This window comes from Gobius niger (assembly GCF_951799975.1).
Source record: "Gobius niger genome assembly, chromosome: 20".
In the NCBI taxonomy this organism is placed as follows: domain Eukaryota; kingdom Metazoa; phylum Chordata; class Actinopteri; order Gobiiformes; family Gobiidae; genus Gobius; species Gobius niger.
This window is the reverse complement of record NC_136871.1, coordinates 25,680,686-25,791,933: the sequence shown is the minus strand read 5'-3', so window position 1 is coordinate 25,791,933 and position 111,248 is coordinate 25,680,686. Positions and strand designations below refer to the sequence as shown.

At 41.6% G+C, this 111,248-nt stretch overlaps 4 protein-coding genes across 39 annotated transcripts in view; 1 reads left to right on the top strand and 3 right to left on the bottom strand.

The window, feature by feature from the left end:
* The first annotated feature begins 17,409 nt into the window (after positions 1–17,409).
* Positions 17,410–70,851, top strand: LOC306979396 (retinoic acid receptor gamma-A-like). 2 transcript variants are annotated; one of them, XM_079578317.1, is made up of 9 exons: positions 17,410–17,530; positions 40,286–40,606; positions 64,761–64,909; positions 66,085–66,226; positions 66,376–66,539; positions 67,108–67,284; positions 67,357–67,561; positions 67,656–67,814; positions 69,922–70,851. In XM_079578317.1, the coding sequence occupies exons 2-9, from the start codon at positions 40,438–40,440 to the stop codon at positions 70,224–70,226; spliced, it is 1,470 nt and encodes a 489-aa protein (XP_079434443.1). In that variant the 5' UTR covers positions 17,410–17,530; positions 40,286–40,437; the 3' UTR covers positions 70,227–70,851. The 2 variants fall into 2 exon arrangements, with proteins under 2 accessions (XP_079434443.1, XP_079434444.1); XM_079578318.1 differs by lacking the exons at positions 17,410–17,530; positions 40,286–40,606 and adding an exon at positions 47,549–47,951.
* A 4,694-nt stretch (positions 70,852–75,545) lies between these two features.
* LOC306979395 (uncharacterized protein) lies at positions 75,546–84,766 on the bottom strand. Its single transcript, XM_079578316.1, has 14 exons — positions 84,639–84,766; positions 83,572–83,721; positions 82,761–82,863; positions 82,291–82,520; positions 82,009–82,221; positions 81,743–81,891; positions 81,567–81,636; positions 81,168–81,422; positions 80,670–80,783; positions 79,504–79,575; positions 79,297–79,360; positions 78,740–78,828; positions 75,737–75,816; positions 75,546–75,619 (listed from the first exon to the last, which is right to left on the bottom strand). Exons 2-14 carry the CDS (start codon positions 83,707–83,709, stop codon positions 75,592–75,594), a joined length of 1,605 nt encoding a protein of 534 aa, XP_079434442.1. The 5' UTR covers positions 83,710–83,721; positions 84,639–84,766; the 3' UTR covers positions 75,546–75,591.
* Positions 84,767–86,564: 1,798 nt separating this feature from the next.
* Positions 86,565–88,094, bottom strand: LOC306979641 (single-strand selective monofunctional uracil DNA glycosylase-like; the record flags this gene model as incomplete). Its single annotated transcript, XM_079578674.1, has 2 exons — positions 86,565–87,168; positions 87,777–88,094. The coding sequence occupies 2 exons, from the start codon at positions 88,092–88,094 to the stop codon at positions 86,638–86,640; spliced, it is 849 nt and encodes a 282-aa protein (XP_079434800.1). The 3' UTR covers positions 86,565–86,637.
* Positions 88,095–103,039: 14,945 nt separating this feature from the next.
* The window catches only part of znf740a (zinc finger protein 740a), a 12,618-nt gene continuing 4,409 nt past the window's right edge, over positions 103,040–111,248 (bottom strand). For 3 of the 35 annotated variants that reach the window (XM_079578703.1, XM_079578714.1, XM_079578725.1), the window contains 15 exons: positions 111,170–111,248; positions 110,487–110,570; positions 109,921–110,004; positions 109,629–109,712; positions 109,308–109,391; positions 108,956–109,039; positions 107,299–107,382; positions 106,975–107,058; positions 105,916–105,999; positions 105,585–105,668; positions 105,205–105,288; positions 104,874–104,957; positions 104,402–104,485; positions 103,779–103,897; positions 103,040–103,269 (listed from right to left, as the gene is read on the bottom strand). The exon at positions 111,170–111,248 is cut by the window's right edge and continues 5 nt beyond it. In XM_079578703.1, coding sequence (XP_079434829.1) covers positions 103,096–103,269; positions 103,779–103,897; positions 104,402–104,485; positions 104,874–104,957; positions 105,205–105,288; positions 105,585–105,668; positions 105,916–105,999; positions 106,975–107,058; positions 107,299–107,382; positions 108,956–109,039; positions 109,308–109,391; positions 109,629–109,712; positions 109,921–110,004; positions 110,487–110,570; positions 111,170–111,248 — 1,380 coding nt within the window. In that variant the 3' untranslated portion in view covers positions 103,040–103,095. The remainder of the gene's footprint in view (positions 103,270–103,778; positions 103,898–104,401; positions 104,486–104,873; positions 104,958–105,204; positions 105,289–105,584; positions 105,669–105,915; positions 106,000–106,974; positions 107,059–107,298; positions 107,383–108,955; positions 109,040–109,307; positions 109,392–109,628; positions 109,713–109,920; positions 110,005–110,486; positions 110,571–111,169) is intronic. The other 32 variants (XM_079578705.1, XM_079578736.1, XM_079578737.1 and 29 more) reach the window with 32 other exon arrangements.

The window sequence follows — 111,248 nt, the reverse complement described above, 5'->3', positions numbered from 1 at the left end:
ATGTAACGATAGAGACCGAGTGGTCTGATTGTCCACAAGGTGCAGGTGTGCGAGGGCGGGTTCTTTGCCCCATCACGGTGTTGTGTTCAGGGACTGAACGTAAAATGGATTACAATGTTCACATTTTGGTAACAAGAAGTAATCTATACATTCAAAGAAGTCTTTATTAAATTGAAAGTTCTGTAGTACCAAGACATTATAGCCTGGGTGACACAATGTCGCAGCAGTTCATGCTCAACTCACAGCAAGAAGGTCCCAGTTTGACAGATGGTCCCATCCACTTACCTGACTGGGTCCTCCCTGTGTCTGACAATGAGTTTCTCTTAATCATGGGTGTAGGTGTGCGTGGGGACCATGGGGACATGTCCCCACCAATATTTCAGGATGGCCAAGTTGTCCCCACCAGCTTCATGTGGAGAACTGCACATTGTTCGACCTTTCTCTAAGACTTGACTCAGATGTGGCGCTTAAGGCTTGGGAGAGGACGACCGGCATCAACACTTTTTGTTTTGATTTTGATTTATGAGGGTTGGAACCCCCAATAGGCAATTTATTTAAAGATTAAACACCATATCCGAACTTCCCCCTGAAAAAAAATATTTGTAGTCTAATATGTTCGCAAAACAAAGTCACACGTTTCCATTTTAACCTGGTCCTATATCTTTGTTGCCACAAATAGGCAATTATTTCGATGTTATACATATAATATATAATGTAGAAAATAAAAACCAATAAGCCACCAACAGAGCCTTGGCTAAAAAGACCCTTGGCCCACTGTCCTTTTCAATGATCGTATGTTTCACAGTCCCCGTCTCTGCCGTGACGCTAAGGCGAAGTGAGACCTCTCCTCTCCCATCCACGAGCTCTGGCTGTCAGAGCCTGCACGTGGAGAGTGGGCGGTCCTCACCGTGACTCTCTTGCCCCTCCTCCACCGTCCTCACGTTTCCTTTCTCTGCGCTGCTGGGGATTGTGTGCTCTCTCGAAGCCAAAATATCGCCGGAGATTGGCTGAATGTAGGTCAGGAGCTGTGGCTTGTGCAAACACGAGTCTTGTAAATTCAAAATGTGCCCAAAAACCACCGCTGCCAGTAGAACAAAGACGTACGCGCTGCGACGGCTGAAATTAGGTCACGCAGCGCACCCTGGGGCTCTATTATACTGAACCAGTCCGGTTTTCTATCTGCGAAGGTGATCCCTGTGAGAATCCTCCACTGGCCCTCAAGGAAACTGGGCCGAGCAGCTGGCCGCACAATCTATACTTTCATGTCTTATTATTATCAGCAGTGGACTATAGACGACACGGGAAAATATATAGGTCAATAATAATAATAATAATAATAATTTATATAACGCATTTTTTGATACTTTATAAAGATGGCTTTTCCTTAGCTTTATAGTCTAAGCATATTCTCACATAAGATATATTTGAATGCTGCTAAATTGTATGTTATATAGTCTACAATAAATACTCTTTGTTTTATACATTGTATTTTGATTTAAAATCAAAACTGGACAATGTGTTGCTGTACTATTCGTGCGTAGCCATTTAGCAGATACAGGATAGAACTACACAGCTTGTTAACATCTAGCAAAATAGTTTCCTGTTTCCCATTAAACTATAATAATAACTATAATTAAACTATAATCCGATATTTTGTGGTTGTTTTATATGCCAACATAGTCAAATGAGCCTACTTATAATACCACTCGCAGTAAGATGCAACATAAGTATTCACCTTTTCAAGCTTCACACAGAATATTGCATTTTTCAATAACCCACCAGATCACCAAACTTGAAATGACTTTTATGCTCTACTCTGTTGATCTCCAAATAGCTTAAATACATATAAATATGCAAGAGCTTACTGTATAATCTTACAAAAGGAGTATGGCCACATGTATTTATCTAAATTATAGCTGTGTTGCCTTTTGTTATTGCAACTTCCTATTGTAAGCCACACCCTTTCATTGTCTGCACTGCAACTCACCCTATAATAAAATCCACAGAGGTTTTCCTAAATGTTGTTATGCCTTCATTGTTTTGGCATTCTTACTCAAAGTGATGCAACCGGCTTATAGGCGCTGTGGGCTTTGACTATATGAAACTAGCTCTACTTGCGTGAGAGTGAGAGAGACCTATTTTTCTAAAGTATAGCCAAAAGTAGGCCATTGCGGCGCTATAGCCTACTGTGAGGCTATAGAGGAGACCGCAGTCACCTTGAGGGAGATAAGACCGTGGCTATATCTTTGAAAGACACCCTTTTTTATGTTTGTTTATTTGGATCATGTTGTTGCCCATCTTGAAGTGGGTAGAGTATAGCAAAAATATTCATAATTTTTCAGCTGATTTTAGTAAAAAGTTGTTTTTTCAGTAGAAGGAGCCCTGGTGAAAAAAAAAAAAAAAAGTTATACTGCGCAACATCGCACCCAATCAAATAAATACGGTAGACAAGCATTTATTTCATTACAGGTTTTAACTTGTAAAATAATGTGTCTTTATCTCCTCAGATCTGACTTTTATATTTACTGGAAGCAGGACAACACCAGCTCGTCTCCATACAAATGTTATCGTTCAGCTTTATTGGGCCACAGGTGCAAAATAAGCATTGTTGGCATCCAGTTTGACCATTAGGAGCATGTTTGCCGACGCCGTAGTGTTTGGAGTTTTGTGACAGTTTCGTTTTTAGATGAACCTGAAATGTGGCGCAATGTGGCTTTAAGTAGAGTAAGAACTGACACTGATGGGCCAACATTAAAGCCACCATGGTATAGTCTGGTACTATTGTCTATCAAATGAATGAATGGACGCAGTATTAGCCTATTGGCCCATGACTTCCTGTGTACGGTGCACTTTTACGCGCGAGTGAAGTGCGGCCGGATATGTGGGTTACTTATGTGAAGGTGAATCAATCAAACGGCAGCGCGTGCGCCTTCAGGGGGTGGTATAATGGCCTCATCAAGAACGGCTCAAAATAGCATAGTCCTCAAATGCACCCGGGCCATCGTGGAGAGGTTAGTGAGTAAAGGGCGCCATCTGGTGTTCGTGGCGCAATTCATGAGTCAACTTCTCATCCACTTTCCTTTTTCTTTTTTTCTTTTTTTGGATAGCTATCTGGAGTAGGCGGATCTATGACAGGTTTTAAATTATTATTATTATTATTATATTTATGCCCTAAATGATGGCATAAATTAATTTTCTTTTGTTTATGTTCTTTTGCAAGTGGCAACTAGAGGTGTTGCTTTATAGGCCTATCTGGCTCATTCATTTCAGTGGGTTAAGGTTGCACTAATTAATCAAATCGGAAATCAAACCGAGGAAAACCAGGCTAAGTACATTTTAAATGCTTGTGATAGCGACACTGGCCGACCAAAAACAAAAAGGTTGGCACAAAATATAAGCTCTATTATTTTGTTTGTTGCATCTTTAGCTTTGATGACAGCACACCGTCGCTGCGGCATTGTATCAAAAGCTTCTTCAATCCAGTGTTGCATTCATTTATTACCAAGAGACTGATGATGGGAGAGTGTGACCACTACCAAAGCCTTCTTCAGCACATCCCAAAGGTTCTCAATGGGTTCAAATGTAAAGCACTTCGCGATGGTCTTGTGTATGAAAATGTATTTATAAATAACGTTTGGATTGACTGAAGATCTCGACCAATCCATGTGTGACAATGAAGTCTCATGCTCCCTGAACCACTCTTTCACAATGTGAGCCCGATGAATCCTGGCATTGTCATGTTGGATTATGCCTGTGCCATCAGGGAAGAAGAAATAAAAAAAAGGAATACACTGATGGAATAACCCGGTCAATGTGTCCAGGTAGTCAGCTGATCTCATTCTTTGGGCACACGTTGCTGAACCTAGACCTGACCAACTGCAGATCATAACAGATGGTTAAATCCACATGGAAACTTTTTTTTTAAAATTGTGGTCAGGGTGTTTTTAAAAAGTGAGTCACCTGGTTTCCCAGTTTCAGCACCTTCACCTGGACAGCGCCTCCTTTGGACAATGTTTACATTTCTCAACCAAGAAATTATTCGGACAAAAATGACGGTCTGGTTGGCGCTTTCAGAGGAGTGGAGAGTCACGATGTGGCCCCTATAGTCTTCACCCTGGGCTCGCATTATTCCTTTCTATCCTCTACTGGTCTCGAACCCATTACCTTGTGGGTGCTTACACTTGTATTGTGCTTTACAAGCATGTGTTACTAAGTTTCTCAAAGCCATTGGCTACACGCTGGTGGTAAACTACTATTGTAGCTTTGTAGAAGTTGTATTCTATGAGCAAGTCTCCCTATTTTAGTACCATCCCAGGTTTTAAAGGAATAGGCCACCGTTTTTACATACTGAGATATGTTCTTACCTTAGCTTTGACGAGTTCTTTAGGACCTGTCTGGTCTTCACCCGTGCCTTCAGTCACGTAAACACAGCGCAGACGGCGTTAGCATTTAGCCTCTCCCTCTCTCCTCTATAGCTCCAAAACAGGTCAAGATAGAAGCTACCAAGCTCTTCCACGTTTTCCCTATTGAAATATGGTTACGTGAAGTGTTCCACTACAAAGTATAATTACACAAAATTAAACAATGTGGATTTTCTAAGCGGATAAAAGGGGGAACTATATTGTAAGGCGTAATAATACCAGGAGTAATTTGGCATCCGCACAGTAAAGTGAAGATTACTGCGCGGATTTCGAACTACTTCTGGTATTATTATGCCTTACAATATAGTCCCCCCTTTATCCGCTTAGAAATCCACATTGTTTAATTTTGTGTAATTATACTTTGTAGTGGAACACTTCAACCATATTTAAATAGGGAAAACGTGGAAGAGCTTGGTAGCTTCTATCTTGACCAGTTTTGGAGCTATAGTGGAGAGAGGGAGAGGCTAAATGCTAACGCCGTCTGCGCTGTGTTTACGTGACTGAAGGCACGGGTGAAGATCAGACAGGTCCTAAGGAACTCGTCAAAGCTAAGGTAAGAACATATCTCAGTATGTAACAACGGTGGCCTATTCCTTTAAAGCGGTTTACATTGTTGTAGTTCCACTTTTAACCGCTAGAGGGAACTGTTTTGTCAGTGGTGAAAGATTTTAGGGCAGGGCAGGCTTTTGTAACTGTTAAATATGATTAAAAAACACTGATGTCGTTTGGTAGCTGAAATTAGAAATCTTGTGATGCTCATGGGCAGACGTTTGGGAAACAGTTAAGCCACTGCCATTGTCGTTACTTATAATTTACAATGTAGCTAGTCACCCCCAGATGCCCTTCCTGGAACTGTGCTCCCTTTATTAATTGCGTTAACACTCATTTGCTTTTGATGTGGCGGATACCACTCGGCTGAAATCCACTATTAAACTGGATTCGACGCCTCCGATTTGCTCATTTTTGCCCATTTCCTTCTTTATTTGGCCAAATCACCCAGATGTGTGCGTTCCTCCAATCAGCTCCTCCCTCCGCAGGCTGTTGCACTTATGCATTTGTGCCATAATGAGACGATCACTTCCACATGTGGATCAAATCGCTGCACCCCTCGGTCCCCACCCCACACACTCTCTCCCCTCTCTGTCCTATAGCTGTTTTTCTGAAGTCTCTCCCCACAGCTCTACCCTCCGTGATTGAATTACCATGAGTGCACGTCCCGAGCCAGAATATGCCAGCTTGTTTCGATTAAAACTGTCCTCGTTATAGCCCAGATTCTTTCCAAATGACTCCGAAAGTAGGAGTTCTGTGGTGTTTGTAGGCCAGCACAATTAAATCAAAACATTTGTACGCCGCATAAATCCATAAAACTATTATTCTCCCGAGCTTTTATAAAAGTTTTTGCACAAAGTAGCATGAAAATATTTGTCTGTAATGACTCATTCAACAAAACAGGCACTATAAAGATCTGAAAATCTACAACTGGATGAACTAGGCCTTTCTAATGGATGAATTAGGGCTGAACCATTCAAACCAGTGGACCATTTTGAGAACAAATTGGGTGACAATGGCTCAGATGGTGGAATGGGTCGTCTTATAATTGTAAGGCTGGTCCTTCCAATGCCGGCTCCCAATAGGTGTTTTTGTCCCTTCTGTCTGAAATGTAACTTTTATTTGCCATCAAAATTGTGTGAAGATTTAATAAATGTTTCAGTCGTTTTTCTTGATTCATACAAGACCAAATATCTTTGGACAGACACCAACTGACTGAACTAGAAACTCCAAAAACGTTCTTGGCAAAACCTTGAACACAATTCATGGTTTGCACACAGTTCCCAAAACTTCATAACCTGGCATGCCCTGAAGAAGAACAACAAGGACTTTAGTGCCTCAGATTTTCCTTTGTCTTTTTTAAAAACAAAACAACATTTTTGTGGCGTTTGTAGTGATGAAAGTCCTTGCAGTTCAAGACAAAAACCTGTCCAATCAAGGCAATACTGCATGGTAGTGACTAATTAGCCAAACCTTTTGTGTGTTTGTGTCTTTGCCCTCAGCATTGAGCACATTCTCTGTTTGCAAATACAGTTTCATATTCACTGCCTGCCCAAAATACAAGGTGCCACAAAAAAAAAAAGCTCTGTGGTGGTCAATGAATCCTGGCGTAGTCATCTTGGAATACGCCCATGCCATCAGTGAAGAAGAAATCCATTGACGGAATAAACTACTCATTCAGGATTTTCAGCTGATCTCATTCTTTGTGATTCTTTGATCAATTACAGCATCCCCAGATCATAACAGCTAGTTAAATCCTGGTAGACACTGTTCTTTTTGGCCAGGCAGTGTGTAAACAGATTGACTGTGCGGTGTGATATTTCTGCATTGTGTGCGCAAAGGTTTGTGGGAGACCACATTTTCATGAGAAATTAAAAAAAAGAAAGTAGTATGTAATGTATATGTTCAGCAGAAATGTGACAAAACGTTGACGGAATAGCCAATAGCAGACGGAATTAACAAGAAAAGTAAGAGCGGAGGAGACGTTAATGGCCGCTGACACTGGAGGGTTCACGGCAGGTTCACGGTGACATCATGCTTGAATTTTGGGGAACATTTATAGGAAAAAGTCTTCGGTCTTCATTGGATGCACATGTTGGACGCTAACTTTGGCTCCTTTCTTTTCAAACAACCCCGAAGACACAGTGGAGTATGTTAATGCCCTGCTTTTGATTTCTCAATTCAGATTTTAGCACATCTGGTTTGACCACTGGTAATGGCGGTAACTGAATCCTTTTCAATAGGATATGAAGTAGATAAGCTGAGTAGTACAAACTATTACAGTATAGTATAGGCTTTGTTTGTTTGTTTGTTTGTTTGTATACTTTATTGTCCCCGTAGGGAAATTTGTCCTCTGCATTTAACCCATCCTTTGATGCCGTAGGGGCGACCCGTAAGGAGCAGTGGTCGACGGCAGTGCCGCTCCCGGGGACCCGTCTCCATGATGTGGAGCCAGGCTGATGGTCAGAATCACCTGGCAGGAGGATTCACCTATTGCACATGTTTTTAGTGGTAGGGGAAACCGGAGTACCCGGAGGAAACCTACACAGACACGGGGAGAACATGCAAACTCCACACAGAAAGGCCTCGTCCTGGTGGGAATCAAACCCGGGACCTTCTAGCTGTGAAGCGGAGGCGCTAACCGCTGTGGTAGTACTTTTTGTCCGAGCATACTGTTGTTTTGTGTGTGGGCAAGGACAGGATAATGGTGTGTTAAGTAGGTGTGTTAAGTACTGTACTTTAGAGTTACATGTACATGTACATGCTCAAGTAGTATTTTTGTTGAGAATTTATGACTAATAATTAATTTGGCCATGTATTTAATTAATTCTTAAAGCCTTATGACACAGACTTTATGAACAGTAGGTGGCACTGTGTGGATGTACAGTCATTTACCACCGACTCACAACAGGGAAGAAAGTTTGTCCCCGTCTTGTTGCCGTACAGTAAGTGTTTTATCTGCTATTGAACAAGCGTACAATGAAATAGTGTTGAGGTGTTAGTCCTGAACCGTTGTGACGAGCTGCGTCACCACTGTGGGCCAACCTGACCAGCATGTTTTTGGAGGTAGGGGAAACCGTAGCACCCGGAGGAAACCTGGCCGGCTGCCTTCAGTCCTCCTCTGATCCACTGAAACGGTGCAGCGTCTCCTGGGTGTGTCCCTGTCTCAGAGCGTGGTGTCCTGCACTGGTAAGCTCCTCTGCCTCCGTCCTCTTCCTCTTGTGCAGCTCACTCCGCTCCACAAGAGTCTTTCACCATTTTTTGGGAAGAGCTTAGCAGTTAGGGCCAATTGGGGCGCAATTTCCGTGTTTTTGGAGCTGTGAAGTTACTTTCCCCAACACAAAACAAATTTGTACTTTCTACTTGAATACTTGACCCTTACTGTAATCCTAATCCCCAAACCTTAAAACCTAGTGTTAACCCTGGGCAACATACGGTAGATGCTGAGGAGCATAGGTCTGAACCACCACTGGGGTTCGAAAGTGAACAATGGTCCACTGTAGTGAGAAATTCAACAAGCTCACCAAGTGCAGTACAAATCCAAACTATAACTATCATTATTCACTCTGTAGTAGTTGCTGCAGTTGCCGTTGGCGTATACATTGTTAGCAATCGTTAGTAGTTTCTATGGCATGCGGCAGCTTATTTGTTTATTGTTTAATCCAAAATTGCAAAGAAATGTTGTAGTCTTTATTCAGTAAGACGTCAGTATCGCTTTGACTTCTCCCACATCATTGAAAAGCCGTGTATGTGTAAACCGTCCCAGCTAGCTTCGTCAAAGTGCTGCCCCGGTGTCACAGTTTCATATTTTCCCCTGGCTGTGAGTGGAGCCAGCCTGAGCGGGTACAGTATGTTCTTTGTGTTTGGCTCTGTTAAAGACACTGTAAAAACCAAAGGGACCCCAGCAGGTTTACGGTGCAGGTGTGCCGGCTCCTTTCCCCGTGTGAACTAAATTAGCGCTCCAAAGTATGCGGCACACCGGAGAGGGGTGGTTGTGCGAGACACTATTCCTTTGTTTGTTTGGTTTCTTCAGTTCGGGGAACACGCAAAGGATGCTGTTGAGTTCAATTAGTTTGGTTGACATGAGCCAATGATGAAAGTGTCTCCCATCTGAATATTTGGGGTCTGCATACGTGTGATTGGTACTACTCTCTCGCTCACTCCTCCCTCCAGAGTAGCACCATTCTGTGGTTTCTTGAGCGCGCCGCTGTTGCCAAGAAAGGGCCCCATTTTTGAGCTCAGCACAAGGTTATGAGCTCCCTCTTTTTCCTTTCCCAAAGTTTCCCTCCTCAAACTCTGTGCCCTTTTGCTCAACTCATTCCACTTCATCGCTTTTTCTTTTTTCACATCTAAAATTCAATTGTATGAACTTAACATTGCCAAGACCAGTTTAGACCTGGTTTAGTTCTTCTTCTTCTTCTGCTTCTTCTTCTTCTTCCTCTTTTTTCTTCTTTGTCTTCTTCTTCACCCTCCCTCCTCCTCTCTTTATTCCTCTTCCACTTTCTCTATGTCGTCTTCCTCTTCTACCATTACCATTTCTTTGTCTTCCTCTTCTTCTTCTACTTCTTTTTTTTTTAATCTCTTTCCTCTACTGCATCTTCTTCCACTTTCTCTTCCTGTACTTGTTCATCTTCCCGTTCTTCCACTTATACGTCGTTGTCTTCTTCCACTTCATCTTCTTCTTCTTCTTCTTCCTCCTCCGCTCCTTCTTCCTCTACTTCATCTCTTTCCTCTTTTTTCTTCCACTTCTTCCCCTTCCTCGCTCTTCCACTTCTTTTAGGTCTTCCACTTGTTCTTCAACTTCCACTTGTTCTTCCTCCTCTTCTTCTCTTCCTTCTTCTTCTTCAGTTCCTTGCTCTTCTTCTTTCTCTTGTTCATTTCCTTCTTCTTCCACCTCTTCTCTTCCACCTCCTCTTTGTCTTCTCTTCTTCTCCCTCTTCCTCCAGCCTCTTCTTATTCTTCAGCTCTCTTGCACAGCCCATTGAAGTTAGACTTCTATGACGACAAAAAGTGTCTTCTTTTTAAATAGAGCTGCGTTAAACGATTGCACCAAAAATAGCAGTTCACCTCTGCAGCTTGTATTACATAAATACACACACTGTCTTAGGTTGACCCAAATACACACTCTCTGACAGTGGTCATAAATCTCTCCAGTTGATGTTCAGTCCAGGGTTGTCTCATCAGGTCCAGCTTAAATGCAGACTGGGAGATGTGTTACCTTGAGACCTGATCAACAAATTGCATTCACGACGTCATTTTTGATGTCATCATTTGACATAGAGGGGGAAGTATATCTCAAACTAGAAGTATTCAATATTTAGGTATTTAATCATCGACTCAAGTCCAAAGTGTCGCTGAAAGTTTTGCAAAACTATGACGGAGAAAAGATTGGAGTAATGTAGCTTGAAGCACTGTGTACATATTTTTCTTTGCAGGTGAGGCCACTGTAAGTCTTTGGGCCAATCTGCAGTAATAGTAGAAGTAGTAGTAGTATTACAAGTGTAAGCCATTATTATTGTATTATTATTATTATTATAATTTGTATTGTTCTATCCAAGATTCACAGTCGCCATCACAAACTCAATTCCCTGACACAGAAACACAAACAGCGGCCACCTATGACCCGTCCTTCTCTCTCTCGCTCTCCCCATTCCTGAGGTGAAGTGTGGCTGTACTCCAGATGCTTACAGCAGCGGATCACTGAGGTGTCATATACGTGACCCACACATGGCCCCGAAGAGAAGTGTAAAAAAGGTGACGAAGAATGTTGAAAATTCAGTCCAGACACAGAGAATGTCCGTGTGTGTGTAAACATCGTAAGTTGCATGAATAGGCTGATGTTCGCTGTCACTTCATTGGCGTTACAAAGGGACCTAATCCAAAAGTGCTCAGGAACAAAGTAATCTAGTGAAGTGGAGTTATTGAGGGTCTGTACTTTACTTTTACGTACATTTGACTCCTGAATATTTCCTTTGTTGGACCATTCCAAAGAACAACTACTAACTTTACACATACACAAAAGAAACTATCATAAAGTCTCGTACCCAAATGTATAGCTCAGCATGTTGTTCCGATGGGTGCATTTGCCCAAGTCCATTGCTTATCCCTGCACCAGTTTGAAAAGCCTAATGTTTTTATTTAAATCCAATACATTATGAGCAGATACAAAGACTCCATTCACTGGAACAGATAAACATGTTTCTCATTGGCTAAACTCACTCCAGACGTGTCCCTTTGTTGTATAGCATTAAAAACATATTGTTATGGCTGGGAAGGACTGCTTATCCATTCATGTATTCATGCTCCCATATGGACCAGACCTGCGCATCCGAGGACCGGGAGGAGGGCTGCGTGAGGTTCAACCATAGTTTACAATCAAAACAAAATGTAAATGTCTACTGTTTATTTGTTAATGGCAAAAACAACCTATTGTTCATAGGTCTACAACTATGATTTCAGCCTTTGAAACAAACATCCACATAGTTTTACTTCAACTATGATCTGTTTTTGATTAAATAATGCAAATACAGTAAATAATGCAAATACACATGTAACAAGCTTATTATTTACATATGATTTTGCTATGTATTTGAAACGGCCACATATTGTTTTACTCACTATGAGGATTATGATGAATAGTGAACTTGATCCCCCTTGCAAACAAGATGTGGCATCTCAAATGTTTTTTCCAATAATACATTGAAATTAAATTGAAAACAAGAAACCTAAAACATACTAGGGCTGCTCGATTACTGAAAAAATAAGAATCACGTTTATTTTAGTCATAATTGAAATCTATCTTTATTTATTTATTAATAAAACAACTAAGCTGAATATTTTCAGTTTTCTGAAGAGTCATAAAAGTACAAATGATTCAAGTTTGCCTCGATTGAGAAATGTCTCTGTTTCACACCTGCCCCCTGCTGGCCAGCCCCCACACCTGCGGAAGTAAACTGAGCAGCGCGGCCTGATGACATCATCACACCTCAATGTTTGTTGTTATGTCAGGCAAAAGCATTAGTGTTACTGCTAGATCGTTGGCTCGGGAGGGACTGTTTTGTAGCCGCAGGGTCAAACTTCACCAGCAAAGTTTCAGGCTGTTATAGGCTTTGGAGAATGTTGAAGAGCCAGAAAAAGTAGTAGCTACTTTTGCCCAGTAACAATCGCAGCAAAAGCATCAATATTACAAGAAGTAGCCAATTAGCATGAGCCTATTAGCTCTATTTATTGGGTCTATTAGGGCTGACAGTAACCCAAAGACGCAAATCTTTATGACATTCATCCAGTGCTTAATTTGAACGCATTCCCCCAATACAATTTTTTTCAGGGTAAAGGATCCGGGAAATATTTAAGAGGATCCGGCAAAAAAATGATCTGATATAATGGTGTCTAATGAGAGTGTTCCGGCAAATGTTTTGGCCTGTTCCCCCAATCCATCACATCAGACCAAAAGTGTTCCTGAAAATACTAATTTACAAATTAAGCACTGCATTCATCGTAGTTTCAAAAAATACTAGTTGAGCTCAAGTGGAATCATGTTTAGCTTAATCTAGCCTTAAACTGTTCGACAACAGAAACCAAGTCTGTTTTGTCCCTAAACAATACAAATTAGTTTGATCAAATATTTAGTCTTGGGTGCCACAGCTCAGAAACACTGCAGCATAACGACCAATAAATGTAAACCACCAAACCGAGCCGACGATCTAACACCAACCAAGCATGAGCCGTGGCACGTGAAATGCACAGGGAAAATGATCCCAGCGGCATGAAATAATGCAAGTTTGCTTTGCTTCGGGAGATCGCTGCGGATGTACAAGCGGGAGGACATCCTTGATAAACATTTTTTCTATAATACATTAAAAGGATGAACATCCTCATCATCAACCAAACATTTACTAACGCTACAACTATGTTTTTCTTTTTCTTTATGGAATGCATTGTGCTAAAGTGCTGTGTTGTCTGTGTTGTCAAGACGATTGGTGTTAGTTTGTCAAATGTATTGTAACTGTTGAAATGGTTATGTATTGTTTGTTAATAATAATAATGTTAATAATGTTTGTCTTTCTGAATAATTAGATAAAATACATATATATTTTGAAAGTTTTAGTGTAATAATTCGAGTAATTGCACAGCCCTAAAACATACTGTGGCTGTTGTGATGCTATTGTATATATTAAAAGAAAATCATAAAAAAAAAAATATGTTGAAAAAATGCAAGAAAAAACAATGTATACTATTACTATTAAAACCAAAAATAAGGGAGGAAAATTTCAGCAAAATATTCTCAAATACTGAATTATTTGTGTAGAAAATGTATTCAAAGTATGTATATATATACAGACTGTATGTGTGAAGTGTAAAGTGTGAAGTAACAAAAGGGGCAGATATTATGAGACTTGTTCTTCTCCTCTGCTTCGTTTCATTCATACTGTGTTGGCTTGGCGGTTTTATTGTGATTGCATAACATCACTTTTGAAATAAATAAATAAAATGAAATGAAAAATGAAAGTCTCGAAGTACAAATCGTTTTAAAGGATCTGTATCCTGCTATTTTAGCCATCCCAAAGTAAAGTATAGGCATTTATATGATATGTTGTACCTCTTCCGCTATGGAGCACTATTTTTTGTCAGAAATATAAGTATTTTCTGGGGTATATTTTCCAAACACGGAAGACAAGACGCTTCGATTCAGTTAACTCCGCCCCCTCTCTCCAAGCGGATCTGCCCATGCATTATTAGCAGTAAAATAAATAGAAATATCACAGCAATAAGTGAAGTTACTTCACAATACAGTTATAAGGAGTTGACATCTGCAACACAGCTTCATAAAACACACAAGCTAACACGCGTTTTGACTCACCACTGCTCTGTCCTGGCCTCTCCATCTCATTGGGGACTCGTGTTGGTTATAAAAGTGAATCCACTTTGATTCTGGCGAAGGTTCACCAAACATCCATCAAGAGACAGTCACAGAAAAACACTATTTTGTCTGATAGTCGCTGAATCCCGGAAAGAAATTCCACATTGTGGCAAGTGGCCTCTTCTTTACAACAACAACCTACAACAACTCAGTGGTTTTCCAGCAGAGGGCGGAGCAGCTGCTCAGAGAGCAGGATTCAGGAGGATTGCTGAGAACTGCGTGAATGAAGCCACAAACCACTCTGGGGGTGTTTTTGATAAGGAAATAGCATAACAACATGGCTAAAAGCTCCAAAAAGTCGATTTTGCATGATATAGGCCCTTTAAATAAGTGTTGTGAATTACAACTTTGCAGCTTTAAACATACGAGCCAGAGTTCAACTCCTGTATGGCCCAGTCATACTTTACAAGTGACACACAACATTTTCAATGGCTTGTTTGTATTATTTGTAATGTTTTTATTGTGTAAAAGTCTATTTGAAACTCAGGCAGCCTGATCTTCTTTCACTACGTCATTAGTGGATGGTACCGTTAATAAAAACTGCAGAGAGAAGTAAGAAGAACTGACATAATGCATTTAACAGTGCGTGAAAATGTTGAAACCATGTCCAGCTCCAGATTTCAAAACATTATTGTAGCGTAATCCTCGGCCCTGTCTGCGTTTCCCTCCTGCGTATTCGGCTGTAGATTCACTGTAGGGCTGATCAGAGAAACAGTAGCGGAGTGTTTAACTGTCATGAAGACGCAGGTAACATGGTCCCCAGAGATCAGAGGAGCCAGATCTGATCTCATCATGGATCAAGTGGCTGCATAACTGCTCCTGACAAAGGAAAGAGCTGAACATAGGCCCTTGTGGAAGGCCAACAACAATATTCACTGGATCAAAACATTCAAATCCAGACCTAAAAGTCCAAGTTATTAAGTTACAAAATCTGAAATAGCCTGGTCAACTCACGTCATCAGAATTTGTGACCCCTATAATGTACTTTCTCAACCTTTACCTTTTGTTGCCAATAAAAACCTTGTCACTTATCTTTAAAAACAATGAGGACTAAACCGAAAAGAAATCCTGGTCTAAATGTAGGGTCCATTTAAATCAACATATCATTCTTCACCACTTTTTTCACCCTTCTAATCACACATTGTGTTTAATAAAAGCCTTTCATGATGACTGTTTAGTGCAGTGTTTCAATCAGCCGCATTCAGAGACAGAAAGACATGCAGACAATGCCAGTTTTCCTCCCAAATGCTGAGAAAATCATTGCAAATTGACATTTTAACGGACAGTGGGGCGACACTAGTGGTGGAAACCAAATCTGGAACTTTAACTCAAAAACCCTCTCCTGACAATCAACAGAAGGAGCCTACACGTGCAAAAAACGTGCTTCTGTAGAGTTTGGGGTGGAATGTTATAAATTCACTGTTACCATGGAGATCCGCCATGTTTCTGGCGCAAGGCAACGTTGTCCATGGACTGAACGTTAGCTAAAAACGTTGAAAAGACCCATGAAACAGCTCTGGTAGCTGTCCGGTCACATACTGGTAAGCAGCTAGCACACAGTAGTTTCCAAATACTTTCATGTGAACGATAACGGCGTCGACATTCACCTTTATTGAATATTTACTGGAAAGGCCCTGAAATCTCACAAATGCTCATGTTTTGAGGACACAGAGCTTTATTCTCACAAATTAAGCATTCAATCCAAAATCTCTCTTCACGCCTGCTTATCACTGTCCATGTAGTTTGTTGTATTGGGGGGGGGGAAAGGAAAGGAAACACTTTCGTACTCGCGCCACTGTTTGCAAAAGCCTGATTTTGGAAAATGCAATAGGAGGAAAACCCACCCCTTATGGTGGAGGTACACTCAAAGGCAGAAGTCTGTGGAAGAATGGACCTTTGTGAAGAGAGAGAGAGAGTTCAGATGGAAAACAGCTTTTGGAGGTTTAAGACCGAGATTGAACAAAGTCGAGGATTTGTGTGGCTTTATGAAACCAATACGTCATAGAGTGGAAATATTATAGTTGTATTACAGAAGCTATCGTAGTAAATGAGTCGTCTTTTTCGTGCCAAAATAGAGATTTTTTTTTTTTCCAGCGGTTCAGTTTGGGTAAGTCCCTATTCTGAACTGGGATCAAAACATTCCCAGAAATAACCATACTACTGGAAACACCACTGGGCCCATTCCGAAATGCAGAGCTAAATTCAGTCTGTGGAGCAAATGAAATGGGAAGAGGAACGAGAAGAAAGTGCAAATGTAAAGTTCACGAGGTTTAAATTCTTCTTGGTTTTCCTTATTGCGATTTGGCTTTTTAAAAAAGTTTTGGGTTGTTGTCTACGCTGAATGCCCTGCCTGCATTCTTGTAATTGTATTTAGTTACAGAATATTAAAGGCTTGAAATGTTAAAATGTATTTTGTATCATATTCCGTTACATCGTCCAATACTTGGAATACTTGAGAGAGATCAGCTGAACATCCTGAATGACCAGGTTAATCGGTGATTAAGGAAACATGAGACTAAACTGATCAAACCTAAACCCCATTGAGAACCTTTGGGATGTGCTGGAGAAGGTTTTGCGTCGATCTTGGAGAAAAATGAGCACTGCAAAATAATGGCAACTTTTTTGGTTGTCAGACTCCCCAACACTGGATGTTGGTAATATTTGGTAACATTAACAGGAATGTCCTTGGAACTTTCAGAAGGAATTGTCTAAGAGTCATTTCATGGTACCAACAGTCCTTTTCATTTTCTTGCTTTTTCCCCCCTTCTCCTTAAGCAGTGGTTTTCAACTGCTATGATGTTGGATCCACAATCACTCTGGGATGACAAGCCGCGACCTAAAAATGACTTTGATTTGTCGAATGGAATGTAAAATATTGTCTGAATATGATAAAAACAACCCCTCACAGTCAGTGAAGTAGTGATTCTATACTGTACATAAATATTAAAGAAAGGTTTTCAAGGAAAGGCTGGCGACCCACTGAAAACATCGTCAGGCTGCCTCAGTTTCATGCAGCAAACATCTGGAGACATACATTTGGCTGGATCAGATTTTTTTCCTACTGTTTTTAAACGTTCAATGGCCTCTCACTGTATTCTTGTGTATTGTGGTTTTGCAATGGGGCACACTGAGTTGCCTTCTACTTGAGAAATATGAATTTGGTCAGTCGTACGCTTCATGTTGACAGATGAAAAAGAGAACTTGATTTATAATTTTAGCCGTTTGATCTTAATAATAATAATGTAGAGCCCCCCCCCCCACCTCCCTCTCTCCCCTTCTAACCCCCCCCCCCCGTCTCTCTCTCCCTCTCACTCTGCCCCTCTCGAAGCTGAAACCCTAGCTCCCCGCACTCTGTTTTCCCTTCCTCGGGGCATTCTGCGGCGAGTGAAAAATGTGCTGTATATTTGGTGTTGGGTCACGTGACGAGAGGCTGGGTTTAGCGAATCAAAGTACACAATGATTTTTAGAGGAGAGTAGAAAGAGAGAAGAGGGGGGAGAGAGAGTGACGGAGGAGGAGGAGGAGGGAAGAAGTCAGAAAGTTTAGTCAGACGCCGCAAAATCTACAGACTGGCATTTTGCAACTGCGGGTCCGGCACCGAGACTTCGAACTTAACACTGACTGCAGACTTCCTCGCTCCTCGTAAGTGGCTCCTCTTTTTAACTCCTCTCACTGAGTGTCTGGGATTTTGGCTGCTTTTGCGCTGGTGGCGGCGTGGAAAGCAGACAGGCATGTCAGAGCATGAGTGAAATGTACTGCTTTCCCTTTGTGTAACTTGACAGGGGAAGAGTTTTCATGAGGACAGCTTTCCATAATTGAGAACAGAAGGCAAGAGCGAAAGAGAACGCGAGGAGGAAAGAAAGCAGACTTAGAGAGTGAAAAGTTGGAAGGTCTTGAATGTGTAGAAAGTAGAAAGTTGCCTACTGAAGTTTTGGATATACGGGCGTCTTTTGGGCACGACTTATGAATAGTGGTCGCTAAGATGACACCAGAATCAACCATCGGAACTGAGAAAAATGACTTTAAGTTGCTTGAATTAAGGCATGTATTTGTTTTAGAGTCGGTTTGGGCTGTAGTGTGAAAGTTTTAGAAAAAAACAAAAAAACAACGTGTTTCTTTGGCAGTGTTTTTTTAACATACACAATAACATGAATAACCCACTAGCAGTCGTGTTATGGGGCTGTACTACATTTTTTTCCAATAGTAAGTGAAATTCGTTTAGGCCTTCTGTATATCGCAAAAGCAGACATTTGTGAGAAAAGGCTTTGGTGCACTGTGCTTCAAATCACAGAACCTTTTTATTGATCGTGAACTAGCAGGTTAAATGTCGTTGTTTACGATATCGTGACTGTATTGCTCCCTGAAAGTCGTGAGATATAATCAATAAAAATCTGAAGCCGCAGCTTGTGTACTTTTTTGGTTTATTTGTGAAGAATTGGTTGTTAGAAATGCGTTAGCTAAAGTATGAAGGGGTTTGGTTTCCAACAAACAGCCTGAAATTCATGTAAAACCTTTAGATTGCATGCTGGAAAATCCGATTACCTGGAAGAATGCTGGGGCAAGGCGAGTACTGAGCGTCAAACTTAAGTACTGTATGAAACCGTCTTAGGAGAGCCAATCTGAACACAATGCAAAAAGTCATCTAGAAACTAGGACTAACCATAACTGAAACTTAAAAACTGACCAACCCAAGGACCAAACTAGGTCTAAAACCAAATGAAGCACAATCACAGGAGACGATATATACGAAACCGAATCGAAACTAAAGCAGCTCCAATTCATGTGACCAGCCCAGTACTTTTCGGGTCTGTGGGTCATCCTCTTGGCAGACCTCTCTTCGCTCTAGACCTGTCTGTTCTGATGGATCCTTGAGGCCCAGTTCAACCTGCTCCATATAAAAAAAAAAAACACTTGAGAGTCCAGTTTGTTGCATAAGAGGAAAACGGTGAACCCAAGGCTATACCTCGGTGCGATAAGAAACAACTCTGGGATTGATTTTGAGTGAGGGAACAGACCTACTGACCTCAATATGAATCTTTTTTTAGGAACTTGTCAAGGCGCCTGGTTTGGCACACAATGACATAGTTTTAAGAAGCTGCTGGTTTTGTGGTGAGTTTTTTTTAATGCAGTTGAAGGGCCTACAAGCTTTTTCCTTTGTAGTGTCAAAAGAATAAATATTCCAGCATTTTCGACATTTATGAAAAATAGTCATTAAGTGTTGTGCGTATATAATAAAGCATTTACTGTATATTGATCTTGAATTAACAGGCTAGCTGTTGTAAGCGTTGAAACATGCTTCCAAACTCATCATGTGACAAATTTCAATGTTAGAAAAGCCTTTGGAAAATTCCCATCCTCCCTCTTTCATTGTTTGTAAAAAAGCAAAACATGTGGTGTAGGACCTTTAACTTTTTCTTCCAAGTACCTAAGTAAGCAAGCTTTTTTATTTTTCATTGTACAACCATACAACAAAATTGTGTTCAGGTGTTAGTCCTGAGTCGCTGCAACTGAGCCGCGCCACCACTGTGGGCCAGCCTGACCAGCATGATTTTGGAGTTCGGGGTTTGTCCCTGTTTCAGAGCGTGGTGTTTAATATCAATCGGTTCTTGTCATGGACAACCATTTTATCCGTGTCACTTTTGGAAGCTGTGAATTTTGTTCTGTGTTTTGTTTCTGCCTGGTCCGTAATTAGTGATAAAACGAATAAATAAAAAAGTCACTGCGACTACTCACTTCAGTGATACGGCTGGTTGGATAAAACTTTGCCAAATCATTTTGTGTTTGGAGTGTTTTGCTGTCTGACGCTGTATTTTCCTGGTTTGGTCCTGGCTGGGAGCGATGCCCCACAGGAGCAGGTAAAGACTTGCTACCTTTCATTCATTCCAAATAATTCTTGAATTAATCCCGATCAAATCAACAACTTGTATTGACGTTGGCCAGTGCTGTATATTTGCCCTGTAAATGGCAGTAGAAAGTGGTACTTTGCCAGTGCCATCATGTGCAGCAGTAGGTCAGTTTACAGGCTGTAACAAAACTTAGTTTCCCAGGATTCCCAGCATAGACAAGCCATGGCTGCCTTGTCACCCTGCCTTGTTTGTGTGAGCAGCGTTTGCGTTCTGCGCAAATGGCAAATACAATTTGCAACTTACTGTCCCTATCAAATACCCTTTGAATTATTTTTACAAATGAAAAAAACTATTTGAAGAAAACAAAAAAGAAAACAGAACAGAACTTTTTTACTCATTATTTTCAACAAACATACGTATGTAAAAAAAAATATCAGGACAGGCTACAACACAAAAAGATCATATTGTTTGTTTCATGATCATTTTAGGACACTTTTTCCTTTTCAGTGCTATTTTCTCAACAACCACCCCTGTTTGCATATTGGGCCTTAAAATGAAATGAAAACTAAACTGCCTGTGGTCTAGTCTTCATGTTAAAGATATTTGGAGCTTTTTGACAGTAACACGGCCTCGCTGACCCTCACCTTCTGCTCCATTGTGGAAAGCGTCTGACAGGCTCCGCATAAGTCCAGATTGATGGCGGTGATTATGTTTCTATTTATCTGCACAGTTATTTGTTGACACCAAAGCACCAAGTCCCTGCTGCCCAATCAATGTAAAGCCTCGCCAACGCCTGTCAAATGCATTCAAGATGAACTTTCCTGGATACATAACGGCGGCAAAACAAGATGTACCCTGGACACATGTAAACAATATGAAAAAAATGGACAGAACCCAAAAACTAAGCCTTTCTGTACATGAACTATTACTACTACAGAAAACTTTTCAGGGTCTGTTAGCTTGTCCAATGTATTTTTCATATAGCCATTAACATTAGCCATCAAACATCGCAAATTCCGCACGATCCAGATGTTTTGATCTGTTGTCAACACATCGAACACATTTAGGTGAGGTCAAAGCCTAGTTAGAAATCATGAATGAATGTACAGACTTTACTTTGAGATAAGAATGCTGCGTATAAAAGCAGCATCTGAGCTAAATGATCATTTACATTCAGACAAGTTTCTGCTCTTTGTGGGGTCGGATTGCTCGCCTTAAAATATGATGATCCAAACCACGGGAATTATATAAATGCTATGAAACGGACATGTCACACCTTGCCATACTTTAACATAAGGCCCGGCTTCTCATTTAATATTTGTATGGGGAGAGAACGCTCAATTCAAACAGGTCCTGGAAGCCATTGGCCAACAAACAAACGTTTTGTAGGACCGGTCTCAGATAGCAAACATCTCTTTCCAACGCAGAAAAAAACCCAGCCTTTTTCGTGCCTAGCTAATCAGTAACTGCCATGTTTGTTTATGTGAAACCTATAGGTTACCATTAGTACTGTACTTTTTGGTTATTCTATAGTATATAGATAGAATATTCGGTATTCCGTTAATCTACAGTATACATTTAAACAAATCCATGACCATTCTGATTATTCAACATGCAGTGCAACTTGGTTTGTCTTTTCATTTAACCTTTTACTTTGGATGACCAGATATCGCGTGCCCAAAGACACTCATAGAAATGGCTTTGGTGCAGACGTCTGGTTAAAAGCAACTAAGTGAATAAATGGAAGAAAAATATGATGGTTTAGGGAGAAAAAAAAAACTCCATAAGAAAACAGAGCTGACATAAACAGCAGTGTATACAGTGTAGAGACTTTTCCATGAACTCTTTAATCAGGTTTTCTCCTTCCTCTCAGTTTTCCTCCATTTTGGTCGTTTTCGGGCGACTGCTGCATCTGCTCCCAGTTAGTTCATTTCTCTGGTTTCATCACTGCGCAGCCACAGCCTTTGGGTGTGTTGGACATTGTTCCGACCGCTCAAATGGAGACTATTCTTTATGGATTATGGGCAAACTCTGCAGGTCTCAAACAGTCAGAGGGGCTGGTGGCTCATTTTATTGTTGCCCTGGATCAGCTCTAATTTATCCTCTGTTTAAAGTTCGAGTTCAAAATGGTTTTGTCCTGTTCAAAGGTATAGGGATGTGTGATATTATTTTGTAAAGAAGAAGTGTGTCTGATCATGATTGGCGATTTGAACACCAGCTTCCACAGGTGCAGGCTGTCGTTGTGTCGTTGGGCAAGATACTTCACCCCCGTTACCCGTGTATGCATGTAGTGTGTCAGTGAGTCTTCCATCAGTCTACCCCAGGGCTGAGGTGGCTGTAAGAGTTGCTTACTACAGCTGATTTGAATAATGACAGTTTATGTTCAAATCAAATATTGGTTTGTTGTTTTTCTCAACATTTTTTATTTTGTTCTCAAGACAATTATATTGTAATACATATATGGTTATTATGAATTTGTTAATTATGAAGTAACATTCCATTCCAAAACCAATTTTGGATATGAACTTAAAGGGACTCTCTCATCCAAGCACCTGTCCCCAATCAAGTGCTATTTAGTGCTAGCACAGCCAGCACTATATGGTTAAAACTCTGTGACTGAACTCTGGAGATTATTAGCTTTTAAATGAGAAGCCATGTAAATATAAATAAACTTATGTGTGTGTCCTTATTTACACTTTAAAATAATAATACAGTTGTCGCCAAAAAGTATATCCAAAAACATTAGCGTGGCATTGATGGATGGGTCAAATGTAGCAAACCAGTTACCATCCACACTGTAGCTTTAACATTGATGAGTTGAAAGAGAGACAAAAACACCTTGTCATGCTTTTGCTATGGGCACTTTTACAACATCGACCACATGATGAATACATGATTCATCAGAGCATGCCGGGAGTTCTGAGCCTTATTGACACATTCCAGTTGGATGGCACAGTCATGTACATTTGAGGTCGTTACAAGCCTGGGCGGACAGAGAAACATTCTTCACAAACTGGCGCACGTTTGTCATTCATTCCCACCAACCAAAAACATGCACAATGAGACAAAAATGAATGAATGCTTCTACACAGATCCCACGAGACAACTGAAAAACCCACGAGCGGAATGGCGCACTAAACTAAAGTAGGTGGTTTATGTGCATTTTCCAGTACGAACAAGTCGTAAATTGTCGATGTTGGCTAGACTCATAATGAACCCCTGGCTGTCTAATGGAAAATTCTTAAAATAGTGACTGTTGTTTTGGTGTGTTTTGTTCTCGGACTTGATTATCCATGAAGCTGTTTGCAGAGCTCTGAACTTGGCACCGGTGAAACAGGCTCAATTGGCTTCAGAGATTTGCACTTTATGTAACACTTACAGGTATTGAACTTTTGATTAGGATTTCTTTTGTACCAAATGTGGACAGCGGTAACTCAGTTGGTAGAGTGTTGCCGAATATATCTGGAGGTTGGTGGTTCAATTCCAGCTCCCACCATTAGAGACTGTCATTCAGCCAAGGGTTGTTAATAATGATCAAACTAGCTCCGAGTCTAAACCTGTACTAAACCGCCCCAACTGAAGTAAATACTACGCTGACAGAAAAGACAAAGGGAGAGAGGGATATTGTGCATCCAATTCCACAATGGAGATCATTTTTTTCACTCAAACTTGGCTGTAAATACTGTTAAAGTGGCGCTAGCCCAGAGATAGCTTTGCCCATTAGCCTGTTAGCTTCATCTTTGTGATTCCATTAGTGTGTATTGCGCATCCGACACGGAGGCAGGGAAGATGCAATTGTGGTTTTCTGGACAGAGACACCAGGGGGAGATTAAAGACCCCCAATCATCCCGTGAACACTTGTATTACCCTCAGAGAGTCTTGAAAAGGATTCATTATGGTAAACAAGTTACTTTGTTCTTCTTTAAAAGAGAGACCCGGATCTTTGCCAATTGTAGGCATTTATTAAAATTAATGTGTGGGTTTTTTTTCTCCTGCACATGGATTAATTTTTCAATCATCTTTGTGGTTGTTTTATTATTCACTATGCTCAAATAATAATTTGGATTATCTGACCCTCTGACCAGGCAAAGCTCTAGGAACGCCCAGGTTGGGAACCACTGCTCTAAACATCACAAAAGTAGTCTTGATTCTATTTGTTTTCAACTGTGAAGCACTTTGAATTGCCTTGTGTATGAATTGTGCTCTACAAATAAACTTGCCTTGCCTTGCTCTATATTAACATCTTAATTCGTTGGCTGTTTCCACAGTCATTTCTATCTTTCAAAACTGTTTTCTAACATCCCAAATTTGCACAGATATGGGTTTCTAAGCACCTTTGATAACTTCTTTCAAAACTGTCACACAAACTACACTGCTGATTCATGATTTATAACAGAAGTCTTTTTCCTCCACAAAGATCTGCTTTTGCTTTTTTTCCAAAGGGCAAAACAAATTAATTTCCACTTCTAGATAGAAAGCCATTTGATAATATAATTCAAGACTCATTGGTGCAGCACAGATGCTAACCTATAGCCTTCAAACTTTGTTCATTATCCATTGAACGCCGTTTAAAAGGTGTCTTTGCGTCTTTGCTCCAGGACGTTCTCTTTAGTCTCGTAACTAAAGCACACTTGTGTCCCATTGTCTGATAGGCGGGGGTCACTCTGGGCCCTATTTTCTCTAATGCCGAATGAAAGGGGTCGTGCCAAATACCTCTCTAATGCCTGACCCTTAGCCACAGGAGCTGACCCCGGGAGCTGAACTACAGACCTCCGGGTCGGCCTCCAAATCAGGACAGTGTGTGGGGGGATCGGACATCAGGACACTCACACGTCGGCCGACTCTGGCACTTTGATCAGCATGCTGGATTTCAGCTGTTCCCAGACATGAATTAGAATCGAACTGGACATGAAAGTCAAATTGAATGCTGCACCAACTTTGACGACTATACCGGCAATCACTCACTCACTCACTCACTCACTCACTCATTCTTGTCTAGCCGAGGCGGGTGAAGTGTCTTTTTGATGTGACAACAACGCAGTGTATGTGGGGCACGAGCAGGGAATAAGTACATTTATGTTACTTTGCTCCTTTGTGTAAACAGACAAAGCCAGTGCCGCATTAAGACACTTGCTCTGTACTACTGCCAATCATTGACTCAGTGTTGCCGAGGGTTGTAGATCAACAGCTAATTGCAGCGTAATTCCTCAATGATGAAGCCAAGATGCCCCCAGATGATTCCTATTACAATGGGGCCATTATGTGATTAACCCATTTTCTTCACATCGAGGGGAAAAATGGCATTCTTTCCTCGTGAGCTATAGACAATGTTTTAATTTGAAACGGCCATATTTCATGGTTTATTATTTCTCGACGTTTTAAGCACCAAAACTGTGTTGAAATCAAAATACCGTTGAATGCCAGACGTCTGCTCTACAGTGCAGTCATGGGCAGAGTGACTTTGCGGTCAAGCTTTATTTTATACCATGACTGTGTACGGAAGCAATGTACTGTATCTTCAGGCCATTTGCTTGCTCAATTTGAGTTCATTCTGTTTAGACCTGTTAAGTCCTGGCTGAGTTGTGGTTTTAAGTGGTTCTCAATTCGGATATTTTCACAGATTCAGATGTTTCTATACTTTTGTAGATGATAAAAACCTAGAACCCTAAAAAAAAGGTTTGTGCACCCACTAGAAAAGGTTTGTGACCCACTGAAAATGGTTCTGTGACACACTTTTGGGTCTCCAGTTGGGTACCATGTGTGCAAAGCATGTCATGCATTATAAGGGCCTATTTTTGGCACCTCAGAATCAGAATCATTTATTTATGGCCACACAACAGAGTTGGTGGAACCTCAGCTTTGATTTCCTGTCATCAAAACTTGAAAAAACTATTGTTGTGTGTTGTTTGAAGTGCACCATCTTTGACCAACAGCATGCTAGCAAATCAATGGCACTGTAGTAAACACGGTCTGCATGTAGAACTGCACAGAGCAGGTTCAGTGATGGCGTATGGTCATTTAAAATGTGGAGGCCACTTCCATGTTTTAAAAAGAGCTCAAACAAAGCATCAGCAAAGTCTATCAAGTTCAGTGCTATTGGTATAATAGGTTTGATATGAGAACAACCGCTCCAGCGATATTTTAATTGGCAGTTTCAAATAAAATATGACTTAGCGATTTATTGGAAAATGTAATTATGTTGTTTATGGGTGACGCTCCTTGTTTTTGAGAATTTGAGAGCAGTTCGACTCGGGCTCGTTCCACTAAACGGCATCTCAGTGTGGTTTCATGGCTTTCACGTAATGGTGCAACACACAAGTAATGTCTTTCCCCGAACTTGGACCATTTTGGGGGATTTTAGCTAGACATTCTTTTAAACTGAATTTCCTGTTTAATCACTGTGTTATGGCCAGATCAGATTGCGGGTTCTGTTTTGCAGGAGTTGGTTTGTTTGTAAAAAAAAAAAAAAAAAAAGGAAAAAAAAAAGAAAAAATCAAAATGTGTGTTCGATTTTAGGAAAAGTTAGTTACAAAGGAAACCAAAAATGTTTTAAGAGCATTCATGACCCTGGACAGATAGTAGCCAAGATTCTATTTCATTTGATTTCCTCTTAATGCTTTACTTTATTGACTAAACATTTGCAGATTGAAGTCAACATTGATCAATCACTTGGTTCACAATGAGAAAAATGCATCTCTAAATGTTTCACCAAGACAGTAATCAAATTTGATTCATCAAAGTCACAGTTAGGCCACAGTTAAGGCCACAGTTAACTTCAGTTGAATCGAAATCACACTTTGAACGGTTCAATTAGCAAATTGAAAAGAGAAAAAGACTTTATCAAGGCAATAAATGATCCTTTCCAAATAACACATGATCCTATCTCTGTGGGGTCTCAATATCTAGTTCACATCTCCAGACACAAGTTCTTGAATGCACATAACCATGCTATAGTTTTATGTAGCTATTATTGTTAGATTAGTGCATGTGTAAATCAGAGCAGGTGCTGGCCCTTCTGGGGCCCAAGGCTGTTTGATGAAGAGTGAACTCATTTACGATCAAAAACAGTTATACTTTTTCTGTCTTCTATTCACCTAACTACAGGCCTGACACTCTAATCGAAACATCAAGAAGATAGTTTAAATGAGTGTGTGGCCGATGCAGCCCCGGTCCGAGCAGCCCCGGTCCGATTAGGCGAGCAGCGCCCGGGCCGGGAGACGGGAGAAAGCAGCGCAGGATGCGAGCATGAGGCGAGGCGAACACCGGGAGACAGACCGAGTGAAGACGCGAGCGAAGAAGCGCTCACTCGTTGTGAGTGACAGGGGGAAGGCGGTAGGTCTCTCCTGCTCATTTACTTCAGCACACTGCTCCATTTCAGTGATGTATGTGGCAAAGTAGGTGAAGAGTGAGTGAGCGCTGCCTGTCAGACAGCCTGTCCATGTAACACCGCGCTCACTAATCTGTGAAACAACACCGTCATTTGACTGAGATGCGGGGCCCTTGCGGCTGCGGGGGCCCTACGCAACTTGTGTAATCTGCGTATAGGAAAAACCGGCTCTGTGTCTGTATTTCAATACTAATAGCCTGCAAAACCAAATTCTTGGCAAATAACCTGTTACACTTGCAATGCTGACACGGTAACATTTGTGTCTGTGTCGGCATTTCCACCCCAGCCCCTAACTCCTCATTTACTATACAGTGTTGCACTATAGAGCAGTAGACTATATAGTGCACTCATTCTGCACTCATTTGACTCACGTGCACTACGGCGTGTCCCAATCGCCAACAAAATAAGTGCACTACATCTAAAATTTTGCTAAACTTGGGTAATAATGGATTTCTGAAATAAAGGCTGATCAAATTCAAGAAACACTTCAGATCAGTTTTATTTAACATGGATTTTACATGAATAAAGAAAACGACTTGGATTATTGCCTTTAACAGTGCAAGATAAAGGTAAGCAGCTCGGGCAGTCCTCATTCATTCATGTTGTGTTTGGTTCAAAGACCTGCCGCTGTCTGTTCTCTCTAGTTCTCACAATGCATTGTGGTCTATATTGAGGGCACTACTTTTTCTCTTTGGACATTCGGACAATGCTGCAAATGGCATGACCTCAAAATAGTCCACTATATAGGTAATAATGTGGACATTCGGACACAGCCAGAAAATGTATTATGTCTACATTTAAAATCAAACATTAAACTCCAGTTTGCTTTGTTGCTTTGCTGTCAAATCACTCTTGCACGTGCACATGCCTTTCACATTGACAATACACAATAATCACCTACACCTGCCGCAGGATCCGCGTTAGGTGTGAATGCAGCTTAACACGATGTTGTGTTGATGTTCCTTTTGTCAGCATTTAGCCTCCGATGCAGAGACGGCAAGCACCATAACTTAGAACCAATTGGATGTGCTTTGATTTGGCTGTTACATGCTGCTCTAGTCGGACTACAGTCGGCCCAGGCTGTTCGCTGATGGGCTCAAGAGAAAGTACAGTCGCGCTTCCCCAATCAAACCCGAGTTTACATGGGTTTTGGCAATCCTGTCCTGGCCAGACTAGATGGGAGATCCAACTTTCCCCTCGTTTGTGTAGCTGCGCTGAAAAAGGAGGTATTTCTCCAAACCCGTACAACCCTCCCATCAAGCTTTGGGGGCCGGGGGCTTCTTGAAACGAAGCAAAAGTCCCCCGCTATAACCTATACCCTCACACAGCCCCTGCTGTGTACCTCAGTAATTATATCTTTCACACATTTTCTACATCATTCACTTTATTTATTGACAGTAAAAGCCTGTGCGGAGTGAAGGAACAGATGTGTGCTCCACAATCAAAGCCTGTTTATCAGCGAGAAAACATTTTAGCCTCAGAGAACTCGCACTTTGGTGAAGAGAGAACGGACGTAAAAAAAAAAAAACATAACATGTCATGCTTCTGCTATGCCCGGATTTACAACAACAAGCACATGATAAAATATAGGGCTCATTAGAACAGAACTGATGGTGCAGATTTCACCCTTAAGAGATATTTAGAGACCATTTGTTTCCGAGCGGAGGTCATTTGAGAGCAAGCAACATTTCATGTAAGAAAAATATACAAGGACTAAAGGAACATTCTAATTGAAACAGTTTGTTGATTTGTCAATTTATTTTGTGAAAGCGTAAGTGGAACAGTATTTTGTTTCAGTTACATACATTTCTGTAATGTATCTCTTCGTTGTTTAATCCATACACCAGACTTGTTCTGATCATGACAGTGCTAAAATTTCCTTAGCCTTTGCTTTGCCTTTGCCAAGAACTTTTTTCTAGACACATACATTTTTCATACTGGAAGAAATACAAAGGCTTGGAAGGTCCTATTTATTTCAACTTTAAAATAAATAAATAACCTTTGCATTTTGACTCTATATAGTTTATGAACACATAAAATTGGATTTCTTCACGGAGTTCTTACATTAAAGCTGGAAACATAAAAGCTGCTATTTTGGCAAAGGCCCTGGACGCGCAAACAATGAACCCAAGACCTATTTCTGCCTTCTGACCTATTAATTGAGAACCATTGGTTTAAAAAGTCCGACAAAAGCATTACATAGAACCTTTGGGGCCTCTTAAGCAGCCATAGAAAGAGCGTTTGTTGACATTAGCGAACTCTCTCATATCCGGAAACCCCTGAAACTTCAGTCTAGCAGCTTATGATAAGGCCACATTACAAATCCAGTCATCTTTCTGAGCATATCCTCTGCTTCTCCATAGCATCCATCAGAGCAGAAATCACTGTTTTATCTTTCGTATCTAAAGTGGCGAAGCTTTAGTGGATGAGGTATTAGTATTTTATTACAGAGATCTATCTCGCGGCTGGAGCAGATTCAAACAGTCTGATGTTATCTGAGTCACTGATACTGCTCATTGACTGGGCCCTTCACACAGCCGTAGTGAGACAGAGTATTGGACGTAATACGGGCTATTTATATAGGGGGGGAATGGCAATAACTATTATAATGTATCTATTGACTGCAAGTTATTAGCAGTGTTGAAAATGGACATGCATCATGAGACTTAAAACCATTCATTTTGACAACATAGCATGATATTTTACATTTCCTAATTTATAAAAAAAAATGCCTGTGCAGAGATAATTCAGCGAAAGGATTTGGCCTGGAGTTCCCTCTACAGGCAGCAGTGGGAATGACACTACCCACAGTGCAGCGATAGTTCTTTGATGAATGAGCTGCTCAGAGCAAGCTTGTAATGGATGTTGAACTTTGCAAATGTGCACAGTTTCGTCTTCGTCATTTGTCAAAATATATTCCAGGAAGTGCAGATTGCGGCGCAGTAGAAGAAGAAACAACCAAAGTGAAGAGGATCACTCAAAACAGCATGCACGGAGCCATTTCAGACACCCTGACATATTAGCGACTACTCAACTGTCGTTCCAGTGATAAAAGGACTCGTTCATGAGGCCGTAAATCCGTGGCAGTGTGTGACGGAGAGATTGGTGGTCGGTCAGACGGGTTGAGGCGAGGGCGTAGATCGGCAGTCTCGCTATAAGGGCTGGGTGACGTGAAAATAAAAATCTTGATCTGATCCCTGAAATGATCTGATATTTCGAAGAGATTGTCATGTCTTGACTCTTGAGTATTTCCCATCATTTGTGCTGATATACCCTTTAAGAGCCTTTTAACAGGTCTGGTCCAGGTAATTGCGCCGTATAACCAACATGGGCTGGGGCTTCTGTCGCAACCAGAGTAGACACACACACCATTATATACTGTACGAGAGCCTGTTAGCCATGTGTGCATGTGCTTCATAACTGTACACTGGAAAAAGCATAAAGCATAGCCCCATTTACACCCAGTTAAGCAGATCCAGATGCCTGCTTCACTAATGGGGACTGGGGACGCCATTGTCAAAAACGTGTCATTTTTATTTCGGTGGTAAAACCGTGCGGAGTAACTGCCGCAATTTATGTCAAAACAACATGGCGCTTGTTAGGAGAAGTGACGGAAAGTCCCCCACTTTTTATTCTTTATCATCGTTAAAGAATGAGCAGGCTTCAGAATAGTAATTAAAATGTTTTTGAGAAGAAACTGTTCACTATTAAGTTGTGTGGAAACAAACGTTCTCGTGATTCCAAGTTCCTAATGATTAGCAAGACTCCAACAAATGGATTTTTGCAGTTGGCAGTGGACACGAAACATTTAAACCTTATGTTTGGCTCCCTGTAGTCAAAACAAAGCAGCGACGTCTTCATGAAGATGAGCTGGTGATGTCCCTGTGCCTGGAAAATTTAGGAGTCTGTGAAGAGGCAAGTGCACCTACAGGACAGGACATATGGACTTGGAAAAATGCATGCTTGTCTTTTATTCTATTTATTTTGTGAACTGTTCTGTAAAAGTCTTCCCTGGCACTGACATTACACCTACAGTCGCTATTTGTATAATTTGCTACAATTTTCATCTGTTTTTTGTTGTTTTTCTTGCTAAAAGGGATCAGGGAAAGTCACTGTCAGAATCATTTCTCTTCTGGTGTTAAAAAGTAACTACCAAAATTTACGTCCGAACAGCTCGAGTCTCTTCGGCGAGGCGTTGGAAAGTCCCTCTAGTTTCAGCACTTGGGCTGTTTTAAATCCCGTCCGTGTGGGAAACATAGGGACGTCGCTTGTGAGCTGCGCCAGGTTTGACCCGCTTTGACCTAGGTCCATAAACGCACCATTGAGGCGTTCAGGAGCGGGGCACAGCGCGGCTTTTGTTGGCCCCCACGTCCCGAGGTGTAGCGGGCCTATTCCCCTCGGAGCGAGCATGGGGCAAGAGGGTTGTACAGACCTCATTAGAGAGAAAGTAAACCGCTGCTTTGGCGCGGGACGTACGTTAGCCCAGAGTTTATAGGTGGAAATAAAATGGCTGCGCTTCAGTTTTAACGGCTGTTTTTTTGCGGCTGGCGCTCACATGCTGCGCTACAGCACTTGACACTTTGCTTAACTATGACTTGTCCGCTAATTGAAGATAAACAAACGTTACATTTTAAGTCTGGCCATTAATAACATTGTCTGTCTTTTGGTTAATCTCTGTAGTGGCACAAAAGTAACAGTAACTAACTTAGCATCTTCTCTGTCAGCACAAAGGTAAAATTATTGACTCAAATTGGGAAATGTAAATTCTCAATTCAATCTTGTAACATAAAAACCTAAGTACAAGAGTTACATGTTGAAGACGCCAATGTTTCACTCTCCGTCCCCATCACCACCCAACCCAAAATGCCACAAGGAACTGAGAAATCCAGTTATTTTTAGTTTTTACGACATCAAATAGGAAGAAAAAGTGGTGTCCTTGTTCAGTCACTCAATGTGGCAAGTTCTTATAACCCAATCACTGACAAAGTTGAGGGAAATATTGGCAAGGCTCGACTTTTTTCTGTGACTGGGGAACTGTTGCTTTAAAATGTTTAAGTTGGTTTAAACTTATTTCAAACTTTCCCAGCACATTTCTAGCATCACGATTCTTCATAGCAGAGCAATGATGGCAACGGCTGAGTTGTTGATTTTAGCATTAGCGCTTCTTTTCTCGCTATAAATAGTTCCGAACATGACGCAGACGGAGAGATTTCACTTTACTACAAGAAAAGAGTCTTGAATGTCAAAAACTTCCATCCTTCCGACATAAGCTCGAAGTCTTTCCAGTCGTTCCCATGTTTTTCTCTTTCTTGTAACTTTTCTTCCCCCCTAACACAATGCTTTGTTTTTCCTCATCCACATCCTCTTATACATCTGGCTTTCATCTCGCGCTCTTCGGATCGTGCGATTGGTCCAAAAAAAATGCTGCGTCTGCTCTGGGGCCTGTTCGTCTTTCATTCTTCAGGCTTCATTGCACTTTTCAATGGAGCTTCAGGCAGTGTGAACTCAGTGTGGTTCTTTTTTTTTGATTTCTCGCAAAAACAAGATTAAAGTCGGCTACATCTGCGCACAGGCATGTCCCGGCCCGTGCTGCAGACCGACCGTTCTTAAATGGGACGTCCCGCGCTGGGGTGTAATTATATAAGTAGTCATTTGTGCCAGGGTGATGTTACAGCAAAAATTATACTGCTCAAGTAAAAGTAGTAAACACATTTCTTGGGTCAAGTACACTGCAAGCCAACTAGTATTACTATGTTTCCTACTCATCAGTTAAAACAATACTTGATTTACAACATTGATGCCTGAACTAAACTTTTTTGGCATCAAATGTAGCGTACATTTCATAAACTCCTGAAAAGAAAAACAGTACTTTTAGCATTTACCTGTGCTGGAATTGCCAAGTAACCTGGACTTATGACCAAGTAACTTGGACTTATTACTTTCACTCTACTACATTTGAAAGATAACTGATACATTTCCCTACATGTTACGTCTGGGTCTGATCTCAGTGGCTGCGTTGCACCGATTGAATTTCAACCCACCATTCAGGCGGGTGTTGTAGGTGACGTCAAGCATCTGCGCTGGATTTGCTAGTTATAGTTTGACAATGGCGGCAGATAATCAGATCCAATCGTTGAAAACTTGAGTTCTATTGTGACGATCCAGACCCTCTGTACGAAATGAGTACGAGGGTATGGTAAGACCAAGCTAGGTTAATATGCATGTCCCACATACGAGCCTTGTGGCGCACACTCCAGAACAGTAGGTGGCGGTGTGAAGATGTACTGTACTGACAATGCCACTGATTCCCAACAAGGAAGGTTTGTCCCTATTGTGTTTTCATACTTTACACATATTATTAGTACGTCCCACAGAACATGTTCCTAAAAAGGAAGCAGAAAGCCTTGATGGTTCTCCAGCTATGTAAAAATACATAGAACTCTGACACTCCTCACTCTGGTGTCACAGGAAAAAAGCATGGCTTTTAAGTTGTTTTTTGTCCCCATAGGATTCAATATTTTAACAAACCTTCTGGAGTTGTCCCTAGCCGCTAGGCGGGGATATCGCAGCCATGTCAGCACCTTACCATGAGGACCCAAAAATGGTGCATTGGTTCGTACATGCCTCAACAGTTTTTATAAATAATTTGTACCTTCAGCTTTTCATATTCATGTAGAAGTAGTACTTGTATTGGAGTACTATTGGAAGTGTCATAAAATGTACTTTGAGCACACTATAAAATATATTGTATGCTCACCTTGTTCCTCCTGCTCTTCTCGCATATGCACAGTATGTAACCTGTCTCTGGCACACTCGGGTTCCCGCACACAAAAAGCTCATTGTGGAAATATTTGGTGGGACTCTCCCTCTGGCTGGCCCGCGCCGTGAAGAAAAACCGCAGCGGAGCCAAGCATTTACACAAAACATGTCAATACGGGAAATAGGACTTCAAAAACAACATGGCTCCTCTCAACATACATACCACTGCTGAAGCTGAACCAATATACAACACAGATCCTGCCAACACAAAACTATACATCAGCGCATTTTTCTCAAAGGTTTTTCACAAATTGATGCTTTTACACTAATGGGGTTGTTACTCAAGGTAATGAAGTAAAGTGAAAGAAATTGAAGACTCTTAAAGCTAATGAAAACCTGTAGGGTTAAGACAAAACTTTATAAAGTTAGGTAGATGATCGTAGGCTTAGGTTCATCTGCTCAAATTTGCCAAGATGGAAACTCTTTCCCCTCTATAAACTAAATGCATTGGATTTATATAGTGCTTTTCTGGACACTCAAAGACGCTTTACATTGCATTATTCATTCACTCCATACTTGGTGGTGGTAAGCTTCTACAGTAGCCACAGCTGCCCTGGGGTAGGCTGGTGGAAGCAAGGCTGTCAATCTGTGCCATTGGCCATTCTCCAACCACTCACTCACTCGATCCATTCACCCAGGCTTCCTGGTGTTACCAAACGGTCTCCCATCCAAGTACCAACCAGGCCCATCGCTGTTTAGCTTCCTAGATCTGACCCGATCAGGCAGAGAAAAGGCGGTATGGCCCTATCTTGGTTACAAAGTTTGATGAAATGAGCGAAACGAGGCGGAAATGGCCTTGACTTAAAGGTATACAGGAGGATTTTTCCGAATTTTAGGAAAGAACCGCCCTCTCCACTTTTTAAAAAAAATGCGCATGCGCAACACTCTACCTGCCTCCGAGGAGGAAGAATCTCCCAAAAACACTCTGGTCTTGTTTCTCTCTTCTGAAGCCTTTCTCTTCTTCTCATACACTTCGAAGACACTTTTTATCTTGTGCCCCTCTGCCATTTTCAAATGACTCGGTGCGTTCTGCGAGCAGCAATGAATGGCTAACAGCGTAACTCACATAGGCTTGAAAGTGCACATGCGCAGAAATTAACAAGGGGCGAGCGCGCACGACGGCCTTACGTCGGCATATCACCAGAATGATTGACAATTAGGAGGACCAATCGTCTTGATGATCCACCCAGAAATACAACATCCTCTGCTATACCTTTAATCAAACCAAAGTTTCTACTTATAGAATAAACTTGGTTTTGTCATATCCAATTTCAAACTGTTCATGAGAGATTAGCCAGAAGTAGCAATTTCCCATATAAATGCATGTTGACTGAGTGCAATAACTAAACACCTTGTTGTCCAAATCTATACGGTTGAAAATACTGCCTGTCGGGTTTTTGAACAGCAAATATTCTGCCTCTGTTACGTGGTATTGCATTGAGAATCCCTGTCCAATAACAGCAGCAGCAGCAGGAGTGAGGGGAGACACCTCGCAGAGCAGTACATTATAATTCATATGTGGTTTTCTGGTGCCAGTCGCCATTTGCTGAACCCGCTGAACTGAGCGAGAGTACAGTCATGATTTGTGAAGACGCCTACGAATTTAGACCTGTGGTTACTGCACTTTTTTTAGCTCTCATTTTTTTGTCAAACCAACTTTTCCCACTACTGCGTTCACTCAACATGACATTTGCTTACGAGAAAACGAAAAGGTGCATTTCCAGAAATCGCTCAGTAAATCAGCATATTCCTAAAACCTGTTACCATCTGATCTATCACATAATAAGGACCCCAAATGTGACATGTATGTTGCATGAGTAGAAAATGCATAAAAGACAATGCAACTTTTTTCTGTTTAATAAGTCCTGGTCAATGTATTTTTGTTGATATTCATCATATTTTTTGCAGTCTCTAGGTTTGGATATTGCAATGCGTGTGATCACAAAATTCCTTTAAGAGATCAATATAGCGATTCTGATTCTGATATTTATAATGTTGTAACATTGCCATTTAAAATAAATTATTGACAGCCTAATAGAGCTGGGCGATTTTTTTTCAAAAAATCTGAATTTTTTTAAATTAAAAAATCGATTTACGATTTGATTAGATCCCCCCAAAAAAATAACTGCGGACTGTAAATATAATTTGAATATATATATTTATTGTATTTAATTAAAGGCATTAACATACTGAACTAACTGAAAATTCACTCTGCAACAAAGATTGTTAAACCTCCAAATTATTTATACTGTATTTGGATTGAGCTAATAAAAACACAAAAAATCCGTAGGTGAGCTTTGTTCTTCTTAGCACATTTGTACAGTAGGACCTTGTTCCTGTGAGCAGAGGAACAGCGCTAAAAAAAATATTTTATAATTAAAAAATATATATATTTAAATAATAAATAAATAATCTAAAACCCGATTTTATGAAAATATGAGTCAATTTGACCCACCAACTTGATTTTTAAATAAAAAAAATGTTTTTTTCCAGCCCTACATGTTGTCTGCTATTGTACTAGTGTGAGACAAAGAAAAAAGTTGACCATAGATCCCTTCATGGTTTATAAACATTGGAGGTGGTGGGTGGGGCTTAGCCAAAATGCTATTGTCACATTCATGTGAATTGACGAGCTTGTTTTCCCGAAATGAAAAATTGTCCTTCCCAAGTGCTTTTTATGTTGGAAAGTCAGGATTTTATTGCACTTATATGTTTCTTTTTGCTAGTGTAAATTATGTTAATCCGCAGATAACAGCAACTCACACTAAACTCAAGAAAATAGCAGTTTAACCAAGAAGCTCACATTATACGATAAATGAACAATTCAGCCGATTTTTGCGTCAGGTGTGGAAGTCGGGAGTCATCTTTTATCCCGAGTTTCCCAGTTATTTCCCCACTCCCCGAAGACCGCATGAATACAGCATAGCAGCGACATAAATAAGATATCCTTGTGGTCTGTTCTTTAGGCTCAAGAAAAATCCTCCTTTGATGTTTGCAGTTTCAGGTTTGTATACTAAATATGAAAAAAACTAATATATATCCCCAAAATACAGCACCTCAATCCCCCATAGCACGCATGTACTGCAGTTTACTTCCATCAAGTATCACATCCTCAACATGAGCCATATCTCGGTCAAGGGCAGTGTCTGTCGAAGAGTGATGGCGGATCCCCTGCCAAATGAGCTGCACCTCTGGGCTCATTCACCCTCACTCAATCAGTCTGCACCCAAAACGTCAACCTGTATGCCACCCCAAATACAGACACACACATGCAGTACAAAAGGCATAGTCACATCGAAGTAGTGTGTCTCTGCAGTGTTTTGTATGCGATGTTGATGAAATGCCTTTACATTCGGGGTGGGCCAAGATACAAATCCCACGAGACGAGGCATGAGAATGACATTTTAACATCATTTTCAAAAATAAATAATATTGTGCAATTATGTTTCCTTTGTATGGAGCCATTGTATTGTATTGTTTGTAACAAAAAACAACAAACTAACAAGAATGGGAATTGATAAGATTTTACCAATATCATTTGTGTGCACACAGTGTATTCTGATTAAATTTCCTAATTGCGATTGTAAATAATACTTAGGTAGAATTCGTAGCTTAAAAGTTAATTTCACAAGGAAGAGGAGACACAGACTTGGATTTAGTATTTATGCAGTCTGTGCCAGACACTGACGCACAGGAGGCATTAAACAGATAGTGATTCTTAGTTAGACTGACCTCTTTCTTCCTCAAATGGTAATCATCCCTGCCACACCAAACATACTTTCCACCCCCTGAGGAAACCAGCCCTTCACAACCAGGGAGGAGCATGTGTGTTGTTACAGTCGTGACTCCACACCTTCATATTCTGCGCGCTGCCTCTCTCTCGCTGACCACGTGACATCCGCGTTGTTTTACTTCTTCCGTCAGACGACAGATCCACCCTGAGTCGCCGAGGCGTGTAAATCGTAGCTTCCAACATCGTAGACTTTAGTTTGTAATGTAAGAGAAAGTAACAAGGTGCGAGTGTGGATCTGCAGCCGTGAATCTGCAGCAGCTAGTTTATTTCGCTCATTCACATGGAAAAATAGAATCGTCTGTGTTAGCTGAGCGTTAGTACTGCTTTGTTATGTTTATGTTTGGAGCTTTACAACAGAGCAAAGTAGCAAAATTCAACCTGCAATGTTCTGCAGCGAGGTTTTAAGCTCTGAATGAATTGTTTTTCCTTACAACAACATAACTTTTCTTTGATTGCATCTACACAATACTTTTGCCTGCATCTTTGCTTTGAGTGAACAATAAATGAACCTACATCTGAGAGCGCACAGACAGTTTTTAAAGCCTCAGCTCATTGGCCACATGCTACGGAGTTTTTATGCGTTTGTAAAGAGGCTGCGCAGCTCTATTACTTCACATGTGCCACGCTTTACGATTGCAGCAGGTATGGACCAGCTTTATGGCCAAATGAAGTGTCTGCATCTGTTTAGGTGCTTTGCAAGAGTCAATGTGCATAATTATTCAAACGTGGCGATTTTTAGCTTAGTGCAGCAAACATTACAGGGAAAGTGGGAAGCTTTGACTAATCCTTTTTTTTTTTTTTTTGAGATCTCTTCTCCTGCTCAAGTGCTCTATCTGTATTTCTTTTTATTGTGTCACTGATGAAACACAAAACTGTCCTCTTCATTTGTTAAAGCGCATAATCCATCACTGCACCAGTTCTGCACTCAAAGTGTGTTCATCACGACAACACCATCGATTTGCAAGCATGATATTAGCTGAAAGTGAAAGCTTGTTTTCACTGTTTAATAATGTGGCCTCCTTATTCCTGCCAGCAGAGGGCACTGCTGGCCAATTTGAAAACCTGACCAGAACAGTCTCCCTTTTTACTGTCTTTTTTTTTTAAACAGTGAAGTATTGATGGTGGTAAAATCTGGAACGACAGTGAAATAAGTTGTTCCTTTAAAAATGGATGTAAACTTTCCTTTCTTTTGATCAACTGCTTTCTGAACAATTTTAACGACTTAATTTCATGTACCAGACAAAATCATAATACGGTTAATTATGGAAAGCATGACGCTGTCTGGGCAAGCTAACACAGAGTCTTGTTGTGGCCGTTGACAGTTTGCAGGTGCATGAGTGTGTCACTTAGCGTTAGCTGTGCCCGTGTTAGCGCTGTTTGTGTCTGCAGCGTGTCCACGGTTTGGCTGAGAAAACAGAGAGCCTTTTATAAAACTGCTCCGCTCATGGAAATCATACGGCATCACACAAAATCATGGCGCCGCTTGAGAGCAAGGGGGAAAGTTAAAGTATGGGCCGGTTTCCAGAACTGCTCAGTAATAAAGTAAATTTACTGTAGTAATGTAGTTGGGTTTTTGAGAATCTAGTTTACTTGAGTAGTGTTTTGAACTCATCACTTTCACTCCACTATTTGAAAGATAAACTATTCCACTGCATTTGTATGAAGACTTCAAAGTAAAAAAGTACACACTTCAGGACAGTAGGTGGCGTTGTCTCGTAACCCTTAACAAGGTTTGTCCCCGTCGTGCTGCCGTAGAGGTGGCAAATTTGGGCATGGTCTATCATTCCTAACACTTATTGTCAACAGATTGGTACTTTTTTTTTTACTTTTAATACTTTACTCCAACAAATACTTCAATACTTTACCTCAAGTTAAGATTTGACTGAAGTAACGAATTCAAGTTCTTTGACCACCACTACTGCTTAAATTTAGGACTCTACTTTTGCACATGGGACTGTACTTTGCTGATACTACAACTGACACTACTCCCGTGCGCTCCTTTTGCAAAATACACATCACCTTCTCACTGTCTGTTGAGTTCATACAGCTGGATATTTTCTTGGCATAACTGGCCAATATCAGAGTTAACCAAATCCTTTTTCCAGGGCCATTGTTGGTAATGTCTGAGAATTCTTTGTTTAACTCCTCATGCTTTGAGAATACTAACGTACGTAGGTGGAGTTTTCCCACGAAAGCAATAATCAATTTGACTCATGAAGCTTATAAACGTCCTTTGGGGCGCTACTTGTGAGAAGAGCTACATGTACAGTATCAAGAGACTATTATAAACATGAGGAAATGGCCACAAAGCACAAACAAATGTCCAATAGTCAAATTCAAAGTTGTGTCTCTACATCTACTGAACATCTACTCTGAAACAGTCTGGACATGTCCCTGAAAGTAAGCCAACTTTACCTCGCTTGGGTAATAGAAAAAACACGACAATTATTTAACAAAAACAGAGAATCTTGCCAAAACACTGAACAACCAGTTCACAGAGATAATGCAAGGAATAGACAAATAAAAGCATGATTTTTTTTCTTTCTCTGCAGAATTCTACACACCTCCATTTCCTCTCCCAGCTGTGGCCTCGCTGCCGCAGACGGATCCTGGATGGCCCTGGTTCGGTCCGGACTTTAACCCCTGGTCGTCCGAAGTCTCCAGATTTGCGCCAGAGCTGACATCGAAGCACTTTACATCCAACATGGCTGCCAACCGGGATCACCAGGTGCGTCACTTGACCGGATTCCCGCGCTCCATGTACCCCTTCACCTTCAACTCCATGAGGAGCCACTCCCCGTTCGACCTCCTGGCCAGCGCCAACCTGTTCGGACGATTCGGGGCGGATCTGCCCAAAGAAATGGCAGCGCTATGTGAGTAACCCTAACCCTGGCGCATTTTGTTCCAAGCTTTTCACAAACTTATGAGACAGTAAAACTTAAAACTCTTAGGGCCAGGTCTTGTGGCGGCGCAGGCTCTTGGCGAATTATTTTCCGAGTGGCGGCGCTATATGTGCCATTCGCCTCCGCCACCTGTGAGGGGGCGTCACAAGAGGAGGTGACTGCACTGATGGAAACACGGCTGACATTCACTTCCTCGTTTACATTGCGCTGTCTTGCTTTCTTTCTTCAGCCTTAGGCTCTCACAGGTCAAATTAAATAAAAACTTTATTTACCCCATCGTGAGCTAAACGATGTTCACGTCTGGAGAGAAAAAGAGCTACAGCGTCCGCTGTGGCGCTGATCGGCCGCGCTCGGCGTGAACGCGAAGCAAAACAAAAGCACATGTTCACCCCACAAAACCACACAACCACTCTCCTGGACGCGGAGTCGATCTGGTTGGAGGAAAATGTGTGTCTCCACCCACTTAAATGCGCTAAGTCTGGAGTGGCAAGATCACAAAGTGCTCCTACTGAGCGCAAAATGTCACGCTATCGTCTGCGTTTTGAGACACAAGATCGGGCCCTTAATGTTCAAAAGCTTGTAGCCTGAACTTGAACACGTTTCTGTTCTCACAACTGTATGTGTGCAAGGTTTCAGACAGCTAGCTATTTCATTTATTTTCAGCTAGCTAATCCTCCATTAGCATTTTAGGCTTTGTTATGTTGCTAATACACAGTTTTTGGTAAATTCTGTGCAGCACACCCTGCAGTTGGAGAAATCCCAGTTCCTCAATCAGACAGTTTTGGGAAAAATAATTACGATAGTTGTGCAGGTAATACCTTTTTTTCTTTGGAGTTTGACGTTCGTTTACAACAGCCAAAACCCGCAGACAGGCAGCACGGCTGGAATGATGTATGGAGCTGCCGAAAAAGTAGCTCTTATTGCCTTGGATTTGAGACTTCCTCATTTCGAAATAGTGATTTTTATCAAGAATAAGCCAAATGGTCTATTTACATACAAAGCTGCATAGCCAAAACCCGCAGACAGCTTTTTTCACCCGTGAGGCTTAAAATGCTGCCCAATTCTGTGGCTTTACCGCAGACCCGGCAACCCTGCTTGCAACATTTCTTTCAGCAGTTTCTCAAAATATTAAATTGGTAAGTGAAGAACAGATGGTATATTTAAGTGTCCATTGATTTTAAATGGCCCTATAGTGTGACAGATGCAGATGCAAAGTTGTCAATTACACGTAGGCTACATCGGTAACAATTGTAACAGAGTAGCTTTATCGTTACTTTTACGTACTTGTGCTTGAATAATTGTATTATGAGACAAAAGCTTCATGTTGAAAACTCCAGCCCTTAGCTTAGATATTCTTCTCCTAGATGATTATGAGATTTGTAATCCATCCCAACTCTTGTCAAACTATCAATATCTAAATATATTGTCAATTCTTTCCAAATTACCTGCAGTTATTCGAGTAATGACATGTATTGTAGTATTGTAAAAGTGGTGCTTCGAGATCATCAAGAGGTCTGGCCCCTGATCTGCTACCAGGCAGACTTGTAAAAAAAAAAAAGCTCAGTTACTCAATGCTTAAGTTACCCAGGCCAGTTCTACAGTTTTCAGCAGTGCTAGCGTAATTGAACGTGGATTTTCTAACTGAAGCGATGTGCCTCTGCACACCTGTAGGTATTCCATTAAAAATCACCCGTTTCTAGCTAGAATAGGCATTCACAACATTAACAATGTCTAGTCGGGCGGCACGGTAGCGCAGCAGGTGTTCACAGCAAGATGGTCCTGGGTTCGAGTCCCACCTGGACAGTTCTGTGTGGAGTTTACATATTCTCCCTGTGTCTGCAGAGGTTTTCTCTGAGTACTCTGGTTTCCCCTACTACCTGAAAGAGAGTGTGTTTGAGAGAGCGAGTGGGGGACAACAGATGGAACTTAGCCTCAGGCTACAATCCTTCATTAACATGCACTGTCCCCACCAAATAAACAAAAAAATAAAATAGACTGTATTTCTGATTAATTGATGTTGTCCTCATTGAAAAAAGCAGAGCTTTTCTTTCAAAAATAAGGACATTTTAAGTGGCCCCAAAACCTTTGATCGGTAGTGTATGTAATTCTATTAATATTTTTATTATTCTTATTTGAGAAGGTATTTAGGTGACTATTTTATACCTGAGATATGTTATTTTTAAAGTAACGTGCTTGCTTAAGTAAATCGTTTTGGCTACTCTACCACCTCTGTGCAGAGATAAAGAAATAGTTGCAAGAGATGTACAGAATAGAAGAATCTGTAGAAGTAGCAATAGTTATGTAATTTTAACTCTACAGGACTACAGATGGTAATTAGCATAGTGCTAAATGTGGTGCAGTCATCTTTTTAATGTAACTGCACATTGTCCTGATTAAATAAACTAAAGTAGTATTAGAAGTCGGGGCAGCAGAAGTAGAAGTCAAAAGTAAACTACAGCATAAATGGTTAAATGTATTACATAGTAGAAGCCACAAATGAACAACAATTAGTGAGCTATAACTGGATACATTTCTCGCTAATTAAAAACCATTTGTAAATAATCATACTCCTTTAATCTGGGGACTTTTTCATAAGATCTAGTTAAAACCACATGACAGAGCAAAATTGATCTGATTAAAGAAGCTATTTCCTTGTTGAGGCACAGGGGGCACTGTTGCACTTCAGCGTCACTGGGGACCTTTGGATGCAAGTTGGATGTTGACCAAGCTGAGGAGGAAAACTAACTACTGTTTGCTACAACTGATCAGATCAAGCACTACCATTTAAGTAAAAGCATTTTTCAGCAACAAAAGGAAATAAATGCTTGTATTTATTGTGGAAATCTTGCACAGCTTTCATTAAAAACATATTTTGTATTTTATATCCTTCATGTAATACTCAACTTACTGCATTCAAATGCTAGAACAAAAATATATTTCTTCCTTTACCCTATTTTCTTCAACAATTTCCAATTGCCAATTTTTTTCTTTCGGACATATCACAAGACGGACATGCCCCTCACGCCCCAAGTAGCCAAACAGTGCATAGAGGAAAGCTTGTCTTCGCAAAAGTGACCGAAGAATTCCAAGCCTGTGTCATTGGCTCACGATAATGACAGTATCTCTCTATCAGAGCCCTGTCTGTCTGTCCCCTGCCCCTGTGTGGTAATGTATTTTAGGGAGCGCTTATCTGCAGCTTATCTCCAGCCCGATCCAGAGACCACAGTGGAGCTATGGGGGATCACTGGGCCTCGGGCTAAACACAGCAGCGATAGTAGTAGGGGTATCATCAGTGCTTGATTGTGCCATGTATCTCTTTAGAAAGCCTTTTTATCTATCATGAACTGGCAGGCTTGTTCAAATGACTGTGACAATATGAAAGTCATGTGCTTGCAAACTCCCAGTGAAGAAATGGGATATTAAATGTGTTAGGAAAGTTAGAAATTTGGAGCAACTACCAACTAAAACAAACACCATTCTGGCAATTTGGGCAGTTTGGCAAGTAACCATCTTACTCCCACTTTGGCCAGTTGAGTTTAATAATACTTACTGCAGATCTGATTTTGTGTGCAGCAGGAAAAGTTGACATGTTTTTGTTGCATTATTACAGACTTTTTTTTTAATCAGAAGGAAAAACTTAATCATTAAAATTGTGCCAGCAAAAACATAAAGACATGCATAAAGAAGGCCCTTTTGTAGTAGTAATATGAGCAGCTGAAGTAGCAGTAGGCTTATTTGTAGTTGTAGAAGTTGTTGTAGTTAGGCTAAATTGTGATTTCTATGGCCATGAGTTACAACATAGCTACTGGTAGTAGTAAAATGTTTTATCCCAAAAAAGTATAGGGGAGAATCAAACGCTCTTGAAAATACCAATGAAATGTTCTCACACTTTTTGCAAAGCTGCAATGCTACATCAACTAGTCACATCTTGTTCTTTGTGATGATTTCAGCAGTTCAGGTCTAGTGAGTTTTTTTGTTGGTTTTTTCGGGGTAGTTTTAGGAAGGGGGGGGTAGGTGTGTATGGAGAATGGACGGGTCGTGAGGGGGGGTATTGGTAACATGAAGCCTGCGGCGCAAAGTGGGGCCGCTGTGTGTGTTGTTCTTTCTGTCTGTCATCGCAGCCACTCTAGGTTTAAACGCAACATTTCCATAGCACATACCAGAGCTACGGAGGCTCGGGAGGGACAAGCTATGCCGGGTCGAGCCACAGCAGTACAGAGGATGATGGGCACGCTGAGACTTTGTGCAAATACAAAAGGGAAATTGAGAGGGGAAACGAATGAATATAAGAAAAAAAGGTTAGGTTTGGAATTTGGAGTGTCAGAAGTGATGGGAGTATGAAAAGGTGGCTGTGCGTCTGACTGTTCAAGGGAGAGAGAAGTTGGGGGGTCGCATGGCCAAGCCTTATCTACTTTGTGCCTTTCCAAAGCCCTGATAAATGGAGAGGGTTACATCAGTAAGGGTGTTTGTTATAGAAAATAAATAAAATGAAATCAAGTGGAAAGGAGGTAAATGCTAATGGGAAAGTCAGCAGGCAACAGTTTTCTTTTTACAGAAAAATATATACTGAATTTTTAAAAGTACAATTTTAAGTATTTTGTTTTAGATATCAGATGGAGATACAAGTGTGAGTTGGTAGCAAACAATGTTGTCGAGTGTTTGTGAGAAAGTAGGCAAAATATAGCCATTTATGCTCAAACATTCATCAAAAATACTAATAAAATAGTCATATTTAACAAATATTTCATCTTGGGGGGAAAACATCTGCTTTCCTGGTTGGGAATCACTGTCTGCACTGAATCTGAAATGTGTCAGTCTACAATATCAAAGTGTTTCCCCGCCACATGCTCAAAGTAAGCAATCTATGTAACACCAATCAGAGAGTTCCTAAGCTCAACCAATACGCAACATGGATGGCCAGTTTCTAAGTTCTTGTTTGTTTATGTTTTAGTAAGTGCATCAAAATGTGCTTTTATTGACTTTGACAAGTTGACGGGTCCTGTAGACTAGTGGTTCTCAACTGGTGCAGTTTACGGATCCACTTTCGAAGTGTCATGACAAGTCCATTTTGCAGGTTGGCTGTGTATTAGTACTGTAAAAGACAAAACTATAGTATTTATCCTTCTCATATTTCTCACAACTTCTTTCTAACTTTCTAACCCAAAGTTTGAAAAGCCCAAAGGTTCCCCCGGTTTGCTCAGTGACCAGGGGCTGGGTACTCTGAGTCAGACGGCCTAATTGTCTCAAGGTGTGGACGGAGCGCTGCAGGCAGTGGCGCCCCCTGCAGCGTGTCCCGGTAGACTGCGGGTAGGGTACACAAAGTCCTGAAAAGCGTTCTGAACGTACACATACGGATGCAAGCGGATAAATAGAAATACGGAGGCGTTGAGAGTGGTAAACAAACAAGAAAGTCTGCGCTGTTGTCCAGGGGGATTCAGAGCCACAGGCATGGGGCGATGGGGGGGTAGATAGAGCCCCACTGGGGGGTTGCTCCAGAGTTCATCACCAGCAGAAGAGGGAGGGGAAGGGGAAGGGGAAGGGGGGGGCGTGCGCATGGTGTTGACAGTGAGACCGCGAATCTGCAGCAACGGGATAACTGAAGGAACTAACACAAAGGGGGAAAGTTATGGAAAACCGGATTGTTTGGAGAAAAGTGATGCAATTCAGTCGTAACAGATTTCAGAGGGGAAGAAGTCAGTCAATCATTTCAACATCACAATAATAGACGTGAACATTAACAATTGCATACTGACTTGAAATCAATCACAGTTTGTCATTGTTTACCGCGTTATAACTATTTACAGTAAAAAAAAAAAGATAGGGATGATACACTTTTTAATGTTAACTACTTACCCGCAAGGAAAAGGGCCGGCGCTGGGGAGCTATCTCCAGATGTGGAGCCAGGCTAATGGTCAGAAACACCTGGCTGGATGTTATACATGTTTTAGTGGTAAAGGAAAGTGGAGGAAACCTACACAGACCAACGTTCCAAACCGTAAATCAAATCAAATCAAATGCAGACTTGCCATTCATTTGGCTTCTGGCCATGTGGCCATGCTCTTGTTATCGCCTTTATAAGTAAAAAAAAAAGGGGGAAAAGTAAAAAGTTAGTCAAAGTTAGTGCAAAAGTCTACGTTTGTAATAAAAACATTCTCACATATTTTCTTTAAGATGGATTGAAAAACACTATATGATGTATTTTCTTTGTATATGAGTTTGGGTCAGTTTCCAACCCCAAAATGCACACTGTGACATAATAGCTCTTTATAATGACGAGGATGACATCACAATATCAGAATGTGACACAAAATTATATTTGTAGTCCCAGCTCTAGTTATTTTTAGTGGCAACATCTGGTAAATTTTGGCCAAAAAACAGTATTTGGTAATTGTAACTTTTTTTTACACAACACAATTGGACAAATGCAGATGTAAATGGGTAACAATTAGCTTAGCAATATGGATGGACCAGAACAATCTGTGCCTTGAGATACGGCTTGAAATCTCACTGTTAATACAGTTAATATGTAAATGTTATGGAGGATTCACAATAGGTGTCTCTGGATCATATTAGCTTTCAACAATTTGGCTACAGTCCTTTTCTTTGGTTGTTTGCTAAGGCGTTGAATCCTGCACACAAAATATGCTTTAAATATAAGCTTCAACTTTTATGCATCTATTTTTCTGGTAAGTTTATTCTTTGTTTTTTGGTTTGTTTGGCTCAGTGGGAGACTTTTGGAGAAGTTGCCGCCGTGACTCTCCTTAAGCTTGGACTCCCTGCTGTGTCCAAAAAGGAAAAAAAGGAAAAGTTACACGTTTAAGATTCAAAGAAGTGAAAAGAAGTGAAAGTTGAAACCCGGGTGAGAAGAGACTTTACCGGTGACTTTACTTTGCTTTCACTCCCAAACATGAAGACCCTGTACCAGCATGAAGACCAAAGGGAGGGAAAAACACTGTGTGCCTCTTTCGGCCAATCGGATCCCTTCCTCTACTCCAATCCCCCCGCCTCCTCCCTCCTCTATTCCCGCCCCCTCCTTTTGCTGTGAGACTTCAGTTCAGTGCAAGAGGCCCTCACTTCTGGCCAGGGGGGCACTCAGATCACTTACACCTCTGTCTAGACCCACAAGAAGACTAAAGATCCAAGAGACCACTTTTGTTAAGGGGGACCATGTTTGACTACATGGAAGCACTGGGTCTTCCTCGGCCGCTTTTTGATGTCTCGGCACAAGGCTCTTGCATGTTGGCCAAGGCAACTCCATTCTTCTCCAGCTTGGATCACTTCGCATGGACTGGCACCAGCAGCAACAGCCTCCAATGTGAGTAGTGCACTTGCAGTAGTGGGAGTTGTAGTAGTGGCGGGAGCAGTTGGGTAAGTAGTTGAATGTACCAATGTACTTGTAAAAGTACTTTAGTTTTGTCATGGTGTAAAATGGCTGGATTCCTTTGCATTCATCCTTTACCTGACACTAGTTCATAGTTTTCAAATACTTTATGAAGTAGTAGGAGTAGAAATAATAGTCGTTGTCATGTGACAGAGGTAGTTTAAGGCATGGTGATGGAAGTAGTGGTAGTACTGGCTCTAGTAATTGTTGTTGTGAAGGCATGGTGAGAGATGTAGTAATGGTAGTAGTAACAGTATAAGTAGTAGTACAGTAACAGTGATAGAAGTAGCATCAATAGTGTGAGTAGCAAATTTACTAGTTCTTATGATAGAAGTAGTTGTAAAAGTAGTTGTTAAGATCAAATAGCAGCAGCAGTAATATTAGTCGTAATAAAAGTTTAAGTAGTGGTAGCAGAAAGTAGTAGAAGTAATATGCATGCTGCATAGACACTGGCAGCAGCAAAAGCCACTAATTTACTTGTTGGTACTTGCAAAAGTACTTTTTGCAGTACAATTAATAGTGTAGGTAAGATCATATGTTAGTTAGTAGAAATAGTACGTGCTGTGTGGGGTGACCTACATGTGTAGCAACACTACGTATTTGCAGACACGAGTTGTAGTTATTATTTTTTTAAATAGTTGTAGCATTATAGTGTTAGTAGTGGTACTAGTGGGGGTGCAGTGATTGTAAAAAGTAGTAATGGTAGTAGTATCTCTGTGGACTGGGTTTATATAGGTTGCAAAGCCTGCTGGAATGGTTTTTCCAATGACATTTAAAGCTATACATTTGGCACAGATAACGTAAAGAAAGCTTTTTGATGCCCATAGGTAAACAACAGAAGCACTCTACAGCCTCCAACACACTCTCACTAAAAGCTACTGCAATAATAGTCACTGAAGTAGCAGTATCTTCTCATTGCGTGTACAGGAAAGGCCGGATTCCTCTGCATTCAATCGTCGGCCCGTTGTGTGTTTGTTGATGTGCTTTAGCTTGTGCTTTGTGAGTGTGTATTTACACACGGACTTGTTTGTTTTGAATATGAGTGGCTGCACATGATTGACAGGAGAGTGGTAACAATGGGCTGAGCTGACGGAGCAAACAGTGCCGAGATTTAGCAAGGAATCTACACTGATACTCTGTGTGCACTGATAGGAACCGAAATGGCTTTATGTGTTTAACTACTGAACTCTCACAAATGATAGGTTACATAGTTGATTTATTTACCCTTACTTTCAGTTTTAACTTCGAAGTTGTTCATTTGTAGGCGGAAAACATGTTAGCATTTTTCTGAGCACTTTACCAGTAAATAAAACTTAGGAGTAAATATTGCAGTCATTATATTGATAGATACAGTGCAGTTTTGTATTTCAGTGGCACTTATGTATATTTGACTATTACATCCTAGTTGATTAGTTTGAGTCGAAAAGTCAAAGATTAATTGTCAGAATTAGAAGCCCCAAATGTGGCCCTGTTTGTCACTATTAGCTAACAGTGAAACCAACTTTGGCAATGACACAAGTCCAGTTAGACATGTTAATCAATCTGTTTCAACTGCCCCACTATCTATCACTATGTATTGACCGCCTTTCCATTAACTCACACTTGATTTAATATGGCTCCAGTATTGATGGCATTCTTTAATGGGAGTACCTGAGAAATAATAACCCTTAGGCTCATGTTAAAATTAAAATCATACAAACCTTTTCCCGAAACATGTACATTAAACCATATTTCATGAAAACAGGCTACAACTGCAATGCAAGACAAATAAATAGATAAATATGAAGGTAGGTAGTTAAACAAATAAATTAGTTATAAATACAATTATTAATATTTCACCTGGAGTTCTGCCACTAACACATCTTTGAGTAATCTTTGAATCTCTCTCAGTCTCTTAATAAGCTTCATCCAAAACACTCGCCATAGCTTCACTACAGCCACACGTGCAGTATGGACTTTTTAATGTCTTTTCTTTACTGATACAGCTGCACAGCGGGGTGGGAGGGGCTTACAGTGAGATTGCGTGGACATCAGGAAGTGGATTTTTGGTTTCACCTGTTGCAGATCAATATTGCATTTTTTAACCAAAAAAGTTTAAGATGGTGAAAAAGATGTGTTCGAAATTATAACCAAATACCCACAAAAAAGAGCTCTTTAAAAAAGCCACTCAAACAATCCCATTGGGTCGTTAAAGTCCCATTTCTACTCGATAGAAACCGCCCATAGCACACTTCTGCTCTTCCCTATAGTGGTTACTCGGGATGTCCTGCTCCAGTCTATTTATCTTGCCTAATTATTTGGATACCTGAGAGGGGAGCAGTGGCGAGCGTGGGGCCTAATGGTGATGGATGTGAAGCGGGATGACAAACAGCACAGCGTGGGCCTGTCCCGACTCGCCTGGAGCTCTAGCCACATGCCGGGCCCCACAGACAAATGTCCACGAAAGAACATTCATCAAGGCCCTGCTATTAGGGCTCTGCTGCTATAGTGCTGCAGCCTAACGCTGTCAGATAGGGCTAGGTGTTATAATATTGGGGCCCTCATTCATTTGTGCCAGTCCCAAGTCTGAAGAAATTGAACAGCTTGCAAGACAGGGTCAAAATGATTGCAATGTGACAAATGTCTACAAAAATCTGGCTGAAAATGCCAGATGGAGTTGGAGCAAGAAGTTGCTGAAGTTACTAAAAAGGCTGCTCGGCAGTTGTCATGCACTTGGATTTATTTTTGCCTTCTATTCTTGCAATAAATATAAAACATTTAAAACCTTTCCTGTAGATGTGAACATAAAGGTTCAAAACACAATGCATTAAGATTTTATTCATTTGATATTTTCCTCAGGAAATAATACCTATATTGCATAAAAAATTGCCCAAATTGCCTATATTTGTTAGCCTGGAAACCAGACCCATCGCTTTAGCAGCGATTGAGTGGTGATCAATTCCATTTCCCACAGCGGTACATACGCAAAGAAGCAGGAAGCGGAGTAAACTAATCAGCAAAGGGCCGGCGTCTGCCGTTGATGCAGCCTTATTAGCGGTTTAGCGCAAGATTATGAATCGAAACTCATCTACTCTTGATGTGTTTTTGGTCATTTACCACCGATTGGAGATAAAGCTCTTTCTCGCTCTCTTGTGCTGTCCGTAGATTGGTATTGAGGGAACTTGAGTGACACTGCTCGTGAACAACACGTGATGTAAATAAACAAATCCGATTACACGGGTTCATTTTGATTTGTCTGATGCCGCCAACGGGTGCGGGGGTTCCAAACTGATTCCCTCTGTATAAAAGAATAAAGAGGGGAATTGTGTTTGCACCAGGCTATTTGTGGCACTAAAATATAAATAATGGATCAAAGTAGATTTACACTCATCAGGTTTGTTTTGTTGACACGTTATTAGCTACAAATGTTTTTGCCTTGTGTTTAGGGGTTCAAAGCTTTATAAATCTCACTACAAAGGAGATGCTAACAATCCACAATGGTAGTACTAGGCTATGCTTCTATGTTATTGTAATGTTGCGTCCACATATTGCACAGGCCTTGAGGACACTGTATATCTTTCCTTGTTGAGATGAAAGAATCAGAGCTGGATGACCTCAGGGTGCAGACATAGAGGAGGAGGCTCCACCTGTGAACTGTCTCTCGGATCCTGCCATCTGGAAATCTGGAAAACTGTACCAAAACAAAGGCTCTTCATTATTTTGCCTGTATATGTAGAACTTAACAATCGTAGAAATAGCAGAGCCAGTTGATTTTAAAGGACTCATTCCAAGATTTTTTTAATTTAAAATATTTCCACTATTCACATATAATGCATGCATTTGTTTATGTTATTTGAAAAATCAAAAACATTTGTCCAGGAACCACACTTTTAAGTATTTGGCTGGTGTAAACAGTGTGGTTCTCACTCTCTCCCTGTACGCAGAGCATTTGTGATATGTGTGCCTTCCTGTCTTCCTCCGCTTCTCCGGTGTTGTGCTGAAATTGGGGGTCATTTGGTTTTATGTCCGACTGTTCCTCACCTCCTCTGCTTCCTTTCTTTGGTCCAGTGTCAAGACAAGGTTTTAAGACCAAGTTTGTCCACAGCCTTCATGTCAGAACTTTTGCGCCTTGCGTTGGAAGAAGTAGCCTACCCTTAACTTTCATGCAATTGAAACGTAATGAGTCTCACAGTTGCAATTTGCATTATCTCAAGTGTAAAATGTGTGTAACGTTCATTGTGTTTATTTTAGGCTGTGTATAAACCTACCATAGCATAGCATTCCAGCTGAGAACTTCATGGTTAGCACGGTAGCTTTCTTTGGGGAGTTTGCATGTTCTCCCCAAGTCTGCGTAGGTTTCCTCCGGGCACTCCGGTTTCCCCTACCACTAAAAACATGTACAATAGGCCAGGATGAATGATGTGTGTGTATGAATGAATGATAGTGGTCTGGGGTGTGTGCAGTCACAACAGCGTTCCTGTCAGTCTCCCCCAGGGGAAACTAAACACCACTGAGTGTGAGGTGAATATAAAATTGTCTCATGTAAAGCGCTTGCTAATTCTGATTGTCTATTTTGCCGTAGCGCTAAATGCTATATAGCAAATTTGTTGCAGCCATACCACCTGAACAACAACAAAAAGTCAGACTAGGTTACTAAGCTAGCTAAATTTTAAAATGAATACATCACATCAGTTATTTGGCTATTCCCATTTGCTTTAAGATTTAATTTTTAGAAGACTGGAAGCTCGTAAACCAATGGCGGTCTAACAAACACCCTTTGAGTGAGACTTGCTCAGAAGAAGTGATGATTTATGGACTTTTAAATGTGGAGGATAGTTAGGGATTATATCTATTATGTGTACTTTACGCTGCACAAAGAAGAAGAAGAAAATGGGATTACGCAAACGTGTGTGGATGAAGTGAAGCACTAGTCCATGGTGTGTTTTTGATGGAGAAGAAACATTAGGCTGTAACATTAGTTTTTTTTAAAATACCATCTGTCTGACATGGAATATAGAACACAGAATAATCACTCCATAGAATGAGTTTCCATCCAAGACAACCAACAAAAGAAAAACTCAACCCCTCCTCCTCCTGTGTAACCGATAGCTTTTATCAATTCAATTACAGGGCTAATTATGAGCTTATGGAGTCTGGGGAAGGTATCTCAATTTGGGATTAGACAGTGATTTTTGTATGGCAAGGGCTCTGGGCTCTGTTTTTCTTGGGGATAAGGTGTTTTTTGGCAGTGCATTTGACTTTTAAAAGGTGCTTCAAAGCAGAGGGAACAATAGAACTCAGATCACTACTGTGGGAGGAGATCCACTAATAACATTACAATAGGGAGGTGGTGTCCTTGAGGCAATACAAGAAGTGGGAAAACAGCAACCTGTATGCTTTGTTGCTGGTGCATTTTTAATTTCTATGGACATTTTATATAAGGCTGTGTCATCTAAGGGAGAAATCTTATTTTTATTTATATTCCATAAAGGTTTCACCAATGCTTTGTTTGCACTATAATAGCCACCAATTACAATGAAAGGAGAATAAGATACACCCTGTTTTGTGTTTATTTTGAAGCAATTTTCAAGCATTTGGGTTGGACTGAAATACATAATTGACTTTTTGGTGCTGATGACAATCATGTTATACTGTTATTCCCTGAAAAACATACCTAGATTTTGTAGTCCATTCATTCAGTTTTCTACTGCTGATTCGTGTTGATCTGTATTTCCTGTTTGATTGATTGATTCGTTAGCATGCTGTTAACAATAAGTGGCTTGAATTGTGTTTTTTCAAGGGTAATTCCCCCTACTGCCAGTGGAGGGTGCTCTACACAAGAAACAATATTCTCATAGAGATATCAAATGTCCACTTCAATGCTTTTAATGCAATTTTACCGTAAGATTTTTTAACTTTCCAATGCACCACATACTGATAATGAAACCCTGATATCAATATAGATATTACAATGCTGCCTACTGTAACTACCTGCCTCATTCACATGCCTGTACTAGCATATTAAAGTTAAGTTCATTACAAAACGCCGCGTCACGGTTACAGCCATTGAGAGTGAACAGCAGGGGCTAAAGTGTGCTAATCCGCTAATCACCATGACAGCAGGGGCAGAGCCACGGAAGGGGGGGGTGAAGACTGTCTCTTTCATCAGCCGTAGTAAGTTCAATACCAGACCCCCCAGGACCATCCAGGACCTATACCCCCCTTCCCGGCCCTATCTCCTCCCCAGGGCTAATAACCCTCTCTCCCCCACGCGTCTGCTGCTGCCTTCCTGCCCCCGCATTGACCAGTAGCACGGAGGAGGAGCGCATCCTGTTCTTGGTTAAGCCTTTAAAATAAGGAGTCCAGCTACTGTTCGTAAAATAACAAAAAAAAAAAATGTTTCATTCAATGACAAGATTTCAGATTTGGCTTCATTTGCCTATAGCGAACTTATAGTATAGTACCAAGTCTTAGCCGGGATATTCTGTGTTCTTACACAAATAAGTTCATAGGTTTCACTCTCAAAACTTGTTTCTGTAATGACAATGGAGCTCAACAGTCTCGCCAACCTCTCAAAGGAAAATCACAAATTTCTTCCAAAAAAAACTATTAATATTACAGGTTCAAAGGCGCAATGGAGGTCAATCAGCTATTTGGTAATAACTAACCATTTGTATCCACTCTTAGTTGTACAGGACTCTTCCATGGTAGAGAAGGGTTGTTCAGGTTGTCATCTGTACTGGGCCGTGTTGTAGTGGGTGTTTCGTCTTTCAGCAGAAACGTTTTATATAACACTGAAATTAAAAGTTGCAGGCTGCCTTTACAAGCAATAACTTGTTATTTCAGTGTTTAACAAAGCCTTCATGGCAAACAACCCAGTACAGATGATGGCTTGAACAACCCTTATCTACTGACTAGCACATACCTTTAAAATGAAAGAAAATATGTCAAAAGGCGTTTAATTTTCCTTTTCTTTTTTACTTTTTACTCTTTTTACTTCTAAATTCAACGACCTGTAGCTGAGCTTTTATAGCGATATGACACAGATCCGGTGCCTCTCAATTAGGTCATATATTGCACTAGACTTTTTGCGCAATTTGAAATCTATTTTAGCCCAGCCTAACATTGAGATTGTGCTTGGCTTTGAGTCTAGGCCAGGTCTCCCACATCAGTGTCATGTTTTTGGGCTACACGCGGGGTGTGTGAAGGGGGGGGAGGACAGTTTACGGGCCGGTCGTTAAAACTGGGTTTGTCCTGTCCGCTCATTCATCATCCGTACAATACTGCCTTTCACTAAGATTCCACACTATTCCACGCTACTTTCAACACAAAATCACATGATGTTTGGAACTTTTGAAGAGACTATTACTTTTCACCTTCTGAAATCGGCCGAAAGGCTTGTTCTCTATAGGCTATTGGCAATTATTCGACTCTTTCTGTTTTGGATTCCATTTTGAGGACTTTAACAATGAAAACTATTACTATTTTGTTTAGAATTTTGAATTGAAATAGTAAAAGTCCTCATTTTACTTCACTGTGAAACCGATGGCCCACTCAAAAGCTTATTACATTTCAATTCAATATTTCTTTTTAACACTTTTACCGCTGTTTTTTGTTTGTTTGTTTTTTTCAAATAAACTGTCTTTTTTGGTTTAGCCCCCTTTGTAATACTAAATACCTTTCCTACACTTAATGATGTTCAATGTGCACGGCTTGAACATAAATCGAGTTTTTTAACTTTTAGCCATGTTATAACATTGTTCCCTTGTCCAAAAAAACAATAGTAATTTGCTCTTTGTATTATGTACTTTTTAAGCCTCAGTTATGCATGATGTCCATTATGAAAGAATACTTTAGTTTAAATTGGCCTTTTTCGCTGTTAAAGGATTATAAACACTGCTTTCTCGTGAAATGGTCCAAAGCCAAACACTCTTAATAGTAGCAGCAGCGGAGGTCTATTGTAACCAGAGCCCACAGCATTTCTGATTACCTCGTTTTTTCCACTGTTCCACTTCCTTTGTTGGAATGCGCTCGCTGCCCCTGAGTTAAAACAATGAATGAAGAAGTTGCTCAAAAATGGACAGAAAAAAAAAAGAAAGAAAGAAGTGAGATAATGGAAATGATACAAGATTTTACATGTCATGCCATATTGGCCATTCCGTCACTTTAATTTCATGAAAAGACTAATAGTATTTGTGGGTCAAGTTATGAAAATAATTTTGTTTGCCATATTGGCCTGACTTGGTTCGGTCGGTTCTTCAGCTCTCATTAAATCCATCTTCTGTGTTCCAGCGTGTGTTTACTCTGCTCATATCATCTCACCGTTATCTGTTTGGACAACAAAAACAAATGCCCCCACCCCGAAACAAGACACCTCCTTATCGGCTCAAGCCCAGCGATTGACATCTCTGTCAGTCAGGGAGTGAGTAAATGGACTCGTAAGGATGACAGTAAATAAAATGGTAGTATGAATTGTGTGTCTTACGTTGCCCTTTTGTTATTATTACTCACGCTGACCTAAAGTTGTGAGCACTCCACGTCCTATTCACTTCCTATGGAGATGAGCTTAGACACCGGCAGGTTTGCCTTGAAGCTAGTGACCAACCATAAATACTGAAATCAAAACAAATAACGAAATAAAATGATCGAAATAGACAAGACAATCACTTTTTGTGATCTTTTCTGCTGAAGCAATAACATCAGGTATTTAATGCGCAGAACCAGGAACTCACCGTTGCTTATTGAAACATTTTAATAAGAAATGAACAGGTACAGGAAATACTGACCCTCACAACTTCCGTCGTCAGAACTAGTATAGTCACATTGTGCAAACAGGCCAGTTTTCGGTTTACTTTGTGTTGTAGTTTTGGAGACTTTCTGAACCCAAGATCCAACCCACAGGCAGGTTTTCAGCAGGGGAATAACAAGGACTAAAACATTGGGACAATATAGCCACATTCCCCCTGTATTGGTCACATGTAAAACCTAGCAATTTAAAAGTCATTTTGCTGATGTGAATTGAAAAGACACACAAAAAGGTTATGTCCATATTAGTACTTCCTGTGGCTGGTATTTGGGGTTGTGGCACAGGTGCATGTGAGAGGGGGGCGTGGCCAGGTAAGAGCCAGGTAACCTGACTGGTATTTAGTGTTTACGTAGCAACAGTGACGGGGCCAAAATGGAAACCAGAGCGGACTGAGCGGCGCCAGGAAGAAGACTTGAGTGAGTGACAGATTCAGAGAGAGACAAGGGGAGGGGAAAGTCGCAGTCGTTATCTTTCTTTTGTGCTGTACAGTATCAGTAGGCCCATTTTCAGGATTGTCAAGAAGTACTACGAGATGAGGAGATTGGAGGTTTGAATTTGGGGGAGGGACGTCGAGGCTTGTGCTTGTTCCCATGAAGAGAATCCCAAAGTGTCACATGCTGTCAGCACCTCACCGCTCTCTGAAAAGGAGAGAAAAGCCGCTCTGTCTCCTTCACCTGTGCCTCACCTCTGCTTCTGTCACTACACGTGTCTTATACCCAGACTGAACGACTCCAAACAGATGTAGTAGTAGCACTGCAGTAATAATAGTTGTCTGAGCTGTTAATGCGTTCAAATGGCATCACAATTCATCCTTTTATACCCTACAAGTCAGTAAACTGTTGGATTGTAATTGATTTTTGGAGAAATATCATAAGATACAAGCATTATTTTCATTACAGGTGTTTTTATAGGTACAAAAAATAAAACACTCAAAGCTGACTGTTCTGGGAGCGGGACGTCATCAGCTCTTCTATGGAGATCGTAGAAAAGCGAAAATATCGACTGGACATGGTTTGGTAAAGTTGAAGACGTTTTTTTTTCTAGTCACAAAAGCTTTTTCTTAGCTGTGACTAGAAGCGAAACGTCCTCAACTTTATGAAACCCAGTCCAGTTGATGATTACGCTTTTCTACGATGGATACTCCCTGGATGAATGAGAGCCTTCACAAACATACTCCATGGAGATGTTGCCAAATATTAGATTTCTACCTTGTGCATGTTTTAGTTTAATAATTTGCATTTTTTTTATAGTTATTCAAGTTCTACACTGCATCTGTAAATATGGTTTTATTCCGGTTTAACAGTTTTGCTTTTAGGACTAGTAACATTACTTTGTGATATTTTTATTTATCTAATATTTACAAAGAAAACAGCCAATACAAAGTAGATTTAGGAAATAGAATCAATAATATATCAGATAGAATTTCAGCTTGTGATTTGATTCAGAAGCATTGACCTTTTTGTTCCTACTCTTGTCTGTCACATATTTAAGCTGAATAGTGTATGATATAGGCAAGTAAGAAAACTTTCCATAAAACAATTTTTTATCCCATATGACCCCTGTGCTTAAAGTTTCTGCTACTTGTTCCTGCAATTATAGTGACAAATCGCCCCCCAAGCAGCCGACTCTCCTCATCTTTAGCTTCACCTTCGATGTTTCAGAGGCCGTAACATCCATATTTCCAGAGAGCAAGTTCAAAACCACATTAATATTGTTAAGGGGCGCAGAGGGATCTAAAAACAACAGGAGAATTGTTCAAATTTATGCACGGGTGTCATGGAGAAACGAATGGCCGCGGCGCGCTGAGATCCCAAATGCGAATAACTCTTTTGTCTCTAGTGGATATTCCTTCATCTGACTACAGTGGAGAAAACCGTCTTCTCATCGATTTGCTTGCTGGCATAGTCGGAACTGTTGCCCAATAGCCCAAAGATATCAGGTTTGATTCTCATACCTTCGTCTTCTTGTAAATACTACTCTGATTTCTGTAAAACTGCAAAAGTTCACTTTTAGTTAAAATGTATTAGAATGTGTAGGGTAAACTAACGAGAAAATAATAGTTAAAAGGGCACTTGTTGGGGGATCTGGCTTCAGACCTATCTATAGTAATCATAAACAATATAAAAAATAGCCGTAACTTTGCAATTTTGAATGGCTGGCACTTTTAAGTTTAAAGTGATAGCCTGTAAGATTAAGTGAGAGTGAGAGTGAAATTCCCTTCTCCCCTTATGATTGGACCAGAAAGCCACTCCTAATTTGCAAAATGAGGAGAGTGAGAACAAACTTTCCAAAGTAAACGCTCAAGCTTCCTCTCCCTTCTCTTCTGATTGGACCTGACAGGCTGGTTCACAAGAAAGCTCATCTCTTTGGTCTACATGATAGCCCGTGATTTCTGATAGGTAGGTAAAGGAGGGATATCAGGAAAAAATATAACATTACTTATATGTGATCAAATTTCAGACCCAGGCGGTAAATTATACACAATCTATTACATTTGAAAAACATGTACAATTACAATCACCTTAATTTATGGAATATTTTGATCAAATTTCACATTTTTATCACCAACTGAAATGTTTGATGCCAGAACTTTTCATCACTTTGAAAATCCACATTTTCAGATAAGACGGGGTCATCTTTTTCCAATCAAGCAGACCTGAAGGCGCTTATAAGGAGCCTTTGGAACACTCTTCCAAATGAGATTGTATCATGTACAAACTATAGTATGTTTACATGCCTGACCAAACAGCAGTTATTGTCTCAGCAAACCTGTGCGTATTGAGTGATTGTGATGTGAATGGCATGGTGAGTGCTTGATAGTTTCCTGAAGTGGGACTGGCTTTAAGATGTGAGTGTACAAATTTGACTTTTGTCGTAGTAGTAGTAGTAGTAGTAGTAGTAGTAGTAGTAGTAGTAGTAGTAGTAGCAGTAGTAGTAGTACCCTGTCCAGGAACTGCGGGGGGAAATGATTATTTATTGCTTATTTTTTTGCTAAAACCTGGCGCATGACACCTTTTCTTTTTTAGACTAATGTCTTCAAATAAATCAAATTGTATTCCAATTAAATGAATCACGTGGCATGCATGATGATATATGTGCTGTCAAAAACATGCCAGTCTGGCCCCACAGGTTTTTGTTTTTCCAGAGAGTGCCACTAGTCTAAAACAGTTTACTAAAACATCAAAACATTATCGCAATGTTCAGGACGGTTATTTAATACAGCACTTTTTTTTTCTCATATTGTGCAGGTTATAATTTTTTATCCTCAGAAGGAGAAATGATCAGCCGATTTGTTTCAACCTCCATTAAGTGAAATGGCTTGTTTTCAAACACCCCAGCTGCTCCCAGCACATCTGGGGAACTTTTGCGAGCGTTGTCTTGTCAAAAGTCTATTGATGTTACATTTTATTACCGCCTACGCTCGCTTTGGACCCGAAGGTAGTCGCATCAAGGGAAAAACCTGAAAAATTTGGTCAGTAGAGTTAAGACATGGGTATTATGTGCTACCTATGGCTGTTTTGGTTTGATTTATATGTTCTCAGATTTCAGATCTTTCAACTATGTGCTCATCTCCATGAAGATTTTGCTGCTTTGACTACACAGGGAGAGAAATATTAGGTGTAACTTTAATACATCTTTACATCAAATTTTGAGCATTTTGACTTCTGTTTTGAAGATACCGTCCTTTCTCATGATTGGATAAAGAAGCCCGCTGTCAGTCAAGGTCAAATCAAAGTGAAGTTGCTGTCCTCGGCGTCACCCCTCTCATTTTGGCGGATTTTTACGGCAGTACTCTGTTTTTTCTTTTTTTTTTTACTGCATACTCCTATATTTTACGGCGCAGTCCTTTGTGAGTGCGTGTCGGCTGAAACCTTAGCACTCTTGTTAATGACGCCGGGTTCAGAGCGGGGTCCGGGATGAGACGTGAGGCCGCTCCCACATTTGGTCCAAGACATCCTGACGGGGTCTATCCATCGAGAGGGGATTGAAGTAGTTGTACTGTAGTATAGTCTCAAGAAATAAAAGTAGTCGTGGTAATGGTAGATGTTGTTGTATCCTAGGGTTGTATCCTATAGGTATCCTAATTCGAGTATTATTATTATTTTAGTATTATTATTAAGTAGTATTAGAGTAGTAGTAGTAGTAGTAGTAGTAGTAGTAGTAGTAGTACTTATGACTAGTACAAAAAGTAAATAGAAATTGCAGTAAAAACGAGAAACACTGTGGTTGTACAAGTTACTAGATTACTTCGGAGTTAGTATTGGTAAAATGAAGCAAACTTGGGGTTGCAGTAGAAGTAGTAGTAATACTAATAGTAGTTGTTGTAGTAGTGGCTTGGTTTATCCCACAAATGGCTGTGACTTTGTTCTGTTTTTTTACCTCTCTGGGATGCCTTACTTTTTACTAGTGTTGGGGGATGTGGATGTGAATAGATGGTGTCTAGGTGACAGCATCCCCATAAAGAGCCTGCAATAGTAAAAAGTAATAGTCGTAGTGGTAAGAGTAATAGTATAGTAGAAGAAATAGTGCCATTTGTCAGCATGGTACTGTACTAACAGCAGCAGTAATCAAAGAATACAAGTCACATTGTGCACCATATTTTATATATGGTGCACAATCAAATTCAGTGTATATAAGCATAATACAAGAATTGCATCCAGTGGTCATATAACAGCACAACATACTAACATTAATTGAATGAAGAAAAAACTGTTCCATCATCCACCTGGAATTAAAAAACTTAGAAATACAAGGCATTATTTGAAAATGGTTTGAAGCGTCATGTGTTGCTCTGTGTGTTTGCATTTAGAAGTGTGCATTATACTGTGAAATTCTATATTGTACATTTTACGGAAAATATTTTTGAATGGATATCTCAATGATTTTTAGAATGGATCACAAGAAGACTAACTGACTGCATACAATAATCAGCTAATGAGATTCATATAGATGAATGATATACAGTTAGTAGTTAGTAGTGTGAAATAGTCTGCTGCACATTTGGTGACTTTCTTCTGTGTTTTGACCTTTCTCGGATGCCTTAGTTTTTACAAGTTGGGGGTTGTGGATGTGAATAGACGGTGTCTAGGTGACAGCATCCCCACAAAGAGCCTGCAATAGTATACTGAAGTAGTTGAAACTTTCAGCGGTAGTAGATTGTAGAAGAGGTAATAACAGCAAATGTCATAGCACTAGGAGAACAGATCGCTAGTGAAACGCTTGATAGGAAGGGGGGGCAAATGTGGCGGCCAACTTGGCATTGTCAGAGTCAGGGGTAAATTTACTTTGGCACGTGCAAAACTTTGTCCAACTCAAAAGATGGGGGCCAGGTTTCCTACCTCACCTGTTTTAAGTTCAAATAGTAGTATTGTTCCCCACTTGTCCCCCACAAGGGGGGGGGCTACTAGTCCTCCAAGGAAAGTTTAATTAAATTTACTATAATTTAGTGTTCTGTTGTGTTTTGTTTTAAACAAGTTTTTTGATTGCAGTTGTGCTTAATATTTTGCTAAATGAAACTGATGGGGAAAGCTGTTCCGTGAGAAACGCAACTCCTAACACGGCTTGGATTTTTTTCGTTTTATATTTTCATATTGGGGCCTTTAGCTCATTTGAGCGTCTGACATGATGTGGGGAATACTCTTTCGCACGTGTTGAAAGACAAATGTCTGCTATTTGGAAAAGACAATATAGTTCTATTCTAAATCATCTGGGGGACCAAACATGGAGGGCTGAATTTGGCCCCCAGGCCTGACATTGCCATATCCTGGTCCTGTTATTGAAAACTATGTAATACATTTAATTGAATAAAAATGAGACACAGTGGTGCATTTTGGAGTCCCAGGGAAAGCCATCTGTGTTTGTCATGCAATTACTGAAATATGAACATTTTATAGATTGACCCCTTAAACATTGCACTGGTCTCTGTTATATACAGACTTATTTCCTTTACACCAATTAGTGAAAGTGCTGACTTTTATCATGGAAGTTCATTAAAGGAAATTGCAATTATATGAATCTCCAATTAGTTCCCCCGAGGTCTTAATTGAAAATGAACAAGCATGTTATTATCAAGAGTAAGTTGCAGTTGTAGTAAGTCGCACATTTGGTCAGATGGTTGGGGATGCCTTACTTTTTTTACAAGCTGGGGGTTTGTGGATGTGAATAGCCGGTGTGGAGGTGACTGGATCCCTATAAAGAGTCCGGGGCCCGGGTTGTGAGCCTCCTTCCCAGGACGGAGCAGACTTTATAGGCAGAGCTTATGAGGCTGCAGCCCTATTAAACCTCCGCCAGCCCCGCTCGGAGGAATTTAGGGCCAGGAAACAGGCGCGTGGGGGCGGGACGGGGTAGGGGGTGAAGTTGGGGTGAGCGGAGGTGAAAGTTGAAAGGCATGGTCAATGTGCTGATTGTGGAGGGACGGGGGAATGTACTGGAGAAATGAAGTAGGATTTGTCATAGCAGTAAGAGGGGGATTAGCAGTAGGGTAAAACTAATAGCACCTAACGGCAACATCTCATTCACACCCTCAATAAAATAAGTTCATCATTATTTTAAGTCTACTCAGCAGTTCCACGTGGACAGCAAATGGCGTGAGAGTCAGGGCCATTTATGTCATGGGCGTTGAGAGACAGGACGTCCCGTAAACATCGCACCTCTGCCTGTTCACATGGAGCTGAGGGGAGCACAGCCCACCTCTGTCTCTCAAATAAAACAGTCTCCAGTTCGTCTTACCTCGAAAGAAGGTTTTCAAAAAGTTACATGATAGTACAGCGTCTATCGGTTAGAAAAGTGGAGATTGGGAATTTTCAACAAACTTTCAATTTCTTTATTGTGTAATTTCAGTAATGTATTTGTATAATGTGCAGTACTTTCTGCAGAGGTTGTGAAACTTTTGAGACCGTGACCCGCAAAACGACTATACAAACAACTGAGAAATGCCATTACATCGTCTTTGCAAGCAGCAAAACATAGAAAATTATCTATCTATCTATCTATCTATCTATCTATCTATCTATCTATCTATCTATCTATCTATCTATCTATCTATCTATCTATCTATCTATTTCCGTGACCTCACCCACTTTCTCCTGTCCTCTCCTCACCTCTCCCTCTTTGACTCCAGTAAAACGAGGGAGAGAAACCAATCAAAAGTCAGCTGCCAATCAGGGTTTTATCAGCGGGACCATCTGGCCATCAGCTAATTGTGTCTCTTTTAAGTCCCTGTCAATCAGCCCGGGAGACCCCTCCTCTTTCTCTTAAAAATGCCTGCCTTTGAGCTGCCTTCTGGCTTCACACGGATGTTTGTGGACCCCTTTCTGCCTAATCACTATTCCTGTTGGGTTCACAGAATAGATGAGAAATGAAACACATACCAGGGCAATACCCCGCGCTATCAAACTGCATATCGCCAGACGTTGCAATATATCGATTTTCTACACTTTTTATTGTGTGGCACTGCCTAAACCAAAAGTTTAAGTTGTGAGTTTCCAAAGTTCATATTTTTTTCTGCTTTTGTCTTCTTCTCAATATTCACTCGACACAATTTGCTGAAATAACAAACTACTTACGTTCTATTGATTAAATGTATCCATGAAACATACTGAGTTGAAATTATTATTATTATTATTATTGCATTTTTTGGTCATATGCATTGGTGATTATTATTAAATGTTAATGTTAAATGTTTAGACCGGGGTTGTATAGTGTTGTGCAAGAACTTGTAGTATTAACAGCTGCAGCCAGAATAACAGTACTTAATAACCTCTATTGTTAGTAGATGGAGTGGTATGTAATATTCACAGAAAACTCAAAAACAAATCAGGAATATTGTACTTTTGCCCTTGGTTTGGAAACAGTTTATCTTTGTCTTCAAATATTGTTCCTCACTTTATCATTTCCATATTCAAGTGTTTTTATAGGCTATACGTATATTCTAACGGTGTTCCTCCGTCTTGTTCCAGCGGTGGAGACCCAGAGCACCAGCTCCGAGGAGATGGTGCCCAGCTCTCCCTCGCCCCCGCCGCCACCTCGAGTTTACAAACCCTGTTTTGTGTGCCAGGACAAATCGTCCGGATACCACTACGGGGTCAGCTCCTGTGAGGGCTGCAAGGTAAACAACCCGTCACAACAAGTACTCATGTAAAGAATGAGAGGAGAGCAGCTGAAACGCTCACGTCAGATAATGCTGCCATCTACTGGTCTTTTATTCACAATGCACTCTATGTGTTTTACAAATCCTGCTTTAAACCTTTCCTCAAAGCTATTATATTAATAATAATAATAATTTCTCCACAGTGGCATTCATGAAGTCTTATCTTAATATCTTATTATTGGCAGTAAACCTAGAATTATAATAATAATAATAATAATAATAATAATAATAATAATAATAATAATAATGATAATAATAATAATAATAATCATATGCTATTCAGAACTTTATTTTGATACTTGAGTATCAGATACTACTGGTCATATATTACTCCTATACAAGTAAAAGTCGCTCAGTCACATAATTATTTAAGTATATTCTGCAGCGAATATTTCAAAGTGAGTGTTGTGAATAATAATTTTGCGTGTTTAAAAAGATGAAGATTGTGCCCATTAAGTTAATCACTTGTACGGCAACAGGGCAGGGACAGAACTTAAGTAGTTGTGAGTCAGTGGCATTGATAAAACAAGTTCATAGTACCATCTAAAGTTCTGTACTAAGTGTACATTGTAAGGCTGAAAATGGGAGGAAATACATGTGGCCAAGTTTATTTTTTTTACTTTTGAGCTTTTGTAGAAATGTAGTGGAGCAGAAAGTACTATATTTATGTACTGTATACCGGTATTTATCTTTCAAGTGAAGTAATGTAGTGGAGTAAAAGTAACAAAAATACTACTCAAAAAAGTACAGATCCTCCAAAAGGCTAAATAGGCACTGTACTTAGATCATTTTACCACATCCAAGCTGCAATAAGTGATTACTTTAGCATTTCTTTAGTCAGTGTTTATTACAAAGGTAAATGGTATTTATATTGGGCTGTCAAGGCGCGTTTATTTATTAGATGAATCGACAAGTTAACAATAGATTTTTTTTATTACGCTTTGAGGGTTCTCACGATAACACTGAGGTAGTTATGGTCGAGAGTATAAATAGTTATTTTTGGTCCAAAATATATATTCTTTGTGATATATTTCGTAATAGGGTTTGTGTAATAAAACAAATATCAAAAGTAGTGGTTATCGACGCGCCTATTTCATACAGTAATGTCAATGTTTGTTGTTTTTGTTCCCTAGGGATTTTTCCGGCGAAGCATCCAAAAGAACATGGTTTACACCTGCCACCGAGACAAGAACTGCCAAATCAACAAAGTCACGCGCAACCGCTGCCAGTACTGTCGCCTGCAGAAGTGCTTCGAGGTCGGCATGTCCAAAGAAGGTACAGTGCGCCCACAACATGTCCGACTTCTACCAAGGTTTAAAACCAGTTTGAAAATACTTTTTTAAATCTTATTTGTGTGTGTTTGTGTAAAGCCGTTTCAAATTAAAATGACGTGGGTATTACTTTCTTTTTTCTTTTTGTTACAGCAGTCCGAAACGACAGGAATAAGAAGAAGAAGGACGTGAAGGAGGAGGTGGTGCTGCCCGAGAGCTACGAGCTGAGTGGAGAACTGGAGGAACTGGTCAACAAAGTCAGCAAGGCCCACAAGGAGACATTCCCCTCTCTGTGTCAGCTGGGCAAGTACACCACGGTAAGAGGCACTTATTAGTCTAGCTTTAGTCAACGAAAATGTACTTGAATTCATATTATGATAATATTTCATCGACCTTCTCCCACATGTACTGAGCACCAGATTTAATCCTTGACCATTGTTTTTATTTTTTTTACTTGAATGGGACTCTTGTCATTGGAAACTTGGATGTGGTTAGTCTCCTGCCTTCACTTGAATTTTGTTTTTACTCAACAACAAACATATCTGGACATTTTGAAGAAAAATATGACAAAATGTTTTAGGTTTAGGTTTAGTAAATGAAATTCAGAATATCCTAGTATGTTTCAAATGTGTCTTGTGAGTAATGTCAGTACAAGGGTAGTGAAGCTGAGCATGAACATAGCAATTTAGGAGCTATTTATGTTGACTATTATATTATTTTGAAAGGAATTCGAATTAAATAAACTTGAGAAAGATTTACACTAACAACATCATCCTTTTTTCCCCCCCTTTTTGCTATTTACCCCCCTATCCTAAACAATGGGCTCCAAAAAAACCTAATAAGTAAAGATGACTTACTTAAAACTGCTGCATCTTTCCCCTGTAGAACTCCAGTGCAGATCAACGCGTGCAGTTGGATCTGGGGCTCTGGGATAAATTCAGCGAACTCTCCACAAAGTGCATCATAAAGATCGTGGAGTTCGCCAAACGTCTGCCGGGCTTCACCACTCTGACCATCGCAGACCAGATCACCCTGCTCAAGTCGGCCTGCCTCGACATCCTGGTACGGATGACGCATTTCAGTCTGGATAAATGTTTGTCTTTTCTAAACCCCCTCCCCTCGGCTCCACTGTAGATGCTGAGGATTTGCACGCGGTACACTCCGGAGCAGGACACCATGACGTTCTCAGACGGGCTCACTCTAAACCGGACACAGATGCACAACGCGGGCTTCGGCCCACTCACTGACCTGGTGTTCGCCTTTGCCGGACAACTCCTGCCTCTGGAGATGGACGACACAGAGACCGGGCTCCTCAGCGCCATCTGTCTCATCTGTGGAGGTACATCAGGTCACTGTTGGCAGTCTGGTCTGGTAGATAGAATGTTGTCATTGTTTCACGATGTTCATACATGTATTTCGTGTCCCGTGCTCAGACCGGCAGGACCTGGAGGAGCCTGAGAAGGTGGATAAGCTGCAGGAGCCGCTGCTGGAAGCGCTGAAGATCTACACCAGGCGCAGACGACCGAACAAACCGCACATGTTCCCACGCATGCTCATGAAGGTCACCGACCTCCGCGGCATCAGCACTAAAGGTGAGAGGAGGACTTCAATCAATCAATGGTTTTGTATGGCCCAATATCACAGTTGCATCACAGGGCTGCGCTAAACATTAAGACAATGAAACAAAACAATACAATGTTCACACAAATGTGGCAAACATAATGCCAAACTGAGGTAATGTCCAAATAAGCGACAGCAGCAAATGGTGACGAGCCTCAGGGTCAGCCCTGTCCTTAGACTCTCCTACCTGGCATGAAAAAATAAAAAAAAAGAAACAGTGGAAGAAAAACCTCAGAGAGAACCACTGAAGGAGAGATCCACTCCCATGGATGAACAGACCCTTGTCTAACTGTTATTGTTGCTCCTCTGGGGTTCAGAAGCCATACTTGTGTGAGGAAACTAGCCTGCGATAAAGAGTAGAGAGAACACATGCATTTAGGTGCATTTACTTTGTACATGAGGATTGCTCTTTCAACATATTTTTTACAATCTTAAACTATTCTAAATGGCCTTAAAGAGTCTCAAAGTCCACGTGACCATGGCTTAGTAAAGCTTTACTAGTCACAAATTACAATTTTACATATTCACCAAAGTAATAGAAATACAATACAAAGTGTACCTTGTTCATAATAACCCAATGTATTTTAATTTATTTATACTTTTTAACCTTTTTATTGAATCATCTTTACCATGACATCACTATTTATCTCCATGTGTATGTACATCTTTTTAACTTGTACAAATATTTACCTGTTTAACAATCACTGAAATATGCTTTTAATCAAATTAATTATTAATAATTATTAATTAATTATATATTATTCATACGTTCACAGCTGCGAAAGTACTCCTAAACCTCAAAATGGCTGCTCTGTAATACAGTTATACGAACAATATACTGGTATTTGGTAATAAACTCTTCATGAGCACATTTGGGTGACAAATAAAACCCAGTAAATGTCATAATGCATGAAAAACGTTTCATAGATGTCTTTATATCTGATACTTTGTGGTTCTTTGTACCAAAAACCAGTGTGGATTAGATTTTTTCCACGTTGTAATACACTTGACCGCCATTAGCTTAGCAGGTTAGCTTCAAACACGATCTCAATTTGCTCAAAAATAAACTTATTATTTATATATTTATTATTTATTTATTTTAACAAACGTAACTCGACACAATATTATCTTAAACATCTTAGGACATAGATAATATGCATAAAACATTTAGTGTTTACCAACCGGTGAGCACGAGCTCTTCCTCTGCTATGCCTCAACTACTTTCTCAGCGCGCGACATGCGCCATCTACTGGACAGCTAGGGATTACACTTAACTCAAAAGAGATTGCATGAGAACCAAATGAGTTATTAACTGAAAATAAAATAGTACAATCAAAATTGTAGGGGTGTCTGCTTTTACTTAACAAATGCTTACTATTTGCTTGCAGGCCTTTACATTATCAAACAGTGAAAGGAGGAGGTAGTTGAGTTAAACCTCTCTGCCGTTGCCTAAATGTGTTTCTAGCCGTATAAAGACATTTACAAAGTAGCTATATGGTGCCAAATAAAGTTGACTCTACTACAAGAAAATAAATTGATTACAACAGCTTTAAGGTTTTTTTTCCTTATCGAAAAATGCCCAAGCAAACTTGCCAATCCGTACTTTAAATAATGAAGATTCCAGCAACTGTCTGGAGAAAATAGATGGAGTGCCGAGCCTTTTAACCAGGGGAGTCTTTATTCATTAAGGGCCTAATATTGAAGTGTGTACGGTTTTGGAGAGCCACAGACTGGTGGTCAGTGCAGTGTGTATTCAACTAGTCTTGACATTAAACTGCAAGAGCAAGAATAAGTGTTTGAAGTTAGTTGCGCAACACCCTCAATTCAATAAATCCAGTCCAGTTGACAATATTTTAAAATCTCTGGTGAGATATAACGACCTAACAATGCGGATGGTTTGGCCTATATGACCTAACAGTCCCCTGTTGGGATTGGGGTGGTCATAGAGACCTGAAATTCCCAACAAGGGGATTGTTGACCCTGTATTTCCACCTTTTTTCCATCAATTTCTGACACATTCTTGTCAACTTCTTTGCTCAAAGATCCCACTCAAACCCACATTTCTTTCTCTATTTCTAGGTGCTGAGCGTGCCCTCAGCCTAAAGACAGAGATCCCGGGCCCCATGCCTCCGCTGATCAGGGAGATGCTAGAGAACCCCGAAGCCTTCGAGGACAGCTCCGACTCAGGATCGGGAGAGAGCAGCAGCTCCACCCCTCCGTCTGGCCCGCCTCCAGCCATCCAGGCCATCAAACAGGAGGACAGGTCCACATGCGAATCCCCTGCAGAGGAAGAGGATGAGGAGGAAGAGGAGGAGGACTATTGGGACGAGGAGAGGGACAGAGCGGGGGGCAGTGATGGAGAAACCAGTGGGAATAAGCAGTGAGGGGACAGCGGAGGATAAACAGAACACTATGAGTCGGTAGGGCGCAGCACGGGTCAACATGGCAGCAATTTAAACATCTTTGGCAAATGACAAGGTAATGCCACAAGGTAGTCACCACAAGAATCAAATTGTGCCTAAAATCTCTTCCTCTTCTTTCGGGGGGCGTCTCTAAATGGGGTGGGGAAAGGACATTTGCATATCGACTCCCTGATTGGTCAGATTCGTACTCACACTAACGGACAAAAGGTCGCAATCGTATTCAACTGTTTTCTAACATGCGAGACACCTTCTGTAAACTTCACTATCTTTAAGGTTAGCGCTAGCTTGGATTAGTTTGAGCTAGCATGTCCTGTGGAGGTGACGTAATTTCCTTTGGAGGTGTGGAGCTCCCTAATCACGTGCCCCTCCATTTGCTACAAATGTCGCCGACTGGCCAATCAGGGAGCCGATATGCAAATGTGGCCTTTCCCCATCTTGGAATAAAAAATGAATGCGTGAAGGCAGGGCTAGCAAAGGCCACGCATGGAATCTGTCAGATCAACACAGTTTTGACCCCGCTGAGAATGATTATTTTTGATGTTCAATAGAGATCAACAGTCGAGGCTCCGCCGGGTGCTGTGAGTAAAAATCTTGTTCAAAATCTCCATAGACGTTTTGCCAAAAATTCCAATATTGAGAGTTTTAAAGCACGACAGAGGCTAATCAGCTATGTGTTACAGGAATAGACCACCGTTTTTACATACTGAGATATGTTCTTACCTTAGCTTTGACGAGTTCTTTAGGACCTGTCAGCATTTAGCCTCTCCCTCTCTCCTCTATAGCTCCAAAACTGGTCAAGATAGAAGCTACCAAGCTCTTCCACGTTTTCCCTATTTAAATATGGTTACGTGAAGTGTTCCACTACAAAGTATAATTACACAAAATTAAACAATGTGGATTTTCAAGGCGGATAAAAGGGGGAACTATATTGTAAGGCGTAATAATACCAGGAGTAGTTCGAAATCCGCGCAGTAATCTTCACTTTACTGCGCAGTAATCTTCACTTTACTGTGCGGATGCCAAACTACTCCTGGTATTATTACGCCTTACAATATAGTCCCCCCTTTTATCCGCTTAGAAAATCCACATTGTTTAATTTTGTGTACTTATACTTTGTAGTGTAACACTTCACGTAACCGTATTTAAATAGGGAAAACGTGGAAGAGCTTGGTAGCTTCTATCTTGACCTGTTTTGGAGCTATAGTGGAGAGGGGGAGAGGCTAAATGCTAACGCCGTCTGCGCTGTGTTTACGTGACTGAAGGCACGGGTGAAGATCAGACAGGTCCTAAAGAACTCGTCAAAGCTAAGGTAAGAACATATCTCAGTATGTAAAAACGGTGGCCTATTCCTTTAACTAAGGACCATAGCACAAAGATTTAAAAGCCAAATATGGCAAAATGCTTGAAGCCTTTGGCCAGCTCAAGAGCAACAAGTGCCAAAAGTCTGTACACGTGTAGAGAGCATTAGCATTAGCATCTAGCATGAATAAAAAATAGCAATATAAGCTAACATCTGCTCCACATTCAAATAAATTTATCTTCAATTGTGGACCGCATTCAAAGATGTCAGATCTGTCTGCTATTATTTTCAAAGTCAACTATATTGCCATTTTAACCAGCAAACTTGCCATCTTTAGCTTAGCAACTTAGCCACCCTGACCCGGACGATACCGTGACGCTCTAGTGTTAACCAAGCTAACTTTAAGCCTTGAAAGTAAATCCTCACTCCATCGCTCTTATCCTGAGGCGCCATAAATGTACATAAAGACTTGACAAAGACACAGGAAGTAAAAAAAGCACTAAACCTCAATGGGCCGAGGACAGCGCCGTGATGTGTGCCAAATCTCTTCAAAGTAAGAGCCGTCGCAAAACAAATAGGAACCAAAAACATGTGCCGAATCAATGCGCTCATTTGCAATAAATACATTTTAAAAAGGGCTAATATGCTTCTTTTTTTTTTAATGAAATTTGTGGCTATAACAAACTCAATGCCCTTTTTTTTCAAGATTTATTCCTACACAGAGATATGCTACTTATTTTTTTATTATGTGTTTTTTGAAGCATGTATACGTTCATGTCGTGTTGTTTTTTGCTTGTGTGTTTGGAGTTTAACACTTATATTCAACGTGCTTTTATTGTGAAAGACTGGGGATGAACAGGAAGCAGCAATAAATAAGATAGGTCAAGCCATGAGCAGGACTCGAACTTACAACAGTTTAAAAAAAAATAGTGTTGGTTTTTTTTTTTTGGTCTTACAATGCAAAAAAAAAAAAAAAGAAAAAAATTGAATCTGCAGGGTAGATTTGATATCATGATGACATCTCAGGTTGCCAAGTTGAATGCTTTTGAATTTGAAACTTTATTAGTGCTTTTGTGATGAATTTAACTCTATTACGGCAAATGTAAGAGTCTGTTACATTAATAAACGTTATATTACTGCATTACCTAGCGTTATTATGAATTTTTTGTCAAGCATTGATGTTGTTATCCAGTGCCAAAATTCAACTTTCTTTCCCCGCACCTCGAGGGTCGGTACTTCAAAGAATTATTTCTCGAGCAGACGTAAAGACGGTGATGATGAAACTGCAATTCAAAGGTTGCATTATAGAGGAAGTTAGAAATCATGAAAATGAACTGGAAATGGCACAGTGTCCAAAAAAGTTGTCAAAAGTTTTCTATGATGTACATTGAGGCTATGCAAATCATATAGTTGAGTTTGGTGGTCATTTTGTAGTAACTGCAATAACATTATTTAGCTGCAGTTGATGTAAAAAAAAAAGAAAGAAAAAAAAAAAGACAAATGTTTAATGGACTACGTTACAACGGGGGATCCATGTCAAGGCAATACATTACCCTACCTTTCACAATTCAAGTCTGGTTTTCTAACGATGTTTATTGAGGACTGTGTTTGAAGGGTGCAATACTAAGCCATAAGAGGCCAGAGCGGCTTCTAAACAAAAGTGCGGAAAAAAAAAGACCAAAGATTTTTTGAAACATGACCTGAAAAACGCAATACAATTTTGTAACCTGTTTTTGACGCTTTGGGGAAATTCTGCCCAAAATCTTCCATCTTCCAATTTCAAGAGTACTTCAGGAACTTTGTAAGACTCACGGAGAAACTGTCTTGGAACATGTTTTTATATTGCTTTAAAATATTCCTTGTACTTATGTGTATGGACTTGTGATATTGTCTTTTGTGTATTTTGATAAATGTGCATTTTGTTCTCAGATATTTTGTTGTCTTTGAATCATTTTAATCTGGCAAATCATTGTCCTTTGGTTTACAGACAGGTGGTTGGCACTCACACCTCACAGCAGGAAGGTCCGAGGACCAACAGGAGGATAAATAGTGACAATAAAGTCTGCCTGATCCTTTAAGCTGTTTTGTTCATGCATGATAATGGCTTACAAGCCTCTGTTGACACAATTTTCAAAGCGCTACACTGTAAACATTTATTTACTCCATTCTCCACCACATTGGTCGTCCCTGTTGCTCCTCTTCTCAGCTGCTCCTTGACGTTCCCAGGCCCAATTTCAAGAGAGGGGACCGAGCCTTCTCTGGCCGGGCTCCGGCTATGGAACAGTCTGTCAGTGGGTCAGAGCCGCTGAGTCACTGGAGAACTTAAAACTTACAGTGGCTTTTTAACATGAGTTGAGCCTATTACTTATTATAGTTTTGATATTTGCCAATTGTACATATACATTTGTGCTAATGCTTTTTTTTACTGTGTTTTTCTTGTCAATTTGTAAAGCACTTTGGGCTTTTCGCATTTTAAATGTGCTATAGAAATAAAGTTGACATTGACCTTGGCCACATTCACACAGAGAAAGGTGGGTGAAGTGTCTTGCCTTAGGACACGTGATTCGCATTGGATGACCCACTGTACCATCTGAACCACTGTCACCCCATAGGCAGTAGCTGCATTATTCACTCAGTCATTCACAGTTACAGTGATAGACTGATCATTTCAATTATTAGAGCAAAATTAGGATTTTTAAGATAATATGAGAATTTTTGTAGTAAAAGTAAATTTTTTATATCTATTTTCCAATTATGAAAAGTATGAAAACAGTATTTGTAATTTAAGTAATTCATGTCCTTCATTCATAGTGGTAGAGGGTGGGTCTAACCAAAAATAGGTTACAGCAGGGGTGTCTAAACTTTTTTCCTCGGGGGCCACACACTGAAGTGCCACAGATTACATTTAAGAGCGGTTTAAAACGTTCCCCACAAATTTACTGTGGCTTGGAACCTCAAAGCCAGCCCTATCTCAGAGTAAAATGTTACTTTTTGAGGTTTTAATCATGTTGAATGATTAAACTTACAGTAAAAATGACCATTTCTCGGCATGTGGGCCACATTTAGTCTCCGGGACACATTTTTGGCACCACTGGGTAACTAGGATAATCAGCCAAATCGGCAGTCCTGGTTTAGACATAATAGTCACAGTTTTAGCACCCGGTTCTTGCAAAGGTGGCGTTCTAAAGTGGTATTTAGTGTGAATGTTTACAATGAATGAAAAATAAGATCTAACGAGTCCAACAGCAACCTGGGGAACAAAATGCATTCTCTACGCACAACTCTCATTGACATTTTGCGTCACATATTTTATTAAGGTGCACAGTGTCTTCTCCACAGATGAAATACTAAATCACAGATTGTTTTTGTCCGACTGTGAACGGACCAAATGGTTTGGGGACATTTCACACTGGAGCGAGACGCGCCCACACGCTGCAGCAACATCACAGACACATGAAGAAGAGAATCAGGGGCCAAGCCGCCACTCAACAAGCAAACTACAGATAAAAAAACAACTTTATCACAAGTCATTCAGTAGTTTGAATAATACTGGAGATGTGCAAAACGGTATTTTAGCAGATCTAACTATGCAAAAATGAGGAGCTGAAGCTACTCAAGATATTACAATTCTTCCAAGTGCATATCAGATTACATGTATTTATTTTTTTCAATATTATTAAAACATTTTGCAAAAAAGTAAGATGACTTCAAATAACATGTTAATGCAGCAATAACATCATTCTATGTTTTTTTTATCTGCCCTTAACAAAGCTTTTTTTCAACCCATTTCTTGTTTTTCCTTTTGTCAAATATCGGCACAGCATTTCAAAACAAAAAGCAGTTCTAAAAAGAACACACGCTCAAATAGTTCCTACGCTCATCAATAGTCCGTGCAAAAAACATGGTAAAAATACACAGGAAAAAAGTCTACATTCTAATGAAAAGTATGACAAATATCATCAACTCTTTTAAGATTTGTAGCAGTGGTTTCTGGATGAGCCTCATGAGCCGTCCGTGGTGAAGGCTCTACCACATGTAGGGCTCGCACAGCTCACTGAAGACAGAAGAGAGGATGAAGAAGTCGGATAATTTCAAAACAAGCTGTGTTCTCAGTTATCATGGGCAGTTTCAGAGGCATTTACGTCAAAGGCAGGTGTGTGAGAACAGTTACCTGAGAGTGAGGTCACTGAGGCTGGCCACATTCAGAGTGTCTTTCACCGATTCGTACAGCTCCTCATCCTCCTCTTCGGCCTGAAAAAGCAGAGATGGGGAAAAGATCTCTTAATTTATCTCTACGGCAGTGGTTCTCAACCGTTTGGAGCCGCGACCCCCATTATAACAGGTAAAGGGGTTCGTGACCCCCCGCCCGGGTCACACCGTGAGAAATAGGAACATTAGCCTACATAATTCTTAAAAAACAAAGTAAAAAAAACAAACAAAATTATGAACAAATAATGGCACTCTGGTACAATAGTAAACGCATGCTACAATAAAACATTAGATTATATGCCAATGAAAATATGCATATTTTATCTAAATGATCTGGCGACACCCCAAATTTGTCTCGTGACCCCCTTGGAGGTCCCGACCCCCAGGTTGATAACCACTGCTCTACGGGTCAGTTCCAGTCGACTGAGGAACAGTTTCATATACAGAGCCATCGGGAAGCTGAACTCCCTGCCCTCCCTCCCACCCACCCAGTGCTTAGTTTGATTCCCTCAATGATCTGTTTTTCAGGGTAAAGGATCCGGGAAATATTTAGGAGGATCCGGATTGATGAGGATTGAGGATTTGATCTGATATAATGGTGTTTAATGAGAGTGTTCCAGTTCCCTGAATCCATCACGTCAGACCAAAAGTGTTCCTGAAAATACTAATTTACAAATGAAACACTGCTCCCACCCCTCTTCCCCCTCCCCCCGCTCCACAATCAAGGATGAGAGAAACATAATTTGAATACCATTCACATGGTTTGAGAAAGAAGAAATCTTGAATCTTAATGGTATTACAGTACACTGATACACTGCCTCCACAAAGACTCTATGTAAATTGTGTTGACGTGAAATTAAATAAACTATTCCAAAACATTTGCACAATGTCAGTATTTCCCAACAAATTTGAGATTGAATCAAATGTATTGCTTTTAAATCAAATTTAAGACCTACGTTTTTGAACAACTCTTTCAATGGCTTAACACTTATCGACGCCCCCTGGGGTGTGATTGTCAGCCTCACCTCTGTTTCTATTTTGGCGAACAGTTAAATCAAAATGAAAATAAAAGCTGACTTTGAGGAAAAGGAAACGTGGTGCACCTATTATAGGATTTATGGCGCATTCCAGGCAGTTGGTGATTGGTAAATGATGATTTACGACTACAGTGCGTTCTACCTGAATAAAGTTGTATGTAAACAAAATGCTAGCGTCAGGCCATATGAATGTTTCTCCACACCAGATACAATTCAAAACATGCTAAATAACATTATGTTGAGGGCTGTGACCAAAAGTAATGTTCACTTCACTGGTGGCATTGTTACAGTCCTCCACTTTGCATCCGAACTCAATCCGGACACCTCGAGTTTGTAATTACCACTTCGAGCAGCAAGGCATTTCTTCAAAAGGCCAGTGGGACATTTACCAGTTGCCCGGAAAGCACCATTAGACCATACTTTTATTGCATTTGACTGATTAATAGATTCATCTACGAACTGGCTTGTTACGTTTGAGAGAGGGAGGCTACATTTACAGCCATACATATGACACCTTTAACCGTTCTGTTCAATGTTCGATCAATGTTTTAGGAATTGAGTTAGCTATTCGAGCATGTGTGTGAGGCACAGTGTTCATTTCGTAGACTAAATTATTTAGTCTTAATTTTAGTCAAAGTGATATTTTTGACGATTAAAATTGGACTAAAACTAAATTAAAAGTTTCTCATGAGACTAAAACTATGACTAAAATGTCCAGATGTTTTAGTCGACTAAAATAAGACTAAATAAAAATGAAAAGTAGAGACTAAAATCATCCAAACTTCTATTGAGCGTCTGAAAGAGCCTCAGATCATGTAAATTCACTGCCAAAGGATCAGCTCTGAGCTTTGAGAATTTTAGTCGACCATAACTAGACTAAAATTGAAGATATTTTTTGACTAAAACTAGACTAAAATCGAATTACATTTTCGTCAAAAGACTAAGACTAAAACTAAATTAAAATATGTTGTCTAAATGAACACTGGTGAGGCAGGCTGCACCAGAGAAATCGCATGGTGAAACCAGCCTAAAGTATGGCAAGTATGACAATGCTGTTTCATGGCATTTTTCTGATATCTGTGTCTCCATCATTAACACATTACAAGATGATGTTCAGTGGCCATGGATGTGTTTCCGACCCCACGAGGCTGCAACATTACACAGGCAGTGTCATCTCTCAAAAAAAGGGCCTTTATGCTGCGCTCCAGTTAGGTCGGAAGTCGGAAATCGGAAAGGTTTTTTCCGAGTTGTAGCGCAGTTGCCCAGGTCGGAAGCATGGGAGATGGGTGTGTCCGCAGAAGTTAACTTTGTTGCTCATCATAATCACAGTGAAACTTCATTGTAACATCACAAAATAGTGTACGGTATTTATTATAACTGAAGGGAATGGCACATTTTGGATGATATATTTTTGATGGTTTGCAGAAATATTGCTTCATCATCGTTTTCGAGAACGTTTACCCTTAATCCATCTACTTTCACCTTGTCTAATACGGCCCCATCTAACTCAATGTATTTAGGAATATATGAAGAAGGGGCATACATACAGTAATTATGTTAAGACAAAACATCTCTTAAATTGATTTGTTTCCCTCCCTTATGCTGTGCTAAGTTCTATAGTGTCTTATTTCATGATTGTCAGGTTAAACAGGCTGCATGTTTTGGTCAACAGTGATGCAGTATTGAGTGGCAGCAGTGAGACTAGTCAAATGTTTATTATTCCTGCTACATTTGAAACCAGAAAGCATGACTGGTCCTTGTCGGGCGGTGGAGTTGGCGCGGCTGAATGCGGGGCAAACAGTGAGGCTGGTTCATTATTTGCCCCCACACACGCAGCCGGCCTCACGTCAGCCCTCGTGTTAGCTCAGTGTCTGCCGGTTTTGTCCTCTGTCGGGGCTTCTGTCAGTGGAGTGTGAAAGAGAGCTCACCGGTGAATCTGGGGAGAGCCGAGGCTGATCCGGTTCACGGCAGAAGGACACAGGGGAGGGAGAGGGAGAGGAGGGTTCTTCATCAGAGGCTGTGGGAGACGACAGATGGGTTTACTCAGGTTTTTCTGAACACTAACTATGCAGTAGGAACGCACCATGTGAGAATAACTGTCCACAGATAAAATGAGGAAAAGATGTATTGCCATTGTCTGTTTTCTTAAATTAAATTAAAATCTGAAAGTAAAGCCTTTTTCTATGGCCTTCACTAAAAATGTGTGTGTTTTTTTTCTTCTTTTTTACAATATTCTATTCGTATCATTTGTTCATTTGGTTGGGAAAGTGCACATTAATGGACACACATGCTGCCTGGGTTAGGTTTTATTAGCATTTGATAGTTTTATTATCAAATGCTAATAAAACGAACCCTAACCCAGTATAAAGACAGTGAACAACAACAAGCCGGTATTTTCTTGGTAACGATATGAAAACAGGGCAGTCATTTCCACTATATTGCCATGTTACTATTGTGCTGTAAAGAAAGCGCAATAGAAACTTACGAGAGGCATCCACAGTCGATTTTGTGCAGGGAAGAGCTTCTGTTTCGTGGTTGTGTGAGGATGTCTATTGGCACAAAAAATAAAGTCATAATTAATTAAATGAGGGTTTTATTGACTTAAAATCTGAACTCATGTATGCTTTCTCATGTAGGTTTTGTTTTAAGTCCTTTACATTGCAGACTAAACCACACCATTGATCGATCTTACCTGTTGCTTATCTGTTTCCTCCTGCATCTTTCTGAAGGCAGACTTCAACTCCTGCAGCTCCCTCTGCTGGGCCTAGAGGGGACGACAGCGTCAAAGCCGTTGAGCAGCAAATACTCCTCGATTTCCAAAACGTCAACACGTCTCGTATCCAGTTACTAGACAGGGTTGACGGACTGTTCTAGGAAGCTCCTCTATTTGTGTCTATGGCTCATGAAATCCTCACAGGCGAACTTTGTCACTATTTCGACATGTTAAAAATGTAATGTGAGATCGTTATTTTTGCATCATCTATGTATCTATGAATGATGATGATGAGGCTATTTATAAACATGTTGTTGTGGATTAGACTGTCAATACGTTTTCATGTATTTTAAGGACACGTGAGTCAGCTAATAGAAGCTTGTTTTGTAATTGGGATCATGCATTTGTGCAATTTCGTAAGAAGTGTGCACTCACAAGATAAAATAATGATAGCTCAAATTTTAAAGAAAGAAAGCAACCCACTTTTAGCAGAGGCTTCTCTCTCCAAAAAATGTTTTGGTGTTTAGTTGCATATTTTTCAACATGTATTGATTGAGAAGTTATAGGATCTGCTCCAGATCTTAACAAATGCGAGGGGTGTGAAAGAAAACAGTAAACAGTCAAGATATCCGAACCAGACCAGTGGCCAATCCACACAATCTTTACGCGTTACAATTTGAAATGATGTCTCTGTAAGAATAAGAAATATTAAATAGTAAAGAAATACAGGTGCTGGAGTGAGTGAAGACTTTGACTGGGGCTCCTCCTGCTGGCAGCTGTTGGAATAACCTATTGAATAAACTAACTTCCAGTTTCGATTTAGGGCGTGGTTTAACAAACACACAGGGCCGGTGTAATGTCTGATTATGGGCTGTGGACGACAGTTTTGCATTTTAACAATGACATAATTGAATCCAGGAAATTATACAGAACAAAGCGCTGCCTGAGCATTGAACATTAATCAGAACTGCGTGAATGTGGTGGAATACGACTCCAGGTCTGTCTTTGACGAGGGAACAACATTATCTTCACTATCTGGAAGAGTCTTTTTGCACCAGGGTTTGAGGGTAATGTCATTTCCAGTCACTTCATGTGGTGGAATTGACTATAAAGCTGACTGAACTAAATAAAACTACAGCACTGACCCTGACATCGTCCCGCTCCTTCTCCAGCCTCTCTCTCTCCGCTCGCTCATCCTGGAGCCACTCCTCTTTCCTGCGCAGCTCACTGCACAGCTCCTGAAGCTTGTTCTTATCAGCCTGAGAAAAAATACAAAGAAAGGTAAGTGTGAGTAATCCTTTAAAGCCAAACTGTGTAGCATCTCGCCCAATGTATTGAATACAGTTCAAGCATGTCTAAATGTATTTATATTGGAGTAGATCCAGGCAACAAACATATTAATTTAGTGTACATATACATACAGTACAGTAAGGTAAGTTATTTTGTTTATCAGTAAAGGCAATAGTGTTTTCAAACCACAGCAGGCGCTCGGTCATAATGAGTTTGAGGCTCACGGGCAAGAACAGTTATAGTGTATGTGATCTGTGAAAGACGCCCACAATAGACAATAAATAAGCTGAAAATCAAGCGTAACGATAAGTAAAACAGAGATAAAAGTAACAGTTGCCTGATTGTCCACAGACCTCCGCTGCCTGCCGGTGACCCTCCCTCTCCAGAGCCCAGCTGGCCCTCTCCTCCCGCAGCTGCAGTTGGTCCTGGGACAGATGCAGGCTCAGCTGCGCCCCCTGGAGGCGAGACTGCTGCAGCTCCGTGTGGAGCTGACTGTGGCGGGACGTCATCTCCCTCAGGTCCCTCCTCAGCGCCTCGGACTGCAGCTCAGAGGAGTCCAGGCGCTCCTGCAGGGCCCGCACCTCCAGGGACAAGGATTCATGCTCGGACTGAAGAGAAGGGGCGCATTTGTTATTGGGATAGCGCTGACGAGAAAATCAAATACTGCTGCGAAACTGGATGAGAAGCTGAGAATTTAGAGAGTCCAAGAGAAAATAGAAACATCCACTCAATCAACATCTATGAGAACTCACCTGCAGGGACTTCCTCTTCTCCTCCTCATGTTTCAGCTGATCGGTCATTTTCTTCACTCTTTCCTTCAGTCTGAAACCATATAAAGTGGTTTGTTTAGCAGACAAGACTTCAATCGTTGATCACTGGGGTCAGATTGGGACAGAACATTGCGAAATTGGAAAATTCATCCACGTACCTGTCCAGTTCAACGTTCCCCTCTTTTTCTCTGTCACCCAGAACCTTCAGATCCTCCTCCAGCTCCTTTATCTTCTGGAGACTCTCCACTTTTTCAGACAGAAGTTTGCTCAGCTCACTGCTCAGATTCTCCTGGCTGTACTTCACATCCTTTCAAAACAACACAGGCCAGACATAACAAAGCTTCCTTAATCATTTGTTAATCATTTATACACGCCTAAACACACGTGTAGCTGCTGCGTGTGTCGCTTTAGTAACAGTTTCTACCTGATGTCTGCCCTCCATCCTCTTCAACATGTCCGTGTATTGGGTGACCGTTTCTTGTAGATCAGACATCTCTTTCTTCACCGCGGCCTTCTCTCTCTCCCACTCGCCCTCCACCTGTCTAATCCTCTCTCTCTCCTCGTCCAACTCCCTCCGCGATTCATCCATCGCCTTCTGAAGACCGTCCTGGGCTTTCAGACTCTCCTCCAGCCGAATCTGAACGCAACATACGGGGTTAACTTATACATGCTCATTATACCCACATGCCTGTTGAAATCTGGGAACCTGTAGTAGTGTAGCTCTGGGCACAACCACCATCAGCTCCTCCTCCTCTCGCTCCTCGCCCTCCTCGCCCTCCTGCCTCTCGTCCCGGTCTCTCTCCCGCACCGTCTCCAGCTCCTCCAGAGGTTTGGGGGAGCAGAAGGTGAAGGTGCGACTCCGACCGCGCACTGTCCCGCTCTGATCCACGTAGACGAACTCGTACTCCACTGGGCTCGGCCGCGGCAGGTAGAACGCTGAACCAGACGTGATTGTTTTTTTAGAGTAAATGCTTGCAATTTATTTCATTTATTGAGTGAAAAGTTACGACCTGAACTTTTCATCATGTGGTTATAAGCGTCATGTAAACATATAGTCAATTTGGTAACCTCTCAACTTTCCGATCATTCGTTATGTAGCTGTAGCTGTAGCTAGAGGTGGTCGGACAGTATGTGCAAAACTGTCACTCCCCTGCACTATTCCAATCAAAGTCTCACCATGGAAGAGTACGCAGCAGTCCACATTGGTCCCTTCAGTGTAGTTTTCCGGCACGTTGACCCATGTGTAGGTGTAATAGTCTTTAAGGGAGGTCCAGCCCACCTGGGACATTAAGACAAAAAAATATGCAACATTTACTGAAAACTACTTACTTTATTATTGAAATTTCTCGCTTTCTCTCTCAACATTTTGTAAACTAGTGCTGCATTCAGGGCAACTGGTAACTGGTATTTTTCGCACTTGAAATTTACGACCTCAGAGCGTTCCACCTGAATAAAGTCGCGTGTGAACAAAACGGCTAATGCTAACAGAGACATTTCTATTTCTATGATTGCTACAACTGATAGCTAGAATTATATGAATGTTTCAACACACCTGATGTAGTTTAAAACATGCTAAATAATGTTATATGGAAGGCCGTGATCAAAAGTAACGTTTCCCCACTGGGGGGCGCCATTGCTGTCTTCATCTTGTATCTGAACTCGGATCACTCGGATCATCTCAGAGTTTACAAGTCGTAATAACCAGACAAGTGGTTTTTCAAGGCATTTTTCTAATCAAAGGTTGGAAATTGACCAGTTACCAGCTGTCTGCAACGGGGTGGAGCAATGAAACCGTGTAAAAAAAAAAAGTGATGTTTTTCTTTTTTTAAAACAAGTGGGACGTTTTGCCAGTTTATGTCGATGGACCCAGTATTAATAATCAAAGCTGCCCTATACCTCAAAATACCTCTTCTGATCATCATCCCTTTACGTGACCAATACATGTGTGCAGCCCTGTGGCAAAACCCTGGACACGTGTTCATCATACCCTGAAGATGCCGATCCAGTCGCGGCTGCTCCAGCAGCGCTCGGCGCTCAGGCTGTAGTGACACTCCACCCGGGTCTGGGGGAAGTAGAACTGCCCCACATTTCGAAACTGCACCGCGGGATCTTTTAATGCGTCCATGGAAATCAGAATCTGAGAAAGCAGAGACAGGAAAACAACATGAGAGCGGCTCTTAATGAGTGGCATTCAGGCACAAGGCGGACAGCTGAAGAAACGTGATACTGGGGAATTTGCCGTGGTCATGGCACAGGGGGAACCTATGGCCTACATGTGTTTGTAAACAAGGGCATGCTGCTTATAGGGCTGCTGTCTTTTATTTTTAAGATGCTGGACTGTAAATACATTGTACTACAGATTTCAACATTCCACACAATAAAAATACTGTAAACCAATTTCACAAAAAAAAACCAATAACTTCATGATAAAACATTAATTTGCTACTTCTTAGACATCCATATTTCCTATACTTGAGCTTCTTCTGGTGACACTCAAAAGACTTTTCTGCCAGTCAAGACTTTTTTTTAATCATTAATAAATTATTCTTTTATAGATTGGCGTTTTGCATGCTTAGGTCTGGTTTACTAAGTACTTCTTGGTCAAGTTGTGATTTAGTCCAGGTGTCGGTTCATTTCAGCCCAGTTTTAGCAAAGATTAGTTGGATTTGCAGTGTTAGTCCCGCCCTGGTGCATCTCGGTAACTTAACTATTTTAATGAGATGACCCTTGGTGTGAAAAGCGAGACAACCACTGCTCAAAAAAACAAAATCATAAGAAATAAGATTGAGAGGTACTTCTAAATAATTGAATTAAAATAAACAATATAACAAACTAACTATTTCCCCTGGATTTTACCGTCTTCCAAAAGGCTACAGTTGGGCTGTGGTAAACATGTGCCAGACTTTTATCTTTGGGAGTTGCTCAAATTTAGGAATAAAAGCAATTTCTATTTCATCCCATTCGACATGAGACACAGCATTATTTATAAAACAAGACAAAGTAACCATTTCCAGTTTAGCAGTAGATTAAAAAGTGAGTAAACAGTGTTGTTACCTTGTGTTGAGCTGATGACAGTGCGGTGTGGGAGCCTCGTGCAGAATGAGTCTTGCATCAGTGCAGACAGTGAGAAGAGGGAGTCAGGTGCGGAGATTTCACAACAGCCACGGACACAGGGTAATTATGGAGCCTGGAGGATCATGGGAGATGCAGTTTAGAGGCTTTTCTCTGAGCCAGTTGCTTAACCTCGTAACCCTCACATTAACCAAACACATTTTCTCCAGTTCGACTTTACCCAAATCTAAAAGCAACTTGAAAAAAAAACAGCAAAACAGGCGACAAAAACGAAGCAAAACAGGTGACGATAAAATGACAACAGAAAATAACTGGAGAAAATGTGCTCCGTTAAAGCGTTAAGAGGTTAAGTAAGGAAGTAAAGTCACTAGAGACGTTATTGTTGAGAAAAGGGCTGTTTTGCTTGGTTTTTCAGCTGAAAACACACACAATGCAAAGTGTTTAACCATCACTGTGACCCTGTAATAGTCACTATAAGGTACAAATATTTCAGTTAACAATCGAGCATTGAACCTTCTTTACAATAAATTTGGACGGTTATATTTTTATTTACTTAAAAAACATGATCAAAGTCATACAATAAATACAAAAACTAAAGCAATATAGTAAACAGTTGTCTCAGAGGCTTAAAATATATCATAAAACACCATTATCAAAGATAATAGACAAAGTTTTAAGAACAGGATGGAACATTTACCATCTAGCAGTGTAGAATATGTTCTATGCAACATAAATGCCATGTTACTTTACAAAACCGTAAAGTAAACAGAACACACCGATAACATTTATCAAATGTTTTTGGCTGGATCTGTAATAATGTGTACAGTTCAAGTTCAATGGTTTGACAGTTTGGCTCATTCAGCAGAATTAAGGCACAGTTTCTATGGTCTCTGGTGTAGTTTCAAGTACTGCCTGACACAGTAAGCAACCTGCAGCTTTGTAAAAGTAACCATACCATCAAGTCATACCGGTAGTTTAGATTAAGTAAGTAAAAAATCCCCTCTGTAATAATAGAAACAGCTACGTGTCCAGGGTTGCCAGATCTAAGCAGCCAAACCTGCCCAAAAATATCTGAAAAACCGGCCAAAAACCATGCACGTTTGGCACGGCTGGAATTTTCAATGTTTTTTACAACCGTATTTTCCGGACTATAAGTCACACTTTTTTTTCATAGTTTGGCTGGGGGCGCAAATTATACTCAGGTGCGACTTATATATCAAAATATATAATTTCCCGCTTGTTATTTTCATACTGACAGCCACTAGAGGGCGCTCTAGGCCTGTGTACCAGTATCTGCTACTCCTGTACAGTTGTACAGTGACAAATAAATACTTACTGTACAACAGAAAATTAAAAAAAAAACTTAAAGTTTGGAGTGAGCAAGAAACTTGTGAGGGTCTGGCGAAAATCAAAGGTTACTCTTACTGCAATGGAAAAAAAAAACACAGAAAGCTAATCGTGGGCTATTAGCTAGAGCCACAGCAAGAGGAACGACTTTTCAAATGAGTGCTTGAACAACGTGCTGCCAGGAGAGGCTTGTCAACGGTGCAGTTACGTCTCCATGCCCAAGTAGTTGCCAAGGCTCATGCGATTTATACTCCGGGGTGACTTATAGTCCGGAAAATACGGTAGATGAGAAACCATCATGTCAGTAGTTTGAAAGGTAAAACTTCTCCCATATTTTACTTAGGAAAACTAATCGTCTGTGAAGTCCTCAGGTAATTTGTCGACATTAACATCTTTACTCGTTGACACTGATTCAAAACATTTTGAACAGCATTAGTCCAAAATGCATTTTTTTTATCAATTATCAAACCAATTACAATATAAACAGGCGCCAGTTTTTGTATTATCTGGACAGACCCAGTAATTAGAGACACAGAGCTATTACTAACCCGGTCAACACATTTGCATTAGGAAAATTCCACCACCTCAGTTCAGAAACTGATTCAACTCAAACTAATGATCGATCTACCCTTCATCAGGAGTTCGTCAACAGTGAAATGACCCCCAATTCGTCCAGTCTCTTACGGGCCACTTCCTCCCAGCCCTTATTGGCCGCGGGGTTCCTGGGAGAGGGGTGCATGATCCCCTCGACCCTCACATTTATTCCTGCTGCGCTCAAAGCCTTCCTCGCCCTCTGCTCTGCCACCCGTCCCACGCCGATCACCATGGAGACGCCCAAAGCGTTCACCACCTGGCCCAGCGCAATGTCACACTTGGCCAGCAGGGCGTCCCGTTCCCCCCGCTTCAGTTCTGGAGGGGTGAGGTTCTTGCTGCTGGATGCCATGAACATGAGGGGGCAGAGGTTGTGGACGAAGCAGTGCCGGAAGAAGACAAAGGGGTCCGGGCAGAGTTTTCGGAAAAAGCCCCAGAATCGGGCACCGCTGACTTCTCTCTGAGGGCAGGACAGTCCCATGATACGGCGTTTTGGGTGCTCCTCGGTGGGATGGCCCACCTCTCCCGAGACCTTCAGCCACTCAACCACGGACTTCACCTCGCCAAAGGGAACCTGGAATCAAGAGGCAAAGTGAGTTCTAAAATGATGTACATAAGTAAGAACACTTATAAAGAATCAGTCATTGAAATTGGTATTCGCAAATGTATCTTTGCTGTCATTTCTAAATTTGATGTTTCTTAAATAGTTTTAGTATGACTAAAATAGAACATATTTGAACCTACGAGGCATTCTTTTTAACAATCACATTATATGAACCATATTTTCAGTGTTATAGGTTGGTCATGGGAAACGTGCTCCTTTAGTAGAGACAGACAAACTACAATTTAACTGTATAATTACTGTTTAATAACCTTTATACTATGTGCCATAATTGCAGCTACTGTCACTTTGCTATCACCTCCACAATGGTGAACATTTTCTAACTATCTGCACCTAACTGTGTTAAAACACAGGAAAACAACAACAGACAGACAAAAATAAAGAAATCAATAAAGAAATAAAGAAATCCCAAAACAAGAAGGCCATGTTACTTCATTGGGGGTATTGAAATAAAAATACACCTTAATGGTACACCTTGTGGTAAATTCTTTCTTTATTGAACAACAGCTCTAAGCAAAAGCATTTCATCTTGTTTGACAGTGAGGAGGGACGGTGCTCACCCCAGTCTGGGCCATGCCGAAAGGTCCTGGATTCATGCCCAGGAACAGCACGCTCTGGCCGGGTCGGCAGTAGGTCTCCACGAAGCAGCGGTGCGGGGCCCAGGCGTACTCCAGCGGGTTGTAGATGAACCGTACGGGCTCAGTGAATGTCAGGCCGCGGAGGTGGAGGTTCAGCTCCAGCTCTGCCTGCAGGAACCGGGCAGACACCGTCCCGTCTCTGCCTTGCCCCCCTGGGTTAAACCCCTCGGGAGAGTCATAGTACAAAGGCTGCTTCCGCTCCTCTTCCTCTGCAGATACGGGAGTGGTGCCACTTAACATGTTGACCTGTAAAAATAAACCCTTCTCCGTGTTATTCCTGTGTAATTACATATTTCTCAGCTCAGGAACTGTAAACAATGGCGGGTTTTACTCTACGTATCGTTCTTCACGTACAATTTCAGGAAAATCATCATTTCTGCCACCTACTGGCGACTTCGGTTATTACATACAGTATTTAAAAAAATCTCAATCTCAAGTCAAACAGAAGGAAGAAACAATGACTACAGCAAAGACCAGGAGATTTTGTCGACAAATAATTGTCAATGTGGGTCATTAATACTTTGTTTATTTTTATTTTTTAACTTTACTCTACATGAGCAGAGAAATACTGCTCTAGTGTAATTTTAGCCTTTACAGGTATTTTATTTTTCAGTGGGAGTGGGAGGTGTGCTGTCCAGCTCTGTGTTCTCCCCTCCTCCCGCCCACAGCAGGCAATGCAACCAGGTGGATCACATGATCCAATCAAGGACATGGTGTTGCCTCTTGACACACAAAAGAGCAGAGAAAGAGAGCAGGTGGAGCTGCTCAAATACTTGGACTAAAAGGACTGAATTGCAGTAAACCGGCCTTTCTAGAGACTGTGGAGGACAGCCGGTAAGGGCAAAATGCTCTGTTTTTGTTTCTGTTGTGTTTTGTATATCTCTGGGCTGATTTGGTTTAAGTTAAAACTGATTTGATATGCTAAAATAATGCCCTTGTTTATGTTGTCAGCCCATTTTCGACAAAGTATTTAAGCGCTTTCTTATTGTTGGTAAATGGTTCACTGTAAATAACAGTATTTATTAATCTTTTCGCCAAATTAAACACTGTCTTTTTATAATTGAAACCGGAAGCGCGTCCATCACGTGACCTGTTGATGCTAGTTTAAAAGAGCTAGGCCCACAGCCTCAGGGCAGAAGCTGTGGCGCAGTAGTCGGGCCGTGGCCTAAGCCTTGTTACATCTGGGACGTGTAAGTGTCGTTTTATCTGTTTGTCCATTTTAACTTAATCCATAGTACGCTAAAAACTATTTTATTCTTTGTTCACAGGGGACCTATGTTTACCCTTTTTCTTTTCTGTACTATTTGAGCTCGAAATAAACTTTGAAAAAGCCAACTGATTCTCCCTGGTGATTTCGAGGGGGCAACAAAATCTTGGTGTTTCTGCCCGGTCGGATTAAGTTTGTGGATGACCTGGACCGCTACCGTGGATTGTGGCTACCGGAGCACGTGTGTGGACTATATTCGTGAGTGGAATACGCTACGAGAGACGCCAACACGAAGCTATCACGGAGCTAATGCTAACGGAAGCGAGGTCAAGGAAGACGACACAACCCACCCTAAGTCAAGATCAAAGCCAAGGTAAAAGACTTTCCAATCATGCCAGACTTTAACGAACAAGTGTCTGAATGGGAAAATATGCTGGAAGAAATCGAGGAAAAGCTAATTGCCTTACCTGCTTCGGAACTTCTTAAAATATGCACTACACTTGAAATCAATGTTGAAGATGAAGAAAAAAACTCACCTCGCAAATTGAGAAGGCTAATTCTGCAGCATTTGGAGTGTGAGGATGTCACGTCGCTTGAAGATGGAGGAATGTCATTGTTATTGGAAATAAATGACAGAATTGATGAACTGAGAAAAACGCTGTCTACGTCTGGTCCCACGTCGCCACGCCGCCCTCTGGCGGACACAGCTGGTACTGCGCCCAGCAACACTGAACCTGTGGTAAGACCACGCACCTCTGCCACCACGCTTACTGCCGCTAATATTTTGTCTGAAAGAACTCAAACTGTTGTTCACCCAATGTATAGAAAAGACTTGAAAATTAATGGACAAATTGGGGAACATAATCAAACGGATAAGCTGGGATATTCAAGTTTAGAAAGACAAATTACAAAAGCATTAAAGAAAGGATATGATGAATGCGAAATTATTGAGTCAGTCCTTCAAGCTATTATTCCAGGAACAAAACTGCGAAGTTATCTGGAAAGTAGAGATGATTTGTCATTGAAAGCTCTGAAACAAATATTGCGGACTCATTTTGTTGAAAAAGATGCTAATGAGCTGTACCACTCCTTAACTCGTGCTGCACAAGATCACGGAGAGACTCCAGTCCAGTTTTTAGTTCGAGCTATGGACTTGAGGCAACAGATACTCTTTGCTTCAGAGAGAGCAGACACTGGCTTGAAGTACAGCCCAGAGCTCATCCAAAATCAGTTTTTGCAAACCATACTTACCGGACTCCAAGATAACACCATCCGTATTGACTTAAAGCCATATTTGCAAAATCCAAAAGTAACTGATGAAGTTCTGCTGGAGAAAATGACCGCCGCCTACAACCTGGAGATGGAGAGGAAGGGCAAGCTGTCAAGCAAATCCAGAGCCAAGGTGTTAGCGGTGAGTAATGATCCACATTTCACTGATTCAGAGAGCAGCAGTTATGACAGTAACTCTACCAGTCATAAAAAGCAAAAGTTTGAAAAACGTGACACATTGATGGAGAAAGTAGACCAGGGGAACAAAGCAATCTGTGAAGCCATTCAGAATCTCACCACTCAGCTGTCAAGCCTGCACCAGCCACCCGGACAACCACCACCATGGGGACAAGCCAGCCACAGCTACAACAGACCACCACCAAGGACACGCCCCAACCGGCAGTGTCACCAGTGCCAGCGGACCAATCCAGGGGGGAAATGCGACCACTGCTACAAGTGTGGGAGCATAGACCACTGGGCCATTGGTTGCCGCAGAGCGCCTAGGAACACCACAGCCTCCACCAACAAGATCGAAACCAGCGTACATCTTGGTAAGAACACAGACATATTCTGCACCACAGCGCCCCTCACTGGTAAACAACATCAAACTGCTAAGCTGGTGGGGAGGAGGTGCCTTGTTCGAGCCACAATGAACAATGTTGACACCAAAGTGCTGTGGGACACTGGCTCACAAGTGTCCATTATTGGGGATGAGTGGAAGCAGAGACACTTACCCCATGTTACTGTGAGGCCTGTGGAAGAGTTACTGGAAGAAGGAGGGCTGGATCTGTCCGCAGCAAATGGGACAAAGATTCCATACCAGGGCTGGATTGAAGTGAAGTTTGCACTGTCACAAGATGCTGTTGCTGGGATGAGTGATGAACCAGTAGTTGTTCCCATCTTAGTTGCCTCTACAGATCTGGAACGTCCTATTATTGGATTTAATGTAATTGAGGAGCTGGCTTTGGCAAATGAGGGTCTTGGAAGCTGTTTTCCTTCTGGTCACATGGTAAGGAGATTTTGTTCAGCGCTTGATGTGGGTCAGGAAACTGCGAGGGCTGTTCTAACTGTTTTACAGAAGCCGTCACCTGAAAACAACCCCCACATTGCTCGTCTGGGAAGAATGCCAGTTACTGTCCCAAAGAGGAACGCCATCCAAGTGCAATGCAACTACCTACAGCAAGGTTTGCTCTGTGGAACTCACGTCGTGTTGGAGCCTAACCCGGAGACACCGTGGCCCACAGGACTCAAAGTAAGAGAGCAGCTCATTCAACATCAAGAGAATACGAGGATTAAGGTAACTGTTGAAAACACAACAGACTGTGATATTACTCTTTGTGGCCGCACAACGCTTGGCTGGTTACACAGTGTTGATGCTGTTTATCCACTAGAGCCCAAGTCACCAGAGGGCAGTGCCACATCCTCACCGGAGCAGCCCAGTCAAGCACCACAGAGGGAGCCCTGGGTCCCGCCTGTAGATCTGAGTCACCTCTCGGCAGAGCAGCAGCACAGAGTTCGTCAGATGCTGGTGGAGGAGGGTGACGTGTTTGCCAGAGATGAGTGGGATGCTGGTTGTGTCACTGGTTTGCAAATGGACATTAATTTGAAAGACTCTGTTCCTGTCCAGAGAACATACAATGCCATACCCCGACACCTGTATCAGGAAGTCAAGGCTCACATTCAGGATTTGTTGAGTAGAGGTTGGGTTCAAAAGTCCTATTCCTCTTACTCTTCACCGGTAGTCTGCGTCAGGAAAAAGGACGGCACTCTCCGGTTATGCATTGATTACAGGCTGCTGAATGAGAAGACCTGGCCAGACCGTCATCCCATCCCCAGGATCCAAGAAATCCTGGAAAACTTGGGTGGAAACTCCTGGTTCACCGTCCTGGACCAGGGCAAAGCATACCACCAAGGCTTCATGAGCGAGAAGAGCAGACCATACACAGCCTTTATTACACCATGGGGACTCTATGAGTGGACCAGGATTCCATTTGGTCTCTCAAATGCCCCGGCTGCTTTTCAACGCCACATGGAGGGATGCCTGGGAGATCTGAGGGATGAAGTCTGTGTGCCCTATCTGGATGATGTCCTTGTTTTCAGCCGCACATTTGACCAACATGTGGAAAACGTCAGACAAGTCCTGCGGCGACAGAGAGCCTGTGGGATGAAGCTGAGAGCCGAAAAATGTGAGTTGTTTAAGCCACAAGTAACGTATGTTGGTCGTGTGATCTCTGCAGAAGGATACAGGATGAACCCAAGAGAGGTGGAGGCAGTAAAGGCGCTCACGTACCAGACCCCAGCTACAGTGAGAGAGGTGAGGAAGCTCCTAGGATTCTTGAGCTACTACAGAGCTTACATCCAGGACTTCTCCAGGACTGCAAAGCCACTGTATGAGCTGCTGGCAAAGCCCAAAGGTGAGCCAAAACACTGCCACAAAAAGGGGACAAAACATTCAGGTGCTCAGCTCCCACCCTCCTCTCCGGTTCAGTGGACAGAAATACACAGAGCAGTTTTAGAGACGCTTGTGAACCAACTTACAAATCCACCTGTTATGGCATATCCAGACCTCGAGCAGCCTTTCATTCTCCATGTTGACGCCTCAGAGCAAGGGCTCGGTGCTGTGCTGTACCAGCGACAAGGTGGCGCACTGAGAGTCATTGGCTACGGATCCAGAACCCTGACGCCTGCAGAGAAGAACTACAAGCTGCACTCAGGAAAACTGGAATTCCTCGCACTGAAATGGGCCATCACAGAGCGTTTCCGTGACTACCTGTTCCACGCGCCACACTTCACAGTCTACAGTGACAATAACCCACTCACTTACGTTACCAAGTCAGCAAAACTCAACGCCACGGGTCACCGCTGGGTTGCAGAGCTGGCAGACTATAGATTTACACTCAAGTACAGACCTGGAACAGCTAACACAGATGCTGACTTTCTCTCTCGCAGACCTAAGCCCATCAGAACCATCATGCAGGAGTGCACGGAAGAGTGTGAGCCGGAGGTCATGGATAGCATCTGTAAAGCAGTCAAAAGCAGCCAAACAGGTGAGATCAACTGGATTTCTGCTGTCACCTGTAATGTGGATGTCCTACCACCAGATGGCAGTGCTGTACCACCCCTTCAGCCCTTCTCCATCCAAGACATCCAGGCCCAGCAGAATGCAGATCCAGCCATCCAGAGGGTCTCTAACCTGAAAAGAGAAAACACTTACCTGAAGTACAGAGACAAAGCTGCAGAGAGTGAGCAAGTCCGGGTTCTCCTGAGAGAATGGCCAAAGCTGCAGCTGGGTGAAGATGGACTCCTGTGGAGGAAGACTAACAACAGGCTGCAACTGGTGGTGCCAGAGCCCTTGAAGCCCCTGGTGTACAAGTACCTCCATGAGGAGATGGGACACTTGGGTGCTGACCGGATGGTGGCCCTGGCCCGAGAGCGCTTCTTTTGGCCAAAAATGAGGCAGGAGATGGAGCACTACGTTACACGTGTCTGCAGCTGCATCAAAAACAAAAGGCCCAACAGAGTCACAAGGACACCACTCCAAAGCATTGAAACTTCTGCACCATTCGAGATGGTCTCAATAGACTTTTTACATCTGGAGAAAAGCAACGGAGGGGAAGAGTATATCCTGGTTTTAGTGGACCATTTCACTAAATACGCTCAGGCCTACGCAACCAAAGACAAGGCCGGGAAAACTGCTGCCAGAAAGCTGTTTGACGAATTTATCCCACGCTTTGGGTTTCCATCCAGGATCCACCACGACCAAGGGAGAGAGTTTGAGAACCAGCTGTTTCGGAAGCTCCAGGAATATGGTGGTATTCAACACTCTCGCACTACACCTTACCACCCCCAAGCTAACCCTGCCGAACGTTTTAACAGGACTCTGTTGAGTATGCTGCGGACACTGGAGGAGACACAAAAGGCCAGATGGAAGGAGCACCTCAACAAAGTAGTTCATGCCTACAACTCCACCATCCACGAGGCGACAGGGTACTCCCCTTTCTTCTTGCTTTTTGGACGTGAACCAACCCTCCCAGTTGACCTCTTGTTTCCCAAGAAGCTCGGTGACGCAGAGAAACAGACCCCTGCTGGCTATGCGGAGAAGTGGAGAGAGGCAATGCAGGAAGCCTATGCCATTGCCCTGACGAACATGAGGAAGTCTGCAAAAAAGGGCCAAGATTATTACAATCAGCGCGCCTGGAGCTCCACGCTGAACCCGGGTGACCATGTATTGGTGAGAAATCTCACGCCTCGAGGTGGTCCGGGGAAGCTCCGCAGTCACTGGGAGGACACTGTCCATGTGGTGAGGGAGAGCAAAGGCCCTGGAAGCCCTGTCTATGTGGTTGAGCCTCTGAATGCTGTAGGGAGAAGACGTGTGCTGCACAGAAACTTACTCTTACCTTGTCCTTACCTGGTTGAACCAGCGCCTGTCGTCCCCAACCCTAAAAGGAGAAGCAGGAGAACCAGAACGTCGCCAGGAAGAGGGACAAGTGTTAAGTGCAACATCCAGCCTGCAGGTACAGAGAGCTCTAGTGAGGAAGACTACCATCTCGTCATGCCACCCCAACCCGTTTTTCAGCCGCTCAATCCAACTGCCAGAGGGTTCCAACCGAGAGTCCCAACTCCAAGACAGCCGGAACAGGGAGCTGCACCTGCTGAGGAGAGGGCTGAAGTGGTGATCCTGATCCCAGAGGTTGACCCTGAGCCGGAGCCAGAGCCAGTACAGGAAGCGGATTCATCTGAGCGAGAGGCATCCTCCTCTGACTCCTCGGAGCGACCTGCAAGACCTGTCAGAACCAGACGGCCCAGGCGCTTGTACACCTACGACCAGCTTGGTGAGCCCACGGTCCTGGAAGTGCAGACCTGTCCTGTCGGTGTGTCCAAACCAGCGAGGGTCCGAGACGGCTTCTTCAGCACCTCGGCCAACCTATATCCTTTTTAATTCCCAGTCGTAATGCAGTAGTAACATGCACTTTATGTACCTGCTAATTGAGTTGCACTTTGCACTTTGCACTTTAAAGTATGTGGCTTGTGTGCAATAGAGATATGTGCAATAGTAGTAAATGTACTTTAATTATTGTTTCAGTAGTACATGCCATTTGTTTAGTTGGTTTGCTATGCTGCTACAAAATCTTGGGTAGAAGGTATTTTCCTTGAGTCAATTCTGAAGATTCTGGGGCCCACCAATGCTTCAACGGACTATCTACCCAAATACGGAAATGGACCTTTAAACCTGCGTGTACCGCCGTGCCAAAGGACTCTTGGATAACGGACACTATTCATTTAGCCTGGACTCTTTTGTGAAGTATTGTTGTGGTTAAAATTGTTTATTTGCTACAATTTATGGTTTAAGTCAAGTAAGACCCCCCAGTAGGATTAAGGGAATGTTTGTTTAACATTATTTTTAGTGGGGGAGGGTGTTGTCAGCCCATTTTCGACAAAGTATTTAAGCGCTTTCTTATTGTTGGTAAATGGTTCACTGTAAATAACAGTATTTATTAATCTTTTCGCCAAATTAAACACTGTCTTTTTATAATTGAAACCGGAAGCGCGTCCATCACGTGACCTGTTGATGCTAGTTTAAAAGAGCTAGGCCCACAGCCTCAGGGCAGAAGCTGTGGCGCAGTAGTCGGGCCGTGGCCTAAGCCTTGTTACATCTGGGACGTGTAAGTGTCGTTTTATCTGTTTGTCCATTTTAACTTAATCCATAGTACGCTAAAAACTATTTTATTCTTTGTTCACAGGGGACCTATGTTTACCCTTTTTCTTTTCTGTACTATTTGAGCTCGAAATAAACTTTGAAAAAGCCAACTGATTCTCCCTGGTGATTTCGAGGGGGCAACATTTAATTAAAAATACTAAAATTGTGGTTAAATTGCCATTTATCTTCATGATATTTACATTTTGTTTATCTGTTTTTTCTGAGGTTTTTCACCTGCTGGCAAGAGTAACAGCATCAAATAAAGAGAAAGAAAAGGAAAAAGATGTCTGTGTCTTGGAGTGAAATCCAGTTGGTTTATACCCCACATTAGAAAGGCAGCCTCTCAAGTTGGGCGCTGCAAAGAAACTTGACAGTGAAAAACCGGAGCTGTGATGACGGAAGAATTCCAGTGACAGACTCCAAATTCCAAATCTGAAAAGTAGAAAAAGTAAATAAGAAATACTTACCTCTACTCACCTGCACCTGGTCCTACAATCAAGATGGCCGACTCCCTCATGCTTGTACAACTAAAAGCTAACAGAACCACGGCAAAGAGACAGTTCTCCCGCCTAGCAAACAATGTCCTACGTACGCACCCTGTTATGACAGAGGAGGAGCTAAAGGACAGTTTTAAAGCTCTATCGAGTGAAGCAAATAAAGTTATTGAGGCCAATGATGATGTGGAGGACCAGTATAAATCAGAATCGGAGCTAGGGGACGATGCCCTCACCGAGCAACAGCGAGCAGACCTGGAAAAGACGCAACGTGAGTGTGAGAAGAAATTAAGTGAACTGAAAGATTTAATACTAACAACCCTGTGGACCGAGTTTGGAGAAGAGGAGCTAAAGATGGTCATAAATACAGCTGAGTCGGAGGCTGAACGAGTGGCGGCGGTTGAACCCAATGAGGACAGAGAGGGCTATGGGTTCATGGTAGAGCAGCTGGAGAAGCTGGCGAAAAGGGCCAAAGATCTCCACAACCAGTGGAAAGGCTGGGCCCCTCCTGCAGAGCGACGAGCACTCCAGTCCCGCGTCCGTGATCTACAGCAAGCGGTTCTCAACCTATCATTGAGAAGAGCCCAGTTCAGAACCAAAGAAGACCGACTAAGCTCCATATCCCTCGGCAACGCAGCAACACCAGCCATACACCTGAAGGCGACCTCCCTGCCAAAATTTCCTGGTTCCAGACGGGAGTACTATCGCTGGAGGAAGGACTGGACTGCGCTACAGGAACAAGGTGACCCGACTGGATCGAGAGAGGTGAAAAAGTTTCAACTTTTGGACAGTATCGACGACCGAACCGTCCGGGATCTACGGCTGACATCGTATACCACCGGTGACGACATCTTCAGGGTCCTGGACAATCGCTATGGCAACAAAACATCCATTGCCATAGAGATTGTTGAGGAGCTCCAGAGGCTACCACCGGTCAGAAGCTACCAGCCAAGGAAGGTCCTAGAGCTGATCCAGTTGGTGGAAAAAGCACTGATTGACCTGAAGGACCTTGGTCAAACTGGTGCAATAAAAAACCCGCTTGTAACAAAGACTATAGAGAGCAAACTGCCAGAGACACTAAAGAAAGAGTGGCTTCTTTATGCAGCGGAAAATGGATCGGAGCCAGATGTGCGATTTGACACACTGCTGGTTTTCCTTAGAGGCCAAGAAGAACTTTATGAACAGCTGGATCAGCTGAGGGATGAGGACGCTCCCAAGCCAAGGCAAAACAGAACCACGATGCACTCTAGCAGCTTTTCCCCAGGATGTGTGGTGTGCGGAGGTGGTAAGCATGGCCGAAAACTGTACTTCTGTAGGAAATTCCAAGAAAGTAAACTCTCAGATAAAAAGGACGCTGTGAGAAGACTTGGTGCCTGCAACAAGTGCCTCGAGGTTCACAAAGAAAAAGACTACTGCAAAGAAGAATTTCTATGCAAACGGCCAGAATGCAGTGAAGATACGATCCACCACTTCTACCTGTGTCCTGTATCAAAGCCAAAGGCCAGAGTTGGCACAGTGGGAGGGGTTAGTCAAAAAAGCTATACAAAGGCCCAGGAAGAATTCATCAACAAACTTCCCCCTGAACTGTCAAGAGAGTACCGCAATGTCTTCTGTAATTCTGTCACCAAGACATCGCAAGCATTGAGTAATCAAAATCTGCTGGTGGAGAATGGCCTAAAAGAGTGGCCAGTCATCCTCATGCTGCTTGAGGTAATGACCAATGGAGGGCAGAAAATCGGCACCCTTATCGACCTTGCTTCAGACACTAATTACATCACTCACGCAGCAGCCAACAGACTAAACCTGGAAGGTAAGGAAATAACACTCGTCGTCCATGGGGTCGGAGGGATGACATCCCAGGTCAAAACAAGACGCTACCTTCTCAAAATCCGAGTCCGGGCCAAGGATGGAACGTTCAAACCACGGCTGATAATCTGTTATGGACTTAACAGCATTGCAAAGGTACATGATCATGTGTCCGCAGCAAAACTCCACATGTTCTTCCCTGAAGTCCCCATCAACGAGCTGGTAAGACCCAGAGAGGTGGAACTCCTCATCAGCCACAAGGAGGGGAAACTGGTTCCCCAGCAAGTGTCAAGTGTTGGTGACTTGGTGCTCTGGGATGGACCACTGGGGAAAACAGTCGCTGGCTGTCACCCCAAGCTATTCACATCCGCCACAGATGCCAGTGCCAGAACACACTTCGCAAGGTCCATGAGATCCACAACCACAAAGACAGGGAAACTCACCCACAGTTTATCTAAAGGACTGGAGTCCAAACTTACCTATATCAAAAACCCTAGAAATGTGACAACTGAACCAACCAGAGTTCCAAAAAGTCCACAGTGGGAGGTACGACCAGCAGATGGAGCCAAAGCCTGCAGTAGCGGCATCCCCATTGCTCATCCCACCACCAGAGGCACCAGGGAGCGAACGGCCAGTTCATCCAACGGTAAGGTCATGCTGCGACCTTTTCATCGGACACCGACAAAAGGTCGAGTGGGAGGTGTGCTGTCCAGCTCTGTGTTCTCCCCTCCTCCCGCCCACAGCAGGCAATGCAACCAGGTGGATCACATGATCCAATCAAGGACATGGTGTTGCCTCTTGACACACAAAAGAGCAGAGAAAGAGAGCAGGTGGAGCTGCTCAAATACTTGGACTAAAAGGACTGAATTGCAGTAAACCGGCCTTTCTAGAGACTGTGGAGGACAGCCGGTAAGGGCAAAATGCTCTGTTTTTGTTTCTGTTGTGTTTTGTATATCTCTGGGCTGATTTGGTTTAAGTTAAAACTGATTTGATATGCTAAAATAATGCCCTTGTTTAATTAAAAATACTAAAATTGTGGTTAAATTGCCATTTATCTTCATGATATTTACATTTTGTTTATCTGTTTTTTCTGAGGTTTTTCACCTGCTGGCAAGAGTAACAGCATCAAATAAAGAGAAAGAAAAGGAAAAAGATGTCTGTGTCTTGGAGTGAAATCCAGTTGGTTTATACCCCACATTAGAAAGGCAGCCTCTCAAGTTGGGCGCTGCAAAGAAACTTGACAGTATGGTCAGGACTGTGCATGTGATACATGAAATATCACACCATAAGGAATTTCTGTTTTTCTAACATACTATTCCACCTTCAAAAGTCGATGCTTTTGAAGGTTCATTGCTTCAGCTTCTCCCACAAAGTACCTGTACAAAGACCTGTTCCTTGGCCCTTGAATTGAAATGAGGCTCTTTCAAACTGTCAATGGAAGTTTTATGATCGATGATAAAATAAACAGTGACATAAAAACATACTATCATTCATCCATAATACATGGCCCATATTATACAGCATTTTGTAAGTGGGAAATGTTCCACCCGGCCTCTACGATGGCGACCAAAAAGATTTGCCATCAGTAACTAACACTAAGAGTGCGCCAAAAATGTGATGAGGAAACGTTTGCATATGATCTCAACAAATACAACAAAAGACAGAGATACCAGCAGCACAATCGGATCCTTTACAAATGATTTTATTCATGATAATAGTAAGAAGCCTCTCCTCTGATTTTCAAACGGATTAAACTAGTTGGATCACAAGGTACATAATAATCGTTAGCCCGTTTTACAATGATTTTTAGGAAATTACTTTTTATGCACTTGTTTTTTCCTACACAAAGTAAACATTACACCAAGATCCTTCCTATTACAGAGGACCATGACGCAGCATGCAAAACTAATATAAAACAAACTAAATTTGTGATTGCTAACGTTACTGCAGTTTGTCTAATACCAATATAAGTTACTACAATTACCAGGGACTTTGAATTAAAATAAGTCAGTAAGTCAATTTTCATGGGGCTCACAACTAATCCAATGTCTTCTTTTCCAAAGAGGAGAAATTGGCTTTGACTAATCAGGGCTTCTCAACTGGCGGACTGGGGTCCAAAATTAGATTGTGGGCTTGAAAACAGCTTGAAACTTTAATACTGCAGAAATTGCGTGAATTATAAAACTAGTTAAAAAAGATAAATGGAAAAACCTTACAGAATAAAATTTGGCCCCACAATCTGACCAGTCGAGAACCAGCACCCTAAAAACTAATATCTAGTTTAAACGGAAAATAATGTCAATATTTAATTTTTTTTCCTTTCACTCCAGTGTTTACAATTTCTTCAGAATAAAAAAGGTCCTTAAAACAATCATCAAAATACAATGAGAAATTTGCAAACTTATGTCTGCGAAACCTTATGAACAAAGATCTATTGCGACAGGTTGGGGGAATACTAAAACGTGACAGAAGTGTGTTAACGGATGTGATGGGAACAACAAGTAGAAGACTATTGCCCATTTAGCATGTGCTGGTGCCAGCAGCTTCCCTCGCAAGATTTCCAATACTTTGTATGGCCTAATTGTGTGCACTGGTTTATAGCACTGAAGCATTTCATTTGTGACCATTTTATAAGGTACGGCTGTTCTAAATAGTACAAAATTGTACAAAAAAAATCATTGGCAGAGGCAATCATACTTATATACATGTTAAATCACGTGTTGCATATTACACGTGGAGTGCCTCAGGGGTCTGTACAAGCACCTCTACTGTTTTTCCTGGTAAAGAGTTGGTTTAGTCTGAGTTCAGACCAAGCTTAGTTCTGACCCCAAATCATCAACCATATCTAGTTTGTGCAGAAAATGCACTAAAATAAAACAGAAATTGCCAGACTGTTGGGCCAGAAAAGCAACTTCTTTAGCCAACTTTTTGTTCTTGTTTTTGTTCAACTAGAAGCAGGTGTACCTCACAAAATGGCCAGCAATTGTATGCAGTATGTAGCCACAGTAGCTTAAGCTTTAATGCAGTTTCAGTCCCTTTTGTGTAGGTCCTGTGGGGAAACATCTGGCACAGCAGTCACAGAAAAAAAAGATCAGTACGTTCAATAGCAAGTCTTTGTTACAATATCATTTAGTACTACCATGGTTTTATGAGTACAGTCCACTCTTACTTAAGGCTGAACCAATAGAAATGAACAAACACGTTATATACACCAACCACATCGTACTATTTGGATATAAAAGTTGTAGTTGACTCAAAAACAAAAGATAATTCTGCCTTGGCGTTTGACTCCATGGCAGAAGGAAGCATTTGCGGCCTTAAGCATTTCGAGCTCAGAGAAATTAGAATACACGCCAATCAAACATTATGACCACGTGCCTGATGTGCAGCCCACAAACTGTGATCCAATGTGCTTGAATGGGCTCATCTGTGCTCCATGTCCATCATATGTTACCAGTTCACTACTGTTCCTTACTTGAACCACTTTTGGCACTGAGTGCTGGGCACACTCCAGAAGACCTGCAGTATTATCGACCTTACTTTAACATACTTGTCCATTTTTCCATCAACCTCTCTTGCTGCATAACCATGTAACCTTCTAACGGATGCTGTGATGAAGAGATAACCTGTGTATTCACATACCTTGGCTGTGGTCATAATGTTTTGTCTATTAAGTGTATGGTAAAATATGCACCAAAAGACAACCGCAAGACGTGATGACAGTTACCAACATTCGGCAACTCGGACAGTCATAGAAAAACAATACGTTTCTTGCCGTCTTCTTCTGACCCACGATTTGAAACAGTTGAGAAAAAGGCAAAAAAATAAAAAAAATAAACAAAAAAACAACACTAAGGCCACAAGAGTTTGAGTAACAACCCCACTGAACTCACAATGTTTAGTACAGAAGACATGGCAGCTTGTGTGGCCTACCTTCACTTGTCTAGAACAGGTGTTGAACGAAAACACTCGAGATTGAACTCTTGAGACAGCAAGGAGGACTGACTAGTATCTCCCCAGCTGCACCATTTCCTAATTCAGCAGCAAGTCGTGTGACCACATCCAGCTGATCCCGCACAGAGGAGTTGGCCGCGTCCCGCCACATGACTACAGCCGACTGATCACAGTCCAGAAGAGTTCGTGCCGAAAAGGTGGATAATACTGGTCACTTAACGAGAGGCCTCACCTCAGAAGTTTACAGTTTGAAGCACTGGTGGTTCAGTTCATATGTACAAGATCTCCCCATTTGAATCATCTGGGTCGTCTTAAATTTGAAAATACCATTATTTAAGTGACATAGTGACAACTCTTATTTACACCGTCGAAACTGCGCAGACGTTTGAACTGTTGAAAAGGTTCTCCAAATGCACAGTTCAAGTTTCCACTTAAACAATTGGTACTTCAAATTCAAACAGACCTGTTCAAAATGGGTCAAATACTTTCTATACCGTGATCAAACTTTGTCGAAGCGTCTCTTTCTCTTTTCCAGTACCACCAAGAAAAGGTTTAGAATCACATTAATAAAAAGATTTCCAGAAAGAAAATATAGATTACAAAACAGGAACACTTTTGTATACAGTTTGTAAAAATAAAGGGCAGAAAAAAAAGTAAAAAAAAAATAAATCAGTCTATGTCAGTATTCACGTAATCCCTCGCCCTCAATTGGACCTGCACAGGTTCGGTCTGTGGCCTGCCCCCGCTTTGGTGCAGGGAATTGCTGTGCCTGTTTGCTGTGGTTCAAAAATGACGGTGGTTGGAAGGGCAGTGTCAGACAGCGAGACGCCCTGGAGGGGGGTGCAGGGGGCTCCAGGTCGGAGGGGCGGGAGGCGGGTCTTGCGGGTATGGCCGCGGCTCGCAGCACTGTGGCGTCTCCACTTTTGGCACACTCCGACCCTGGCACAACCGCCGGTGCCGCAACAGTCTGTCCGTCCGCGAGAAGTTCTGAGGGAAAACAAAGATCGTTCATTGTGGGGAAAGTTGTTTCTTTCTTTTGTTTTTCACTGAAGGGAAAGTTGTTTGTTTCTTTCTTTTTTTAAACCAAATTGCGGAACATTCCAGTTATTATGTTGCTATGTCCAAGAGGCAAGTAAAAGATCATAAAACTGTTGAACTCTACGGTTGCTCACTCTTTCTAGTGTCAGTGGTGCTTTATTGCATCTCACATGTGCTGTGCCACAGGGGTCTGTTTTTTTGCTGTATCTCGGCCATGTTTAAAAAGCATGGAGTCTCTTTCCGCTGATGACTGGCTTGCTTTGGTATAGCTCCGAAGCATGAAATTATTTTTTGAGTTAATTATTTTAAGGCAAGAGTAAAAAAAACCAAAAAAAAACCTAATGTCATCCATGAAGTGTAGTCCATTCTGAGGTTTCATTGTTGAGAGACCGCTTTGGGTTATAGCTCTGCAGGGATTTGAAGGACTACATCTCTGAATGTGTATAAAGAATACTAACCTGCTGGCAGCGCTCACACTGGTAGGGCTTCTCTCCACTGTGAACGCGTTTGTGCCTCTCCAGATGATAGCGTTGGATGAACCTCATGTCACACATGTCACAGGCAAATGGCTTCTCTCCTACAGCACAGGACACAGTCAATGCATCAGCAGGTACAGTTGGACTTACAAAGGACTGATGAATGATGAACCATAGAGGTGGGCAATATGCAACAGAGCTGTAATTACTGCTGGTTAAAGAAATATTTGCAGAGTGATCTTTCAAGCAAGTATAGTGTATATATAATTTCACTTCAGCTTAGATGCATTTTTGTCAATATCACCCACCCCTAATGACCCACTAGCCTTCTAAAGCAAGTATCACAATTTTAATATGTATATTCAAAATTTAACATCAGTGGGGCCTGTCATCAACTCATTATGTGTATTTCAGAGTGGACTTTAGTGTTTCTAAGCCAAGATGTGCCGGACCCTAAACCAGGGCAGTGGTTTGAGGCTGGTTCAACATCCCATCAAATGACATGACAACCCAAACTCGAGTTTGTTGTGGCCTTGTCATGTGACTCAGCAGGTTAATGCTACATGTTTACAGCAGTAAAAGCTACAGGAGGAAGTGGCTCGTACCCGTATGAGTGAGGCTGTGTCTCTCCAGGTGGTTACGCTGAATAAACCTCATATCACACATGGAGCAAGCAAACGGCTTCACCCCTACACACACAGAGCAGGCGATTAGCTGCGTCTACAGCATAAGCCTACCACTGGCACAACCAAACAACATGCCATTTATGTCTGAACACTGTATGTGCCTACCAACATCCGTGACACACAATGACAAAGAAGACACACATAAAGGTTATTTGCTTCCTAGAATTCAGAACAAAAGGAATGAACAAGTCATTCAGATCAAGTTCAGACTTAATGCTGGTGGCTAATTTGTTTTAATGAGCATGAGACTAAGCTGTAACTCTACAAACGAACGCTTGTATAATTATTATGTGCATGAGTTAACATTAGATTAACAATTTAGAGGGACCAGTTCCCCTTTGTGTTCTCTGTACTAAAGTGTGCAGAGCGTGCAGAGGGCATGAGCCCGTACCCGTATGAGTGAGGCTGTGTCTGGCCAGATGATAGCGTTGGACAAACCTCATGTCACACATGGTGCAAGCGTACGGCTTCACCCCTAAAACCATCAACACAGCGTCTCAGTATGAAGGTCTAAGTTGGAAGCTTATTATCACTAATCACCATTGATGGGCTGTTAACCATTTCTATCAATGTTCAATCTTTTATATAAAGTTAAATAGCATATCTTATGTTCTTATGTTATTTTCCATATTATTCTTAACAAAATATTTGATTGTCTGATCAAACTAAACAGACACAACATGAGCTGATGATAGTGTCCATGGGTCGGTGGCGCCGCATACCCATGTGCGTGAGGCTGTGTCTGGCCAGGTGGTACCTCTGGAAAAACCTCTTGTCACACATGGTGCAAGCGTAAGGTTTCACACCTAAACGCAGACAGCAGCATTAAATGATATTTCTGCCATTACTAATACATAATCCATAAACAATTGGTTATTAACCACATCTAGGCCGATTCATGCAAAAGAAAGTCAGCACTTTGTATTGGAAATTAAATGCCATACTTAGTGGGCATAATAATTTGTTTGTAATTTCAAAACATTGGCTGTCACCCTTGGATTTCCCACACCCAATGATGCTCATACTTAAAAACATACTTTATCAAACCTAATCTCATGATCTGATACAGTTCTACAGCAGATGCGGGGCAGGAGAGCCGTACCCGTATGAGTGAGGCTGTGTCTGGCCAGATGGTAACGCTGGACAAACCTCATGTCACACATGGTACAAGCGTACGGCTTCACCCCTAAATGCAGAGCAGGCAGTCAGTCAATCTATTAATAACAGAGAAATCTATTTTTGTATTGCAACTTTATCTAACTCAGACATTTTTTTTAAAAGTCAGAATCCAATAACTGAACAAACTAAATATGACAGCCATCCCTGGACAAATGAGCTCATGGTGCTGCAGAGTTCATTAATGCCCTTTTGAGAAAATGTAAAGTTTCCAATGTTTCTAAATAGGCACATGGTTATCTCACGGCGGCCCATACCCATATGCGTGAGGCTGTGTCTGGCCAGGTGGTACCTCTGGAAAAACCTCTTGTCACACATGGTGCAAGCGTAAGGTTTCACACCTAAACGCAGACAGGATTATTACAGTGTGCCTCCTGAACCACCACCAATAACACGCTCAACTATTGGTTATTAACCACGCCCTTTATTACAGTGATGCTCCACTAACAATCCAGACACATAAGACACCGATTCCTATCCTGTAAATGTTGGTACTGCATGTTCTGTGGGTCTTTCTTAATCTAAAGCCCCTTTCACACATGTACAGGCCTCTAGTTGTTACTTTGTTTTAGGAGCTTAAATGTAGGAAGACATTTGTGACGCATACATGATTTTGAAGAGACACAAGTTTAATGAAAAGTCTAATGCAACAAGTGAACAGGGTTGGAAGCTCCTCATGAGCTTTGAGAGGGAAAAGCAGAATCAGATTGTCCAGAGGTGTGAAAAGGGCTTCAAACAACCAACACAGATCAACAAGTCAAATCTGAGCTACACCTGACAACAAAAAGATTTGACAACAGTGGAACCATATATAAACTACATCACACAACACATGAAACATCTTGCTCCTTTCACAAAGGGCGCTGTGGCACTGTAGAGTTAAGGGGGCACAGTTTGCAGTGCACATTGATGACAGATTGGTGTGCAAACACAGAGCGTAGAGGCCTATTCGTACAAAGAGCTTGAAAGCTGTACTCTCCTTTTTACAAAGTCTGCCAAGCAATTATACAAATAACATTTGTGTTTTCTTCATGAGAAGATAGTAGTGATCCTGAACAACACTGTATACTCAGCTGAAAGGAACGGACGGGATGGTTTGGGGGTGTTTCAAAGTGACTCAAGTTGTTCCCAGGAGCAGTCTGAAATCTCTGCCACCCTTGGCCTTCTTTTGTACTGGAGTCTATTCCTGGGAGTTGGAACTACTGTAGCCTTGTAAGACGCTGCTCGCTGCTGTGCAATGATTTGAAGAGAGAGACTAACAGAGCTGCTGCGTCCTCTGTGAAAGGGGCTGTGTGGTATGGTGCACGGACTCATACCAGTGTGCGTGAGGCTGTGTCTGGCCAGGTGGTAACGCTGAAAAAACTTCATGTCACACATGGTGCAAGCGTACGGCTTCACCCCTAAATGCAGAACAACAGTTATTGTATTTCTGCTCCTGTGGTTAATAACCAATGTCAGGCCCTGGGCTAATGCAAAAACAAGACAATGTCTGTGTTCGACCTCAATGTTCCTCCAGCACAGTATCTGAGCTGATGGTTTTAATGTGTCAAATCACTGCAGAATAAAGCTGTATATCAGAGCAGAGCCTGTATTATGATGGTGCAGCTCAAAGCAGTGATTGGTTGGTACTGGAAGCATACCCATGTGCGTGAGGCTGTGTCTGGCCAGGTGATATCTCTGGAAAAACCTCTTGTCACACATGGTGCAAGCGTACGGCTTCACCCCTACACACACAAAGGCCGTCTTTAGCACAGAAAAGTCAACTGCCAAAAATGATCTGAACTTCACTGACATATCAGTAAAGTTTGTTGACACTTTGCTTTCTTTTGTCAAATGAGAAGGTTGATTTTCAAATGCAGCTTATTCCAATTTCCAACTGTCCGAATTAAATCAATTTAGAGGGTCAAAGAGATGGCTTCCAATCCAAGAGTTTTCTCAGCGATTTCTAGCCAAATCCGTCTCAATCATCCATTTCATCAATCTTCAATTTGCCCTGTGCCTGCGCTCAGAGGCAAGACAATTTAAGGCAGTTGTTGGACAACTATTCAAGTATAACATAGATATGATGGATAAGTATGCTTCATGTAAACATGCAGCCAATACACATGAAGAACCTGTTCAAATTTCTCTCTTAATATTTGGTCAATGAAAGACAAGGTTTTTGAAGTTTATGAATGTGAAATGACACAATGTCTGTCTGGCCTGTCAGAGGCTGATGGTCAGGAATAACAATTTACTGACCGGCCACTTCAGGGAGAGCTAAAGGGGTGGGAAGAGGCTTGTGTCCGCTGACAATCAGAGTGATGAAGTCAAAATGTCTTGACAGAAGACACTGAGCTACAACAGAGTAACAGTTTAGGAGCTGAAGTCTTTGGGAGAAGGTTGTTGAACAATGGACGAATCTCTTCAGTCTCACAGACACCACTTGGACCAATTTTTCACCTCTGGGGAAGCTCCCAGAGGAACTTCAGTCGGTTGTTTCTCAACCAGAAAAGGTTGTTACTCTCATTGTTCCTACCTGATGCACATGGATGAATGTTTCTTCTGGTTTTGCAAGAGGAAGATGACATTTGTGGCACAGCAAGCACAGAAATGTGCCGTAAAGAAAACTTAGTTTTCAGCTTTCTATTGTTAGGCAGTCCATGATGATCAGCTCGCATCTAGAGCAATGCCCTAAAAGAGCTCTGCCAGCCTTTAATGTGCCAGTAAAGACATTTGTCCTGAGCATTTGAGTCATCCTTTCATATCGCTGGGACAACCTGTCGGGGAGGGGGGGGGGGGGGGTGGACAACTGCAATGCAGCGTCTGGGGACAGACCTGCAAAGCTAAATGCAGAACATTTATGGTTTGACATGCCCTGCGAAGGATAGATTTATGGTGCATGTTCTAGGTTGAGGAATGAACGCCAACCGAGACATGAGGAGAACATGCAAACTCCATAGAGCAAGTGCTGCGACCTTCGTGCCATGAGGCATGAATGGTAACAACTCGGCCACTGTGCTGCTCTTGCTGCCTCCGAGCAACACACTCGGAGCTGAGCTGCTGAGGTTAATGTGGTTCTAACTTTACTTGGGAGGTGGCTCATGTCCCTCAGGTCTTTGAGACCTGTGCATGTTTGCAATCATTACTAAAATCAAGGGTCATTGTGTCATCCCAAATCCCAAGAATGAATCAAGTCCAAATGTAGCTGAAGCAGAAAGTGCCCCACAGGCATCACAAACTCGAGTTTGAAGAAGCCACATGATTGTAATCTTTTGCATGCACACAGATGTTTGGAGTCACCTCCCTGAGACATACCTGTGTGCGTGAGACTGTGCCGCTCCAGCTGGTAACGCTGGATAAACCTCATGTCACAGATGGTACAGGCATAAGGCTTGACTCCTGCACAGAGCACAGCACACGTCAGGTCACAAAATGGCGGTATCATAAGAATAATATTCCACATTTAACAAATTGATTTAGGTGTTTACAGAGAAAAACAGCTGCTTTGCCAGTGGACAGTTTTCCAACAAAGTCCAAGTATAAACAGCATAATCATATTGAAATGGTACGAGCATTAGAGGTGGTATTATAGTTAGACTGTGTCACAGACGTAAGTAACTACACATTTATTCAGGTTGATAGAGTGTGAACAATAATTCAAGCCTACCAGTATGAGTGAGGCTGTGCCTGGCCAAATGGTATCTCTGGAAAAACCTCATGTCACACATGGAGCAAGCGTACGGCTTCACCCCTGGATACAGGGCCACACTTCAGCACTACGCACACAATGCATTTGTACCTACACACTGCTGAATATTTAAATACTACTGGGTTATAGCTGCTTAAATAACAGGGAAAATGCCATCTGACCTCACGACTTGCATTTGACTACACTACCCTCTGCCTGTACATGTACTCCTTACAGTAAATTCAAAATGAGTATCAACAGCTCCTACTGCTGTCCGTGAGAGGTAATGAAGAAATGTACCCGTGTGGGTGAGAGTGTGTCTGGCCAGGTGATATCTCTGGAAAAACCTCATGTCACACATGGAGCAAGCGTATGGCTTCACCCCTGCACACACAGGAGAATACTATCAGACATTCAGAGCATTCCTTTGGGATTTACACGAGTTTGCAAAGGCAGTGTGTGGCAGTAGCACAACAAAATGCTTCTGTACATGTGCACAGAAAAAAGACATTCTTGGGATTACACCGATCCAGCCGCTGTATAAGTCCACTAGAGTATTGAGACTGCCTGAAGTGCTGGGGGCTATGCGTACCCGTATGAGTGAGGCTGTGTCTGGCCAGGTGATATCTCTGGAAGAACCTCATGTCACACATGGAGCAAGCGTACGGCTTCACCCCTGGATACAGAGGATTCACATTAGCCTGGACTTCTGTCAATGAGGGGCTGGTATTAAATGACGGGGAGAGAGACAGCTCACATTCTTTACTCAGAGAAGAGTATGAGAATAGACAGGGACCATAGGGTGAAAGGATGACACAGAGGGAGAAAAGGGACAACTATAGACTACAATCAGTGTGCAGAGTAAGAACTACTTTTACACAATAATACAATCAGCAGATGTACATTTAAATGTTATATGTATGAAAGCAAGTCAATTGTAACCAAATACTAGGCTTAGGACATCAAAGGACTGCAGTGTCGAAACAGCTTAAATAATCTAATGCTTGTTGCTACGCGGATGAATGGTGAGTATTACAAACACAGCCAGGATGATACAATGTGAAGTTCTATATAGTACTATATGGTGGATAAAAAATTCTGATGGTAAAAAAATAATAATAGAAAAATGAGAGTGGGGTACGGTTGGAGGCCTCATACCCGTGTGAGTGAGTTTGTGTCTCTCCAGGTGGTAACGCTGGAAAAACCGCATGTCACACATGGAACAAGCGTACGGCTTCACCCCTACACACAAACATAGAAATATTAGTCTAGGGTTCAGACTCAAATACGCAAAAGACCAACTGCATTCTGCTATAGCCAGATGGAGCTGAGAAATAAAATGAAAAACTACATGGTGTGTTGTCCCAGCATTAACTATCTGGTGTTGGAGGTCAGCTAGCTAACATGAACCATTCAGTCCTTTGATGTCCAAGCAATCTGTTCTGTGGTTATCACGATCAAGCTTCAAAGTTAGTGCCGTGTCCACTTTAGAGGTACAGTTTACCAACATTTGTATATATTTCGTTTTGTTCCATTAACCTTTGACACAATTGTGCTTTGTTCAAACAACATCTGAAATGCTCCTCCAACATACAAAACATTTTGAACGAGTCAGAAGCACTCAGAGAACTAAAACCTGAAAGTGAACAGCAATATCGGAGAATGTATGTTGACCTTTAGAAACTTTAGAAGGGTTATAACTGAATCCTATGTGTTGTGTGCAAGTACTTTATTTTGAAGAGTTTGTTGGAAACGACTGTCCACAAACAAAAGGAACAGTTCAGTCTGCTGTGTCCAGTTCTCTATACAATGGTAAAGATTTCAGATGAAAACGCTCTTACCTGTGTGAATGAGGCTGTGTCTCTCCAGGTGATAGCGCTGAATAAACCTCATGTCACACACAGCACATGCGTACGGCTT

Bases quoted from the DNA above. Each gene is read 5' to 3' on its own strand.
- LOC306979395 (XM_079578316.1), bottom strand. From the start codon at position 83,709: ATGGACGCATTAAAAGATCCCGCGGTGCAGTTTCGAAATGTGGGGCAG. The intron at 81,892-82,008 runs GTAGAAACTGTT...TTGTTTTGAAAG, and splicing joins GGATGGAGGGCAGACATCAG to GATGTGAAGTACAGCCAGGA. The intron at 81,423-81,566 runs GTGAGTTCTCAT...CCTTCTCTTCAG, and splicing joins AGAAGAGGAAGTCCCTGCAG to TCCGAGCATGAATCCTTGTC.
- LOC306979396 (XM_079578317.1), top strand. From the start codon at position 40,438: ATGGCTGCCAACCGGGATCACCAGGTGCGTCACTTGACCGGATTCCCG. The intron at 67,562-67,655 runs GTACATCAGGTC...TCCCGTGCTCAG, and splicing joins CATCTGTCTCATCTGTGGAG to ACCGGCAGGACCTGGAGGAG. The intron at 67,815-69,921 runs GTGAGAGGAGGA...CTCTATTTCTAG, and splicing joins CCGCGGCATCAGCACTAAAG to GTGCTGAGCGTGCCCTCAGC.